The following is a 144,179-nucleotide window of genomic DNA, read 5'->3' as shown; positions in this document are numbered from 1 at the left end:
GGCAGGTCCGCGCTACGCGCGGAATTCAATGTATCGGTTTTCATGAAATATATAATTTTGTATAAATTTTCTTCTATGTTCAGTTGGTTGTAAGTGTGTTTATGTTAAGAGAATGAGATTGAGTTTTCATTTACCAGAATTCTTTTTTTTTATGTCAGAGTATCTATTACTGTGGAAAATAAAATTTTAACTTTGAGGTAATCTTAGTCACTAAAAATATATTTTGTATTTGTTTAGGACAATGTCATTGCTACTATTAGTACTTGTGGTTGTTTTTTTATATTTATGTTATATTTGAGAAGTTATTTTTGCTTTATGTTATGTCAGTAATTTGCTAGGGATAAACTAAAACACACCAAATAAACGGAGGAATAGTATGCTTTGATGATTATATATTTATACTTACATAAATTTTTAAACTGGCTATAGAATATTATTCACAAACATAAATTATACGACCATATATTATTCTGTACAAAAATATTATAAATCAGCAAAATACATATTAAACTAACTATTATTTTAAAATTATTTTATTACGCTATAGTACAGGTTAGTTAATAGAATAACTATATATACTTTTCGATATTTGTATTAAAATTCTTTGTAAATCTAAAATATGAATATATTAACATCTCAAATTGATAGTAAAAGAAGACCTTTCTTATAAATTATTTCATCTAAACTTTAAATATTAAAATTAAGAATATATTTATAAAATAGTGATAATAATATTTCTGAAGTTCAAAACATAACTTTTAAAAAATTAAGTAAAATAATTAATGTACACAAATTTAAATTTTTTTATAAAACTAAAATTATCTAGTTTGTGGATATAAATATAATTTCTATATAAATATTTTTTTGAGGATAATATTGCACTCTAAACTAAACCCGGTTAATATGAATTGCACTCGCATCCAAAATGTGCAATTTTTCTATATATTTGTTTAGTTTCAAAATCATAATAATCCCCGTATAATACACTACATCTATTTATTATTATTATTTTTCTTTCCCTCAAACTAAAAACTAAAACATATTATAAGCACATTTTTTTTTCCTTTTTAGTCTAATCCACTATTACAATATGTAACATAAATCGAGTACTATTTTGTATCTGTAAACATACATGTTTAATATATATGCCTAAACATCCTATACAATCCATACTAACAAACATATAATCTCTGAATAAGAATACTTTTCAATGATACAAAAAAAACAACTTTTGGATGTTTTAAAAATACATAAGCAGAACGAACCCGATGTCAAACGGTGTCAGTAATGTTAGATGCGCTCATGACTGAGCAAAGATGACGACATCTTATGTTACTCCACTATCTGCCTGCAAGTCTAGTCTTTCCTCTGTTTTATCTCTTGACCATAACTAAAAGTTGTTTTAAAAAGATCTTAGAGTATTGTCAGGATATGTAGTGGCTGCGATGGATCTCTCTATATACATATAAACGCTTATTGATGCGCATTAAAGTGTCAGTTACATACTACTTGTATGTATGGAAATGCGAAGAGATATATTCATTTAAAAAAGTGATGTGTTTTGAATGCAGGGACACGTGGCGCGACGATAGCCTTCGATTTTCTGACGTGGCATCCTATGTGGATGACCTAGGAGTGAAGAAAAACTCTTCTTTATATATATAGATATTTTTTTCTATATATACTATATGCTTAATAGTAATTAATGATTACGCAATATCGAAAGCATTACCTTAACTGTAACTCACGCCTATCGTTTCATGTGTACTTAATTAGGATCTTAGATTTTTTATTATTACCAGATTTTCAATTTTGACAGAAATACAGAGAAAACAAGAAGCAGATGAATTGAAATGCATTTAAAAAGAAACTCTACCTAGTCAAAAACAGGGACATACACCACAAGAGAACAGCTAACCAAACGACTTGACAAAATCAGAACATACCAGTTGCCGCAAAAGGAGGAACCCAGTGAATTCGAGAGTCAGAAGAACCCGGTAGAATTTGGGATACCCGATGATCCGCTCTTGAGGATATGGTTCAACCAAGAACAGCTCGTAGACGACCTCCTAAGCTGCAGCCAACCCAGCCAGACATAGAAATCCGAGGCGAATAACACCCGCAAGACAAGGCCGAGACATTATTCAGGAAGGAAGAACCGCTGAGAAGCCACACCACCGCACCTGAAACAAAGCAAACAGATACCAACCACACCACTCCACGAATAGAGCAGTCAGGAGTAAGCCCTAGATTGAGCCTCTGAAGCAGGCTGGAACCGCACGCGCCGCCACTAAAACCGAGGACCCAAGATGACAAAGCCGCAGATCTATAGCCTCACGCGCCTCCTCGTCGGAGAACCCGAAGTAGATCTGCTCTGCCGGAGACGATGTCTTCTCCAGACGAAACCACCGTGATAACCACTGACGGATCTAAAAGAACCAGAAGAGAACGGAAGAGGCGACCTCGAAGAAATACTCCCACGGATCGGAACCTCTTAGCTTCACACCGGAATAGATCCACGAGCTTAGCACACCCTAGCCGAGAAGAAGGATGAAGGGCGTATAAGAGAGAGAGACTCGCCTTCGACACAGAGATCTGGACTCCAGATCTACACTTCCACCTCTACACCCGACCGAGGAACCTCAAACCCCACCGAATCACCAAGCCTCGCCGCGATTCCAAGACTGGCCACGCCTCAGAAGAACGAGCATATCATAAGAGAGAGACAGAGATGTTTGAGGTGAGAAGAAGAAGAGTAAGGGAAATGGGGGCGGAGCCGACGGTGAAGCACAACCGCCGGCCGCCTAGCTTAGATCTAGGGTTTTGCCTTCAAGAGAGAGAGGGGAGAGGGGAGAGGAGAGAGCACAGTTGACTTCTAAAGTTTTGCTTGACGTCTTAAACCAATTAGGATCTTAGTTAATATTATAAACCGATATAGAGTCCCATCGATGCACGTATAAAAGTATACATTGATTCACGTATCTAATTATATAAAGTACAGTTCTTTCTTTCCAGGTGAAAACACGTCGGATGACAGGTCATTAAGTCGTTCGCTGCAGAGACGACACGTGTATCACGAACAGAACGCAACGCTTATTCGTTTGTTGCCGTTTGTCGTTTGGGCTGTTTCTTCGTTATGTGTACGTACAATCCTATTGGGCTTAGGTTAAGGGAGCGATTCGGCCCAGTCAACTATAGTCTGTGCTAACCCTAATATTGTTTTTGTAAAAAAAATCAAATATGTTCATCCCTTCTCTCCCTTATTCGGCGACGATGACGGTAGAACTTCCTCAACTGTCATGAAACGGATCTGTGATTAATCCCATCAATTGAGAGGTCGGGTATAAATAGGTCAGTATTTTTCTTCTGGAAATCACAATCTCTTCCTCACTCTTCTACTCGACTCTCTTATATTGTTCTAAAGATTCACTGCTTAATGGCTAACTCAGAGGTTGTTTTTCGATCTGAAGTCCGGCAAGTGTTCTCCTGCGATTCTGGGAGGCCAGGAATGTCAAGCGCTCATGTGGCTTGATATGCTGATGGTGGACGTTTTATTGTAAGTATTCTTTCCAGATCCTAACTTATTATTTCCGGTGAACCTTATTTATTATTAGCAGGTTTCCGGTGAAACTCATCCTGATAATCATCATTCATAATGGATTACTCATCTGTTCTACTTGCTGATTTGAACAGATTTAGATGTATCACTTGGAAAGATATTCTCTTCCCTGAAACAAAGAATATCACCATTATTTGTTTCCAGAGGCTGATAAGATCAAAGACTGAAACCAACGGTTATCAACCACGCTGATACATTTAGATCGGTTTCAGACAATGAAACCAAACTTCAGGAAGAGAAAGTTTGAAAGTTGATCCCAGCTGGAGTCTCCAGCGTTGTTGTCTCCTACAACGTTCAAAGGTTTTTTTAGTTTCACAATCTCTCTCTCTTGCCTCTGACTATAAGAAAGTGTTCTTCTTTATGGATTCATGAACCGTATGTATAACAATATGAGCTATAGTTTAGTGCAAGATATTCTCTTGAGATGTTAATTTGGTGTTTGTGATCAGGTTTCAGGAGAGATTGTTGGATCCAAGAGAAGCAAGCAGGATTAAGCTGAACTTAATATAGAAGTGTAAGTGGGATATTATATTGTTGAAGATGATTCTTAAATGTATCAGTGTGGTTGTCTCCAACCGATCTTAAGCCAGTTGATTGGTAGCCTTGAGGTGTCAATCGATACAAAGCTTCAATATTTATTTAAGCCACTATGTCTCTCTTACAATCATGGTTTAGTTGTTTGTCAATAATATATGTTTATGCTGTGTTGGTTGTTGTAAAAGATCTGTTGCTCTAAACTCATCATTAACATTGCTGATTTTGGACTGGCAGGTGTGGTTAATCAGGGTTCACATTTATAGAGTATGTTGTTATACGCCGGTAAAGATTTGATTCCCTTTTTGTGTTGCAATGTCTCTTTTAGAATATCAATACATGTGTATATATGTACTTCAGTTACCCATATGTCGATTAGTTGACACACCATTGCTGCCTTACTGGCTCTAAAAGCTTTGTTATGAAGGTAATCGGCACCTGAAGTACTTCTACAGTCCTATGTATACACATTAAAAGTTGGTTAGTATCAGTTTATGTGGTACTCCATCAGGTTCATTTATTCTCGGACACTAATCTTTTGCCTTTTACATGATCTTTCAGTGGCTCTGCTCTGGGATCCATGCAACAGACCGACTGATGCAGAGGCTCTGTACGTTCCGTCCTTTCAGGTACACCAGAGAGTATGTGCTTCAGACGCTATGGCTGTTACCGTTCCTGTCTTGATCAGTTGATTTAACTTTTGTATATGATGTTAAATGTTGCTTTGCAATCTTTGTAGCTGCAGAGGCTTTGTACGTTCCGTCCTTTCTTTTACTGGACATATTTTTTTTTAAAGATAATATTAACAGTTTATATATTTTGCCAAGCAGAAACTATTTAAATTTTAGTTAACATTTAGAAATGTATATTTTGCCCTCAATTGAATACAACACGAACTTCCACTATTTTCATTTTATTATTTTGAATAGATTATATGGTTAATTCTATTTATATATATATTTTACTTTTGAAAATTTTAATTTTCATTCTAATTTAGTTATAATAGAAAGAGTCAGTTAGAAACTTATATATACATAGTCTAAACCAATACGAATAGGAAGATAGAATGTGATAGGTACCATGCATTTTCAAAGAAAGACATACAATAGCCTTACACTAATCACTATGATTTTTTTTTTCATTAAATCACTAATTGCTATGTTATTTCTATAGAAAAAGAGAAATTGTCTAAAATACCACAAGTTGAGTACTCATTTTCAAAAATACTATCAATCAAAATATAATAACATTTGGGTTTAGTATTTGGTGATTATTGTTTAGAGTTTAATATTTAAGGGTCTGGTTTGGGTTTATAAATGTTTTATAAATATTTAGAAAACTTAACTTAGTGTTGTTATTTATCACAAATTTAGGTTATTTTTGAAAATAGTCATTCATTAGTGGTAAATTTGAAAATTGGTATTAAACTTGTGGTATAATTAAAATTTCTCCCTAGAAAAAGGTCTAAATAATTAAGTATGTTTTTGACCAAAAGATAAATAATTAGATATGTAGGCATACATATATACACACAGTTAAAAAACCAGATAAATGCTTTGGTTTAAATGTTAACTAATTCATTAACTAAACCAATTGGTTAAGCAAACCAGGTCATTACAGTTTCATAAAAACGGAGAATGCTTATGTGCCAATTTTTTTTTCTTTGAAAAAGCTTCGGTTCAAAATTTAAAAAATCCATTAACTAAATCAATTAGTTAAGAAAATTGGATTAAGTAAATTTTGTTGGTGTTATATAAACATAAATTTTTGAAAAATTTAAACATTTTTCTTAAAACATATTACACTATTAGTTTATTGACTCGTCCGGACGGGCGGGTTTGCCCTAGTAAAATATACACATGCGTGTGAACGTAAGAAGTTTTGAATTGATCATTTAATCTGATTGCCAACGAAAATTACTACCAAACGAAGAAATTCTGGTGAGAAATTATTCTCGGAAGAAACCATTTTCTATATCTTTTTTCGTATACTTCTTCATAAACCAGTTTTACAAACATTACTTGTTAAAGTCATTCCTAAAATAAAAAAAAAAAAGTCATTCCTACACCAACTATTATATATAGGTAGAAAATGACGTTTTGAAAATGAGTTGATTAGTACACAAAAAAAACGACGAAAATGAGTTGATTTTCTGTACCTTATAAGAACCTAACTACTATGGTTGAAAATTTCTTAGAAATAATATTGTTGACTTCAAATTTCAACAATCAAAATTATATATATACACTAGTAACACTATTTTGGACGTGTTTTATGATGAATTATATATGTATACTAGATTTTGATTTTTGATTTATTTTATTTTATAAATATAAATTTTAGATTAAATTTTATTTAAAACCCATTTTATATTTAATTAATTGTAATAGAATGGGCTAGTATGTTTCTTTTGTTTTGTACTTTGTAAATAAGATGCATGTTTGATCAAATTACCCAAACAAAACATAAAAAGTAATAAGTTCAACTAAATAAATAATTGAAATATTGGTTAACTACAAATTTAACAACTATTTATTTTACTAATTAAGGATTATTTTCTAATTTATTCAGTCATCATATAATCAGATCTTAATATAACATTTTATAAGTATCATTATATTATCTCGTCCTAAAAAAAATACAAATCTTTAAATATCATTCCCGTATTTAGCAATAGGCATCATTTTTAAAAATATCTAAGAGAACTCTTTGTTAATTTATATTTTTGTATTTGTTATGTATAGTTAATTTCCATAGATTTGGAAACAATAAAATATGGTTGATTTTGTATGAATAATAATATATTACTTTCGTATACTTTAGAAAGTTGCTAGTTTATAGGGATATTTGTTTGAGCTTTTGTCGAGTTTATTTTGTTTAGATTTCATATAATTAGATACTAATTATTTACCACTTTCATGCTACCATTTTTCATTTTTACCATCACTAAGGACTTTTTCAAAAATATCTTCTTAATTATGTGCCAAAAAACTCTTATGCTCTTGTTCTTTATAAAAATAAATATTTAAATAAATAAAAATCTAAAAAAATAAAAAATAATTTCTTCAATTTTTTTCGAATTATACTATTTCGAAATTTAAACCCTAAACCCTAAAACTCAACTCTAAACCCTAAACATTAATCCTAAACATTTTTTTTTAAATACGAACCCTAAACCCTAAACCATCAATCCTAAACCTTTTTTTTATTGAAGTACGAACCCTAAACCCCGAAACATCAACTCTAAACCCTAAACCCCGAAACATCAACTCTAAACCCTAAACCTTCAATTTTAAACCCTAAACCCCGAAACATCAACTCTAAACCCTAAATCTTCAATTTTAAACCCTAAACCCCGAAACATCAACTCTAAACCCTAAACCCTAAACTTCAACTCTAAACCCTAAACCATCAACACTAAACCCTAAACTATCAACACTAAACCCTAAACCCTAAAAAGTAAACTCTAAACCCTAAACCCTAAAAAATTAACCATAAACCCTAAAACATCAACTCTAAACCCTAAACCCTAAACCCTAGGGTTTAGGGTTTAGAGTTGATGTTTCGGGGTTCAAGGTTTAGAGTTGATGTTTCATGGTTCAGGGTTTAGAGTTGATGATTTAGGGTTTAAAGTTGATGTTTTAAGTTTAGATTTAGGGTTTAGGGTTTACGTTTAGGGTTTAGAGTTGATGTTTCAGGGTTTAGGTTTTAGAGTTGATCTTTCTTGGTTTAGGGTTTAGAGTTGATGATTTAATGTTTAGAGTTAATGTTTTAACTTTAGATTAGTTAACCATATGTTTTTTGTCAAAGTTACTGAAAAAGTTATAAATGTCTTTTATCCTTCATTAAAGATGAGGTAAAAGTGGTTATTGTAAACATGAAAAGTGGTACTTTGAAAATTGTATTTTTGGTCATTTGCCTATAAAATATGGGAAATTGCCAAAAATACCATTTTCAAAGTACAACTTTTCATATTTACACCAATCACTTTTACTCTCATCTTTAATGAAGGGTAAAAGACATTTATAACCCTTTGATTAGCTTTCACAAAAAAAAAACATATGATTAACTAATCTAAACTTAAAACATCAACTATAAACCCTAAATCATCAACTCTAAACCCAAAACCATGAAACATCAACTCTAAACCCTAAACCCTGAAACATCAACTCCAAACCCTAAACCTTCAACTCTTAACCCTAAAACATCAACTCTAAACCTTAAACGTAAACCCTAAACCCTAAACCCTAAATCTAAACTTAAAACATCAAGTCTAAACACTAAATTATCAACTCTAAACCCTAAACCATGAAACATCGACACTAAATCCTAAACCCCGAAACATCAACTCTAAGCCCTAAACCCTAAACCTTCAAATCTAAACCCTAAAACATTAACTCTAAACACTAAACGTAAACCCTAAACCCTATATGTTTCTGAAATTCTATTACTAAACCCTAAAACCCTAAACCTTCATATCTAAACCCTAAACATCAACTCTAAACTCTAAACATAAACCCTAAACCCTAAAATCCTAAATTTTCAAATCTAAACCCGAAAACATCAACTCTAAGGTTTTAGGGTTTAGGGTTTACGTGTAGGGTTTAGGGTTTAGAGTTGAAGGTTTAGGGCTTAGGGTTTAGAGTTGATGTTTCTGGGTTTAGGGTTAATTTTTAGGGTTTAGAGTTTACTTTTTAGGGTTTAAGGTTTAGTGTTGATAGTTTAGAGTTGATGTTTTGGGGTTTAGAGTTGAAGGTTTAGAGTTGAAGGTTTAGGGTTTAGGGTTTAGAGTTGATGTTTCGGGGTTTAGGGTTTAGAGTTGATGTTTCGGGGTTTAGGGTTCGTATTAAAAAAAAAGGGTTTTGGATTGATGATTTAGGGTTTAGTGTTCGTATTTAAGAAAATAGGGTTTAGCATTGATGGTTTAGGGTTCGTATTTAAAAAAAAATAGGGATTAGGATTAATGGTTCTGGGTTTAGAGTTGAGTTTTAGGGTTTAGGGTTTGAATTTCGAAAAAGTGTAATTCAAGAAAAATTAAAAAAAAAATATTTTTTAAATTTTTTGATTTTGATTTATTTAAATATTTATTTAAAATATATAAAGAACGAGGGCATAAGAGTTTTTTGCTACTTTATGAATAAGATATTGGGTAAATTACATGTTTACCACTTTCATGCTACCACTTTTCATTTTTACCACCACTAAAAGGACATTTTCAAAAATACCTTGTTCACTAAACGGTAAAAGACTCTTATGCCCTTGTTCTTTTTATATATAATAAATAAAAAAATCCAAAAAAATAAAAAATAATTTTTTTACTTTTTCTCGAATTATACTATTTCGAAATTTAAACCCTAAACCCTAAAACTCAACTCTAAACCCTAAACCATCAATCCTAAACCCTTTTTTTTTTAAACATGAACCCTAAACCCTGAAACATGAACTCTAAACCCTAAACCCCGAGACATCAACTCTAAGCCCTAAACCCTAAACCCTGAAACATGAACTCTAAACCCTACACCCCGAGACATCAACTCTAAGCCCTAAACCCTAAACCTTCAACTCTAAACCCTAAAACATCAACTCTAAACCCTGAACCCTAAACTTCAACTCTAAACCCTAAACCATCAACACTAAACCCTAAACTATCAACACTAAACCCTAAAAGTAAACTCTAAACCCTAAACCTTAAAAAATTAACCCTAAACCCTAAAACATCAACTCTAAACCCTAAACCTTCAACTCTAAACCCTAAACCCTAAATCCTAAATCATAAACCCTAAACACTAAAACTTGATGTTTTAGGGTTTAGATTTGAAGGTTTAGGGTTATAGGTTTTACGTCTAGGGTTTAGAGTTGATGTTTTAGGGTTTAGATTTGAATGTTTAGGGTTTTACGGTTTAGAGTTGATGTTTTAGGGTTTAGATTTGAAAGTTTATAGTTTAGGGTTTAGAGTTGATGTTTCGGGGTTTAGGGTTTAGAGTTTATGTTTCATGGTTTAGGGTTTAGAGTTGATGATATAGGGTTTAAAGTTGACGTTTTAAGTTCAGATTTAGGGTTTAGGGTTTACGTTTAAGGTTTAGAGTTGATGTTTTAGGGTTTAGATTTGAAGGTTTACGGTTTAGGGTTTAGGGTTAGAGTTGATGTTTCAGGGTTTAGGGTTTAGAGTTGATGTTTCATAGTTTAGGGTTTAGAGTTGATGATTTAGGGTTTAGAATTGATATTGTGTAAACATGAAAAGTGGTACTTTCAAAATGGTATTTTTGGCAATTTCCCTAAGATATTTTTGAAAAGTGGTACCTTGAAATTGGTAAAAATAAAATTTCTCCTTGCTAGAAATACTATTTTCAAAGTACCACTTTTCATCTTTACATCAACTCTAAACCCTAAACCATGAAACATAAACTCTAAACCTAAACCCCGAAACATCAACTCTAAACCCTAAACCTTCAAATCTAAACCCTAAAAGATCAACTCTAAACCCTAAACGTAAACCCTAAACCCTAAATCTAAATTTAAAACATCAACTCTAAACCCTAAATCATCAATTCTAACCCTAAACCATGAAACATCAGCTCTAAACCCTAAACCGCGAAACATCAACTCTAAACCCTAAACCTAAACCTTCAAATCTAAACCCTAAAACATTAATTCTAAACCCTAAACGTAAACCCTAAAAGTAAACCCTAAACCCTATATTTTTTAGAAATTCGAACCCTAAACCCTAAAACCTTCAAATCTAAACCCTAAAACATCAACTCTAAACTCTAAACATAAACCCTAAACCTTAAAACCCTAAACCTTCAAATCTAAACCCTAAAACATCAACTCTAAACCCTAAACGTAAACCCTAAACCCTAAATCTAAATTTAAAACATTAACTCTAAACCCTAAATCATCAATTCTAACCCTAAACCATGAAACATCAGCTCTAAACCCTAAACCCCGAAACATCAACTCTAAACCCTAAACCTAAACCTTCAAATCTAAACCCTAAAACATTAATTCTAAACCCTAAACGTAAACCCTAAAAGTAAACCCTAAACCCTATATTTTTTAGAAATTCGAACCCTAAACCCTAAAACCTTCAAATCTAAACCCTAAAACATCAACTCTAAACTCTAAACATAAACCCTAAACCTTAAAACCCTAAACCTTCAAATCTAAACCCTAAAACATCAACTTTAGGGTTTTAGGGTTTAGGGTTTAGGGTTTAGGGTTTAGAGTTAAAAGTTTAGGGTTTAGGGTTTATAGTTTAGGGTTTAGAGTTAAATGCTTAGGGTTTAGAGTTTATGTTTTAGGGTTTAGAGTTGATGTTTTAAGGTTTAGGGGTTAGAGTTTACTTTTTAGGGTTTAGGGTTTAGTGTTGATAGTTTAGGGTTTAGTGTTGATGGTTTAGGGTTTAGAGTTGAAGTTTAGGGTTTAGGGTTTAGAATAGATGTTTTAGGGTTTAGAGTTAAAGGTTTAGGGCTTAGGGTTTAGAGCTTAGGGTTTAGAGTTGATGTTTCGGGGTTTAGGGTTCGTATTTCAAAAGAATATAGTGTTTAGGATTGATGGTTTAGGGTTTAGGATTCGTATTTCAAAAAAAAAGGTTTAGGATTGATGGTTTAGTATTTAGAGTTGAGTTTTAGGGTTTAGGGTTTGAATTTCGAAGTTTTATAATTCGAAAAAAATTAGAAAAATTATTTTTTATTTTTTAGAGTTTTTATTTATTTAAATATTTATTTATTATATATATAAAGAACAATGACATAAAAGTCTATTGTCACTTAATGAAAATGTATTTTTGAAAATGTGTTTTTAATGGTGATAAATATGAAAAGTAGTAGTCCGAAAGTGGTAAATATAAAATTTCTCACTATTAGTTTAATCAAGAAACGGAATCCAACAAAATATGATAATAAAAGAACTAACAAATCGAATAAACTTTTGAAATACGTTTCGGGGGAAAATGTTAAATTAAAATATACTAAATAAGGCACATATAAACTATACCTTAAGAATCTGAAAAATGAATATGCTACACATAAATTTGTCTAAATATGCGATTATCAAAATTTCATATTTATTGTAACTCTTATTAGCTAATTCTTATATTCAACTATATTTTTGGGTGAACGTTGGTTTTTAAAATATGAATACATATAACTTTACTATTGAAATAAATTATGAAAAATGGTCCATACTTACATTTCCTCATGTTAAACAATTTGGTTTACTATACGTCTGTTTAAATATGTGTGTCAAATTGTGAACCACAAATAAAATATGAAACACACAAACGGTTTATGCTGATTATTTTGGTTCATTCCCGAGAGAAAAATTGTGTTCATTTTGAACTTTAAAAATTTTCAGATTCCACGCGAATTCCATTTCCAATAGGCCCCAAATGTTCGATTGGTAGTGTAGATTAACGATTTGGTAGAGGTGAATTATTTCTGAATAATATTTGATAGTTAATGTATGAGAAAATGACTAGGATAGCATTAAAAAAGTTTTTGTCATAAGTATAGCATGTAAGAATAAAAATGATCAAAATAGCACTTAATGTTTTATCAAAAAAGATAAATATACACTTATACCCAAATGGTAAATTAATTTAGATATTAAGGTTTAGAGTTAAGGGGTGGACTTTAGGATTTAGGGTTTAGGATTTAGGTTTTAGGGTTTAGTGTTTAGGGTCTAGGGTTTAGGGGTGGGGTTTAGGGTTTAGTGTTTAGAGTTAAGGGGTGGGGTTTAGGATTTAGGGTTTAGGGTTTAGGATTTAGGGTTAGAGTTTAGGGTTTATGGTTTAGGGTTTAGAATTTAGGTTTTAGGGTTTAGAGTTGGGGAGCGGGGTTTTAGGATAAGATTTCAAATTTTGAAAAATAAAAAAAAATTAAATTTTTCAAAAGATAAAATGCTATTTTGGTCATTTTAGTTTTTGAGTACTATTTTTGTGACATAAATTTAGAAATGTGCTATTTCGGAGATTCGCCCTTAATGTATTCAGTAAATTCTTATTGTTGGATTTCAAATCTTTGTTTTTTGAATTTCAGAATATTCTTCAATGGCATAAACTGTAACATTAGTGTAAAATCAATGGCATAATCTTATTAGGGATTCTGCTTTAATATTATAAATACGTATTCTGATTTTTTTTTAAAAAATGAAAGTCATTAAAAATAATCTTAAAAAAATATTTCTTATCATGCTAATGGAAATAGCTTCAAACGTGCAGATTTGGAAGAAATTTAATTTTCGACACCATGGGCCTTAAACTTAAAGTATATGATCAGTGTAAACGTTTTTTTTTGTATACCAGGATAATACTTGCGTTTTACGCAGGGTAAATTATGCAGTTAAAATATAAAAGATATGGTATTGACAAAATTTAAGATTTATATATGATCAATTTTTTTTTATATATGTATACAGTTTTGGATTGTTTATATAATCATCTATACGTTGGACATAGAACAATTTTAATTGGAATTTTGGATTAAAACTTCAAATTTATGATGGATCCGATACATTTGGAAATTTTCTTTTACTAACTTGGTGAATAATATTTATATATTTTTCGATTTTGAAGCTACAATAATTTTTAAAATATTATATTTTTACATTTTTTTGACAACAATAGATAGAAACATTAAATATTAAAAAAAACAAAACCACAAATTGGGTTCGCCCAAATAAGATGAAATTAGTTTTTTCTTTGCAACCGATACTTTAAATAGAATAAAAGCTATGTTAACGTGATATATATCATTAACTACTATGAAAGACCATTATTACCGTTTTCCTAAACTCCAAAACTATAAGACAATTCATTTCTTGGTGCTAAAGTTTGTTTTAATCTTCAATAGAAATTTTCTAATTTAAGTTCTAAAAAATTGTGTAGCAAGGAAAAATATTTGATATATAAATTCAGAGAATGATATATAGAGGATTTAATTAGTAAATAATTAAAGGATTTAATTTCTGGGTAAAAAGGAGAAAAAAAGATACTAAGCTCTAAAATATTTGCTACAATTTCAATGGTAAATTTGTACGTCTATTTTCTTTCAAATAATTAGGTGAATGATAGATACCTTTTCCATGAGTAAAAATTTGACATTTACTACACGGTGCTAAAAGGTATTTTTAAATATAGTCACACTTTTTGTTTATCATGACCAAGAAAATATGATTTTAGAGAATAGAGTAGGTATTGAGAGATTAATGTAGATTAGAGAAGGTTAATGAGAGATTTATAGAGAGATTAGGTAGTAAACATGTTTAAGAGTATTTAAGAATCATTATGAACAAGAGAGAGAGAGTCTAGAGAGATAATCCTAAACTTCTTAATTTTTAATCTGATCAGAGTTTACAATATATAAGAGGAGACAATACTATGATGAGAGTTTCATAAAGATGCACTATTACAAGAGATAATGTTTGCTTTAATTCAAACCATCCAATGAGCTTCTTCCTTGTGCATAAAGCTCCTTTTGCTTTATCCAGCTCTTCTCCAGCCTGTCACACGCGCCTCCTCTTCCCTTGCAATGGTCTGATGCCTTAGCTAAGGGAATAGGATTTCTCTTCTTCTTCCAAAGTTACTCGGGTAACTAGTATAACTAGTATACTAGTATTACTAGGGTAACTTTGGTTTACCCTTTGTAAGTTACTCGGATAACTGGTATTACTACACCATGTACGGCCTCTTCATCATACTCAACTCCTCATGTCTTTGTTTTCCTATATATTGATCTCATCTCAACACTCCCCCTCAAGCTTAGCTTTGTGAAAGTCTAAGCTTGGATAGCCATGAGATCTTCCTCATTAAAAACCTCACCAAGAAAAACCCATTGAGACAAAACCTTGATGAGGGAAAAAGAGTAAAGACCTCATGACTTAGGGGATCAACTCCTTCTCTTCCCAAGATCTATGAGTCCCAATCTGATGTGAATGGACTCCATAGTTTTTTGCCTTGCTGCCTTGGTGAACACATCTGCCAACTGATCTTCACTTCTTGTATAACATGGCAAGATCACTCCCAAGACTATCATCTGCCTCACCTTGTGGCAGTCTACTTCAATGTGTTTTGTCCTCTCATGAAACATTGAGTTTGTAGCAATGTGTATAGCCGCCTGATTGTCACAATGCATAGTCATTGGTGTTGCTTGCTCAATCTCCAAGTGCTTAAGAATTCCTTTGATCCATACCAACTCGTTGGTAAGCTTTAGCATAGCTCTATACTCAGCTTCAGCACTAGAGCATGATACAACCTTCTGCTTCTTACTCTTCCAAGTAACCATGTTTCCAACAATGAAAGTGCAATAGCCTGTTGTAGACCTTCTATCTGCTCTATCTCCAGCCCAATCAGCATCACAATAACCCACAACTTCAGTGCTCTTATTGCAGCCCATCCATATACCAAGTCCTTGAGTTCCATTCAGGTACATGAGAACTCTCTCCACCATGCGCCAGTGATGCTCTCTTGGAGCTTGCATATGCTGGCTTACTTGGTTCACAGCAAAGCATATGTCTGGCCTGGTGATAGTCAAGTATATCAGCTTCCCCACAAGCTTCCTATACAGCTTTGGATCATGGAACAACTTGCTGTCTTCAATCTTCCCCTCACGTGGAACCTTGTACCCATCCTCCATGGGCATCTTGGCTGTTCTTCCTCCATACGCACCAGCATCCTTCAAGAGATCCAATGCATACTTCCTTTGAGAGATAAATAACCTTTCCTTGGATCTGCACAGCTCAATCTCAAGAAAGTACTTCATCTCTCCCAAATCCTTTATATCAAATATTGATTTCAGAAACTCCTTGGTGGCTCGGATTCCTTCCTTATCACTGCCTGTTATGATGATGTCATCCACATACAAAAGCAAAACAATGATGCCTGAGGGAGTATTGAGGGTAAAGAGGGTGTGATCAAGCTCGGACTTCCTGAAGCCTCTACCATTCAGTGTTGTGCTTAGTTTATTGTACCATGCTCTAGGTGATTGTTTCAATCCATAGATGGCTTTCTTCAGTCTAAGAACATTTCCCGGCTTCACCATTCTTTCAAGACCCGGAGGTGGTAGCATATAGACTTCATCTTCTAGCTTTCCTTGGAAGAAAGCATTCTTCACATCCATTTGCCAAAGATCCCACCCAAGGTTGGTTGCAACTGATAGTACAATCCTAATGGTATGGTGCTTTGCAACAGGTGCAAAAGTATCAATATAATCATCTCCATAGGTTTGTGTGAAACCTCTTGCTACCAGCCTTGTCTTACGCCTATCAATCTTCCCATTAGGTAAATACTTGATGGTGAATATCAACTTGCATGACACAGCTCTCTTCCCCTTAGGCAACTCACTCTCATACCATGTATCATTTCTAATCATGGCATCAGCTTCATTGACTGAATCTCTCCACTCTTGAATCAGCATTGCTTCTTCATAGCTTCTTGGCACATAGCTTTCATCTAAGCTTACCATAAAGGAGTAGTGCTCTTCCGGAAACTCAGCAAATGAGCACACAGCTTGGGAAGGATGCTCCACAGCCTGGGCATTGTAGTACACTTTCGTGTTTACCCAGTTTCTCGTGTTTGCCCACTCGGAAGCATCCCTCCTTACCCGTGTGCTTCTTCTCAAAGGAACTTCTACTTGTTCCTCAACAGCTTCTTCTTGTATCTGGATTTCTTCTCCAGCTTCCTGACCTTCATTCTGAACTTCTCTTACTGATTCATCTCCACTTTGGACAGGAGAATCTGAGCCTTGATCTTCTAGACCTCCAGCTTCTTCTGAGCCTTGATCTTTTAACCCTTCAGCTTCAGATTCACTTCCCACCTCATGTTCAAAGTGGGATGGTTCTTCAGCTGCCACTTGAGTAGGCTCTTCACGCCTGCTCTGATCCTGGGACACGCCAATACCGAGTTCTTCTAGTATGTTTCTCAAACTAGCAGCTCTATCTGATGGTTGAGAAAGCTCTTCAAGCTCCTCCCAATTCTCTCTTCATAATACCCTTTATCTTCCATGAACTTCACATCCCTAGACACCAAGACTCTTCTAGCAGTGGGATCAAAGCACTTGTATCCCTTTTGAGATGCGGAATATCCAATAAGCATATCCTTGGTGCTCTTTGCTTCAAGTTTGTTTCTCATCTCTCCTGGCACCAGTACATAGCACACACACCCAAATGTCCTCAAGTGATCCAGAACTGGTCGACTCTTGTTGAGTACCTCAAATGGAGACTGATCCTCTAGGATTCTGATTGGTATCCTGTTGATCAGATAGCAAGCAGTCATCACAACATCACTCCAAAATCTCGTAGGGACACTCTTGTGGAACATCACTGAACGGGCCACTTCCATGAGGTGTATGTTCTTCCTTTCAGCAACTACATTCTGTTGTGGAGTGTAAGGACAGCTAGTCTGATGTAGAATCCCATGTTGAGCTAGGTGATCTTTGAATGCATGGTCTATGTATTCCCCACCATTATCTGACCTGGAAATCTTAATCTTGGCATGATAACGGTTAGTAACATAGCTTTGAAAATTTTTAAATGCATCAAGAACCCTATCTTTTGTTTTAATGAGTGTTAACCAGGTGTATTTGGATTTTTCATCAATGAATGTGACATAATACTTATAATCATCCCTAGATAAACAAGGTGCAGTCCAAACATCAGAGTGAATTAAATCAAAGCAATTCTCATAAATAGTGGATGATCTTTGAAACACAGTCCTACAATGTTTGCCCAAAATACATGCCTCACAATCAATATTTTTAAATGTGACACCTGGTAACATAATGCTTAAAGCTCTAACATGTGGATGTCCAAGTCTAGCATGCCACAATGCATCTTTACTTAAGGAAGAAACAAAACTAAATGAGAAGCAAGAACTAGAGATGAGACTAAGATCTTCAAGCATATAAAGGTCTCCTTTGGTTGCTCCTTGCCCAATCAACTTACTGCTCTTAATATCCTGAAACTTAACATCATTAGGACTAAAGATAACATTGCATTGAAGATCAGTGGTGCATCTTTTGACAGATAAAATATTAGAAGTAAACTCAGGCATGAAAAATGCTTTAGAGTCCTTATTAAACAGTTTCAGTTTACCAATTCCTCTAATAGGAATTCTATCTCCATTAGCAATCATAACATGTCCATGAGCCGGTTCTATGTCTTTAATCAGGTTATTATCACTAATCATATGATGAGATGCACCAGAATCAATGATCAAAGGTTTATGCATGTTTCTAGTAATCTCAGTCCTTGATGGTTCATTTTGTTTTATCAGGTTTCCTAGTAATCCTAACATCTTACTAGGTATACTCGGCTCACTAGCAGCAGTGTAAGCGCTTTTAAACATGTCTAGTAAATTATCAGTATTACTAGGATTACTAGCAGCAGTGTAAGAGTTTTTAAAAATGTCTAGTAACTTATCAGTAGTACTAGGCAATGTATGAGCAGCATATGAGTATCCAAGGGTGTTTCCGAGAGTGTTACCAGACTCCTTAAGAGATTTGAAGAAGGCTTCAAGGTCAGCTCTCTTGAATACCTCCTGATCCATACCCTTTCCAATCAGTTGATGAGATGCTAAGGCTCTACCTTCACTTTCACCCACCTTAGCGCCTGAGCTAGCTCCGGATGAACCAGCACCATTTGCTTCTGCAGAAAGATGAGCATTTGCTTCCCTATCCCTGTTGAACCCGCGTGGCCTGAGGTGAGGATGTAGGATCCAACACTCACTCTTCTTGTGACCAGTCCTCTTGCAATGCTCACAGCTTCCCTCATACTTTTCATACTTCCTTCCTGACCCTCTGTATGCAGCCTTGTTTGCTTGCATTCCTTCAGTTTGATGAGCCATAGTGAGCTCACCTTTGTCTCCAAACAGGCCAAGAGATCCCTCCTCCTTCTGAAGTTGCGCGCATACTTCCTCCATGGATGGTAGGTTAGGCGATCTCAAGATGTGTTTGATGACATCCTTGTAGCAAGGATCCAATGTCATCAACAACCCAAACACTTGATCTTGTTCTCTTCTTTCCATAAGAGCTGCTTGATCAGTGGTGTTAGGTCTTAGACTTTCAAGTTCAGACCATAATGATCCAAACTTTCCCATGTGTTTGGTGAGCTCTCCTCCATCTTGCTTCATGGAGTTAATGGCTCTCTTCAGCTCAAACACACGGCTGATGTTGGAGACGTTTCCAAACGTCCTTAAGAGGGTCTCCCACAAGTGTTTGGGAGTCTCACAGTAGCTGTAAGCTTCAAGAAGAGGGACATCAAGAGATCCTTGCAGCACGGAGAGCACCATCAAGTCTTCTTGCACCCACTTCTTTGCTTCAGCTTTGGTGAGAGTCTTTTCCTCTTCACCTTCTTCAGTTCCTTTGGCCACTGGCTCCGGGCCATCATCAGTGATGTGGCTCCACAGCCCTAGCCTTCCAATGGTAGTCTTCACCACTCGAGACCACAAGAGGTAGTTTGAACCACCTTTCAATGCACCCGGGACAGTAACTAGCTTGCTGAAATTGTTTCCCTTCATCTTCTCTTGTTTGAACCAGAAATCACCAGACAGCTTCAAACTTGCAACTCAGCTGAAGAACACACAGTACCATACTACAAGACCACACGAACTCAAAGCACAACACTAAAGACTTCAACTTTATCACATAGCTTCACGGAACACTCAAGAGCACAAGAGCAAGAACACAAGAACACAAGAGCTAGAGAAAGAAAGAAATGGAACGAGGTTTCTCAATACCAAAGCCAACCTGGCTCTGATACCATATGATTTTAGAGAATAGAGTAGGTATTGAGAGATTAGGGTAGATTAGAGAAGGTTAATGATAGATTTATAGAGAGATTAGGTAGTAAACTTGTTTAAGAGTATTTAAGAATCATTATGAACAAGAGAGAGAGTCTAGAGAGATAATCCCAAACTTCTTAATTATTAATCTGATCAGAGTTTACAATATATAAGAGGAGGCAACACTAGGACGAGGGTTTCATAAAGAGGCACTATTACAAGAGATAAGGTTTGATTTAATTCAAACCATCCAATGAGCTTCTTCCTTGTGCATAAAGCTCCTTTTACTTTATCCAGCTTTTCTCCAGCCTGTCACACGCGCCTCCTCTTCCCTTGCAACGGTCTGATGCCTTAGCTAAGGGAATAGGGCTTCTCTTCTTATTCCGAAGTTACTCGGATAACTAGTATAACTAGTATTACTAGGGTAACTTTGGTTTACCCTTTGTAAGTTACTCGGGTAACTGGTATTACTACGCCATGTACGGCCTCTTCATCGTACTCAACTCCTCGTATTTTTCAGCTATGTGAATCTAACATGTACACAACATTGCATTGAGATTATCGAAGATCACCTTAAAAGCCACTTATAAACTAACATGTACACAACATTGGACGATGAGAAAGACTAATTCATAATTTAAACATCTTTTTCTAATTTATCTACAGCAAAGTAAAACTGAAATATTTGATTTATCATGTGATTGTGAGAGGATGTGTGTAAGCGATGAAGGATTGAAGTTAAGTCATTGATATACACATTAGGAGCAAACCATATTAGAGATGAACGGAAAAAGATCAATACATATGGACTTGTGAAAGTGAGGTAAACGACAAAATTTTTGGAAATTTTCTGTCTTTTGTCATTTTGATCATAACTTCAGAAGAGTATTGATGATGCTTTAGAAAATCAGAACTAAAGACGAAACGCGATTCTAACAATATATAATAGAATGATTATAAATTTTGTTTAGTGATGTCTAGAAATAATCATTTTTTTTAATGGGTTGTACCAAACATTATTGTTAGTATACGACCAAACTACATATTGATATAGTAGTGTTATTACTTTCTTTATACTTGATCGTTAATATTTAATTTGTCTAGAGAATAAATTTTAGTTTATGATTTGTCCAAAGCTCTCGTAAAAATGCCACATAAGCAACAAAATGATATTAGGTGATGACACCTCAGCAAATTAATTATGTAATTAATACAAAATTGAACTTATATCTTTTTAAAAAATTTTCAAATAATATATAGGGAATAGGAAATCGAAACTACTTATCTTAGCTAGACGCCTAGAAAAATATTTGAGTGCTAGTATTTTTCGTTGAAATTACCGTTGCTTTTATTTTACAGTTGTTTTTATTTTATTTTATTGTAATTTCTATAGCTAAAATGTTGGTGGAAAATATACCCAAATCATAGTTTATACGTTTTGTAATTAATTTTGGTTAGATTTGATACCAAAGTCGTTGTTAAAATGCTATTCTAGTCATTAAGTTGGCTTATTGTAGCATACAACATGACATGGTAGCCATTCCAAGAAAGAGCCACATTTAATTTTCACTACTTGCCAACTACATCCTACCTTAATTAATTACAGTTGGAATCATTTGTTAATGCCTAATATTATTGTCCCTTAAACTAATGAGGTGACTTGACCATGCAAATACAACTAAAGCGACCAAAGCTACTCCAACTAGTTCTCTTTTGATGTATATTCAGGACCAGACTGGTGGGACTGCAGTGGCTGCGGGCGTTTGCGGATTCAGGTGGTTGTGGTTTTAAGCGTCATCAAAAGATTTACATGACTAGTATAGCAGTTAAAAATTGTTGTGTTTGCGGAATACTTATGACTGATTAAATATCAAATGCAACAATGCTTAAATAATAAATTAATAATATTTAATATATTTTATATAATTATAAAATATTAAAAATCATATTATTATAATAATATAAAAATATATTTATAAAATTATACTCTTAAATTTGTATAATATAATTAAAAATATATATATATAAATATATATATATATATATATATATTAGTATTTCTATTATTTCAATTTAAAATTTTAGTTGAATATTATTATTTTCATACTTATATAGTTTTAAAAAAAATTATTTTATCCTTCCGCAACCTCCTAAAACCGCAAACACTGGCTGGAATCAGCTTTTGAATTTCAAAAGTTTAAATCAGTTTGAAGCGATTTATAACATTTTTTGTGATTGTGCAAAACACCAACAGCTAGTACCAACCGCAAAAGTTGTATGCCCTCATTCTTTGGATTTAAAAACAGTCTGCTTTCCTTGAATTCATTCTTCAACACCATTTTTAGGTGTTACAACTAATATTCACTCATTTTCATAAAAGATATATATATTTTTTAATCTGTTCATATATACTTCCTCCATTAATAATGATGTATGTTTTAAAGTTGTCATATATATTAAAACAATATATTAAATTTTAATAAGAAATATATTAATTTTGTGTGATTAACTATTTTTCGTAACTTTTAATCAATCAAAATTTAATAAACATAATTAATTTATTCGTAATTTACAATGTATCATTATTACCTAAGGAAAATGTAAAAATATATCTTTTGAAACAATTTTACTCTCTAAAATATAGATTATTTTGAAAGAGAGGGATATTTGGAAAACACACTAAATATATTTCATAAATGTATAATTTTATGTGATTATCAATTTTAAATAAATTTGAACTAATAGTAACTAAATGGACTCAATTAATCTTTGAAATTTACCATTTACTATCATTAAATAATAGCAAATTCATAAGAAACACAAAATTCTATTTTAGTGAAACAATTTTTTTCCAAAACTTTTATTGTGGAACATAGAGAGTATATTTTTAAATATATTTATAATGCCAAATAGATATATTGATTTCAAATAGAATGTAAAAATATTATATTAAAACTATATTTTTAATAGTGATAGGTTTTCTTCAGTTCTATGTCTTAGCGGTTGGATCTTGTTGTTTATTTGTTTCGGTTGGTTTCTTGTTTTACTCATTTCATATATTTGCATGTTTCAAGTTTTTCATGCATCATTGATATTTCCTATTGCATCTTTATGGCAATGGTTCCGATACACCAGCAACTAGTTTCAAAATTTCTTGATCATGGTTGTCATCCAAAAGTTTGACTAACTCCAGAAGCACACCATTTTAAACATTCCCATGACCAGATTTGTGCAGAATCCAATGAATTGACCTTGGCTTCAAAATCTTTTGGAAGTTATATACATAAGCATAAGTCTCTAACTTATGTCAAAAAGCATTTTTATCAAAGTTCTTTAATAAATGTTTATAGGTCATAACCCCTCCCATTTTAAACATTCCCATGACCAGATCTGGGCAGAATCCAATAAAACATTGACCTTGGCTTCTAAATCTTTTGGAAGTTATATGCATAAGTCTAACTTATGTAATAAAACATTTTTATCAAAGTTCTTTAATAAATGTTTATAGGTCATACCCCTTCCCCCCCCCTCCCCCCACCCACCTTATCACAACTTCTAAAACACACTCGTACTTTCAAAAATCATTCATCCCTAATTTTACTTCACTGTCATTGCTACCGTTTATTCCGTCGTAATTCCTGCTACCACTCCCTACGTCACCTTCGACAATCTGAAACAATGAGGCTCCTCACATGTTATTTTTGAGAGACTAGGAACGTCAAAAAGAAAGCCCAATTCATGGCGAGTTTCTTATTGCTTATGGAGTTATGTATTAAATGCAATTAGTCCGCTTCACTCAAAGCTACTACATTTACACAAAATGGCCTAAGACACAACGTTGTTCACTATGCTTCTTACAAATCTAAATCCAAGATAGTCAACCGCAGTTAAGAACCTACACACCAATATCTCAGTCAAATAACACACAGGGAGAAATACATCATTAGAATACAAAACCACATCAAGCGAAGACAAAAGAATATTTGCATACTAAATATTCAGGACAACATAACGTCTTCCTCCGTAAGGTAAGAAAAAAAGAACACACATGATAAACATCGGAACTCAAAACCATTTAAAATACAAGAGCAAATCAAATCAGGAATATATAGTGTGCATAATAACATTCCCGTTGTAGTATCCCAGGTGAATCTGTTGGAATGGATTCCAATATTACTGGCATTGTTGTTAGGTTTTGAGCATATAGGCTTAGTCTAAAGCGCCCTAACCGGGATCATAAGTCCGGTGAGATTCCTTGAAGAACCCCGACTGGTGCTCCGCTCACAAATCCGATATGGAACAAAGTGAGGCGGACGATTTCACAATATGACTTGACCTCTGTACATAATCCAGGAGCTGTGATTTCACATCCTCTAGTGAGAGGAATGAACTATGATGATTGGGCTTGTGGGATTAAGACAACACTCTGGTCTCGCAAAAAATTTGGATTTCTTAATGGATCTATCAAGCAACCAGAAGAGGGGTCTTCCGACTTAGAAGATTGGTGGACGATCCAAGCGCTCCTTATGTCTTGGATCAAGATGAAGACTGAATCAACAATGCGATTAAACATCTCTCACAAAGACGTTCCTCATAAAATTACATCGACTTTCCTACTATTGTTTTTTCTTCATAATGTCGTGGTCACCTCATCCTCAATTTACGAAGACCAAAATTTGTCAAAAAATTTTGTCGTTATGCGCATGTTTTCTTGTACTGATCGAAGGTATATGCAATATTATCCACTTTCTCACCATCAGTCTTATCAGTTGTGGTCATCATAACGACGTTGCAGACAATATCCTCAATTTCATGTGTATGTCCAGAGAGAGTACATGTCCCTTCTGAAAATCCACACTATTCTATATCAATTACGCTCCATAAAGCACTTTCCAACATTCCATGCTTGCGTTATCCTTCTTAGGCATTTATAGCAATGTACTTTTCGTGTCCTGATTTTCCACACACATAACATCTTTTTCGATTTATCCTTCCATGAGTCACTAGTTTGTATTCAGTAATAGTTGGCATGACTGTTTTGAGAATTTCTTCTGGCTTTATTGCTGCTGGGACAAAGATGGTGGTCTCATTTAGAGCTGTCAACTGGTCGGGCCGTCCGTGGGCTCGCCATGTCCAAACTTATACGGGTGGTCCATGGTCACTGTCATGTCCCCGATCCTAGATAGGATCGTCCGAACGGACCATGGTGCGAGGAGACGCACCAGTCAGGTCGTAAGACCTTGAGACAAGCGTATCATGGTCCAAAAGGAAGGTTAAGGGCATCATGAACCTAAAACTTAACCATAATATGAGGGAAACAAGTAATAAGGAGCTGGACGAATGAACCGGGAGCTGGACGAGGTCCCGATCAAGCTCAGTCAGATAGGTGCAGCTGGAAATCAGTTCACCTTGATTTAATCAGCTCATAGGAGCTGGAAGACTAGCTCACTCAGCTGGGAACAGTTGGTGGTCTGCTCACCTCAGCTGGGAGGAGTGTTCCGGTCCAAACCAGTGTGGTCGGGTCCGAGCGGTTATGGACCGAGCCGGGGGTCCAAGTGTGACGGTTACTTCATGTGTATCATAGGTCGGACCAGGAGTTGAGCAAGGGCTAAGGAATCGATTTGGGGGAAAAGGAAGAACAGGGAGAAACCGCCAAGGGCAGTTACGGGGCGACAGTTATGGGGAAAACTGCCCCTTTTGGTTATCTTTTTGGTAACTGCTCGTCCAGTCAGTTATGGGGCGGTTATGGTCGATTTCTTCTTTATTTTTCTTTGTCTCTGTCGAAAATATCATTCCAGAGAAGACAGAAAACTCAGGAAAACTTCCAGAGAGAAAAGAGAGACAAACCGACGGTTGGGCGATCTGATCCGTGGTGGTTCGTGGTTGTTTACGGTGGAGTTTGTCTGTGAGATCAAGAGGATGGATACTAGGCAGAAAGACAAGGAGAAGGAGATTGAGAAGGAGAAGGAGACAGCCCTTGGAGATCGTAACCCTAAGGAGAGAGGTGTGGCCGAGAACCACCGGAAGCCGGCGGATGAACCGTCTGTGCGTATGGTTCGGTCTGGTTCGTTTGGTTACACCCATCTCTGATCTTATAATCTGTTCTTCATCCACTTCCTGTTGTGGTATTGTATGTTGATGTTTCAGATATGGAGTCACTGATCCTAGGCATTGGCCGGATCAAAGAACTGATGACAGTTTATGGCTTTGGCCGGACTGACCATGATAAGGATCCATATGGTCTGGGTCGATTCATTGGATTCTGATTATGGGAATCTCTTAGTTGAGATTTATCATGAGTTTACATGAATTTTAATCAATTTTTAGGAATTGATTTGATGATGTCAATTTGTGATCGGTTGGACTGATCGTGATTAGGATCCATAAGGTCTGGGTCGATTCATTGGATTCTGATCATGGGAATCTCTTAGTTGAGATTTATCATGTGTTTTCATGAATTTTAATTAATTTTTGAAGCACTTTTGAAATATGTCATATTTTGGCCTGATGAGTAATTTGATGTTTTGACATGATCCAGCCATGCAGTGTGATAGATTCTTGTGTATTAATCTGATCATGTGTTGTGTTTGTGATGTGCTGGACTCAGGTACATGCATGGACCGTGGTAAAGGAAAGAGACTGTGAGGACTCCAGCCGTGGGAAGATGTGTGGTGAATGAGTCATTTTTGACAGATGTGAAATACTAATAACCTATTGTGCTTGTTGTGAACTTATGCTAGCCTAATGTGCAACTTATTTATGCTGAACGAATGAATGATGTTTGATTCTGTTTATCTATCTATGAAGTATCTATTTGCCTTATTGATTCTGATTGTTTAAGTTTTGTAACAATGAACCTCAAAACACTGATAAATACTTAGTAAATATTGCACTTGAATCAGGATTAATGGAATCTAACTGGTTAGGATTGTTTGGTGAGACTGCAGTATGGTTGGATTGAGGAATCCAGGATCGGGTCTTACAGTCACGCCCTAACCCGCATCCGTAAATCAAGTTCGTAAGTTTCAAATCCTTATAGTTTTATCGATATCCTATTGAGTGAAACCCTTTAACCAAAATCATTTTTTATTGAAGGTTTTTGATTGAAGCTGAAGGCGTCATCTGCTCATAAGAAGGGTTCATCGAGGTGTCTTAAGGAATTTTTCTCCTATCCTTCCCGTTTCCTTCCCGATCAGATTTCTTGGTATAATTCCATTCAAGGTTTGCCAATTCTTCGTCTCAGTGTTTGTATTGTACACCTACTCTCTAGTGAATATGTGCCTCACATTTTCATATCGCCCTTGTCAGTAGGTAGAGTTGCGTTACGTTTTTAGAGATCTTTTTGAGATCTGTTGTGTACTGTGAAGAAATTAGCTCCCTTGTTTTGGTCTGAATTAATATACAAACAGCTGACAGTGTAATGGTTGTGTCATGAACATGTTATCCATGTAATTTGATTGAAGTTTTTGCACATGTATCCATAGTCTTATGTTTGCAATAAAATCATAATTGAAGAATTTATTGAACGGAGTTATGTTACAACCAAGAACATCACTTGTGCATTATGTGGGTTTTGTTTTGGTTCAGCTTCAAGCTTTCTTGAACATCATGGTTGGAAATGGTGAAGGCTATGAAAGAGAAATTCAACAAATACTGGGAAGAGTTGAGTGACATATTAGCAATTGCGGCAGTACTTGATCCTCAACTGAAGTTTGCTTTTCTAGAATATTGTTACAATATTCTAGATCCAGACACTACCAAATTGAACTTGGAGTATGTGCATGGCAAGATGGTCAAGATTTTTGGAGCATATAAGAAAGACATAAGCATCAAGAGAACCTACTTCATATGTTCTTCGAAGCAGCATCCCTTCAGGATATGATGTAAGTTTATACTACTTTTCTGGTTTTGTTCCAACTTATATTTATGTACTTATAGGCATAGTTTTTTCAGATTTTAGACTTAAGACTTGTAGACATGCTTGTTTCAGATTTCAGACACCTTGATCTGCTTTTCAATTGAGAGTTTCTTGAATTTTTTTGGTTCAAGTTGATGAACTTTGGTGAAAGCTTGCATTAAGGGGATGAAGAGTAGATTATCTCGCGTTGGTGAACATGTGTTGGTGTTATGTTTCAGCTGTGGTGACTGTTTAGAAATCTTGTTTGATGACTTTTGCTTGGTTTTCTTTGAGATGTGATGTTTATTTTGTTACGAAGTGTGTTGTTGTTGAGAAATTGATATCTTACATACATGATAAGGTTATCTTCTTTAGATGAGAATCATGTTGTTAGGAAATGTATCTCTACGGTTGTTTTTGAAGGAAACCGAGCTTATACTGATGATGTTTTTAGGTCCCTGACACTAGCGATACATTTGTTTGCTTATGACCTATATACTTGTAGACTTTTAGTGCTGTCAAGTTAAGATAAAAATACATGACTTATAATATTTTGGTTAGTGGTACGAGAATCAAACTTTTTGTATCTCTTAAATTGCAGTTATAAAATAATGAATGCACAATTCTGAGACTTGTAGACACGTTTGTTTCACACTTGTTGACTTTGATCATTGTTTGTTGTTATTTACAGGGTTTTATGCTTAATTTTCTTAAAAGAGGGTGGTAGTGGGAAATCACCATTAGACACAAACTTGGACAAGCCAGTGGTTGAGATGGACACCTTTAGAAGTTTGGATGTTGTTTCATACTGAAAAGACAATTCAAGCCGCTTTAAAGAGTTGTCATCAATGGCTTGCGATGTCCTCGATATCCCTATCACAATGGGCGTTGGAATCATCATTTAGTATTGGTAGCCGGGTTCTCAACAAGTATAAAAGTTGTCTTTTACCCACAAATGTTCAAACTTTGATCTGTGCAAGAAACTGATTTTGTGGCTTTCAAGAAATTGGTGATGAGATTGAGCTTGCCTCTTAGGAAGAGAAAAGAGCTCTTTGAGACTTTGTTATGTTTAAGAGTTTGTTCTTGTGTGAGTTTTCGACTTTGATATGTTTGAAACTTTGATATTGCGAGTTACAGACTTTGGTTCTGTCATATGTTAAAAGTATTTTAATGTTGTGTTTGAGTTTGATTGCATAATCTCTTTGAAAATGTGATGTAATATGGTCACTTTGAAGTTTTGATCACAAATTGTTTAGTGTGTATGTTTATAGTTTAAGAGATTAAGAGTCAATTGTTATAATGTCATCAATGTCTAGTCAATGTCTAGGTTTATGCTTGTACGAGTTGTTTATGCAAATATAAAGATTAAAATTGCAAGGATAAACTTAGACATTACTTGTTTTACAAAAAAAAAAAAGGATAATTTACAGATTTTATAAAATTAAATTAAGTACAAATAAATAATTTACAGATTTTATTAAATTAAATTAAGTACAAATAAGTAATTTACAGAGTTTATGAAATTAAAAGTATAAAATTATAAAAGTATTATTGGGTGTCCATGGGCTTGTCCATTTGGACATGGTTTTTACTGGTCTTGGGCATTTTTTGGACCATTATCCAATATGGACCACCTATTACTGTCGACAACTGAAATGGTCCGATTGGTCAAGCTCAAATGGGCTCTGGACGGCCCTTTTGACAGTTCTAGTCTCATTGTTGTATGATGTGGAAGATCCATTGTAGTCTAAACTCCAGTTAACTTTTGGTGGTTGTCCCGTAATCAGAAGTTGATCCAAAGTCTTTCTCCCTTTATTTAATATACAAATAATTTTTTGATTCTCACTCAGGTTTTGTTCAAGTTATCAGTTTTTGTCTTGTTTCTCAGTAACCCCATTTTCCAATCTTATCTTCAAAAAATTATTCATACTAATTTATTCAGACAAAACTTGAGCAATATCGTCATTTAAGGTTTCCACGATATTCCTTTCTCTCTTTCATCTGATATCTGATCAATTTCCATGATTTTAATTTGAGCTTTTAACATTTCTTTTTCTTGATAAACTATAGATTTTCATGGCTAAATTTGACTTATTGCTCGTAAAGCTCTCAAAATTTCTTTTTAACATCCGCTTTATTATTATCATATTCAAAGTCTGAACTTCTGCTTTCGGTTAAGGGATCATTGTGTCCTACTAATGCCACAAATTTTAATAATACAGTACAAGAAAACATATGATTTACTACGAAAAATTTACGAAGAAAAATGGTTGTCGTAAACTAACGGCGATTTAACAAGTAGTGTACATGGAATACAGATTCGTCATAAAGCCGAAGTAAATTTAAGAGGAAGAAGATTCGTCGTTAAGCACATGTAAGTTTATAACGATTTTACGATGACTTAAATGATTCGTTATATAGCCGTTGTAAAATAAGGAGTGTTTTACAACGATAGACTTTACATTTGTTTAACGACGAATATATGAGTAAAAAGGAAGTAGTTTGTGAAAATGTGTTTTTAGTCAGCTATACCTAACTTATTTCTTTGTAAAGACGTTGTAATACCGATGTAAAAGGTGCAACGAGGTGGAAGCATTCTCAAACCTGGTTCCTCGTAACGTCAAAGCAGTTCAGCCAATGACATACCAAAAGGATTTCAATGTCAGTGCATATAATGTTTCATATGTCCCTGTTGGAAGACTGAAAAAAGTGCATTTGGGGGTTGTACCTACGCACTAAAGTTCATTGAGTGCCACTTGCTTGGGTTGAAGTTGTCCTTAGTGACTGATGATAACATCAAAGCAGCTCGCCACAAAGTTTTGTGAGATCTTCGGGAAGGAGCTAATGACCCGGAATTGGTCCTTTGTCTGTAAAAGTATGAACCTTCAGAGTGTCTCGTTTCTTCGGTTGTAGAGGAGATTTTGTGAGAGTTGTTTAATCTATTAAAGTGTTGGACCTGATTTTTAGGAATAAGAATGTTAGAATGTTTAAACCAATGTAAAAAGTTTGTTTTTTATTCTAGGTTTTAGGAACAAGAATGTTAGAATGCTTAATCTAATGTAAAATGTTTGGTTTTTTATTCTTATTTTTATGGTTTTCACAATGAGTTTAGCTTATGAATGTTACACCAAACAACTACCATAAAACCAAACAAACCTTAAACATACCCTAAAAGAGACTCTAAACAAATCATGTACGAGACCCTAAACATACCCTAAACGAAACCACTAAACTAAATGAGACCATAAGGTAAAACAACACTAAACACAACAAAAACGTCCCTAAAGTTATCAAAACACTATTGTATAGACACTAGAGTTATCAAAATAGTTTGACTAATTCTCTTCCACGAGTATATATCATGAATGAAACACAATATTCATAACTATGTCCCTCCTAAACCCGACATCAGGATCCAACTCATGCATAATACCCGACCTGAATTAGATCCACTATTAACCAAATGCAGACATATTTAAGACAAAAAAACCCGATTTTTGTCATTTTTCTGATTCCTCTTTTCCGCCAATATCCGTTTTCTCTCCAAATCTGTTTCTCCCAATCATGACTACTACAAGGCGATTACATGGGATACCATCTAGGTGCTGGTGTGGGAAATGGGTTGTGATATTTTATTTGAGATAATATAAGAATCCATACCGACGGTTCTATAGATGGGAGATTGGGTCACAAGTTCATAGTTTTATATTGTTTATGATATATGATGTGTTTGTTCATCGTTTTGATTTTTATTGTGATTCAATCTTCGATTTGATTTGTGATTCAATTACTCATTTGTATTGTGGTTCATATATTCGATTTAGTTTTGTGATGCGGTTATCGTTTCGTTCATATCTTTGATGTGTTTTTTGATTCGATTATCGTTTTTTCCTGACTTGATCTTGTTTTCAATGTAGCAAAAGAAGGAGCAACATCTATTTAAGTGGGTTGATGAATGCTTGATGAGATTTGAACCGTAAATGCTGGGCAAGGGAGAATTGCGGAAGATATTGAAGATCTGAAAAAGAGTTTGAAAAAGACGGTAGAGGAAGAAGTTAGGACACATAAAAATTTCCTTGAAGTAGGTTGTTTAGGAACTATTCTATGAATTTTTGGAAGATTAAATTACCAAGAATGAATGAACTCAATCTACTGGTTCTTACTTTTTTTTTTTTTAATGTTTGCAACGATTATGTTACTGCAAGATGAATAAGATGATTTTTCTGGTTCTTACTTTGCCGTCTTCTTAACTGAAATTATATTTATCTTGTTTGAATAATGTAGTCTGTTAAACTGACATTAACTTTCAAACACGATAACAATGAAACTGAAAACAACTTTAAAAGTTTTTAGAACCAAAAAGCATATGAAACATAATAGAAATATATAACAATGAAACTGAAAACAAAGTTCGAAGTTTTTAGAACCAAAATTCATAAAAAAACATGATAACAATGCACTAGTTGTACTTCAAAATAAGATGCCCATTACCACCACTTGCACACGAGAAGTTGAAACCTGTAACACAAAAAACCATGTTATGGCCTAAACACCAAATAAACCGAGCATGAAACACAAATAAATCAGACCCTTAACATTTGTGACTGACTATATATAGGCTGACCCTTACTACTTGTGACTGACTATATAGATATTTCACAAGTTGCTCTGGTGTGCCCACTAATACCACATTTATAACACTTGAGAGGCTGCCTCCTTTTTTGATGTTTAGGATGACCGAATTTTGTCTTCAATGGTTTCATATCTGCATTTTCTTTTCCTTCCAACTGATCTTCTTGTGTCCGGTGGTAGTACATTGACTTTCTTAACATCTTCTGGTATGGACCAAATATCCATGGGCATAAAAAGCGAGAACCAAAAACAAAACCGGAACCAAACCAAAAAAATCAAACCCAAGACCGAACCGAAGTTCAAAAATAACTAAACGGTTCCTATATTTCTATAACCAAAAATCCGAAACCAAACCGAGAACCAAATGGGTACCCGAAGTAACCAAATAATACATTATATATTTATATACATCGATTTATTACACATTACTTATACTATTTGATTTGTAGTTGGTGTCATTTTCTTAAATATTTTTTCATCTCATTTACTATATGGTGTCCTTAGTTTGAATGATTTAAACTTTGAATTATGGTTTGTGATGGACTATGTTATTGGCTTCAAACGTTAAACACATATATAGGTTTGTCTTCTTTCATTTCGGGTTTTTTGTTTAATTTTGGTTTTTTAGTTTCATTTCGGTTTTTTAGTTTAATTTCGGGTACATTCGGTTTTTTTAATCCAAACCAAAAATTATCCACTTCATTGTGGGTATTCGGTTTCCCAGAACGGATGAAACCCGAACCAAAATCTTATAAGTTCTTATTGGGTATAAGAATCATTTTTCTGGTAGACCTGGAACCGAACGTGCTCTACTCGAACCCGAGCCGAATATCCAAATGCCCAGGGCTAGGACCCAGCATCCTCATGAACATCAATGTGATTTATGCTTTCCTGATAAGATTCTCTCTAAGATCAAGTCATGTACAAATCAGTTAATGTGTGTGGTTCTCTGCCAACATGAAACCTAGCTTTAATTGCGTGTCTATAAGGGATCTTCAAAAGGTTGTACTTTCCACATGAGAATGTCCGTCTATCCAAATCAACTAAGCAGTCGGTTTTATCACCTCTAACAAGCAATCAACCATCAATGACAGTGTAAACTGCAAATATTTTGCCTTTCTCGATTCTAGTATCAATCTTTTTCTCCACATCTTTGATCAGAGAATGTGTATACTTTGAAATAAGTTTCTTACGCTAAAACAAACACCGTGTCAACATTTCTCTAATACTTTCTAACAAAGGAATGTATGGATACTCTCTCGGTGAACACAATGCAGAGTTGATAGATTCACCAGGGTTGGTTGTTCTTATGTCATATATGTATCCATGGAATAGACATCTAGCCCATGTTTGCACATCAGCCTCTCTTAGGTAATTTCTAATTCCTCGACTGATATTTCACATATTAGCAATTGAATTTTTAAAGTCAGCAACTCTGTAAGCCTTGGACGCCTTTGAAACCAATCCATCAAGTCCATTCCCCCTGAAATATGTTACAACATTATTCAACAAATGATGATTACAAATAGCATGTCTAGTTGTTGAATACACGTTCTCAAGAGCCTTAGCGGTAGACCCATATCTGTCTGAAATAAAAGCCAAATGATGATCATCAGCAATGACAACCTTTAGTTGTCTCATAAACCATTCCTTATTAAAACTGCATTTGTTATCACGGATGATATATATCAAAATGTTACTTTAGGAACACCATTTATTAATTTGATCATAACATATAAAGTTATGGATGATGCAATTTCCTTTAAAAATCAAAAATGAAAATATAAAATTATCTTTTTAATTTCTCGAAACACCAAAAAAGTTAAGTCTAAACTTAATAAAAGCTTGTTCAATACAAGAAAACTTTCTAAACTCTTTAATCCATAGTAAAAGCTTCCACATAGAACATTTAAAATCAGAAGTTTTATTTCAAAAGACTTTAGAAACATTAAATTCAAAAGATATATAATAAAAAATTTCAAACTTAAAATAAATTATTTGAGAAAGAAATTTGTTCAGATTTACCAACTGCTTTTTCGAATCGAAAACAACTAATTGTTGATTTACCATATGATGAAAATTTTCTTAAAAAAAGAGATTCCCACAAAAGCTCGTCCAATTCAAATGAACTCAGAATTAGAAATTTTGGATCTTCTAGGAAAATGATTAATTTCAAAATCAAGATCTCCTTGGTCTTGTGCTGCTTTTTATGTAAATAAAACTTCTGACATTGAAAGAGGAACTCCAAGATTAGTAATTAATTACAAACTTTTAAACATTGCTTTAAAATTGATTAGATATCCAATACCAAATAAAAAAAGATTTATTTCAAAGACTTTACTCTGCCCACATATTCTCAAAGTTTGATCAAAAATCAGGATTTTCACAAATTCAGATATCTTAAAATGATCATTATAAAACAACATTTGCAGTCCCTTTTGGTCAGTACCAATGGAATGTAATTCCATTTGGATTAAAAAATGAACCTTCTGAATTTCAAAGAGTCATGATTGATATATTCTCTGATTATTCAAAATTTTGCATTGTTTACATTGTTGATATACTAATATTTTCACATTCTATTGATAAACATTTCAAAAATCTCAAAAGATTTTATTACGTTGCGAGAAAAATGGTCTTGCTGTTTCCAAAAAAAAATGTCCCTATTTCAAACTAAGATCAGATTTTTAGGTTACTACATATCACAAGGTAAGATAACCCCTATTGAAAGATCTTTAGAATTTGTAAATAAATTTTGAGACAAAATTATTGATAAAACTCAATTACAAAGGTTCCTTGGAAGTCTCAATTATGTTTTAGATTTATTTCCGAAGATAAATAGAATAGCTAAACCTTTGCACAATCGTCTTAAGAAAAATCTAGTTCTTTTGACAAAAGAACATACTGAAATAGTTCAAAGGATTAAAAAACATGTCTTAGAAATCCCATGTTTGCACGGATTTAGAAAAAAATCATAGAAACAAACGCTTCTGATGTAGGATATGGAGTTATTCTTAAACAAAAGAATTTAGATGGTCGCAAAAGTATTGTGCAATTTACGTCATCACACTGGAATGATACCCAAAAGCACTATTCTACTATCAAAAAGGAAATCTTGAGTATAGTTTTATGTATTCAAAAACTTCAAAGCAATCTTTTAAATAAAAAAAATTCTTTTAAGAATTGATTGCAAAAGTGCTAAGGATGTTTTACAAAAAGATGTGAAAACCTTGCATAAAAACAAATTTTTGCGCAATGGCAAGCGATTTTGAGTATTTTAAATTTTGAAACTGAATTTATAAAAGGAGATTCAAACTTTGTCCCAGATTTCTTGACACGAGAATTTCTGCAAAACACGTACAATGTCTCCGAAGAAGATGATTGACAAAGGCAAGGGAATTTCCCTGGAACCAATCTCGGAAAAACCCGAACCTACAAACACTCACCCGAAAACAGAACCCTGGATCTCAATAACAAAAAAAGAGTGCTAAAAAGGAAGAAATACCAAACACCCTGATCTCACTCAAATTACCCTAAGGAGTGAATTGCACTCTCAAATAAGAGGTTCAGTTGTTGTACTTAGGGATCGAAATCTCAGGGAGCTAGGGAACCCAATAAATCTAATTAAGTTGATTAAGCTAGGTTAGATTATGATTAAATGTAAAAGACAGGTTTGTGAGCAAGGTGGTTGCTCGATTGATTTATTGGGGTTTTGGTGCTTAGATGAAAGTAGCTAGACTTAGGGTTTTTATTCAGGAAATCAGGATTATAATCCTACAGATGCCTAATAAGTTGTATGCATGATATTATAGAGCTCAACACTTAATAACAAACCATTAGGCTCTCGCTTTCTAATTTTGTCTATTGACCAGTGTTGATCGATGATTCTATAGGAATATCGATCGATACACTTGTTGAAACGTCAACCGATTATTCGATTGGAATATCGATAAACGCTTTTGGTCAAGCGTTAATGCGCGGGTTGAATGTGCTCACTAAGCTTCCTAGATCAGCTCTCGCCTTACTCTAGCAATCTTAGCTCAGTTAGGATGGATTCAGGGTGAGATGCAAGGTATCGCTTATGTCTACAACTCCTAGGGCAAGTTCTAGGTAGCTAATCTAGAAACAGACATTAATGACAATCCTCATGATGAATATCACAACTTAGCAATCTATAGTTGGGGCTAATCCCTCATAACCCATTTAAACCCTAAATCTAACACAGAACTACTCAAACATGGCTAAGCAATTCATAACAGCAATAAGGTATAAAAATTGCATAGATAAATAGATAGATATCAATGCAGTTCCAATCACAAATATCTGCTCTCCAATCTACTAAAAATCATAGAAAACCTTTGCTGTGAAAATAGTAAAACAAGAAAGCACACTTTGCCTCTAACATGTTGGCAAAACTTATATGATTAGGTTAAAACTAGTCAGGGGTAATCTTGTAAATTGGTGAAGATTGGGGCTCTAAGTTGGCTTAGACCAAACGGGCTTTCTGCGCGCTTCGCTGTCGATCGATGTCATGATGTGAACATCGATCGATTATTCCTCTTCAATGTCGACCGATGGTCGTTCTCGATGGTCATTTCGGGTGCTTACTCCAAATATCTCCAAAATGCTCCAAAATCATCACTTTCTTCCAAATCACTCATGATCCTATAAATATACTAAATATACTCTATAATATAATAAATAGTAGTTAAAACACTTATTAATCATGGGTAAAATTGGGTCAAATCCATGGTCTATCACATCCCAAAATCTCTCCAATCTCCAGAAGCTATCATAAATCAAACGTTACAATTGCAAAAAGCTTTCGAGCTTAGTTTTACAAAGAAAGAGTCGGAATAATCTTCCAAAAAATTTACTTCTCAAGCTATTTCAAAATATAACAAGATCCCTTAAAAAAAGGATTTCAAGAGAAAATCACACCTCAAAATTTGTTTCAAAACCTTCAAATAATTCACATATTATTCTGAAGGAGATTTCCAAACCGCTCCATCGGAGTATTTTGAAAATCATACATACCAAAATATTTTAAATACCGAAAGGATTTTTTTTTTTGTAAACACTGATCCGTTTTTAACAATCGAAAAATATTTTGACAAAAACAATTTCTTTAAACCACATAATACAGATAAAACTGTGTTATTCTTTCAACCCATTTTAGAAATCACAGATTCAGTGTTCTTCAAGCACTTTTAATTAAACGAAAACCACACCGATGCTGCTTATTCCACCTTCAAAATCTATAAAATCATTGCGCCATCTGATTGGAAATATGATCATAACGACAATATAAATTGTCCATAATATCTTAAAAATTTCCCTTGTTACAATTTCCCCTTTAATTATTGGGATTATTACTGGTACAATTCCTTTTTGATCCAATCTCCTAAACACAAACAGACGTGGTTGATCTTCTTTAACACCATATGTAACTTATCTAAATCTCCCTATTGGTTCATACCATGGTGGAACTACATTTGTTCTGTGACAGAAATATTTAAATCCAATGTCCAAAAAATCATTCCAAATCTTCAAGACAAATTTCATTCCATCTGTAGAAGAAAATAAATTTCCCCAACTAGCCATCTTCCACTCAAAATTTTATTTTCCTTGGGTATTCTCATGGACCCTTGTATTTACTTCTGATCCAATTCATTTTATCCGAAGAAAATTCAGAGTCAAGCGGTGGGGTAAGTACAAAATTCCCTCAATCCTTTGTCTGTCAAATATTCTTACCTGGATAAAGAACAAAACTCAAAAATTAAAACACTTAACCAAACACCAAACGAAACACCAGATACAACCTTTTTCTTGGCTCAAAAATCCAAAATGCTAGCAATGTTGGCAGGTGCAAAATCTGACGAAAAGGCTATCTCCTTACAATTTCTACCGTCTATATCAGATAAAATCTCTCGTACTTCAGGGAGTGATTAAGAGTCCCAAGTGCCGGATATTGATGAAGAAATTTTTGGCAAGAGTGGAGTTTAAATCTCTCTCCCCAAGAAATGCAAATCTCCTCAAAATCCAAAACGCATCTTTGTTGCAACTCTGTCGGATACAGTTACATTGTTACAAATATTTTCCACGATCTCTTGTCGCAATACCCGATAAAAATCCAAAACATCAAATAAGTGATATCTCCGGTAGCCAGGAAGACCAAGGTCCACTTCCAGCTGACAGGAACAATTGTGGAGCTTAATGGAGCAAGCTTTTGCTAGTGGAGTTATTCATATATGCCACTTTTATTTTTATTTTACGTATAATTGTACCCTTATAAACTTCTATATAAAGGAGTCTTTGCATCAGTTGTAAAAAAAGTTCTCATTCGCTCATTTTTCTACTCTTTCATTCATATCCGCTCTAACATACTCTCTCGCCTTGTAATCGAGAACATTGCTACAATCTCTTTTAAGTAAGTTTTTTTTATAAATAAAGTTTCAATCATATTTTTCCTTGTTTCATTTTCTCGTTTTAGTATTATGCTTAATATATGTATTAATTTATTTTTTATTATATACATTTTTATTACGTTTTCTTGTATCAAAGCCATACTTGTAAAGTCCTTGTACAAGGACTTTACATGGAAGAATTGTAAATTTGTCGTAAAATATTACGAGGACTTTACAACGACTTCCTTGTCAATTCCTTGTAAAATGTACAAGCACTTAAAGACGACATAACAAGGAAACTGTACGAGTTTTTTATAGCGTAGCCTAACTACGACATTATGACGAATTCTTCTCTTTCAATTTTACTACGAATTTGGTTCGTCGTTAATGTTACGAGGAAGTTACGACGAATCTTCCATTGCGACGGACGTTTTACAACGAAACACGCTTCCTTGTTAATTCGTTGTAACTCTCCTATTATAAAGAATTAACAAGGAAAACCACCCTTGTAACAAATATGTTTTCTTGTAGTGTTTGTTTTAGTATTCTTTTTGTTTAAACCAAACTTATTTCATCTTTTTCAGATAGAAATATCGATGATAAACAGTTCGTCCATTGTGTTTAGAGCCTTTGAGTGGCACATATTCACGCGAACTCTCTCTAGTTCCTCTCGAAACCAAGTTGTGTTTTTAGGGTTTTAAGGCGCTTCGATCTTCCGTTCATCCCGTAAATTATTTCGGTTCTCCTCCCTCTTGAAGTCTGAGCTACTCGAGGGAGGAGGAATCGTTTGATGTGCTGTTAGTTGTCTCACCCCCTCCTAGCGGATCCGATAGATTCTTTGGTGCAGAGGTCCCTAAGAGAGTCTAATACTCTGGTGGCTCGCTGATATGCTTCGGAGAATTTATGTGAGGAAGAGAAAGGATGAATAGAAGATAGAGGAAGAAGAAGAACAGAGGATTGAGGAGGACTTCGCAGAAGCGGTATGGCGTGGCAGTAGTTATTATGAAGTTGTTACGATTCGTCTAAAGGAGTCGTTGAATTGTACTTGGGCCTTGAGTATATAAAAGCACCAAAGGAGAATATGTTAGGCAGTTAGTTGGTGAGTCTTGGGCTTGCTTCTCATTAGAGAGCAAAATTGTAATTGGCTTAGTTCTCTGATCTGTAGAGACTAAGAGAGGGAGGTTGGGTGGTTGTTGATCAATATACATCTGAGTTATATCAAATTGGTGCTGAGTGAACGTTCTGGATCGAGAAAATTGCACAAAGATGCCAAAATCTACAAAAAACGACGGGGTTAGTTAATCGGATTCACCGGTGTCCTTGGAAGTGCTATCGACGAAGTTTTAGAAGCTTACATCATCTCAGGTAGATACGAATTGACGATTCCCAGAATTGTTTTCCGAATTGGAGAAGAATGTGAAGGCGATGGAGTCGCGAATCGAGCATCGCTGGAGGCGAAGATCGAAGCGTGTTACAAAAAGATGTGTGAAAGGTTGGAGAAGAAGTTATCGAAGTCGATCGATGTTTCCAACGAATCACCACCTCCGCATCGTCATCCTAACTATCAGGTACATCACCGAACTCGTAACCTGGCTGTAGCGTTAGGCATGATGATATGGTTGATCGGAACACGGTAGTAGAGAATAGAGAACGAATGTTGAAACGCGTAGAGCTGGCTATCTTTGATGGGGCGGATGCGTATGGCTGGTTCGCTCTAGCGGAGAGTTTTTTTCGAATTGGAGATTATAATGAGAAAGCGAAGCTAGAGGTAGTTTCAGTGAGCTTGGTAGGCGATGTTCTGAGCTGGTTTAACAGTGAGACACATCGCAAAGGTTTTCGGAGCTGGATTGAGTTGAAAGAGAAGATAATAGCAAGGTTTAGCAAAGAAATGTTTGGGGACCCTAGCCAGCCGTTTTTTGCTATCAAACAAATGGGTACTGCAGCTCAGTATATTCATGCCTTTGAAGATTTATCCACTCAGGTTACTGGTTTGACAGATAGACAACTTGAAGGCATATTGATAGACCATGGATTTGACCCACTTTTATCCATGGTTTATAAGTGTTTTAGCTACTAATTATTATATTATAGAATTTATTTAGAATATTTATATGATCAGGAGTGATTTGGAGATAAGTGATGATTTTGGAGTATTTTGGAGATATTTGGAGCAAACACCTGAGATGACCATCGAGCTCGACCATCGGTCGATATTGAAGAGGAATAATCGATGTTCATGTCTTGACATCGATCGACAGCGAAGCGCGCAGAAAGCCCGTTTGGTCACAGCCGACTTGAAGCCCAAGTCTTCACCAATTTACAAGATTATCCCTGACGAGTTTTAACCTAATTATATAAGCTTTGCCACCATGTTAGAGGCAAAGTGTGCTTTTCTGTGCTTTCTTGTTTTATTATTTTCACAGCAAGGTTTTCTAGGATTTTGATAGATTGGAGAGAAGATCCAAAGTTATAATTTGTGATTGGAACTCCATTAATATCTATTTACTATTCTAATGAGTTTTCTTACCTAATTGTTGTTATGAATTGCTTAGCCATGTCTGAGTAGTTCCATTGTTAGATTTTAGGGGTTAAATAGGTTAGGAGGGATTAGCCCCAACTATAGATTGCTGAGTTGTGGTAATTGTCATTAGGAATGTTCATTAATGTCTGTTTCTAGATTAGCTACCTAGAACTTGCCCTAGGATTGATAGATAAAAGCGAGAGCTTCATTCTCATCCTGAAAACATTCTAACTCAGCTAAGTTTCATGCTATGAGTAAGGCGAGAGCTGATCTAGTGAGCTTAGTAAGTTACCATTCAACCCGCGCATAAAGCTTAACTAGAAGCACGTCGATCGATATCATTATTGAATAATCGATCGATGGAGCGAAATGTGAATCGATCGATATCCCTCTAGGATTATCGATCGACACTTTTTGATTGATCGACAGACGATAGTTGAGATCATTAGATCTAGCTAATAGACAAGTCCAAACATGCGAAAGCTGATAGACTTGTTGACTAAGTAGTTGAGCTTTACATTATCATGCATGCAACTCATTAGGCATCTGTACGATTATAATCTCAAGTTTCCTGAATAAAAACCCTAAGTCTAGCTATTTCCTTTTAAGCACCAAAACCTCAACCGATCAATTGAGCTAACACTTGCTTGATTAAAAACTGCAGTTTACATTTAAATCATTAAAACATCCTGCTTAACAAATCATATTAGATTTCTTAGGTTCCCTAACACCCTGTGAATTCGATCCCTAAGTACTACAACTCGACCTCTTATTTGAGAGAGTATAAATCACTCCTTAGGGTAATTTGAGTGGTATCAAATTTGGCGCCGTTGCCGGGAGCTTTGATTGCCTATTCAATCTAATTTTTGTTAAGTTTCTGACATAATTTTTTTTTTCTTGGATTTTCAGGTACATGCCCAGCAGTACTAGAAGCAACAAGGAAACCCAACTGCTATTCTCACCAGATCCTGCCAGTTTGGAGCGTTCAATCCGCAAAGAAGCGCGCTCCTCATCGATCGACAACAACACTTGTTCGTCACTCGATTTCGTTCAACCACCGTTGACCCAGACACTAGTCCCGTCAACCGATACTCGCTCACCACCGTCGACCGAAGACACTCATCTTCCATCGACCAACATCTTTCATCCGACATCGATCGATACTCCAGCCCGGACATCGACCGATACTGAGTCACAAGACATGGTTGCGACTTTGATACTTGTACGAGATGAGAGAGGAGACCTGCATGACCAGGAGGGTCATCTGCGTAATGCAGCATGTCAGAGGATAGATGCTCAGGGGGCTGCAACCCTGGTCTGATGCTAATGCTACAGGAAGTACTCTACCTGTAGATGAGGCTGTGCGACCCAAAACATTGGCTGACTACAACCGTCCAGATCAGTTCTAAACCAACAGATCAGCCATTCGTCCTCCCATTATTCAGAAGGATTTCGAGTTGAAGGCGCAGTACTACACACTCGTGGGACAGATACCCTACCATAGATTATCTCACGAGCATCCTATGGACCATCTGGAGAGGTTCGAAAATCTGATATCTGCTATTAAAGTCAAGGGAGTCCCTGAGGATTATCTCCTATGCAGGCTCTTCAAGTTCTCACTTGCTCGAGAAGCTTTGCATTGGCTTAAGCAGTTACCACCAGGATCTCTCACATCCTGGAGCGACATCAAGAATGCATTCTTATGCAATTTCTTTGATGAAGCACGTGCTGAAGACTTGAGGAGCAACATTGCTATATTCACTCAGGAGCCTGCAGAATCATTCAGAGGCTCTTGGATCAGATTCAAGTCTTATAAGAGAGACTCTCCACACCATGGATTCAATGAAGTACAACTGCTCAGTACTTTTTACAGAGGCATCGCGGTGCAGTACCAGATGACTCTTGATGCTTCCAGCAATGGGAACTTCAATACCAGAAATCCAGAGGAGGCAGTGAAGGTCATTGAAAACCTAGCATCTAGCAACAACACCAATAACACTGATTTTGAAAGGAAAATGTCTGCCACCATCCTTAGGAATGATCAGATGGATGAGGTGAAGGCAAAGCTGGACAGTGTTCACAAGCTTCTTAGGAAGTATGTCTGCTTGGTTGAAGATGCATAAACTGTAGACACAGAGGGTAGAGCAGAGGAAGAAGAAGAGGTGAATTTCATTGGTGGAACTGGATTCCAAGGTTCTGAACACCAGCGGGGAAACAGAAATTCCAATGGAAATAGGGGTAATTTAAACTAGAGTTCGCAGTACCAGAAACCCTACATCAACAACTACAACAACAACTACAGCAACAACATGAGTTATGGAAATTTCTACTACCAGAAGCCACTGCCGCTAACTCAAGAGAGCAAGATCGAAGAGATGCTTGATAGGGTTCTTGAGGCACAGCAGCGCATGACAGTGGACTTCAATGGGAAGATTGATTCTGTCTACACCAACCTGAACACAAAGTTTGAAACTTTGAGCACCCATGTGAAGAAGCTGGAGATGCAGGTTGTTTAGACAGAAGAAGCTGTTAACAGGCAAGAAGCCTTGACAAAAGGGGTAGGAGATGATGTGATGAAACACCACGTGAATGCCATAATTGGGGATGATTTATGGCAAGTGGTGAAGGAAGAGAAGCTGTAAGAAGGAGATTTCGCAGTAGAAAGTCTGATGAGCTTCGGCGGATCGCACTGGTGTCGATCGACGCCAGACCATGAACATCGATCGACGGTCCCCAGTCCAAATCGTTCGATAGGATCTCCAGAGCATCGATCAATGACACCTACATAGTCAACTAGATCTTGCAATGCCGTGAGGATTCTAACTCACGAGGAGTTCGCAGTAAAACACCCACATCCGCCCAATCCTGATAATATAAGAATTGCTCGACATGCTGCCACCACCATCGTTCGACAAACCAATGTCTACATCGATCGACAACCGACATCGTCCATCGATCGACGAGCACCTATTACGTACCCAGTGCAGATGCCAAAGATAGATGTTGCACGTCTTAATGAACTCAGGCCCAAACCTAAACCTTCAGACAACCCACCAGAGACCGTCATGATACCTTCAGATGATGGAGAAGATTCGATGGAAGTCGATAGGGTTCCAATGGGAAGAACCCTAAGGAAAAGAAAGGAAAAAGTGGAGAAGCATCTGAAGAGGGGGGCCAATGATAAGGAAAAGGAAAGTTTCCAAAAAAGAGTCTTCAGGATTCCTATAGATAAGCCGTTTGAGGAGTCTTATTATACTCACAGATTGTGGATGTTCTTCAGAGAGACAAGGGAGAAAGAAGAAGACATCAAGAGAATGTTCGGTGAAGCTAGAGAAAAGATGAGGAAGAGGGTTACATTAAAGAAGAAGAGTGATTATGGGCAATTCGCAATACGATGCACGGTGAAGGGTATTGAGTTCCCATATGCCTTGTGTGACACAGGAGCATCAGTCAGCATCCTACCTAGGGTTATGGCAGACCATCTGGGTCTGCAGGTGGAGCCTTCCAACGAATTGTTCACTTTTGTGGACTGTTCTCAGAGGAATTCAGGAGGAATTGTGAGAGACCTAGAGGTGCAGATTGGTAATGCCCTAGTTCCGGTTGATTTCCATGTCCTGGACATCAAGCTAAACTGGAACTCTTCTCTATTGCTTGGGAGAGCCTTCTTGTCAACAGTAGGATCAGTATGCAACCTGCAATCCAATCAGTTGTGCTTGACACTCATAGATCCTCATACCTACTACGACTCCATTCTAGTCAAGAAGACACAGACGTCCTCCATGAGAATCAATGATCCAGGAATCATTGCAGCTTGCCACTGTGGAGTGGAATACGCGACAGAATACTTGGCGTTGAACGAAACCCACACTACAACTTCGATCGACAGTGGCCATCAGAAATCGACCGACACACCACATGAAGAATCGATCGATAGTAGTCCAGCCGATTGGGAGAACGATTACTACAACCCCATCATGGCAGTAAACGATGCACCACCTGAAACCCCTGATGATTTGTATGATGAAGAATACAGAAAGAAAGGAATTCTAGTCTACAAATTTCGTCCTCTAAAACCAGAGATTCAGGCACAAGTGGAAACAGATTCACTTCTTGCAGAAGCTTATGGAAAAGGAACCAGCTCCAGCCGAATCAGTGATGTAGATAGATGAGCAGTGTTCGACAGAGAGATAGAGGCATCGATCGAGAGAGCCAAGAAGAAACCGTTCGATGTAAACATGCCACCATCGATCGATAGACATCCAGAATTCGGCAGAAGAGCTTTTGACCTTTTTGGGGCCAGATAATTCTATTGAGAAAACAAGGACGAGTATGGAATCTACAGAGATGATCAGGGATGTGCAAGAGATATGGATGGACACATCATCAGTGTGTCCAAGGAGGAGATTAGAAAGCTTCTGGAAAGTGCTTCGAGAGATGAGCCAAGCTACATATGTCTTCTGAACATGCTAGCTTATTTACACAAACCAAGCTGGTACCAGAGATCTACACCAAGGACGAGATCAATGAGATGTTTTATGGAATCTATGGAGCCCAAGAGAAGTATGAAGGTGATTTCCAGATGAAGCTTGATGGTGTCTACCATCCACTGAATGATATCATCGGTTGGTTAACTACATACATGGAAGAGATGAGGCAAGACATAGCCAGAATTCAGCAAGCGACCAACGCTTCTCGCCATACATCAATCGACATAAGGCATCATGCATCGATCGATAATCCCTTACCAACATCGATCGACCAACGCTTACCAGCATCGGTCGACAACAGTCCACCACACTCACCTCCGATGAAGTCTCAACAAGATTTTCAGAGTTACATTGCCCGTCGACCAGAAGCATCCACATCGATCGACAGACGTAACAACATATCGGCTGACATTCGTAGACAGACATCGGTCGACAAAGCTACAAACCGAGGCCGGCTAGTACCAAACGTGAAATCAGGCATGTCTGATACACATTACAATGGAGAGGAGATCTCAGCTGACACTTACGCCACACTTAGAAGACATTAGTTCAACCTTGAGAGTCTTGGAGATAGGTTGCAGAGAATGGAAAACAGAACTGCAAGAATGAAGGAAAAATGGCGCAGAGGGGATGAAGTAATGAGAGACGTAACTTGTACATGGTTCAACAAGCGCAGAGAAGAGATGGATACTTGTTTTCCAACAAGTTCCAGTTTTCAACACTACTAGCCCAATCACCTCCAAAAGTCAAGCTAAATGACTATAACAAAGCGCTGAGTGGGAGGCAGCCCACTATTAGGTAATATTTATTTAGTTTTTATTAATATACTATTTATATTGGTTTTTAATTATTGCAGGTCATAAAAAAAAGATCCGAGTAGATGATTGCCGTGAGTATCGACTGACGAGAAGCTGTCGACATCCATCGACATTGCCTTACCTGCCACGACCGATATCAACATCTTTACATCGGTCGACATCCATTATGGTCTGGTATATCGTTCTAACTTGTTACATTGAGTCCTTATGATTTAGTTATCACCATAACTCCGACTGAATTTACACTGGGGACAATGTAGTTTAAGTCTGGGGGGAGGTTTACTGATAGTAATTTATTTATGAGTCTTATTAAAACGTTTTTCAAAAAGTTTTTATTGAGTCAAGAAGGGAATAATGAACTTTTAGATTTTTTCTTGTTATCTAACCACTCTTTAGCACCATTCTAGACTTACTGATTGAAGATAGTACTAAAAATACTAGAGTGGATCAACCTGTCAACTATTCACACTTGCTGAGATTGTGTGAACGAACCAAAGCTGACCTCCAACACTAAACTTGACACAACTGCTTGTCTTCGTGCTTGGTATACACTGGCGTGATGGTCTTGCTGCTGATGGTGAGCTGGCTCGCACACTCCTCCTGCTCGAACAGTGGCATCTCGATACTCTAGCCCAGATGGCGGTGAGAGCATCGACTACGACGCGCTAGAAATCTCCCTCAGGGCGTGTAGACATGTCTAGCATAGGCGGGAATGGCGGAACTGCGGCCTCAGGCTGATCCGGCTGAGGTCCTCCAGGGCGCTGGACCATGTAGCATTGCGGCATGGTCGATGGGGCACGGAGGAGGCATGGGTCAGGATGGAACTGGATGTTGGGGAGGCCTGTGTCAAAGTCCGTGAGTGCACGGAGTGACAGCTCCACCAAGTGCAGTCCGTCTGCATCCCAGAAGCTCCAGTAACGGTTATCCTTTAGCCACTGTCCGCTCGTGAGGTGCGCTGCATCCATGTAGACGATCCGGTCATCCATCGCAGCATCGTCTAACGGGACTCCGCAATGTTTTAAGATCGGGGTAAGTAGACTCCCGACCGTCTCCTTCTTCGCTCCAGATGACTGGATCGGCCGCATCTTGAGATTGGCAAGATGCTCAGCGAAAATGGCTCCAAGGTTGGGCAACTCGTCGTCTACGGGCTCCTCCATGCCCTCCAAGGGAACCAAGCTCCTCACCGCGTAGTAGACCAATGTAAGTTCTTGTACCCGTACCTTACTAGGTTCCATCTTGCACAATAGAGTGTTTGCAAGGACCTTCATGAAGTAGCGCAGAGTCGGGTGATGGATGTCTGTCTGAAGAGCTGAGCCCGAGTCGAAGAAGATTGTAGCTATGTGTCCCCAAAACGCCGATCTCCCTTCGAAACCGGGTACTACAGTGTGCTCGAGCTCCGTGTTCTGGAACCCGTAGATCAGAGAGTCGAGACAAGGACTAGGGACTCTGTAACGGATGCCACGGATGAAAAAGGTCAAGGTACCGTCGCTTGCTCGCTTTGCCCTCTCGTTGTGGTAATAGATCTGCACCGTGGCCATGAACTGACGGACCAGCTCCGGGTAGAGGTCCTGTGGGTTGGTGGCCATGTTTCCCATACCCAGCTCCACGAACATGTCCTCGAGGTCTGATCTGATGCCGAGCAAGCGTATCACGTCTGGGTCGACAAATCGTGTTGTCTCGATAGAAACCTTCAGCCACTCGTTGAAGAATATGTTGTCGTAGTCGTCCCACGAGTCTGAGATCGCGCGGTTTCTGCATTTTAAGCTCTTTGCTGCTTTGCGTGGGTCATCGAAGTGGTCAAACAGCGGGATGGGTTCGTCTTCGCGCTCGCGTGGCCAAGGATCTTGGTTGCGAACCGGTGGTGGTGGCGGAGCTGTGCTACTGCCGCCGACGTCGAACCTCCTCATTGTCCTCCTTTCATACATCTGCAACCAAAAACCATAAACGAAGATAGGAAATCAGTGAGGTTCGATGGTGTAGCTGCGATATCGATCGACGGTTCGTTGTCGATCGATATATGAGTGCAATAATCGATCGATGAAAATTATGTATCATCGATCGATTTCTCCATGGCGGGAACCTACAAAAACTCATTCGATGCAATTTGATTTGCAAAGCCTAACAATCAGTTGAGTCGATCCGTAATCCCTATTATAGCATTCTATTTACACGAATCGTTCCATGCAAGCCCTAAAATCCCGGTTCTAGTTCATTTTTTATCTTAACCCTAACAAGAACGAAAATTTAGAAAATTTCATGTTCATATCATGTTGAATCGAGGGTTAAGTGATTGAAACAGATAGAGAGTTGAAAATTGAGCGGATTAGGCGCAAGAATCGCTTGATTCGGTCGAGAAACGAGAGAGAAAAAGAGTGGAGGCTTCTTCGAAGAGTTTTCGGGTTTGCTAAAATGTCGACCTAATATCGACTTTAATGAGCCCGCGAATTGTTGATTTTCTGTCGACCGATGAGGAGATAACTTCGTCGATCGATGGCACTTATGTTTTGCCGATAATTATATATATATATATATATATATATATATATATTTGGCTTATATTTTAAACTAAATTCTGAATATTCTAAAACTAGAAATGGGTTGCCTCCCATTCATCGCTTATTTTAAGTCTTTAGCTTGACTCGATGTTCGATCTGACTAATTATCGGGAGGGGGCCTAAGTTTATAGGCCTGCTAAGTACTGGTTTAGCCCAATAGTGTTTCACTCGTTGGCCATTCACTGTGAATTCGTCTCCTTTATCATTTATAAGTGTAATGGCTCCATAAGGATTGACGTTCACAACAGTAAAAGGACCTGACCAACGAGATCAGAGTTTTCCAGGAAATAGCGTAAGCCGAGAGTTTTATAACAACAATCGATCATTTGGTTCGAAGTTCCTGGAGATGATCTTTTTATCATGAAATGCTTTGGTTTTCTCCTTATATATCTTTGAACTTTCGTAGGCTAAGTGTCTAATTTCATCCAGCTCGTTAAGCTGCATTAGTCTTCTTTCGGCAGCTGATTTGATGTCGAAATTTAATAGTTGTATAGCCCATGCTGCCTTATGTTCTAGCTCAACTGGTAAGTGATAGGAATTTCCATAGAATAGGTGAAATGGTGTTGTTCCTGATGTAGTTTTGAATGCAGTCCGGTAGGCCCAGAGTGCATTGTCCAGTTTCCTAGACCAATCTTTCCTGGAGGTCCCTACAGTCTTTTCTAAGATTTCCTTGATCTGCTGATTTGAGACTTGCACCTATCCACTTTTCTGTGGATAGTAGGGTGTGGCAACTCTATGGTGTACTCCGTTCTTTTGGAGTAATATGTCAAAAATTTTGTTGATGAAATGGGTTCCGCCGTCACTTATGACTACTCGGTGAATTCCAAACCTCTGGAAGATAATGCTTTTGAAAAGCTTAATAACTACGGACACGTCGTTCGTTGGGGAAGCTACTGCTTAGACCCATCTTGACACATAATCAACAGCGACTAGTATGTATTTGTTCCCATACGAAGAAGGGAAAGGACCCATGAAATCTACTCCCCAACAATCAAAGACTTCTACCTCCAGAATAGATTTTTGTTCCATTTCATGTCTTTTACTGATTTTCACCCATCGTTGGCATCTGTCGCATTGTGCTATGAATGCATGAGCATCGCGAAACATGGTCGGCCACCAAAATCCAGCCTGGAGGATTTTTGACACCGTTTTAAAGGTTTCTAAATGTCCAGTGTAGTCGGATCCATGGCATTGGAATAAGATATCAGGGATTTCAGTTTCGGCGACGCAGCATCTATATATCCCGTCAGAGCAATGTTTGTAGAGATATGGCTAGTCCCAGTAATTTCTTTCTTGTATACCCTCTTAAACCTTCGGGGTCTACGTCAGGAGCTAGATAGTTCACTATTTCAGTGTACCAAGGTGTATCGCGTAAACGTTTTTTGACTGCGTGCATTTCTCGACTCAGACTTCCTTCTACGGGAGAGTCATGTTTAGGAGATATGGCGTTGCAGGCAACATTGATTTTTCTATCGCAAGTAATAGTTATGGAAGAAGTTTCTTGGTTTTGATCATCGGGAGTGTTGATCGACATAGCATCGTCGGCGTCTATCAACGGCTCCTCGGATGTAAGACATATGTTTCCAACGAATGAATCTGTTCGGTAAACGTTTTCCGTTTGTAAGAAATCGTCGATAGGAACGTCATCTTCTATTCGTATCTGGGAAAGGTGATCTGCGACTCCGTTTTCTACTCCTCTTTTATCTTTAATCTCGATGTCGAATTCTTGAAGTAGAAGGATCCATTGCAGGAGTCATGGTTTCGCGTCTTTCTTCTGCATTAAATATTTTATTGCAGCATGGTCGGTGTGGACAATCCCTCGCGAACCAACTAGGTATTGGCAGAATTTTTCAAATGCATAGACTACAAAGATGACACCGTATCAAGAACCCCTTCTCTGGAAATCATCCGTAAGCAAACCAACAAAGGTCCAAAGCTCGGAAGCAAGCCCATCTACAAAGAAAAGAGCCCAAGGATATCATGACGGTTTAACTTCCATACGCGGGAAAGGATAAATACTAAGCCTTGGAGATGAAGATAAAGATGGAGCGAAAAAAGGAATATTCCCGAGAAGAGATAACTACGGCCCGAGGATAGAAAAGGAAAGCGCGAGCCGACTTAGAAGGGATATATAAGAGGAACCAATAGAGGCTTCAAAGGAGAGAGACGGGGAAAAGGACTTAGCATCAGAATCGAACTACGTCTAGCTTGATCCTCGAAAAGGGGTACGTAGGCAGCCTTTCATAAGGTTCAGTCTGAAATCAAATCAAAACCTTTTTCGTGTCTTTTTTCGTCTTTTGTTATCGAGCTGCGACTCAACTAGGTTTAAGGGTTTAGGTTGCTAGAACTATGTAACTCGCTGACAGCTCTTGTGGCCAAAGCTTTTATCATCTTTTGTAATGATCGCAAAGCTCTTACGCGGATTCGAAATAAGATCAACTTTTTCTAAACTCGTTTATTGTCTTTACATATTTTCCGCATTTATTTGCTCACTTGCCGTTGGCTCTCGCAGAGAATCGGATCCCTGGAAAATTAGGGTTTTCCTAACTTTCTTAATTTAAACGGAAATCGACAGTGCAATTTGGGTTCCCACGCATGTGTTCAACGGAGAGAAAGCTGTGCTTCTAGTCTTTTCACATGTGACTGATTCTCTTTGCCTCTTGTATAATCTTACTATTAAGGATTAGATCTATTTATTTTAGCAAAAAAAAAAGGATTAGATCTATTTTCTGTAACCTAAAAACAACTTTTTGCGGTACACCGTCCCGATGTAACTCTCAGATGCACCTTTAGAATCAAATTAATATATTTATCCTAAATTTAAAAAAATGGTGAAGGATATTTAATAGAAGTTTGTCTGGACATTCGTCGGGATATATCCGCTGAGAGAGCTGTTGCGTTCATGCCTTTGATATTTATTGTAGTGTTCTGAATGAAGTGTTATGTTTGGCTTTAGATTGGCTATGGAGATTCTTACTCTACAATATAAATTATCCTTCTATAGTTTTTTATTAAAAGTGAATATAGTAAAAAATAATCCTTTCAACAATTCTTCCTCAAATATGTCGAGAAGTTCTCGTAATCATCGTAAAATTAAAATTCCAAAATTTTGTATTTTTCCCTCAGTTCTAGTTTTATCATAGTAGCTGTAAATTATACAATTCAGTTAGTTATATGTGCAATTTTTCTTTGACCCATGTGAATTAGATCTTACTGAAGATAGTAGAAAAATTTAATATTACTGAAGATACCAATCAAAGGTAATAATACAAAATACATTAACAGAAAAGTAAATATTAAGGGGGAAAGAGAAACAGTTTTTTTTTTGTGTTGCAAAAAAAATAGAAATTTGTATTTATGTTGTTTAATCCGTAAGCCGGTAACATTTTGTAGCGAGAGTACAACCTCGCCGGTATGGATTATCCGGTCGGTCTCGTTGACCATGTTGTTTTGCTGGTACGTTGTGCTTCAATGCATCGTAGTTTATATATCGTGTCGCTTGCAAGACCCTACGGCTCACATCCAGACCAGAACTCATCTTCATGGTCTCTTCTTCTCCACCTTTGATGCAATTCCCACCCAGCCAGTCACATTTTGTCTTTCGAGATTGGACAAATGTTGGACATAAAGCCACCGAGATGGTCCCAACGATAGCGATGATCAAGAACTTCACAATATTCATCATTGATGTCAAGAGTGTTTAAAATGGAGAGTGATTGATTTTGTTACTGATTAGAGTCCAGAGGTTTGTAATTAAATACTTGTTTTAGTCAACATTTATATAAATGTTGTTTTTTTTTGTAGGTTCATCTTTTATGGCAACATATTCATTTGTATCAACATGGTTCCTGGAATACTTGACTTAGTAATTTTGATTTTTTTCATTTTGAGTAAAAAATCTGGTCTTCATACCCAAATTATAGCAATCTAATCTTTGATTCATTGTACTTGTTTTCATCTAAAGAAGACTTATTGAAATTAAGCGAGTCGATTCGCAACCGGTTAAAATTTAATATTGATTGCCATATTCTTTTTTTTTTTTGTAAACAAGGCTTTCATTAATAAAACTGAAAAAAAAAAAAAAAGTTTACAGACATCAGACACAAGGTTAATAGGGTCCAGCCCAGTTATACATCCCAATTAAAAAGAACCATAATTGAAACCCCAAAATGAAAGTTAGAAGCCCATATGAGTAGAGGGATGAAGCCCAGTTGAAAGTCAATTTGAGAGAGAGGGAGCTTTCGTAAGAACTCAGGAAGAAGAACGACGACGACCGTTCAAAAAACCAATCAATTTGAGTGAGAAAACCATAATTGAAGCATCTTTGATGAAAGGGAAGGGTTTGATATTCTGAAACTTTGAATTTGGTTTCTAATCTGGAGATCAATGGTCTTGATGAGAGAGTCCACCGATCGAAACGTGTTAGCATGCAGTCGTTGATTCCGTTCTCGCCATAGCCAGTGTTGGACCCGAATATGACCCTCAGGTGAGGTACCGATAAGCGTGAGCTAGCATGTGGGTTGCGATAAGCCCATCATAACAAAGGGAGCTGAAAGCCGAGCTGACGACTGGACCTGGGAGACATCATAGCAGAGGTCACGACAGAAAGTGAGCTAACACCTTAAGAGACTCGGTCAAAAGGAGCCTAAAGCGAGTTCCGTAATTGAAGCCGAATATCTCGGAGAACAGTTGAAGGGTTGCCAACGAAACCTAGACTATATAAAGACGGAGAAGATAAAAGACAGGCCATCTCTTTCCATATATCAACTTTTGTACTAGATTAAAAGCATTACGTATTCTTTAGTAATCATCTCAAGATACATCCCTTTGTATTCATCATCTTTCAACTCATCAATAAAATCATATTCATTCTTCAAGTTTATTTACGGGATTCAGCCCACGATTCTCATCCATCTCTCTTGACCTAACCTAAATCTAAGAAGTGAAACCTTGTCTCTCACAATTGGCGCCGTCTGTGGGGATAAATAATCGAATCCCTTTCTCTAAAGCTTAAGGATGAATCCATTAGACGGAACGAATCCATCTAACCCCGATCAATCGAACCAGAGCAATAGCTCACCGAATCGCACTGCTCCGGGGGCAAATAACCCGAGAGCCTCTGGAGGGACCAACTCTGGGTCCTCAGCCCTCAATAACCCATCGCATCAATCCGCTCCGAACCAAACGGAAGATCAGCTTTCTGAGATCCGTCGGATGATGCTCCAGTTAGTGGACAAAGCTCAAGAGACCGAGCGAACGGTGCAACAGTTAGCCGAACGGCAGCAACAGTTCGAAGAGATAACCAGATCTCAATCCGCAACGACCCAACCGTCCGTCCACCAGGGAAGAGGAGTCACTTTCCATGAACGGTTAGCTGACCCTTCCTTCCCTAGAGAGCGCCTGAACTTCTCCCCTGATAGCCCAGGTGCAGAAGGGCAGGAACCTGCTTTCCAAACGCCTCGCGCTAGGACAGCTCCTGCGTTTACCCCTCCTATCACCAGCACCATGGGGAGCAATGTAGCTACAACTAGCTCCATGCCTGATCAAAACACCGGTGGGAGCACCCGTTTGCCTCCACCGCCACCTCCTTCCGGGTCTGGAGCAGGAACCAACATACCGTCCGGGGGCAGAACATCAGCTTCGGTGTTTCAAGCTAGGGTTTCAACCCCAAGCACAGACGAATACCAAAGGACGGATGCTGATCCTGCAGCTCTCCGCACTAACCTCGCTCGGAGCCTAAGGACCAATGAGCGACCTATTTCGCCAGCTAGCTGGGAAGACGACCGAGCTCGGTCTCACCAGGAACCTGCTCGCCGAGTATCTGATAATGACCCAAATGTCCTTCCCTTCGAGGGACCTGACGCAATTCGTAGGTACATGGAGCGAACCCACGCAGCTCTCCAGAAATTGGGAGCTCAAGTTCACAAGGTAACGAGCTCAGCTCCCGAAATCGAGAGCTTAATTGAGGAGACTCGTAAAACTCCGTTCACCGATAGAATTGCCAACTCTTACATAAGAGATACTCGAAAAATTAAGATTCCTGAATACGATGGGAACGCAGACCCAAAGGCCTATTAAAGAGCCTTCCGATTAGCTATCGTTAAAGCTCACTTCACAAAGGAAGAGTGTGATGCAGGATATTGCAGAACATTTGCCGAAAACCTGATCGGAACAGCTCTCGAATGGTTCTCCAGCCTCGAGCCGAACTCTATAGACAGTTTCGATCAATTGGCTAACGCCTTTATGAAGCAATATTCAACTCACATCCTGAAACAAGCGTCTGAGGCTGACCTCTGGAAGATCAGACAAGGACTGGGAGACTCACTGCGAGTCTACATCGAAAAGTTCAGAGCAGTAAGAACTAAACTCTCGAATCCCAACGATCAGGTAGCCATTGAGGCTCTTAGGAGAGGTCTCTGGTATAAATCAGGTTTCTTCTCGGAGCTAACGCTAAATCCCCCTCCAACTATCGACGACGCCCTCCATAAGGCCTCTAGATACATTACCTTGGAGGAGGAAACGGCAGCATTAGATAAGCTCCACAGAAAACCCCAGAGTCACCCGAAAGGCGAAGCCTCCGATGGAAAGGGACCTCACAAAAGAGGTAGCTCCCGAAATAATCAGACCCATGGAGAACATTCTTACGTAGTCGAGGAAGACAAGGAAGAAAAACCTGTCGCCGCGACAGCTAAAGCCCCCTGGTCCAAAGGTTATGACGAGAGCAAACATTGCTCTTACCACGATCGAAAGGGACATTCTACCGAAGAATGTTGGGACCTCCAACGACAACTGGCTGCTAAATTCGCAGCCGGAGAAATAAAAGATGTGGACCTCAAAAAGCCACAACCTTATCAGAAGAGAGGTCCCAGAGATAGCTCTCCAAAACGCGAGAGGTCACCTGAAAAAGAAACAGACTCACCACCCCCAGCTCCCAAAAAGAGAGTCGATATGATCCTTGGAAAGTTTCCACAAGGAAAAAGCCTACAAATCAAGGCCCTCTTGAGTAAACCACCTCCCCAATCGAGCCCTGGCTCAAGGGTCGATTACATCCTTGGAGGGTCCGATGTGTGTCAAGACTCCGTTAACTCTATTAAAAGTCACGTACGGAAAGCTGTGTCAAACACTCAGTCCAAACCGACCAAGCCTGAGTCTAACACTAAGATCTCTTTCTGGGAGAGTGAGACATTAGACCTCGATAGACCTCATGACGATGCCCTTGTCATAACATTAAATATAGCATGGTACGAGGTACCTAAGCTCATGATCGACACCGGAAGCTCCGTCGATCTTATTTTCTACAACGCACTAAAGGGAATGGAAATAGACGACTACGAAATTGTCGACCAGAAATCCAACCTCGTAGGTTTCTCAGGTGAAACAGCCACCTCATTGGGAACAATTAAGCTCCCAATTATAGCTGGCGGAGTCATGAAAATGACCAACTTCATAGTTGTCGACAAACCATCCCCTTTCCACGCAATCCTCGGAAGGCCTTGGATTCATAAGATGAAAGCAGTAGCTTCAACTTATCACCAATGCGTGAAATTTCCAACAACCAACGGAATAGCTACTATACACGGTAGCCAAAAGATTTCAAGGATCTGTTACCTGGGAGGATTCGAGATCATAAAAGAATCCCCCCAATAGCAATTACAGATCCAGGAGAGTCGCGAAATGCAAAGAAATATCCGAGGTCCCCCTAAGAACCTCACCGAAAAAGTTAGCATCGACGACTCAAATCTTGAGAAACAGGTGAGCATCGGATCCGAGCTACCTCTCGAAACCAAAAAGGAGCTCGTCGAATTCCTAAAACAGAATATCAAAACCTTTGCATGGACCACCAGCGACATGAAAGGCATAGATGCAAATGTCACCACTCATAAGCTCAATGTAGACCCTACTTTTAAACCGATCAAACAGAAACGTCGTAAGCTAGGTCTAGAAAAAGCCCAAGCTGTCAACGACGAGGTCGATCGACTAACAAAGGCCGGGTCCATCCGAGAGGTACAATACCTGTACCTCGCCGTGTCGGCAGCTGCAGTCAGCGGAGTGCTAGTACGAGAGGAACAAAACGAACAGAGACCTGTCTATTATACTAGCAAAAGCTTAATAGACGCCGAGACGAGATATCCCACCATGGAAAAACTAGCCCTAGCAGTCGTGACAGCTGCCAGGAAGCTGCGACCTTATTTCCAATCGCACTCGATCATAGTAATGACCTCACAACCATTACGGACGATTCTGCATAGCCCTAGCCAATTCGGACGATTAGCCAAATGGGCTATAGAGCTCAGCGAATACGACATCGAGTACAGACCCCAAGCAGCAGCAAAAGCTCAGGTCCTCGCCGATTTCGTTATTGAGCTAGCATCCGAACATCTAGACCAGGAAACAGAGGTTCCGAAATGGAGCCTATACGTGGACGGAGCCTCGTCAAGGCAAGGCTCCCGGTGTCGGTTTAAGACTAACCTCCTCAGCCGGAGAAACCATCGAACAATCCTATAGACTTGGATTTAACGCTTCCAACAACAGGCCAAGTACGAAGCACTAATCGCTGGATTAAAGCTCGCCCTGAGCCTCGAAATTCGGGAGCTAAACGCCTATAGCGACTCGCAGCTGGTAGCTAGCCAGTTTCGCGGGGAATACGAAACAAGGGACGAAAGAATGGGGGGCATACCTCGAGGTCGTCCTAAACCTCACAAAGCAGTTTGACAAGTTCGAGCTAACGAGGATCCCACGAGGGGAGAACTCCTCAGCAGACGCGCTCGCCGCGTTAGCTTCCACATCCGACCCTCTCGTAAAACGAATTATACCCGTGGAAGGAATCGAGAAGCCAAGTATCGACATAGCTACCAAGGCTGAGATGGATAGCAAACCAAAGGAAAAAATAGAGGATAACAGCCTCCCGACGGTAGCTACCCAAGTTTTCACGACATTCTGGTTCCCGAAAACTAGAACACGCAGCTTTAGAAAGCACACCTCCAGGAAAGCAACCCAGAACCCGAAAAACAACGACAAAAGTGAAGGTACTCACCGAAGTTCAGACTCCCTAGAGCCTAACTCTACGAGTACCTCCGGGGGCACCATCCAGACCTCGGAACCACTTGTCTATAAAGTCCAAACAAGAAGCCGCACCGCTCTTAAAAACGCATCTAGGAACGCTACACAAACCACAGGGGATAACGAGGAAATTGGAGATATTCCTCAGAACCTAGAACCTACTCCAACGAATATCTCCGGGGGCACCACGGCACCAGGTCCCGAACAGGAATCTCCCTCCTCTCTTCACAACAAAGTTGTAGGGAGAGAAGACTGGAGAATACCGATCATGGATTACATCCTAGAGGGAAAAATTCCACCCAACAAGTGGGAGGCTCGAAAACTCAAAGCTTTAGCAGCAAGATACTGTATAATCGAGTCAGCCCTCCACAAACGAAGTGTCTCCGGACCTTACCTAAAATGCGTTCACGGCCTAGTAGCTATGAAACTCATGAAGGAAATGCACGACGGTTCCTGTGGAAACCATTCCGGAGGCAGAGCCTTAGCCATCCGAATAAAAAGACAAGGCTACTTCTGGCCTACCATTATCGCAGATTGTGAGGTCTACTCCTCATCGTGCGACAAATGCCAAAGGCATGCACCGATCATACACCAACCAGCGGAAAAGCTGTCTAACATATCAGCTCCCTATCCGTTCATGAGGTGGTCTATGGACATTATAGGTCCATTAGTACCTTCAGGGAAAGGAAAGAAGTTACTAAACCTCCTGGTCCTAACCGACTACTTCACGAAATGGATTGAAGCTGAAGCTTTCCAACAAATAAACAGATTCGAGGTCGAAGGATTTGTTTGGAAAAACATCGTATGCAGGCATGGCGTCCCATACGAAATCGTAACCGACAATGGAGGACAGTTCATATCCCACGACTTCAAAAGCTTCTGCGATAAATGGAACATCCGCCTCACCTTCTCATCACCTCGGCGACCTCAAGGGAACGGACAGGTGGAGGCTGCCAACAAATCAGTTTTAGCAAACCTCAAGAAACGCCTAGAAGCCCAAAAGGAGCTTTGGTCGGAAAAACTACCCGAAGTACTATGGGCCTGCCGAACCACCCCACGAAAAGCTACAGAGGAAACTCCCTTCTCCTTAGCTTACGGGATGGAAGCTGTCGTCCCAGCAGAAACCACCGCAGGTAGCCTCAGACGGGAGCTCTGCACCTCAAATCCCGCAGCTAATAACCAGCTCCTGATGGATAGCCTCGACTTGATCGAGGAAAGACGAGACCAAGCCTTGCTTCGCATTCAAAATTATCAGCAAGCAATGGCACGACACTACAATTCCAAAGTAAGGCCCCGACAGTTCGCCGTAGGGGACCTAGTGCTTAGGAAAGTGTTCGAAGGAACAAAGGAACCGGGAGCTGGAAAGTTAGGAACCAACTGGGAAGGACCCTACCGAATTATCCACATAGTACGACCCGGAGTTTACAAACTCCAGAAGGTACGAACCGGGGTACCTGAAATCCGATCGTGGAATGCCACGAACCTCAAAAGATACTATCATTAGGTACCTAAAACCCCTGAACTACGTTTGGCTTGATCCCTTGACTGGGTACGTAGGCAACTCCGTCATGAGTGCAGCCCAACCTCTTCTCACCAACCTCCTCACCTAAGCCAAAGGGGCAGGTGTTACCAAGAACACTTAGCCTAAAAATAGTTACTGTGTAAATAATCTGAATCATGTATTCTCTGATATCTGATATTAATAAAACGATTGATTCAGTTTCGTAAACATCAAAGGTCTTAAAACCCTCCAAGAAAATTTAGGTCCCCCTAAATCGGGACCTAAGCTCAACAATCTCGAATACATTCAGGTCCCTAAAAACCTGAACCTAAGGTCTTAAAATCCTTAATACACCCAAAGGTCTTAAAATCCTTAATACACTCAAATGTCTTAAAATCCTTAATACACCCAAAGGTCTTAAAATCCTTAACATAAACAAAGGTCTTAAAATCCTTAACAATCAGCAAGGTCCTAAAATCCTTAACATAAACTAAGGTCTTAAAATCCTTAACAATCAGCAAGGTCCTAAAATCCTTAACATAAACTAAGGTCTCAAAATCCTTAACAATCAACAAGGTCCTAAAATCCTTGACAACTGCTAAGGCCGTAAAATCCTTAACAATCAACCAGGTCCTAAAATCCTAATCAAAACCAAAAGGTCTTGAAACCCTTATCAAAATCGAAAGGTCTTAAAATCCTAAAGAATCAGGAAAATCCCGAAATTCCTCAATTCCATCCGTTAAACTTCAAAGGCCTCGAAGTCCTTCGAATTAACTCAGGTCCCTATAAATCTAAATCCAGGTTCCTACGAACCTGAACAACCAGGTCCCAGAACCTTTCGAATCGGACTCAGGTCCCCGAGCTAAAATCAAGAACTTCTCTTTAAGGTTATCACGACCGAATGCTTATCATAAATTAAGACTATAGGTCCTAATCCGACTCAACAATGACAGCACACAACTCATCTGAGATTCACAATCACTATGATTAAATGAAACGAGGTTAAGTTCAAAAACTTAAAACAGAAATAATAGCCACGATTTAAACATAAGAAAGGGTTTAAAAGCCTCCCCAGGCTATTGAAATCCAGCAAGTGTTAAGGTTTAAAGGCCTCCTCAGGCACTAAGTCATAATGCATAACGAAACAAAGCCCTTAGGCCGAAGTCTTAAAAACACAAAACATAAAGCTAAAAGAGCCGTAGCTCTCAATCTTCCTTCTCTTCCTGAATCGGATCACCAGCACCGGCAGGAACTCCCTCATCGACCACATTGCCATCACCTCCTATAGCTGCCTCGACTGGAGCTAAGTCAGGAGCCATCAAACCCAAATTAGAGCCATACTCCCCAGAAAAGGATGGATTAAACATGTTAATCTCGAAAGTACCTGAACTCTCCGAGATCTGGGGAAGAGGAAGCTTGCTGACCGAGAAGTCAGAGACTTGAGCCTTCTCATACGCAGTTGTCGCTTCTGGTAATAAGGCCACCAATTGGTTGTACTCCTCTTCAACGCTTTGGATCTTGTTGTTCAGCATATCCTTCAAGAGGTCGGCATTAGCTTGGAGTTCCTGAGCGTACACCAAGGCGCTGACCTCATCTTTCTTCCTAGCAAACTTCTCCTTAACACAGACCAGGATCTTGCCCTAAGCTTCGGCGACTTCTTTCTTCCCTTCCCTGACAGCCAGCTTGACTTCAGCTTCCTTGTTCGTCTGGCTATCCTGGGATGAGGCAATGAGCTCACGTACTTGATGCTCAGCTATCTTTCGAGCAGCCTCCAAATCGTTGATCCTCCTGCTCTTCACCTGGATATCGAGCTTTTGACTCTCGATCTCTCCTTGCTGAGCATCGGCCTTCGAGCCTAGCCTCGTTACTTCGGCTTCGAGTTCAGAAATTCGAACCCGGGCTTGGTCAAGATCGGCTTTGGCTGCCTTAACCATCTCGGTAACCTCAGCAAGTTCACCAGCATTGGGGGCATCATACAGAGCATTCTCAAACCTGAGCTGGGCCCTGTTAACAGCCCCAGCCAACTGCAATAAAACCAAAAAAATATATAAATATCATCGTCTCCAAAGAATGTAAACAAAGAACAGATAGAGATCACGTACCTGACCAATACAGTGAGCAATATCGAGATACTCATCTCGGTTAGTCAGGTCCTTGAGCGCTGGAAGGGGACATCCCACCCTCTTCAGGTGCCTCATTATCGCAGCTAGGCCCCAAGAGTCGTCCAGGATCGACCCAGGCTTCGAATGGGTAAAGCTCCACCCAACAGTCCCTCCCCTAGAGGACGAGGAAGAAGAACGGGTGGGAGCTCCGCCCTGATCGGTCCTGGGCCTCTTGTGTCTCGACGGCTTGACCTCAGAGGTACCCTTCGGAGCCTGGTAGTCAGCCTCCGGCACCTGGACCTCAGGGAGGGGAGCAGCATCCTGAGCTACAACCTCAGTTGGAGTAGTCTCGACAACAGGTTTGGATCCTCCGTCGTCCAAAACTTCCTTCATTGAGATAAGGAACGATCCTCCTTGGTTCTTGTCGCTTCCACGAGAAGCACTGGCAGCTTTAGAGGGGTTACCCCTAGAACGGAATGATGGTCGCAGAGTCATGTCACCTGGCTGAGACTTTTCAGTTCCCGAAGCACTAGCACCAGTTGAGATCGATACAACTGAATCACCTGCCGAAACTGGAACAATGGAAATCCTTAAGTTTAAAAACTTCAAAGCAATAAAATCATTAAAAAGGTTCGAACAAGAACTTACTCTCAAGGTTCTCAGCAGGAATGGGATCTTGGAAAGAGGCGTTGTAGGTATCTGGGAATCTGGGTGCACCTATTCGAGAAGTGGTGTAGGCTACCCAGGTACAGGGACTCTGCTGCAACTTGCGGTATAGAGCTCTGGTGAGCTTGGTAGAGAGCTTCGGAGGATCTTCGATTTCTGCAAGTAAATCATTATCTTTAAGAACTAATCATTATCTTAACGAAAAGATAAGATCGATAGCTAGATTCTAGCTTCCGAGACAAAGGATTTTATTCGGAAGCTGGGGGCAACTGTTGGACCCGAATATGACCCTCAGGTGAGGTACCGATAAGCGTGAGCTAGCATGTGGGTTGCGATAAGCTCATCATAACAAAGGGAGCTGAAAGCCGAGCTGACGACTGGACCTGGGAGACATCATAGCAGAGGTCACGACAGAAAGTGAGCTAACACCTTAAGAGACTCGGTCAAAAGGAGCCTAAAGCGAGTTCCGTAATTGAAGCCGAATATCTCGGAGAACAGTTGAAGGGTTGCCAACGAAACCTAGACTATATAAAGACGGAGAAGATAAAAGACAGGCCATCTCTTTCCATATATCAACTTTTGTACTAGATTAAAAGCATTACGTATTCTTTAGTAATCATCTCAAGATACATCCCTTTGTATTCATCATCTTTCAACTCATCAATAAAATCATATTCATTCTTCAAGTTTATTTACGGGATTCAGCCCACGATTCTCATCCATCTCTCTTGACCTAACCTAAATCTAAGAAGTGAAACCTTGTCTCTCACAGCCAGTACATCGTCGCTTTCCAAGCCAAGAGGGAGAGTAGCTTGTTCTGTTTCGGCGGCGGTAAAGCAATCATCTGGTTTAGGAGATCGGACCAGTTGCGAAGAGGTTGAAGCTGACACTTAGTAGCCAAGCGAGACCAAAGATCTTAGCTATAGGGGCAATCCATGTAGAGATGGTTTCTGGTTTCGGAGGTGACATTACAGAGAATACAGAGATGGCTAACCTGAAGACCCCAAGAGAGGAGACGATCACGGGTCGGGTTACGGTCAAAGACAACCAACCAGGAGTGAAAGGAGTGTCTCGGAATGCTTTTTGACGACCAGACTGCACCTGCCCATTGGACTACGGCCTGATCACCACATAGGTGATGATATACCTTTCCAGTATCATACCTCAACATAGGTTTACCATCAATTTCCCATGAATAGCTGTCTGCATCAGTAGTTAGGTGGATTGTTGTTATGAATGATAGCAGCTGTAATAACCGGTCTGACCTTGCAGGTGGAAGACGCCAAGCACCTCTCCTGAAGAGTGAGGCCACCGTTGCGTGTAAAGGTATCCCAAATCGTGATGTTGAAGCATCAAGATAGTCATAGAGGCAACCAAACGGACTCCAATTATCAAACCAGAATCTTGCCGTTTCACCATTCTGAAGTTGCAGTCTAATGAAAGGGTAAACCACACTTTTCATCTTCAACAGTTTGTTAACCAGCCACGAGTAAGAGTTACTTGGCTTTGTAGACCAGTAGTTGTGAACTGATCCTTTTAGAATTACTTCTTTAAACCAGGAGACCCATACTGAGTCAGGTCTAAAAAAGATCATCCAGATTAGTCGCATGCAACATGACTTGTTCCATGTAAGTAGATCTTTCACCCCTAGACCTCCTTGCTCCTTAGTTAAAGTAACCCTATCCCAAGCCACTCTAGCCGAATTTCTCGAATCTGCATCACCTGTCCATAGGAAGGTACTACATAGGGAATTGATTTTATTTATGCACGCTTTAGGTAGGATAAAAGAAGAACACCAGAATGTGGTAATCCCTGATATAACCGTTTTTAACAGCAGTAGACGTCCTGAGAAAGATAAAGATTTAACCGACCAGAAGTTAAACTTCGCTTTCACTTGTTGTAGTAGTGTCTCACAGCCCGCCAGAGACAGTTTCCGGGAATTAAGAGGAACTCCGAGATACCTAAAGGGGAGGGAGCCACACGCCATTCCAGTTGAAGCTTGGATCATCTCTATTTCTGGTTGTTCCACTCCTGAGGCAAAAAACGATGTCTTTTGTAAACTCACTGCTAACCCTGATTTGTTTTCAAATTCCCGCAGGACTTGGAGCACTTGTTGGACAGAATGAAGGGACCCATCTATGAAGATCAAGAGGTCATCCGTGAAGGACAGGTGTGTGAGCTTTACTTTCTCACATTTCGCATGGAACTTAACCCTCTGCTCCGCTGCTGCCCTGTTAAGCATGTGCGAAAGGCAATTCATTGCAATGACAAACAGGTAAGGTGACAACGGGTCTCCTTGCCTCAACCCTCTCCTTCCTTTGAAAAACCCGTTTACTGTACCATTATAACCCACCATGAAGCTCGTTGTACATATGCAGGCACGTAACCAGGCCAGAAAAAGCGAGGGAACACCTAGACCATGAAGACAGGAGAACAAGAAAACCCATGAAATAGTATCCAATGCCTTTGCAATGTCAACTTTGATGGTAATCTTTTTAGTCCCTTTGTTCCTATGATACCCATTTATAAGCTCACCCGCAAGAGTGGTATTTTCTAGGAGCAGCCTGTCTTTGACGAAAGCGGTTTGACTAGGTAGAATAAGCTGAGGCAGAATAGGCTTTAGTCTCTTTACCAACAATCTAGAAATAACTTTATAAACTGTGTTGAGACAAGAGACCGGCCTAAAATTTGAGATTTTTGTTGCTCCAGGGAACTTCGGCACCAGGGTTAGGATTGTTGCGTTCGCAGAGGCCGGGAGAAAGCATGAAGAGAAAAATTGCTTGACAGAAGTAATAGTCTCATCACCAATGATTGACCAAGCTCCTTTGAAGAACCCCGAGGTTAGTCCATCAGGCCCCGGAGCTTTATTGGGATTAAGCTTGAAAAATAAGGTCTTTATCTCCTCAGAAGAAGGCGTCGCAATCATCAGTTGGGATTGGTATTGAGGCACATTGAAACCAGTCAGTTCAGCAAACCAAGCCGGAGTCGAGTAGGCTGATGAGGGGGAGTTCGACAAGGGTGCTAGCATTGCGCCAAAATGTGAGACAGCATGGATGCTCATCTCCATTGGGTCTGTGATCCAGGTACCAGAATTTGTCATAAACGCTCTTATAACATTGTAACTAGCACGAACTTGACAAATGCGGTGGAAATAGGCAGTATTCAAATCTCCCTCCCTCAGCCAATTTATTCTCGATTTTTATCTAAAATAGCTTTCCTCTATGCTGCGTAGGAAGGACCATCTCATATGAGTCTCCCTTTCGGCCTCAAAATTCTCTGGAGAAGGAAAATTTAACGCCTGAACCTGCATACATTGCAACAAACGGTTAGCTTCGCTCACTCTCTCTTGAATGTTTGAAAAATTCTCTCTGTTTAAGTGTTTGAGTTCTCTCTTTATCAACTTCAGTTTCCAGCAAAACTGAGTTAATGTATGATTCTCGATTCCGGTTTGAAACCAGGAGCTTTGCACAAGCTGGAGGAAATGGGGATGGCGGGTTAGGTAGTTAGGGAATTTGAAAGGCTTGGTTCCAGCTGAGGGGAGGGTGTAAGCTAGGTCAAGGACGCAAGGAGAGTGGTCAGAGAACAGGGGAGGGAGGAAAGTGGCTGTTGCATTCGGGAAAGTTGATATAATGGTGCTGTTTACAAGCTGCCTGTCGAGTTTTTTTGCAATGGGAGCTGTTGGGCATTTGTTTGACCATGTGTGAGAGGGACCAATGTAGCGGAGGTCAAACAAGCCAGCTTGAAGTAGGCAGTCCTGAAACTGGTACATGAGGCTGTCTGGCCCCATTCCACTATTAGTTGAGTGCTCTGATGGGAAAAGCGTTTGGTTAAAATCTCCCCCAACGAGCCAGCAGCTTGTATCCAAATTATAGGCCTCAGCAGTATTGAGTAATTCGACCCACAGCTCTGCTCTCTCCTCGGCCAGATTTGAGGCATATATTGCAGAGTAGACGACAGGAGGTTTGTTAGGGATTGACAGCATACAGTTTATACACTGCCGGGATTGGGAGAGTATACTGACTTTAATAGGGTCTTTCCAGATAAGAATGATGTGCCCATCAGGATCAGAGGAGTGGTTTGAGTAGTAGGACCTGCCTGGGCATACTTTTAACAAAAGGGGGTTCAGAAAATGTTCTTTTATATGGGATTCTAATATAGTTCCGAACAGAGGCTTATGGCATTGAAGCCAACTAACAAAAGGCCTGTGTTTATCCGGTTCATTTATACCCCGGACATTCCAAAAAAGAGCTTTGTACTCATAGGGAAGGGACAGGAGGATCACCAGAGCCTGGAAAATCCTTAGTAGCCAAAAAATTGGGAGAGTGAGGGGGGATAAGGGGGTCCGATACAGGGGGTAAGGAGGAAAACGAAGTAGAGGGTATTAAAGAATTTAGGATTGAAAAAGAGTTCGACAAGGGGGTATTACATAGGGTGGAAAAACTTGGTACATGATTGAGAAAGGGGTTTGGGTTAGAGGAAGAGGGAGGAGGGGAGGATAGGGTAGGGGAGGATCTAGAACGCTTAAGGGAGGGTCGAGGAGTAGGGTCAGGGGACGAGAAAGAGACCTCCATAGGAAAAGGGGTAACAGGGGGAGGGTTATGAGCAGGAGTGGCAGTAGGAGGAGGGGAAAAGGAAGGCAGAGGAGCAGTGGGGGGACCAGAGAGGCCCACTTGCTCAGCCACAGAAGGTTGGGAGTCACATCGAACCACAGGTTTATTGACAGGTTGGTAAATCTTGGCATTTTTGTTCTTCGCAGATTTTGGTATTGCAGAGTTAGTGCCAGGGCCTGATTCTTTAGCAGTCTCTTTTTCAGGTGGAGAGTAATGGAGGCAATTCTTCATAATATGGCCCAGCTCTTTGCAATGCGCACAGGTGGGAGGCACCCAGGGATAATTCACTGCAACTTCCACTACAGATGGCAGGGGTTGAGTTAGATCAACTTCCACCTTCACATGGGAGAGTGTTAAGCTGACCATGTTTTTGGTGAAGTCATCGGTTTCTTTTGGATCACCAACAAGTCCAGCGACCCAACTCAGACCTTCTAGATGCCTGAGATCGAGGGGTACGCCTGTTAGGTGCGCCCATATCCTTATGGCTTTAATTGGAGGAGCAGTGAGAGATTGAACTGATGACCATTGAGCAGTATGAAACATGGTGTCACCCACATACCAAACACATTTCTCAAGAATCTTTTGCCTCAGGTACTCGCTTTGGATCCTGACTATGGTAGTTCGGTTGAGTGGGTTATTGTGAATCTCAAGCCTTTTTCCTTTGCCCCACAGGTGGTTGAAGACACTCTGTATTTGGTTAAAAGGTGGAGTTTTACCATTATAATAACAAATGATAAAATCTTTGTGGAGTTCAGCTCCTTTTTCAAATACAGAATCAGGGATAATCACCCGAGGTCGACCTGTTGGAGAAAAAGAGACAGGTGCAAGCCTCTTAAGTGACTTATCTTCTGCAGCTCTAAGTTTCTCTACCAGGGAAGGAGCAGCACTACGCTGAGGCACCTGAAAGGGCCTAGAGGGGGGAAGGGAAGGAGTTTGGAGAATTGCAGGAGAGGAGGAGGAGGCTTGATTTGTGGAGATAGGGGAGGTGTGTTTTGGTGGTAGAGTAGTGAATGGTGGGTCAGTATTTGGGCTAGTTTGGATATCAGTATGAATAAGGGAGGCAGTAGAGGGTACATGAACAGGGGAGGGTTTTACTGTTTCAGTTAGGGTTTCAGGTAAGGTTGCAGATCTTTGGGGAAAACCAGTTTTTGCAGACATTAGAGGGTCTACAGATCCATTGAAAGAGACAAAACCAGACTCTTTCATGGTAGTTGAAGCACTCAGAGTAGGATTTACAGCTGAGGCAGGAGAGGAGACATGACCTTTACGTTGAGAACGCTTAGGAGCAGTTGATGGCTGAGAAGATAAGGGAGGAAAGTTTACAGGGGAGAGAGGGGAAGAGGGGTCAGGCGGATCGGGTGGAAAAGGGGAGGGGGGAGGTTCGCCAGCGGCAAACTCCGGTGGTTTCTTGCCGGAATCGAGAACAGGAACATTCCAACAGTTGAGCATTGGGAAACGTGTCAGAGAGAGTTTGACCGACTATCTTGATTTCCATATTCGTATTAACATTTAATGCTCAACAAAAACTAAGGGGAATGTTATTGAAAATAACTGATGAGATGCATTAGATTTTATTTTGAACGTGAAATTATATTTCAATAAATAAAAAACATCATTTCATAGTTGAACACTGCTAATGTAGTTCCATACAGATTTCTTTTCATATACTTATTATAATTTAATTAACCGTATAATTAAACCAAACAATATCAATTAACATTTAGTATTTTCTTTTTATCAAATAAAGTCACAACATTTTTTGTTGTATCATAGAATCTTATATGAAAAACTATTTATGAAAATTTTAAAAAACATGAGTTCAATTATATATTTTATAAGATTAAAATATAAGGTCACTATATTGCAATGACTGCGAGAAGACGTTACATGCATTAGACATGTATATGCAGGCTGTGTATATGAGATAGTCTCCAACACAGTCACAATTTATATGTTTTACCATAGAAAAGATCTCATTCGAGTATGATATATGTTGGAGATAGTTTCTGATTGCACAACAAAATCATTATATAAGTTTTGATAAGAAGACAAGCCCTTTGTCAAAAAAAAAAAAAAAGAAGTTTTGATAAGAAGACAGTTAAATAAGTGCAAGACGATCCCATAGTAGCGTGAATAATCTCACAATTTCACTATAGTAAAACAGTAGTTAGTTCATATTAATATTTTGTTCAAAAAAAAAAGTTCATATTAATATAAGACAGATTTACCTAAAAATACGTTTAACAGAATATATTTTAAATATTTTATTAAAAATGTATTTTTAAACTATAATTAATTATCTTTGATTTAATTTACTTTCTAATATTTTTATAAATGAAAGTATATTGTAAAATATAGGAATTGTTTTTTATTTGTGTGAATAAGTACTTTAATATAATTTTATAATTTACTAATTGATAAATAGATTAAGTTATTAAAAAATATTTGTTATTTAATTTAAATATAATAATGATATAAATTTATATTGTGTATATAAGTCAAATTAGATTATTAATGTATGTAATTATTTTCTAATAATTAAAAATGTTTAATTATTTAAATTTCATAAAGTTTAAATATTTTATAAATATGCATATTTATATTTTTTTAATGTATAATAAAATTTATAAGATTGAAATCTTTACAAAATCTGTATGAATATCTTTATTTATTTATTTATTTTAATTTAAAAATATTTATATATTTAGCTGAATTATTTAGGTATTGCATTAAGTTGTTAGGCGACATGTTGGGGTGTATAGTTTGTATAAACGTCAAAATTTGGTAATATCATAGGGTAGAATAAGATCGAGTCCAACTTAATTTCAAAAAGTTATGACTTCAGCGTTCTTATGGTGCGACACACATTTTACTGTAGGCCTCATTTTGTTGGGAAAATTGCCAAAACATAACAATTACGTTGTTTTTTTGTTTCATTTTGGCAATTTTTTCTATTTTGTTTCAGTTACACTTAATTTTTTAAAAAAATTGTTTTTTACACCAAAAAAATGGTAATTATGTCTCATTGGACTGATCTCATATACTTTATGTTTCATAGACTAATTACTTTTAAAATAGCAATAATTCTTTTAATTTCAATTATAAATTTGAAATTACAATTAACAAAACAATCGTTAAATATTAAAATATAATAAATAATTAAAGTGATTAAAATAAAAGAAAACATGGGAGCATTGTTTGCTCATTGTATGGCGTTATAGATGAACCTCCAGCAGAGCTTTCGGTAAATATGGGAGCATTGTTTACTCAGATGTTGTCTTCGTCCTCTTAACAAGACGCATTTAGAGAAGTCTATTGGCAGTCTACTTACTCGGATCTTCAAGCACCATAATATAGATCTTTCGAAGACTCATTGTGTGGATACGTTTGACAGATTTGATGTCCAGTTCCTCCAGAACACCAGGACCCTCTATCCTGGTAAAATTTACCGTTTTACCATTTCTGACAGGACCATCCTTCATTGCCAGCTTCCACAATTCGCCATTACGTCTCTGACCTCGGTGGAGAATATGCAGTTCATGCCTCCTGCTAAGGTTCTTTACACGCCCTCCTACACCAGCTCCAAAACGTCGTTGTGGTTCTTCTTCTTCTGGTCCTGCTCAGAGGCAACGTGAGGAGGACACCATTCATGGTATCTCAGTGGATCATACTCCAGACCCCTCTGTGGAGTATTTGTTACCAGCATATACTGGTCAGTATGATTCTCGAGCACCACCGTTCGATGGTACACAGCAGCATCAGTTCACCTGGACTGCGGATACACGGTTCAAGCTTACGACAATAATGCAGACTGTGTGGGGTGCACTTGCAAAGACTAGATGTCCACCTCCTCCTTCCTGCTGCCGCGCTCCATAGACTTCAGAGCCTGCTGGTATGATTGGAGACATTCCTGATGTTGCTGGACGCATGGACACTGATACTACACTGCTGGCAGGGCGAATCAAAGTTCCCTTCCAGTCAACTGATGACACAGTAGATGAACCATCAGATGAAGACCACCACTGATCAGTATGAATTTTATCTTTTCATTGTAATATACGTTTTTTTATTTTCTGCGTATGTCTAATTCTCATTCCGAGTTATTTTCATGTTCTTATCGACTCAGTTTGTATTCTAACTTTTAATGATTATGTAACCAAGTTTTCTTAATACCTGATTTTTTTTTCTGCATATGTCGTATTCTTACTTTCAATGATCATGTAACCAAGTTTTCTTTACTACTTGAATAAGATTACGAAGGAAATCGTTTTTCTGGTTCAAGGATGATGTATAGACAATTGTAGGCGATGTACTATGTCACTATCATCGTGAAAGTTAAACAAAATTGCATAAAACATGAAACAAAGTAACTAGAAATCATTCTTGTAATCTGAAAAACTCAAACAAAGAAAATGAAACAAAGTTGCGCTAAACTGAAACAAAGTTACTAGAAATCCAGCAAATGTAGACTTAAAAACTGAAATAAAGTTGTGAAAACCACATCAAACAAATCGACTATATTGCCATCTTGCAAGTTGCTCTATTGTGACCACCAACACCACATCTACTGCAATCGCTAAGCTGACCCCCTTTGATCCTTATGATGATCGAAATTTGTCTTGAACAGTTTCATATCTTCATTTTATTTTTCTTCCAAGAGATCTTCTTGTCTCAGGCGGTAGCACTTGTGGGACAGATCAACCATCTTGAGGACACAGCAATGGGATTTATGCTTTCTTGATAAGCTTCTCTCCAAGCTCCCGTGGTATACAGAAAATCAGTCAATCTATGTGGTTCTCTGCCAACAAAGAAACCGGCTTTTATTGCGTGTCTACAAGGGATCTTCAAGAGGTCATACTTCCCACAAGAACAAGTCCATTTGTCCAAATCAACAAAGCATTCAATTGTATCGCCTTTAACAAGCAGCTGGCAATCGTTTACAAGATAAACTACAAAAGTTTTCCCCTTTTCAATTCTCCCATCTATCTTTTCCTCCACATCTATGGTCAAAGGATGGGTATACTTCAAAATCAACTTCTTACGCTTAAAAAACAAGCATGTCAGCATTTCTCTAATACTGTCCAACAAATGAATTACGGGAAACTCTCTCATCGAATGCAACGCATAATTTATCGACTCAGCAGGACTTTTTGTCCTAATGTCATACTTGTATCCAAGAAATTGACATCTAGCCCACTTTTTGACATCCGCGTCAATAAGATAATTTCCAATTTCTGGACTGATATTGCAAACATGAGCAAACGTCTTCTTGAAATCAGCCACACTGTAAGCCTTTGAAGCCTTAGAAATCAACCCAGATAATCCCCTCCCCTTGAATTGTGATACCACATTATTCAGCAAATGATGAATACAAATACCATGTCTCGCTAGCGGATACACGTTCTCCAGTGCCTTCGCTATAGACCCTTGTCTATCCGAAATAAAAGCCAAGCCATTATCATCAACAACAACTTTTAGTTTTCTCATAAACCATTCCCAAGACTTATCATTCTCAGAGTCTTGAATTTGAATTTGAATTTCCATATAAAGCAGTTGCAACCAGTAGCACCCCTTTGAATTTACTCTTCAAGAATGATTCATAAATAACAATGACAAGCCTCGTGAGTTTGCTAAAGCTTCTAATCGATTGACCAAATGCTATAAAAAATACCGAAATCTACTACTGACTTCAGTTTAATAAGAGGAATGTGTACCCGGATTGGCCTCTTGCAGCATGTGCAAGTATTTTTGTATTATCCCATAACTTTCCTGTGGAATACCTCTAACAGCATTGACTGCATACTCACGGGAATCCCTTGCTAAAGAATCAGAGATCTCACATCCATAATCATTACGCATAATCTATACAATATATTTTGCCTTAGGCTCTTCTTTGGTACCTTCATATTTATGCATGATCAGACCGCATATCATTTTTGCTGAAGCTGTCTTACCGGCACTGGTTTTGCTTGAAGGTGCGCATGAATGTTCACCGATATACTTCTTAGTAATAATATATGTGGAGCCATTCAAACACTCTGCTCGAACACCCCCAAAAGAACACCTTATCAGCGCATCTAATACACCAAACTGATTTATTAGATTCGGTAACTGTGTAGTGAAAGTTATGCTTCATTGCACATAACTCAAACCTTGCTTTCAAAACTGTTTTGTTGAGGAAAAGATCTCCTATCTTAACCAATTCGACCAACGGACTCTTTGCCAATTTTTCTTTGTTTTCTTTTTCAGAGTTGATGTTATTAGCATCATATTCATCTCCATCAACCTCGTCTTGCTTCATCTTTCCTTTCTTCTTCTCGTTATGCTTGTCAGCATTATAATCATCTCCATCAACCTCGCCTTGCTTCATCTTCCATTTCTTCTTCTCATTATGCTTACCTTAAAATTACTTGAAGTGCCCCCAATGTCACAAGGATTTCGCTCCTCCTCTTCATGAGTACTTGCATCAGTTGGCAGCTTAAGATCAATGTCGACCTTATTTGGATTCCCTTGCTTTGCTTTAGAGCTAACACACAATCGAGTTGACTGATGCTTCTTACAAAACCCTAGAAAACTTTGAACTTGTTGTGAGTTTCCAATGATCACCGGTGGACATTCCGATGAATTGATCAACCCAATAGGTAGATAACTCAACTCCAAATCGGCATTCGTTTCTTCAAAACCAAAATCCTCTATAACGATTTTCTGTAACCTTCCCCCTTTCTTTTCATCAACATTAAAACCCCAGTCTGAAGCTACAACCAATTCCCAAAACAATGTGAAATTTTTGTGAAAATTTTGTGAACAATCAATAGAATATAGAAGATGGCGTGAGAAGAAGGCTTGCCAAGATTTTTTTTTTCTTCTAAAAAGTTGATTTTTTTCATATATGTAAACTGAATATTTCCAAATATTTTCTTCCCATATTTTTCAGAACTGATTATTCTTATCCGCAGAGTAGAGTAAATTTGTAGAACTCGGTTTCTACAGGTTTTTTAGATTTATAGAAATGTGTAGATTTTGATTTCTACAGGTTTTAGATTTACAGTAAATCTGTAGAACTCAGTTTTTACGGGTTTTTAGATTTATAGTAATGTGTAGATTTTGATTGAGAAATGGCCCTATATAGCCACAAACTAAGTTTCTCTTCCCAAGCTAGCACTCAAAGCCCAAAGTCACAAAAATGAGTTTCATTTAATGGGATCATTTACCCTTATGTCCCTTTCCTCCTCTCTCATTAATTAAAATAAAACAAAAAATTGAAATCAGGATTTCAAAATCGACGTCGTCTCTGACTCTCGGCGTCGTCTCTCCGACTCTCGATGTCGTCTTTCATCCCCGACATCATCATCTCCGGCGTAACTCATATCCATCGCCATTATCTCCGTTGTCGGTCATCTCCTCCGCCATTATCTCTGCCGTCATCATCTTCTTTTGTTTTCCTCAGATTCAATCGTTGCTCCGCTGTCTCAATTATACTTTTGATTTCATCGTATTAAAGGTATCTCATATCAATGTTACTTTTTCAATTCTCAATTTGATGTTTGGAGTTGTCTTCTTATGAATCGGGCTGTTAAGCTTTAAGGTTGTGACAATTTGTTTATATTTTAGCTCAGTTACGAAATCCTTAATCTATGATACATTGACATTAGCAAACTTTATTATCAGATTGTTTGAAGCTTTTCGTTTGATATGTAATGATGTTATTAGCTTCTTCTAAGAGGCAATTAATCTGAAATAGTATTTTATTGTTGTTCTCTTTGATTGAAATAGTTGTATAAACAACTTTTTAACATATTTTTGAGTTTTTCTTGTGATTTTTATAACAGATTATGGCTGAAGTTTTTTGTGTTTGTAGACAATGGAGCTCAAAATAATCTCTCCAGTGGGAGTTTAATGTTGATACGAATAAGAATGCATTTTTCATTTCCATAGAAGAAGATCTTCAGTACAAAGATTTGATGAAGATTGTCTCCGAAGATTTCAGTATTAAAGAAGAAGAAATAAGTTTGAGTTATGGGATTTCGTTGGACTTGAAGAGTATTGTTGAAGGTTTTCCCCCAATCTCCAGAGGAAATACTCGCCAGCTCAAAAGTTTCATCGGCAAGATTAGAGCATTTGATGGAACATGTCGGTTGTGTGTTAAGATTTGTATAACATGTTCACAATGATATAAATACCAATAGTTATTCTTCCAAAATTCAATTATAGTTTCAAGGATAAATATTACCTTATCGTCAAGGTTTTCTTCTCTTGAATAGGATTGGATGGCATCTCATCCAATGATGGCTCTATTTCTTTCTGCAAAACTCAGAAAGGCCTTTATATGTACTAAAGTTTACTCCAAATTTTTAAAAAGTTCATTTGAGCATATACATATTGTGTCACATTTGGTGAAAAAACTCGAGTATGAACATCAGGTGCCTCATTCAATTGCTCTTTCTCAATCTGCAAAAAATCAGGAAGGCCATCATGAATATGTACAAGAGCTTCCAAACATTGCTTCTAAACATACAAACTGTTAAAACAGTACTTTGAGCACATACGTGTTGTGCCGAGTTAAGAGAATAAACCTGAGTTTCAATCTGTTGAGACAATGGAGATGCAGGTGTGATTCATTCAATGGCTCCTGCAAAAACCATCAGGAAGACATTCCAGAACATGTTCAAAACCTTCCAAAAATTATGTGAAAGGTCAAAATGTAAACAAGTTTTTCTGAGCTTTTTACCTGTTGTGTCACATTAGTGGAGAAAAATTGGGTTTGAGCAGCATGTGCCTGATTCGATGGCTCTTTCTCAACCTGCAAAAAAAAAAATAGGAAGATCATCATGAATATGCACATGAGCTTCCAAACATTGTCTCAAAACACACAAATTGTTAAAACAGTCTCTTTAGCACATACATGTTGTGTCGAGTTAGGAGAATAAACCTGAGTCTCAACCTGTTGAGATAGTGGAGATGCGTGTGATCCATCCAATGGCTCCTGTAAAAACAATCAGGAAGGCATTCCAGAACATGTTCAAAATCTTCCAAAAATTGCACATCTTTTAAATCTCAGCAGCTTGATAACAGGTCCCATAAACGTCCTTCAGATTCTGTCAAACTCTTCAGGCTTGATAATAGGTGGACCAGTCTTGATATAAGCAGCGGTCGAGTATTGGTTTATTGTCACTTTTAGTTTTGGCTCTGATCCAATAGGATACTTGAGTTCAGGCAGAGCTAGTAATTCAGGTATTGAATCTCTCATCATGTTCATGTCCTGCGTTACCAAGCCAAAAAAAAGTTCAAATTTTCTAGTATCGAATTTTCTGGAAGGTAGTCCTGAAACTATGGAAGTCCTTCCAGAAACTAAAAGAAAAAAACACACACAAGTTTTCACAAGCAAACTCATCACAGTCTCACTTTGCATAGCATCAATAGAAAAGGTTACTTTTGCGCAGCTAATAAGAGAAAGAGAGTAAATGGAATCATCGCATAAGCTTAGCTTGTATGTACTTAAAAAAAACTCAAGAAAACAATAGTTTATAATTTATACGATGCTAATGTAACAATGATAATCTATAAGAACACAAAACAAACTCTTCTAGCTCATCTCACACACATAGTTTTCAGACAGTATAATATCACCCAAATTCCAAGGACCTTTCAAACGCTGGACAACAAACTCAAGAATAAACCTGAGTCTCAACCTGTTGAGACAGTGGAGATGTGTGTGATCCATCCAATGGCTCCTGCAAAAACAATCAGGAAGGCATTCCAGAACATGTTCAAAACCTTCCAAAAATTTCACATCTTTTAAAGTCCTCTCAACAGCTTGATAACAGGTCCCATAAACGTCCTTCAGATTCTGTCAAACTCTTCTGGCTTGATAATATTGTCACTTTTGGCTTTGGCTCTGATCCAACAGGATGCTTGAGTTTAGGCAGAGCTAGTAATTCAGGTATTGAATCTCTCATCATGTTCCTGTCATGCGTCACCAAGCCAAAAAAGTTCAATTTTTTTAGTATCGAATTTTCTGTAAGGCTGTCCTATAACTATGGAACTCCATCCAGAAAATAAAAGAAAAAAAAACACAAGTTTTACAAGCAAACTCATCACAGTCTCACTTTGCATAACATCAATAGAAAAGGTTAATATTGTGCAGCTAATAAGAGAAAGAGAGTAAATGGAATCATCACATAAGCTTAGCTTGTGTGTACTTAAGAAAGAACTCAAGAAATCAATAGTTTATAGTTTATATGATGCTAATGTAACAATGATAATCTATAAGAACACAAAACAAACTCTTCTAGCATTGCACCAGCCGTCATTGTGGTATGCCTCCACGTTATCCATCAGTTCCAAACTTTTCGTCTCTTCAGGTTTCTCAGATGGTGGTTGAGGACGGATTCTGTCACTGTATACACTTTCCTGAAGTCTCTTTATCTTTTTATTTTTGTCCTGAAACAGTGTTGAGTACTCAACCTGCACCATCTCAACTCCATTACGTATATCTTTCTTCAACACATTTCCTGGATACCATTTTCGACCAGATGCAATCTCCACATTCTCACCGACCTCAAAGAGAGTTTGAACTATGTTTTCTTCAGTCTGCTATTATTTAGATTCAATGATATCAGTCCATTTTGATATAGGCTGTATACTTAACTTTAATTTTGAAAACTAAAAACTTACCTTTTTGTCAACAGTTCCAGCTGCTTGATCAAGATTTGCTTCACCGCGTTTAAAAGTCGTCTCATCCATCGGCTATGTGTCAGTCTGTGCAAGTTCAACAAAAATCAGGAAGACATTCCTGAATATCTACAAATTCTTCCTAAAACAAAAAAAAAGATTAAAAAAAATTCCACAAGCTTTCACAAACAAAACACTCACGGACAAAAGCAAATCCCACATAATCAACAGAATCAACTTTATGTTGAAAAGAACAGAATACATTACCTCAAAAGCTTGTGTTCCTAATGATGATGACAAAGAAGCTGATGCTTTTTGAACAAGACAGACTTGAGAACATACCAGCTACGATGCATGCAAGGAGAAAGGCAGCAGAAAGGTAAACCAAGGCAACGGTTGGATCATATGGATACTTGAAGATAACCACTCCCTTTCCGTATATTGGAGTCCCAGACGTAAGCTACGACAAAAAATGAAACCCAAAGAACATAAACAAATCTTACAATAGCATTATGGAAACCAATCAGGAAAGATATCCTGAAAACAGTTTCAAACTTCCGGAAATCAAATTAGCAACAAAAAGAGCTCGAAATATCAAAGAAACATCATAAACAAGCAATCAACATGGTCATGAATGGAATCATGAGCCTACCAACGAAAGAGTAGTGTAATAGATCAAGACATAATGAAAGAGCTACAAATTTCACCAGTTTCGACTCAAGATGGCATCAACATAATTGTACAAAATTCTCCTAATGAGCAAAGTTAATCTCATTTCAAACGCATCCCTACTAACGACTAATTCACTACACAACTCAGTTTAAGATATTATAATCTAACAACTGCTAACCTGATTTTAGAGGAACAAAAGAATTAAAACATCAAAACAGAGGTTTGAAACGGTATCATATCATCTAATCTAACCAAATGACACAGTAAAACTCAATAAAAAAACTGAATATGAAACAGTTAAAGTTTGATAAGAGAAGAAATAGGAACATAAAACATTCAAAACACTAAATAAAATTTCAAGTCGAAACACAAAGTAAAATTATACTTTTTCTTCATAAACCATTGATAATAACGATTAAAGCATAAGAAAAAACTACAATTTTTGTGTGTGTTCTTAACTATGAAATTCTAAAAAATTTAGATTAACAAGAGAACTATAACAAAACGAAGAACAACACACACCACTCAGCTTTGAAGCAATATCAAATCGGAACAAATTATCAACAAAAAGAACTCGGAACATCAAATATTCAAACAACAAATCGAAATCCCCAAATAAGAAACCATAAGAAGAGGAATCATACCTTGGAGAGTCGAATTTTCGTGAGATGATCACCGTAAATGATAAAAGAAAATCGGAGAGCGTCGCCGCCGTCGCGTCGCGTCGAAGAGATCGAGAAGAAGAATCGCCGTCGAGTCGCGTGAGAGAGAGAGGCGGTTGTGATTTTTTTTCTTTTTTCTGTTTGTTTAATTAATTTTAAAACATTGGTATTAGAGACATTTTACCCATTAATGAATGTCATTTCTGTGACTTTCTCCTTTTGGTGCTATTTTGGAGACAAAAACTTCATAAGTGCCATTATCATCAACAACACTTTTAGTTTTCTCATAAACCATTCCCAAGACTTATCATTCTCAGAGTCTACTATCACGAATGAAATAGGATATAAATTTGAATTTCCATATAAAGCAGTTGCAACCAGTAGCACCCCTTTGAATTTACTCTTCAAGAATGATTCATCGACAACAATGACAAGCCTTGTGAGTTTGCTAAAGCTTCTAATCGATTGACCAAATGCTATAAAAAGATACCGAAATCTACCACTGGCTTCAGTTTAATAAGAGGAATGTGTACCCGGATTGGCCTCTTGCAGCATGTGCAAGTATTTTGGTATTATCCCATAACTTTCCTGTGGAATACCTCTAACAGCATTGACTGCATACTCACGGGAATCCCTTGCTAAAGAATCAGATATCTCACATCCATAATCATTACGCATAATCTACACAATATATTTTGCCTTAGGCTCTTCTTTGATACCTTCATATTTATGCATGATCAGACCGCATATCATTTTTGCTGAAGCTGTCTTACCGGCACTGGTTTGCTAGAGTAAATCTGTAGAACTCGGTTTCTACAGGTTTTTAGATTTATAGTAATGTGTAGATTTTGATTTCTACAGGTTTTAGATTTACAGTAAATCTGTAGAACTCGGTTTCTACGGGTTTTTAGATTTATAGTAATGTGTAGATTTTGATTTCTGCAAGTTTTAGATTTATAGTGATATGTAGATTCCAATTTCTACAGATTTTAGAGCGATAGATTAAGCGCAGAATGTGTATTCTAAATATTTTTAGAATACTATTATTTACGTAGATCACGTATTCTAAATTCAATGAAAAAAATGTATTTCATTTTCTACTTCGTAGAATGTCAATTCTACTTTATGTAAAACAGAATTTAAAATTATGATTTAAACATTTTTAGAACTGGAAATAAATAACACTAAATTCATATGTGTATTTCATCAGTAGTTACTATTTTCTATTTTTTTTAGTTTGTAAAATTATTTATTTAATTTATTTTCAAAAATACTAAAGAGTATTAAAAGCAAAAATGGTACAAAATAGAAATTAGCCTAATGGAACATAGTTACCATTTTTTGGTCTAAAAAATAAATTTTCCCAAGAAATTATTTATATCCGATCAAAATTGAATAGAAAAAAAAAACATTAGAGATTTCATCTATTAACCTAAAAGATTTGCTTGCGGGAAATCATGTTTATATATCAATTTTATATGTGTGGAATGATTTATTTCCATTTGATCTTTCTATTTTGTTGTAAACTTTTTTATAAATATGTTCTGATTTGCCAGAAAAAAAAAAAGAAATCTCTGAATATGCGATTGATGTCTATCGAATTTGGACCAACGACCCAGGATTAGACCCAATAGTGTTAATTTCAGTTACCATAAAGCTGGTCCGTTACATAATAGCCTGCAGCCTTCATGCGAAATGGCTACTTCCAACGTGGCGTTCTTGGATTTGTTGGTCACCTTTTATAATATAACAGACAGTAAGCATTAATATCTTTTGCTTACAAAGACGCGCACACAAAAATAGCAAAGAGAAACAAAGAGCAGAAGATAAAGCAAAATAAAACAATGGCAACCATTAATTCAACTGTCACGATTCTCTCTCCCAAATCGATCCCAAAGATCATCAATTCGAAACTCGGAGTTGGTGTTTCTGATCAGACCACCGGTTTCTCTCCCAACGTCGTGAAATGTGTCAGTTCCTCCTCTTGCCGGAGATTAAAGTTAGCCAAGCTGGTCTCCGCGGCTGGGTTGTCGCAGATCGAACCAGATATCAACGAAGATCCCATTGGTCAGTTCGAGCTTAACAGTATTGAAATGGTAAAGATTTGAATCAAGAGTTCGTGGGCGATTGGTGAAAGTGTTTGTGTTCTAAAGGGTGGTTTCTGTTTTGGTTGCAGGAGGATTTCAAGTATGGGTATTACGATGGAGCTCATACTTTCTACGAAGGAGAAGTTGAGAAAGGTTGCTTTTTTAGTTCGACCCTTCAATTATTCCTTCTTCTTGTTTCGGTTTCTTGAATGTATTTGTTCTTCTTTAGGAACGTTTTGGGGAGCAATTGCAGATGATATTGCTGCTGTGGATCCTCCATCTGGGTTTCAAGGTTTAATCTCTTGGTTGTTTCTTCCTGCTATTGCTGCTGGGATGTATTTTGATGCTCCGGTAACTTCAACACCTTTTGCTTTCTTCCATGAATTTTCATTACTTAGCATCATGTCTTAGCTGCTTCGACCAAACCCATATAAGCTAAGACACAGTGGGTCAACTTGTACTGGCCTCAGGTATCTGAAACTAGACTATAGATTTTAAAAGTTCGTTAAAGATAAAGACGTCTCAAACAGGCTGTTGAAAATGTGGGTTTTCTAGCTTTTGGTTGAGCGCTTGGTTTGTTAGTTAAGACATGAGAGCTTCTCATTAATCAAGTCTCTATTACAGTTTCTGTTTGAGAGGAAGAGGAATCACAAGTGTTTGTGTGTTGCAGGGTGAGTACTTGTTCATAGGTGCGGGTTTGTTTACCATAGTGTTCTGTATAATAGAGATGGATAAACCAGACATGCCCCACAACTTCGAACCTCAGATTTACAAAATGGAGAGAGGAGCTCGTGACAAGCTCATTAATGACTACAACACTATGAGCATTTGGGACTTTAATGACAAGTATGGTGATATCTGGGATTTCACCGTCGAGAAGGATGATATCGCCACAAGATAAGATGTTGATTATCACAAAAAATGATGATGACATTTGATGAAAACTGTTTAGAAATAATGAATGAAACGTGTTACCATGTGTATAATGTATTCTTTATGTGCTTCACTAGTCTCTACAAACTTTCCTAGAATGTTATCTCTTGTAGTGTTAGGTTTATGTTTCTTTGTTTAAAAAGTTCACTACAGTCTACAAGATTCGCTTAAGTTGTCGAGGGGCTTGCAATCAATGTCTCTTATAAATGGCGATGATAAGTTTAACAATTGCAAACACAACCAAAAAGTTGTTAAACAAACACAGTCTATGGTTAACTTGTTTTCGGATCTTATCTATTTGATTTGTTAAACAAAGTACTTCTAAGTTTTACGAAGTTTAATAGTAAAACTTTGTAAAAATTGTACCCTGTTGTAAAACACAACCAAAAAGTCGCATACATGGAGAGTATACTGAAAAGTCGCATACATTGGACTTTGATTGCATTATCACCGAAGATTCACATATATTGGGACTTTGATTCCACTATTATAAATACCCTAACCTTCATTTGAGAAAAAAGTATCTGAATAAAGAAGAGGAAACCCCCTCCTCTCCTCACTCATTTCTTGATCAATACCCGAATTCAAGGAAGAAACATCATCTACTTCTCATCATCTTATAGGCCAAAGTATGTTTTGACTTTATTTACACTGACAGGTTAAAATGTCGGGATCTATTGACCTCAAGACGAAGCGTCCTATAGAGGATGACTACGGGCGAACGCCTGAAGAAGGTTACAAGAAACAAAGGAAAACTACAAAGCGATCCTCCACATGGTGAATGATCAGATGCAGGAGAAGGAGAAAAGGCATTCAGCACAAACTGAAGTATACTATATTTCTGATCAAGTAAAGTTACTTGAGGAGATGGAGAAGAAGGCACTTTTCAACGTCAAGGCAGAGAAGGAGAGACTTCAAGCCAAGCTCCTCCTTGGAAATGAGAATTTAGCAACTGTCAAAGTCCCATATATTGACTGGGATAAGATTGGAAAGTCATTTATGTTTAAGCTTTGAATGTCCCTTCGCATGCCTTCTAAATCAAAACTTTTAAATTTTTATCTTTTATTTTTAGTTTTCTTAATCCTAAAACATTGGATGAAGTTGACCAATGGTTTAAGCTGAACAACGTTCTGACTCCGGACACAGATGGGAGAGCTTGCTTGCAAAGTGGTGATAGCTGGTCTCCACCAGAGGAGGGGAGGATCAAATGCAATATCCATGTGAATTGGAGGAATGCATCGCTCTATAGTGGGATAGCTTGGATTGCAAGAGATCACTGAAAGTAGAATTAGTTTCCCCGGAATGTTACGTAGTATTGATGTGCCAATATATACGGGAATCAGTTACAGTAAATCAGGGATTTCCCTTTGAACTACTCTTATCTATCTAAACAATATAGAAAATATTCTTTAGTATCTTTCAGTCCCCCGCAGTTGCAGGGTCGAGTTTTCTGACGCCTAAACTGGACCGAAAGGAGTTGAAGAGAGTTGATGGTAGTCCTTTTGTAAATATGTCAGCATACTGTAACGATGTACACGTATCTGACCCATTTTAACCTTCTCGCGAACAAAGTGTATGTCAATCTCTATGTGTTTGGTGCGTTGATGTTGGACTGGATTTGAAGATAGATAGACTGCACTGATGTTATCACAGTACACTAACGTAGCCTTCTGTAGAGGACAGTCCATTTCGAGTAGGAGATTGCGTATCCAATACGTTTCTGCAACTGCATTAGCCACACCTTTGTACTCTGCTTCAGCACTTGATCTTGAGACAGTTGGTTGGCGCTTAGCGGACCGTGAAACAAGATTGTCTCCCAAGTAAATGCAGAAGCCGAATGTTGAGCGACGTGTGTCGGGACAGCCTCCCCAATCGGCATCAGAGTATGCAGTCATGTTCATCTTCTGATGCTTGAGGAGTTGAAGGCCGTGTTGCTTTATCCCTTGGAGGTACTGTACGATCCGTCTCAAGGCTGCGAGATGAGGTTCCCGTGGGTCGTGCATAAACAGACATATCTGTCTAGTGAAGGTTAAATATTGTAGGGCTCCTGCGAGGCTACGATATTGAGTAGGGTCTTTCACTGGACTGCCTTCTTTGTCTGATAACTTCTGCTTCAAGTCAACGGGTGTTGCGCAGGGATTGCATTCCTTCATGTTTGCTCTTTCAATTATCTCCTCCGCGTATCTCCCTTGACTGAGAAATAGGCCTTTGTCGTTGAACTTGGCCGAGATTCCGAGGAAGGAGTTGATTGTTCCAGCATCGGTCATAGGGAACTCTTCTTTCAGTTTGGTGACAATGTCAGAACGTATCTTTGTCGATGAGGCGGTGATTGTCGTCGACATACAACAAGAGATAAGCCCGATCAGCACCGTTCCTGTAGACAAACAAACTCGGATCGCTTTTGCTTTGAGAAAAGCCTTGGTTAGTAATAAAATTCACAAAACGAGCATTCCAAGCACGAGGGGCTTGTTTGAGATCGTAGATGGATCTGTTGAGGCGACAAACATGGTCCGGTTTGGACTGATCGACAAAGCCGTCTCGTCAAGCGTTCCGTGTAGGAAGGCGTTTTGCACGTCGAGCTGTTGAACCGGCCAGTCATGCGCTAGAGCAACATGAAGAACATAGCGGATGGTTACTGGCTTAACCACCGGTGAAAACGTTTCTGAGAAGTCCACTCCTTCCTCTTGAGATTTGCCATTTGCGACCAACCTACTTTTGTGACTCTTAAAGTTACCATCTGCATCAAACTTGTGTTTGTGAAGCCACATGGACCTCACAATGTTAGTGTGTTTTGGTCGCGGTACAAGATCATAAGTACCACTCTTAATTATCGCATTGTACTCAACATTCATCGACGGATTCCAAGTGCTCTGAGATAGCTTTTTGGTAAGGGAGAAAATTTTTGAGTGTGAAGCGAAAGTTGTTGGCGTGGCTTTGTGATGCCACTTTTGGATCTTGTTGCCATTTGATGCCGTGGAACCGCAGTTGTAACAACTTGAGTTGGCTGCTGTGTTTCAGTGGGAATCACAGCTGGAGCAGGAGGATGAGAGGAAGTATTTTGAAGGATTCCCCGAAATATTGGCGAAGGTTCTGTCTCTTGATCAAGAAAATTGTATGTTTGAGTTTCCTTGTCAGAGTTTTGTTGGTAAGGGAAACAAGTCTCGTCGAAATTGACGTGACGAGGTATGATGATTTTCTTTGTAGTGAGATCAAAGCATCTATAGCAGCGATGGTTGTGAGGATAACCAAGAAGGATGCAGCGAGATGATCGAGGAGAAAGCTTTTTATTGTGAGCAAGATTTTGGTTTGGATAGCAAAGGCAACCAAACACCCTTAGATGAGTATATATGGTTTGTTTTTTGAAGAGTTTGGTGAAAGGAGTTTCATTTTTGATAGCTTTTGAAGGAAGAAGATTGAGAATATGCACCGCAGTATGGAGAGCCTCAACCCAAAATGTGGTAGGGAGATTGGCTTAGAAGAGGAGAGAACGAACAGAATTGTTGATTGTTCTTATCATTCTCTCCGAGTGTTGATTTTGCTGCGATGTATTAGGACAAGAAAATCGAAATGTGGTTCCCTGTGAAGCAAAGAAAGAGTGAAATTGAGAGTTGTCATACTCAGTCCCATTGTCACATTGTAATGAGTTTATTTTAGAGGAGAACTGTGTTTGAACGTAATTGGCAAAGTGTTGGTATTTAAAGAATACCTCATGTTTAGATCGGAGGGGGTAAACCCATAAGAAATGAGAATATTGATCAAGAAACAACACATAATATTTGATACCACTTAGACTGCGAACCGGAGAGGTCCACAAGTCGGAATGGATGATCTCAAAGGGAGCAGTGACAGTCGTTTCAGAAAGATTGAAAGGCTGTTTTATTTGCTTCCCTAGTTGACACGCATCACAAATGTGAGACAAAGTTTTGTTATTACAAGGCAAAGCAGAAACTGAAAATAAAGAATTTAGAGTTTGATGATTAGGATGAGCAAGGCGTCGATGCCAAACATCAGAAGAAGCAGCATAGAAAACAGAATGTTGGCGTGGAGCCTTATTTGGTGAAGTGAAAACCAGATAAAGGTCACCGGTGCTGTCAACTGCAGAGAATAGTCCTCCGAGTTTTGAGATCCTTCACAGAGAAACCACATGGATCAAATTCAATAGAGCAAGCATTATCACGAGTAAACTTGCGAACTGAAATCAGATTTTTAATTATTGAAGGAGTAACAAGAACAGAGTTAACAGAAAGAGTACGAGTGTTTGATGGAATTGTAAAAGAACCCGAAGTCGTTATTGGAATTTGTTTACCATCAGCTACGATGACCGACTTTCCGGTGCGTAAATTAAGAATGGACTTTAGATTACCTGCAGTGTTTGTCAAGTGAGCAGTGGCGCCTGAATCCATGTACCATTGGTTATCACTGGGATCGACCAGAGTCATGGTGTTGAATGCCGTTGGGAAGTCCACCGTAGGCTCGAACTTCTGGTTTTCTGATTGTGGAGACGCTAGTTGTGGAGACGAGTGTGTGGTCATGGTGGGACGCGAACCGAGAATGCCTTATTGTGGGAACTGATGTTGTTGAGGAAACTGAGACCATGACATGAACTGTTGTTGAGGCCACATTTGATACCCGTTAGTCAAGAATGGAGAGTTCCATTGCATTTGAGGACGCGAATTGTTGTAGTAGCCACGACCACGACCTCTGTTCTGCTTTCCTCATCCTCTGTTTGGAAAGTTCTTTTGTTGTTGGTGCTGGTTGTTTGAGGGTTTGCGTTCCGAGGTTGGAGACACCATTAGAACTTTGTCAGCAGAGGGAGTGTCCGTGTGAGCGAGAGTTGTTTTTTTTCCCTTTTTGAGGTGATCTTCTTCGAGCAAGAGCATTGATCTAGCCTCTTCAAAGGAAGGGAAGGGCTGTCTGTGTATGATCACATTGATGATGTTATCATACTTTCCATTTAGACCATTCATCAAGTAAGTCACAAGGGTTCGTTCCGTAATTGGAGCGTCGACGTTTGCAAGGAGGTCTGCTATCGACTTCAACTCTTGACAATAGGCTTGCATGGTGAGATCTCAAATTTCCTTGTTCCGCAAGTCATGATCAAGCTGTATGGCTCTAGCCTCTTTGTTGTTCCGAAAAAAGTTTTCGATTCGCAACCAGATATATCGTGCAGTCCCTCCCGTCTTGAAGGTGCTTTTTAAGAGATTTTTGGATAAGGTTCCGTACAGCCATAGCTTAACGAGACCATCTTTCTTGGTCCACACAGTGTCGACATCATCTGCAGGAACAAGTGTGCCGTCCAAGTGGCCAGCAACATCAAAACTTTGGCAATGGGTGAGAATGAGTTCTCTCCATGCGTCATAGTTGTGATCGTCCGTATCTAGGATAATCGGGATATGGGATTTGATGTTTGTTACTCCATATGCTCGATCAACGGCAGCGGGGATAGCGGCCATTGTGGTGAGTTAAGAGAGAATTGAAGAAGAAGAGAAGAAAAGAAATGATATGAAATGGTTCAGGATGAAGGCTCTGATACCATGAAAGTAGAATTAGTTTCCCTTGAATGTTACGTAGTATTGATGTGCCAATATATACAGGAATCAGTTACAGTAAATCAGGGATTTCCCTTTGAACTACTCTTATCTATCTAAACAATATCGATAATATTCTTTAGTATCTTTCAATCACTATGGGAACGTGATACATCATGCACGAGATGCGATTGTTAATGCTCCAAACAGATTGATAGCGGAGATCCGATGTGTGATTTGGACTTTGACGAGCTTGAGCGATCTAGGAGTCACAAACGTTATCATTGCGTTGGACTACAATGAGGTAATGGAAGCTATTAAGTTACCGCTACAATGGCCTCGCTACAGGGCGTTGTTGCATCAGATAACGAAGCTCAAAGAAAAGTTTGTTACAATTACTTTCGAGGGAGAGACAATACAGACAAACGGGATTGCTTGAGACATAGCGAGAAGTGTTCTGAGGGATGGACGGTTTCAATCTTACCTAGCTCTAGGGGTCCTTCTTGGCTTCAGGACCGGATTGCAAGAGAAGAGACGAGAAGAAGAGACTAGAAGCAACGTATGATTCTTATTTAGAATGTTGTTGTTTTCTTCAAATTTACATACCTTGCGGTAGAAGGCATGGCCTTTTTGTATCAGAGTTCCAACTCTTTTGATTAATATCAATCCAGACGTTAAAAAAAAAAAACATTGGATGAAGTTTCCGGTTACCAAATTTTATTAAGTTTGCTTACGGATATTATCTGAGTCCATATTATATATGTTTTTATTCTTGATTTCTAAGTTTTGCTAAGTTTGACAAATGCAAAGATAAAACTTTGTCAAACTTCGGCAAAGTTTTACTCCACGTCTTTTTCACATTGACAACTCGTAGGATGACGCTGGATAAGAAGTAGAAAGAAACCATCTCTAGACGATCCCCATAACCAGTCTCTCCTCATTTGACGAATGACTACAGATTCAATCTACTAGAGTTGATTTGATGGTGATGAAGATGAGTTCATTTGCTTCTATTTTCTTTAATATTTGTCATACTTCGGCAAAGTTTAAATCCACAGCTTTTGTCACATTTCTAGTCATTAACAACTCGTAGGATGACAATGGATAAGAAGTAGAAAGAAGCCATCTTCAAACTATCCCTAGAGCTAGTCTCTCTTTTTTTTGTTTGGATCACTTCAGATCAACTCCATCAAAAGGGACCGGCAGATTCTTTGTACGAGTTCTACTCAATTGATGAATGATTACGAATTCATTCGATCGACTAGAGCTAGTTTCGTTTGATGGTGATGAAGATGAGTTCCTTTGTGGACTTCTATTTTCCTCTTGTATTCACAATGGTTAAGGTTTGATTTTTATCTTTTAATACTTCCTTTTCGTTTTGCTCATATCCAACATCTTTGTTGAAGTTGTTGTTGGGGTCAAAATCGGTCACGACGGAATCAATGTCTGAAAGTCTGTAAAAATCAGCACGAACACGGCTCGGTCGCTACCAAGCTTAAGCCAAGCTCGGTCGCTACGTAGCGACCGAGCACGCACACGGCTCGGTCGCTACGTAGCGACCGAACTTTCCCAAAACGTCGATACGACACGAATCCATGCATTCTCGTCTACTCTTTAATGCTATCTCCCGTAGGCCATGGCTAAACCATTCTTTGTTTCTCATCACTCGAAGTCATCAGTCAAACATTATGATAAAAACCGCGAGAAGTTTGTTTTTATCGAAGAAACCGTAATAAACGTTTCGAGTCAAAGACGGCCCAAAGAGGCCTAAAATGCAACTCGAAGCCCACTTACGATTTCTTAACCGAAAACCCATAAGCCTTATGATGGTTTATGCTTGGTTCGTAAGGCAAGATTAATGTCAAGTTTCCGCGGATAAATGTGAAGTTTCTGAAGATAATCACGAAGATCGTGAAAATTGGAATATCTCCATTTTTGAGCTATGACGGCTTAAGGACAGAAGGGGAAAGGCGCAAACCGATCTAGGAGCAAGTATATAAGGAGTCCTAGGCGAGAGGCAACGGGAGAAATCTCGGCATTTAGAAACTTTGAGGCATGATTCTCGACATGCTATGTTTCTATGACTGTCACCCGATTACCAGACGAACGCGCACAAGCAGTTCAATCTCTTGGTTCACTCTTGAACTACGTTCGGCTTGATCCTCGAAAGGGGTACGTAGGCAGCCTTTCATAAGGTCCAGTCCGAAATCAATCAAAACCATTTTCATATCTTTTCCGTCTTCTGTTATCGAGTTGTGACTCAACTAGGCTTAAGGTTTTAGGTTGCTAGAGCTAAGTAATTCGCTGACAGCTCTTGTGGCCGAAGCTTTTATAGTCTGTTGTAATGATCGCAACGCTCTTACGCGGATTCGAAATAAGATCTACTTTTTCTATAAATTTGTTTTGTTATATTTTCATATTTTCTGCATTTATTTGGTCACTTGTCGTTGGCTCTCGCAGACAATCTGGGACCTCAGGGAAAGTTAGGGTTTCCTGACTTTCATCCGATTACGGAAATCGACGGTGTGAATTTCTGTTTCCACGGTTGTACTAAGTTATATAAAGTTTTTTAGTTGCACTGAATTTTACTGAGTTATACCATTCTGGGTTCGTTATTTCTCCTTTTCGGTGTGTAATTTGTTGTTCCTAATTTTGTAGTTTTTTTCCTGGAGAAAGATTCGACTCATTTTATGCTAGAAGATTATCCTTTCTCTCCTGTTAAAGTATGAAAAAAAATCGGTAGGATTAAAAAGATGGACTTTTTTAGTGAAGAAAAAGAAATGAGAAGTAAGTAGAACCTAAATTACTTAGTCAATTTTGGAGTGAATAATCCATCTGGGTGAATTGTAATTATTTAAGTTTTACTTTGATTTTGTGGTCATTTACTCTATTTTTATAATTAAATAAATATTAATTAAAATATAAAAATTTAGAAGAGTATTTTTTTTTTACAATGAAAGGCCATTCTATTATTTAAACTTGAGGTGGTCTAGGCAACTAGATCGGAATAGAACAACCAACAAAGTGAAGCTCTCTATGGAAAGATCTTGCCGTCCTAACTAAAAAGTCAGAAATCTGATTTTGTGCTCGTGGAATGTGAGTAATCTTGAAGTCCGAGAATCATATCTGCAAAGTCTTTATCCTCTCCAATTATGTTGCAAAACTTGGCCAATCGTGCGGCTCCTTAAGCATGGCGATCAAGTCCTTGCAGTCTGTTCCAAAGCTCTGACATGTCGAATATTGCATCATGCTCTCCATCTCCCGTCTCAATGCTTATACTTCTGAGTGCAGGGGAGTGCAGAGGAGACTCTCTCCGAGTATAATTCTGTGTTCCCATGAGTTGAACATTCCCGAAGTTATCCATCTATGCCCATCCACACCCGCTGAATTGGGATGTAGATGTCCATGACCCGTCTATCATGAAAATATTACTCAAGCTTAAGACTTGAGTTTCATCACTACTATGGTCTTGTGGAGTTGGTGGCCTCGTCTCATTTCCACTGAACCAGACCTGACACTCACTCTCTGCATAGCGAACTTGCTCCAAAGGATCTCTGTTTATTCCTCAAAAAAGTTTATCATTTCTTGCCTTCCAAATGTACCAGATTATCCAAGAGTAAGGATCACTATCTAATTCTAGTTTATCAATACTGTTTTTCCTCCAGAAGAGATAATCCATTTTAGCATAGATACTCGAGATATGAAAGGTATCCAAACTCGTTGGCGTCGAAGATAAGGTCCAAACTTGTAGCGCTGGTGGGCAATCAAAAATGGCATGTGTAACAGATTCTTCTGGTTCTCCACATCTTGGGCAGTAATTATCAAATCTCATGTCGCGCCTTGTCAAGTTTTTTGTTAATGCGGCATAACATGTTATCAGTTTCCATATAAGATGACAATTTTTTGTGGTGCTTTTATCTTCCAAGCAAAGGCCTGGAACTTTGTTATACTCGGTTCTAGTATCTCATTCTCTCCATCAGGTTGCAATAAATTGCGAGCTACCCAATATCCTGATTTAACCGTGTAGAGGCCATTCTTCGTGTAGTTCCAACAAAGTGTGTCTCTTCGATGAGCATAGCTGATGGCCAAACTCCTTATGAGAGGTATGTCTTCAGGGGCCACATAATTCTCCAGTAATCCAACATCCCATTCCTTTGATTCCTGATTGATAAAGTCACTGAGTCACATATTCGGATGTAAGACTAAGGATAAAGGACGAGTCGGTCTAGCTGGTGTTGTAGGGATCCAAGGATCATCCTAGACCTTGACGTCATATCCTGAGTGTAACTTATGTCTGAGATCCAATAGTAGTAGCTTTCTAGCTGCTGAGATGCTGATCCACACATATGAAGGACTGCTTACAGAGAGTGTTCGTAAAGGTGAACTCATTTTGTAGTATATTCCCCTCAGTACTCTAGCCACCAACGAATCTGGGTATTGAAATAACCTCCATAATTGTTTTGCTAATAAAGCCAGATTAAACTCATGAATCATACGAAAACCAATTCCCCTTCTTCTCGTGGTAGACAAACCTTTTCCCATTTTGCCCAATGAATTCCTCTCTTCGGGGGGGGGGGGGGGGGGGGGGGGGGGTCGAACTCCACCAAAATTGTGCAATGGCACTTGCTAAGTTTTCACATATCTCCAAAGGGAGCAAAAAAGTGGACATAACATATGTGGAAGAGCTAGCAAAATAGATTTGATCAACACCTCCTTTCGAGAGCCATCTCTCTGTCCATCCATTCACCCTATGCATAAGCTTATCTATCAAAAATGCAAAAAAATTGCATTTGGAGCCACTAATATATTCTGAAATTACTAGACAAGTTCCCATTCCTCCTTCATTCTGAATTCCAAGAGTATCTTTAATCTGATGTCTAGCATTTGCATTGATCCTTTTACCAAAGAGTAGAAAGGATTTCTTAAAGTTAATGCATTGCCCCGATGCCTTTCCATATTTCCTGACTACTTTCATCACTTCTTCACATTCACGAGGCCCCGCCTTATATAAGAAAAGGCTATCTTAAGCAAAGAAAATGTGAGATACCGAGGGACACGCACATGTAACACGTATCCATGTTATCTTCTCTTGGTTCTCTGGATGATTAAGAAGGCTAACGAGCGCTTCCGTGCATAGAATAAAGATGAAAGGAGACAAATGATCTCCTTGACGTAAACCTCTTTCTGGGACTATATTTCCCGTTGGTTACCCATTCATGTGCACCTTGTATTTTACCGAAGTAATGCACCTCATTATCCAGGTGATACAGATTTCAGAGAATCTCATCTTGCGCATAACTGCTTCAATGAATGACCATTCCATTCTGTCGTATGCTTTATTCATATATGTCTTAATGGCCATCCTTTTATTTCTCCTGCTTGGTTTAGTTCTCAGAGCATGGAACATCTCTTGTGCGATCATAATATTATCTAAAATCTGTCTGCCAGCAACAAAAGCTGACTAAGTTTCTGAAATTCTATCATGTAGAACTTTCTTTAATCAATGGCATAAGACTTTAGAAATTATATTATAACTGACGTTAATCGTCTTTGGGATAAGGCAGATGTTTGTGTCATTCAAACCATTCGCCATCTCTCCATGTAAAATGAATTAGCTAACCATATGAGTTAAATCATCCTTTACAATATCCCAAAATTTCTGATAGAAGAGAACTGTCATCCCATCTGGACCAGGAGCCTTCTCTGGGTGCATAGCGAATAGGGCTGATTTAACTTTCCATTCAGTGACCGGAGCTGTAAGATCATCATTAATTGATCGAGTAATAGTTGTGGATACCTCCGAAAGCACTTCTTCTATATCATATGGATTATAGGACTCAAAGATTTGCCTAAAATAGCTAGTAGCAATGGCTACTAGTCTTTCCTCATCCTCCACAATATTCACATTTGCATCTAAAAGCTGGGTGATCTTATTCTTTGCTCTCCTTTGCTTTGTCAATGCATGGAAATTTTTTGTGTTTCTGTCGCCTTCTCTTAACCAGAACACCATACTTTTTTGTTTCCAGAACATCTCTTCTGCCTTAAGAGCATCAGATAGTCCCTTCAATGCTTCAGCTATTTCTTCAGTTGTAGCATCATCATTTGAGTACATGCACTCTACCTTCTCCTTTAGTTCCTCCACTTGCTTTGCTGAGTTCAAATTGTGTTGTCTCCACCACTCATCCAACGCTTTACGACAGCTCGAAATATGCTCCATAATACTTGCATCTGGAGGGAGATCTAGGGATTTCCGTCCATCAAGAATTACTTGCCTTAGTTCCTTGTTATCCAGCCACTTTTTGTCAAATTTAAACTTCTTTGAATCCCTTATTGGTTTTGTGAGAATATTTGCGAGGACCGGACGATGACCAGATCCCCATATCCTCATCTATTTAACAGCCGAGTGAGGAAATTTCTCATGTCAGTCCTCATTTCCAACAGCTCTATCAAGGCGGCATCTAACAGTGGCTCCTCATGCCCTCTTACCCACCCATGATAACATATCTCAAGTAAAAGGAAATTCCAGCATACCACAATCGCTTAGCATCTGCCTAAAAGGTAGGAACGAGCTATCGGGGCGTTGACTTCCTCCTATTATCTCATTCCCTATCATGAACCAGAGTCCGTTTCTTGTTGTAGAGAAACGCGTAAGACGTTCTCAAACATTTTCTCTTCGTACTAGTATAGGATCTCCATAAACAAACGTCATAAAGACTTTTATTCTATCAATGACTGCCTCAGTGTCAATCATTCTGTTATTCAAAAATTAAACATTAACTTGAAATTCATCCATAAAAAACAAAGCTAAACCTCCCCTGAGTCCAAGTGGCTCAATAGTAAGTAAATAATCAAATCCTAAGTCGGCCTGAATGTTTTACAACAGCAGCCTTCTGTTCTTCATCTCAGAAAGGAACACAAGTTCTGGGCGATGCTTCATACACATCTCTGTGAGGCGTCAAACTGTGAGGTCATTTCCAATCCCTCGACAGTTCCAACTGATTGTCTTCATGGATAACATTTCGATGGGTTTTTGGAACCCATCAAACCATCATCCTTGATTGATTTTTCTCTTGATCTCTTAGACTCATGACGCCTTTGCTTCTCATTCTCTATTGTATGAGAGCGTCCAAAAGGCATGACCGAGAGATTGCGTGGAGATCCTCGACGAAGGAAACCTATCTTTTTGCTTTGAATGCCCAAAAGGATATTCAATTTTGCACCACTTCTCATCCCTTTAAGCTTTTTTGTGTGACGGTTGCACTTGAAGAGGGACGTCCTTTTACATCATCCTTTTGCAGTTTCACGTCCATGAGATCTTCCCCCGAAAAATCATCGTGTTGAACATCATTGTCCATCATAGCATCTGCATTTGGGTCCATTATCTCCATGTCGTTGAGGGCTCCAATGATTTGATCATTCCACACTTTATTGTCTGGAACCTGCGGAGAGAACGTGAGTGAAAGAGCCACACTCTTGTCCCTAATTTTGATGTTATTCTCTTGAGAAGGTGGTTGTCGAGATAGGGTAACAATGGCACAGGGCAACCTTTTATACCCACTTGGCCCTCCACTCTGGTGAGCTACCTCATCAGTCTTTGGGGTATGGTTCTTGTTTGACGTATGGTCATAAAGAACAGCCTCCTTGAACTTGAAGTTCCATTCCGGACTTGATCAGTACCCTTATCGTTCTCTCTTGCCTTATTGTGCGATTTCTCGCCCCAGCTGAGATGTGCCTTACGATCATAAGGTCTTATACCATATCGAGAGCTACCATACCGATTTTTGTTGTGCTTTTCATCCCATCTTCGTATAATCCTACCAGAATGAGAGCCGTTACGATGGATAGGTCCTCTCGAATGAGACTGATAAGTGTCCACAACAAAATGTCTAGCGTTGAAGTCCTGCCTTCCTTGATCAGCAGGCAGCCGAGTGTATGCATCCTTACTCCTATTTTCTCTCATAAAGGTTAGCAATTAGCTTCTAGTTCCCTATTGCGGTAGTCCCTCAGCAATGGCTGACGGCCAGACTGCTCCAGAGGTAACTGAACTTGAGCAAAAACACCCCCTCGCTCCGTAAGAGATTGAGGTCGATTCATATCTAGAGTAGGAAAATATCATTTCTCGTGAGGCATTAAACCACAAGTGGTGCAGTGCCTGAATAACATGTCATACTTGATCTCGATGGTTACCTCTTCTCCCTCAGGAGATTCAACTTTTCTTTTGAACTTTAGTGGGCGTCTTGAGTCAACGTCGATGCGCATGCGACCCTCTATGAGATCAATCATGTCTTCATCCACATACCCAATTTTGCTTCCAATACTCTTCATGTTCTTAACCGTCCACAAATGCAGAGGCATTCCAATCAGTTGCACCCAAAAGGGAATGACCCAAGGTTAATCATTGTGGACAATTGGTTCCCATCTCATCAATACAAACATGCAATAGTTGTAATAGAAATGGCTCTATTGAAGAACCAAAATAAAGTCTTCTTCAGTTGTGAAGTTTAGTAAGAACTTGCCATTACCCAATTCATTTGATGTGATGCGATCCTGCAATCCCCACTGTGTAGGCATAGTCTGCACTAGCTTCTCGACATTTTGCTTCTTAGGATTGAGGACCTTTCCAATCAGGGACATACGATATTCATTAATAACTTGAGAGTCGTCATGATCAGAAAGTTTAATCGGCTCGTCATTATCCTCATAGAGGATACCATTACCCTTAAGATCCACCATATGAGTGGACTTAGCTCGATACATTGACCCCATACGAAGGTAATATATCGAGTGTAGAAGCTACACCGTGAAGACAATGCTCTGTTTTTTTAACGAAAACAGAGACTCATAAAGGTAAGAGAGAATGGCGTCCCAATCTTAGAAATGTGATTCAGATCGAGAAGGACAAGGATCCTATCGATATCAATGGAAACAACCAAAGCGATCCAGATACAAAGATATCTGATCGTTGGTAACTGGAGCGAAATTTGCAATCCAACGAACTGAGGGAAACAAAAGTAGCAAAGAGAACTGGACTTTAAACGGTATGTCTGAACGGTACTCAATACGTCAATGAACGTATGGAATAGGGAGATCGATATTTCAATGGAAATATTCAATCGGAGTGATCGTTCCGTGTTGGAGACTCCAAACGGACTTGTTGCTGCGTGCATGATGGAAGCGTGAATCACACTGAGTGTAGGTAAGTCTCCCGTGTGATGAAGAGAACGTCATAGGAGATGGTGGAGAGAGGAGGTGCCATCAGAAGGTTGAAGATCTGAAAATCGCCATTGGTGTCGCCAGAAGCCCTAGCCGCTAGAAAAACACAAAAAAAATCCACACATTGAGAAGAGTATATGAGGTGTTGTTTTGGCAATAAGAGGGGATCACCCAATAAGAGCATATCAGACTTTGGTCCTAATTTTTTGGTTTTGTTCCATCCCCGCTGTCCATTTTCCGTTTAGCAAAAGAAAAGTTACTTTCTTCTTTTCTGTTTAGAGGCATAGGAGATAATTTTGTCAGGAATCTTCGTACAAGGTTTTGCGGGCATTTGAAATCTTTGCCGTAATCTTGCTAAATGTTTTTTTTTTTGCTAAAAGTCTTACTCAATGTTCTTGATTCAGACGGGTGATGTACTAAAAACTATTTTTGTCTTTCATCGTAAAAAGATGATATGTTGGGAGCCAATAACGTTCGAGATTCATATTGCGGATGGGATAGAAACAAAAAAGAAATAAGTTTTTTGTTAATACATCACTACAAGAAAACACATGCTTAACGACGAAATTTAACGAGGAAAAACAATCCTCGTAAATTTACGTCGACTTTACGAGGAATTTACGTGAAAAACTAAAGTCATCGTTATTTCTTCGTAACGTAACGACAAAAGTGTTTCGTTGTAAAGTGGATGTAATTTTACGAGTATTTTACGAGGAAAAACTGTTTCGTCGTAAAGTGGATGTAATTTTACGAGGAAAAACTATTTCGTCGTAAACTGTTTCCTCGTAAATACGACGTAAACTTTGCGTGGTATTTACGAGGAAATAGTTTACGTGTATTTAGCGAGGAAATTTTTGAATCCACCAACTTTATAGGTGTTACACGTTTTTTTTGCCCACCTAATTAATTTTCGTCGTAAATTCATAGGAAAATTACAACTACCAGATTCGAATTTTCCTATAAATATGGATGTTTGAACATCATTTTAAACACACCAACAACAAAAAATGTGAAAGAAAAAAAATGGCTGGCTCCGGGACTATTTACGAGTTGCGGAAGTGGATGTATATGCATAGAGATGCTAACGAGCGAGTGACGAAAGAATACCTTGCGGGTCTGGAGACATTTATGCATCAAGCAGATTCAACACCGCTCGCCCAAGAAAGTGGTAAGATGTTCTGTCCTTGTCGGAAATGCAACAATTTGAAACTGGCAAACCGTGAAAATGTTTGGAAGCATTTAATAAATAGAGGTTTCACGCCAAATTACTATATCTGGTTTCAACATGGAGAAGGTTTTAATTATGATCAGAACGAAGCTAGTAGTAGTAATAGCAATTTTCAGGAAAAAGAACCGGTTGATCATCATTTGCATAATGAACATAGTTACCATCAGGAGAAGATGGTAGATTATGATAGGGTTCATGATATGATAGCTGATGCATTTGTAGCTCATGATGAAGATGAAGAACCTAATATAGATGCAAAAAAGTTTTACGAAAGGTTAAACGCGGCGAATCAACCACTTTACAGTGGTTGTAGAGAAGGTCTCTCTAAATTGTCATTAGCTGCTAGAATGATGAATATTAAAACTGATCACAATCTACCTGAAAGTTGCATGAACGAATGGGCGGACTTGTTTAAAGAGTATTTGCCGGAAGACAATGTGTCTGCTGATTCTTATTATGAGATTCAGAAACTGGTTTATAGTCTTGGGTTGCCTTCGGAGATGATAGATGTTTGCATCGACAACTGCATGATCTATTGGGGAGATGATGAGAAGCTAGAAGAATGTCGATTCTGCAAGAAGCCACGATTCAAGCCGCAAGGATGGGGACGTAATAGGGTACCGTACCAAAGGATGTGGTACCTACCAATTACAGACAGATTGAAAAGATTGTATCAATCAGAGCAGACTGCTGGAAAGATAAGATGGCATGCCGAGCATACTCAGACGGATGGTGAGATGACTCATCCATCAGATGCAAGAGCCTGGAAACATTTCAACAAAGTACATCCAGATTTCGCTAGCAATATCCGGAATGTGTATCTCGGATTATGCACAGATGGATTTAGTCCGTTCGGAATGTCTGGGAGACAATATTCATTGTGGCCAGTCTTTCTTACTCCATACAACCTGCCACCGGAGATGTGCATGCAACGGAAGTTACTATTCTTAACCATATTAATACCTGGTCCGAACCATCCAAAAAGGTCCCTGGATGTTTTCCTACAACCACTGATAAAAGAGTTGAAGGATTTGTGGTCAACAGGGGTGAGGACGTATGACTGTTCAACGAAGATGAATTTTACGATGCGAGCGATGCTTTTGTGGACCATAAGTGATTTTCCTGCCTATGGGATGTTGTCTGGATGGACTACACATGGGAGATTAGCTTGTCCATATTGTAATGGAACGACAGATGCGTTTCAACTGAAGAATGGTAGGAAGACAAGTTGGTTTGATTGTCACCGTCGATTTCTTCCCATTGGTCATCCTTACCGAAGAAACAAGAATTTGTTTAGGCACAAAAGGGTTGTGAGAGACACTCCTCCTCCGTATCTAACTGGAGAACAAATTGAAGCACAAATCGACTACTACGGAGCTAACGAAACAGTTCGTTGGGGTGGTAATTGGCATGTCCCTCGTAATATGCTAGATTCTTACGGTGTTCATCACAACTGGCACAAGAAGAGTATATTTTGGGAGTTGCCATATTGGAAGGATCTTCTTCTGCGCCACAACCTCGATGTGATGCATATAGAGAAGAATTTCTTTGAGAACATCATGAATACAATATTGAATGTCCCAGGGAAGACAAAAGACAACATAAAATCGAGGTTGGACTTGCCGGATACTTTCTCAAGAAGCGAGTTACATATTAAAAGCAATGGACAAGTTCCCGTTCCGATATTCAGATTATCTTCAGAAAAAAATTCGGTGTTGTTCAACTGAGTGGCATCAGAAGTGAAGTTCCCCGATGGGTATGTTTCGAATCTCTCTAGATGTGTTGAAAAGGGTCAAAAGTTCTCCGGGATGAAGAGTCATGATTGTCATGTATTTATGCAACGACTACTGCCCTTTGCATTTGCGGAGCTACTTCCAACAAACGTACATGAAGCACTTGCAGGTACGTAGTGTATTTTATCACAATAATTTACAAAATAATATATGACTAACAATGTGTTTAATTTTTTTTTTGAATATAAAAGGCATTGGAGCATTTTTCAGGGATCTGAGCACACGCACTCTTAAAGAAGAAGTTGTGGAACAGCTTCAGGAGAACATTCCCATCTTATTGTGTAACTTGGAGAAGATATTTCCTCCCGGATTTTTTGACGTCATGGAGCATCTAGATTTCCCCTTCCATATGAGGCATTGCTTCGTGGACCTGTACATTACGGATGGATTTCTCAGTATGAGCGAGCCATGAAATATTTGAAGGGAAAAGCAAAGAACCTCGCCAAAGTTGAAGGTTCTATAATTGCTGGAAGTTTGACGGAAGAAGTTTCCCACTTCACATCGTACTACTTTGCGTCAAAAGTACGTACCCGGAGAAGAGCTCCAAGAAGATATGATGATGGTGGTGTTGCACCAACATATGCAGTTGCTGGTGTTCCAGACATCTTTAGCCAGATTGGGCGACTCGGTGGGAAGTCTAAAGAGGTTTGGTGGTCGAGTGAACAAGACGCTCATAGTGCACACACCTATATTCTACTCAATTGCGAAAATCCATTGATGCGTTATTTTGAAAGGTAACATATATTGACACTTCGAAACACATATATGTATAATTAATTGTATAATTGCGAGAGATTCATTCCTATAAAATGTGATTTTACAGCCTATTTGTTTCTCGAGTCGAAGAAACATTTCCTGGTATATCCACAAGTGACGTAGACAAAAGGAAAGATCAACACTTCATTAAGTGGTTGCGGAATCAGGTATTAACTCAAACTTTTTTTTCATACATGATCTGTATTTTATTAACATTCTCTTTATTTTTGCAGGTTGATTATGACGACGACGATGCAGATTATCCTAAGTGGTTACACGAAGTAATTCAATATCCACTTGTAAAGGTCACCACATCACAGATGTATTTCACACGAGGCTATACTTTTCATACATATGATTATGGTAGACAGCGGACGGCCAGTAACTATGGAATATGTGTGAAAGGGGAAACAGATTTCTACGGGATCTTGACGGAGATTATTGAAGTCGAATTTCCAGGGATACTGAAGCTGAAATGCGTCCTCTTCAAATGTGAATGGTTCGACCCCGTCGTCAACAGAGGTGTTCGGTCTAACAAATTCGGTGTAGTTGATGTCAACGGTGGACGAAGGTACAACAAATTCGAGCCTTTCATCTTAGCTTCACAAGCAGACCAAGTTAGCTTCCTTCCATACCCTCGGATGAGAGATTCAGGTATAAATTGGTTAGCAGTGATCAAAGTTACACCTCGAGGACGAATCATCAGTGGAGAAGAACCACCATTGCAAGAAGAACAGATAAATGAAGTCGAGGAACCTGAACAAGAAATTGATGACATCCTTCTCATTGATCCGCATAATCACGAGTACGAAGATCTTACCGATGATGCCACAGACGAAGCTGTTGAAGACGAGTTTAATGAAAATGATGATGTTTCTAGTGATGACGAGAATGTCGATGTATCCGATTGATGTATTCGTTTTATGAATAAGATGAGGGGGTTTGTCTTATGAATAAGGTAATGCCAGAAGTTTGTTTTATGAATAAGCAAATGTGGGAATTGTGGTTTGGAATGGAAATAAAGATGGGGTTTGGAATATATGAAGTAGAAAATAAGGAATATGGGGTTTGGTGTTTCGGGTTTCGGGTTTCGGGTTTCGGGTTTTGGGTTTCGGGTTTGAGGTTTCGGGTTTGGGGTTTCGGGTTTCGGGTTTCGGGTTTCGGGTTTGGGGTTTCGGGTTTGGGGTTTCGGGTTTGGTGGTTGGAGTTTGGGGTTTCGGGTTTTGGATTTCGGGTTTCGGGTTTTGGGTTCCGGGTTTGGGGTTCTAGGGATTTAACCATAACACTCGTTAAAAATAACGACGAAACTTAAAATTAAAGATGGAGTTTGGAATATATGAAGTAGAAAATTAAAGATGGGGGTTTGGGTTTCGGGTTTGGGGTTTGGGGTTTCGGGTTTCGGGTTTTGGGTTTGGGGGTTGGGGTTTGGGGTTTCGGGTTTGGGGTTTCGGGTTTCGGGTTTCGGGTTTGGGGTTTCGGGTATTGGGTTTCGGATTCTAGGGATTTAAACATAACACTCGTTAATTCCACGTAAGCACAAATCGTCGTAAAGTCCTCGTAGGATAAAATCGTCGTAAAGTCCTCGTAGGATAAAATCGTCGTAAATAAAACGTAAGACAACGAGGAAATAACGACGAAACCTAAAAATAAAGATGGGGTTTGGAATATATGAAGTAGAAAATAAGGAATATGGGGTTTCGGGTTTCGGGTTTCAGGTTTCGGGTTTGAGGTTTCGGGTTTGGGGTTTCGGGTTTCGGGTTTGGGGTTTCGGGTTTGGGGTTTTGGGTTTGGGGTTTCGGGTTTGGGGTTTCGGGTTTGGGGGTTGGAGTTTGGGGTTTCGGGGTTTGGATTTCGGGTTTTGGGTTTCAGGTTTGGGGTTCTAGGGATTTAACCATAACACTCGTTAAAAATAACGACGAAACTTAAAATTAAAGATGGGGTTTGGAATATATGAAGTAGAAAATTAAAGATGGGGGTTTGGGTATCGGATTTGGGGTTTCGGGTTTCGGGTTTCTGGTTTGGGGGTTGGGGTTTGGGGTTTCGGGTTTGGGGTTTCGGGTTTCGGGTTTCGGGTTTTGGTTTGGGATTTCGGGTTTCGGGTTTCGGATTCTAGGGATTTAAACATAACACTCGTTAATTCCACGTAAGCACAAATCGTCGTAAAGTCCTCGTAGGATGAAATCGTCGTAAATACCACGTAGGATGAAATTGTCGTAAATAAAACGTAAGACAACGAGGAAATAACGACGAAACCTAAAAATAAAGATGGGGTTTGGAATATATGAAGTAGAAAATAAGGAATATGGGGTTTGGGGTTTGGGGTTTCGGGTTTTGGGTTTCGGGTTTGGGGTTTCGGGTTTGGGGTTTCGGGTTTGGAGTTTCGGGTTTGGGGGTTAGAGTTTGGGGTTTCGGGTTTTGGATTTCGGGTTTCGGGTTTCGGGTTTGGGGATCTAGGGATTTAACCATAACACTCGTTAAAAATAACGACGACACTTAAAATTAAAGATGGGGTTTGGAATATATGAAGTAGAAAATTAAAGATGGGGGTTTGGAATATATGAAGTAGAAAATTAAAGATGGGGGTTTGGGTTTCGGGTTTGGGGTTTCGGGTTTCGGATTTCGGGTTTTGGGTTTCGAGTTTCGGGTTTGGGGGTTGGGGTTTGGGGTTTCGGGTTTGGGGTTTCGGGTTTCCGGTTTCGGGTTTCGGGTTTCGGGTTTGGGGTTTCGGGTTTCGGGTTTCGGATTCTAGGGATTTAAACATAACACTCGTTAATTCCACGTAAGCACAAATCGTCATAAAGTCCTCGTAGGATGAAATCGTCGTAAATACCACGTAGGATGAAATCGTCGTAAATAAAACGTAAGACAACGAGGAAATAGCGACGAAACCTAAAAATAAAGATGGGGTTTGGAATATATGAAGTAGAAAATAAGGAATATGGGGTTTGGGGTTTGGGGTTTTGGGTTTCGGGTTTCGGGTTTCGGGTTTCGGGTTTGGAGTTTCGGGTGGTTTCGGGTTTGGGGTTTCGGGTTTGGGGGTTGGAGTTTGGGGTTTCGGGTTTTGGATTTCGGGTTTCGGGTTTGGGGTTCTAGGGATTTAACCATAACACTTGTTAAAAATAATGACGAAACTTAAAATTAAAGATGGGGTTTGGAATATATGAAGTAGAAAATTAAAGATGGGGGTTTGGGTTTCGGGTTTGGGGTTTGGGGTTTCGGGTTTCGGGTTTTGGGTTTGGGGGTTGGGTTTTGGGGTTTCGGGTTTGAGGTTTGGGGTTTTGGGTTTCGGGTTTGGGGTTTTGGTTTTCGGGTTTCGGGTTTCGGATTCTAGGGATTTAAACATAACACTCGTTAATTCCACGTAAGCACAAATCGTCGTAAAGCCCTCGTAGGATGAAATAGTCGTAAATACCACGTAGGATGAAATCGTCGTAAATACCACGTAAAAGGAGTTAAACAAAACACTCGTTAATTCCACGTAAGCAGAAATCGTCGTAAAGACCACGTAAAAGTATTTAAACATAAAACCTGTTAATTCCACGTAAGTACAAATCGTCGTAAATATCTCGTAGTGTAAAAACTAGAAAAAAAAAGGAAAAGGAGAGAAATACCAGATTAACATGTGGCAAGACTTACAGCAATTATAATACGTAAGTCTCGCCCACATGAATTCTAATATCTTCTCCTTTTCCTATTTTTTTCAAATATTTATAATTTGAGTAGGATTTTGCTGAGGAATGTGATTTGATGTAAGGTGTGATTTGGGAGTTTGTGTGTGGTTTGAGAATGAGAGTTGTGGGTATATTTATAGGAAAGCAAGCCTCGTTAATTCCTCGTAAGCTAAATCGTCGTTAATACCTCGTATAAAAAAACACGGGCCTTTGTGATTCCTCGCAATTTCCTCGTAAAAAAAATCACGGGCCTTTGTAACTACTCGCTATTTCGTCGTAAACTTACGAGGAATTTGCGACGATATGTAATCTTATATATACACCCGAGCGCTCACTCTTTCTTTCCTCTCTACTTCCTCTCTACTTCCTCTCCATTTCGTAGCAATGGTAAGCCTCTCTGATTCCTCTCTAATTTGGTTAGTTTAGGATAGATTAGGTGGTTAGTATAGGGAATTTAGATAGGTTTGCGGATTTTATATTATTTAGTGTTGATTAGGTGGATAATGTTGGGAAATATATTGTTGATGTTAATTTTAAAAATTTCATTTTTTTCTCAGGTTCGAAAAGGAAGACTTACTGCCCATTACAGAGAGATCTTCGGGGAGCCGGGTAGTCGTTTAGACCCGGCCTCTTCTTCCGCTCCCGGTTCTTCGGGTCAGGAGAGTGTCCCCGAGACTCAGTACACTCAGAGAGTCTCTGGGTCTACTTCTTCTAGTGCACCATCGGCTCCTCATGTGCCTCCTCCGATGCCTCCTCCTGTGCCTCCTCCAATGGCACCTCCGATGGCGGCCGATATTCATCCTGATTTGATGGTGCCTCCGAGTGCTCCTTACTCGCAGTACACTGTAGAGGACATTCTCAGTCTGCCAGGCAGAGAAGGTTTACCAGTCATCGACCTAGACCGACCGGGCGGAACTTTGTGGTATGTTGCATTAATTTTTTTTTTAATTCGTTTAAATTTCTTTTATAACATTAAAAAATAATTTATATTTTAAATTTGTATTTTCCAGGTGGGGGTTGACGGATGTCTTGCATCGGACGTAACCGAAACGATCAAGGGTTACTTCTCCATGCCACATCCAAACTGGAGTAAGACGCCTCACTACGTCAGAAAGACGTGGTTCAAAATTTACGCTGTAAGTTTCTATTAATTAATTATATATACTTTAATTTGTTCATGATTTATATATATATTTTCTAAAAAACTAATTGTTAATTTATTTTTTCCAACAGCAAAAATATAATTGGGCCTTGGGGATCACTGAGAGGGTGAGGAAGAAGTTTAACGCGAAGGCGAAAGCTCGCTTGTTGGACACGATCTCCAACTGGAAGGGTGACTGGATCGTGAAGGGGTATGAGCGTGGCAAACCCGCTGAGCTCACCACGGATGTGTGGGATGGCCTCATCCGTTATTGGTGTCTTCCTGATTCCATTAGAATCGCCCAGGGTTGCTCTAACTCCCGTAACACGGTCGATGAGCACGGAAACGGGCCGATGCTTCACACTACGGGCCAAAAACCCCACGCCGGTGTCCATTTGGAAATGATAATTAAATATTTTATTAAATAATTTTTTTAATATATATTAATTTATTCTAACTTTCTTAAATGTTTTTTAGGCCAAAGAGACGGGACATCTCCCGTCTCTTATGGAACTTTACGAAAGGACCCACAAGAACAAGGTGGGCGTATTTGTAGATGGCAAGTCCGAGCAAATCTACAACGACGTAGTTGCTCGGGTTGAAGACCGCCAGACTCAGCTGACCCCCAGCAGTCTACCGACGGATTACCCGTCACCTTATCCACACTTGAAGTGGATAAGATTTACGAGGAGGTAAATTTTCAAAAAAATTAATTTTTTATTACTCATTTAATTTAACTTTAAATTTTTACTTACAATATTTATTTTTTGTTTTTAAGGTTGTCCCTTAAAAAAAGGGACGGACGTTGGGTATTGGTTCCGTCAACGATGTTCCGAGAGCGACATCGTCTTATGGTCAGCGACGGGATGATGAAGTCACTGAGCTGCGTAGAGAGTCCGCTCAGCTGCGTAACGAGTTGACCGCGACAGAATCTCGTATGGGTGGAGTCGAGGGCTTCTTGGACGTTATTGCGGCCACAAATCCGGAATGGGAGTCCATGTTGAGGAACATGCGACAACAACATCCCATTCAAGGCGAGTCATCCGACGTACATAACGAGGCGGATGTTACGAGGAGGAGTGATGAATTCTACCGGGCGATGACCGACCCTTAGTTTTTTTTTCGGTTGTCGTATTATATAAATTCAAAACTTATTTATATATAAAATATTTTCATATTGATTTATTTTTATTTTAAATTTTAATTTATTATTAAATTAAATAATTTTAATTATTTTTTAATTATATTTTTAAATTCTGTAAAATAATAAAAACGAAGTAAATTCGTAGCTAATGTACGACCTCTTTACGTGAAAACCTTACGAGGAAATGACGAGAAATACTAAACGAGTATTTTACGAGGAATCATTTACGAGGAAATAACGAGGAAAGATTTACGAGTATTTTACGAGGAAATCCTTTCGTGGTTTTTACGTGTATTTTGCGAGGAAACTCTTTCAAGGTATTTACGTGTAGATTACGAAGAACTTTTTTCGAGTTATTTACGAGGAAATATAGCGACGTCCTTACGTGGAATATTGACGTGGTCTTTACGACGAATAGCTCTACTTCGTCTTTATGACGAAATATATTCCTCGCTAAGTTACGACGATTTAGCGAGGAAATATGTGTTACGACAGACGAGTAACGAGCAAACGCGCTTCCTCGCTAATTCGTCGTAAAGCCTCTTTTACGACGAAATAACGAGGAAAACCGCCCTCGTTAAGATTATGTTTTCTTGTAGTGCATGGTCGTTATAAGTATACCGGTAAATTACGCGTATTTAAAGACGAGAAAAGTGAGTGGAAGTAAAATACAAAAAAAGTAAGTACGACAGTGATGAAACGAAATTGTAAGCGTGACAGAATTGGCAATGATAACTTAACAAATGAGGTTTCCATTGAGATTCACATTCGGTGCAAGTGCAACATCGTGCGCCTTCTCCACTAATTAATTCCTCTACGATCCCATCTAGATACCTAATTTAAACAAGACCAAATCTATAGTCTACATTCCTTATATTAGTCTACATTCTTGTTCGCTAACGTGTTCGTCGGAATTTTATTGGGTATGTTTTCTATTTTTCCAAGGAAATTGATAGGACTGACTTTATTAAACAGTTAACCTGAGAAAAGGCAAGAACGCTATATAGATTACAAGTGTGTGGCCTACCAAACTCTACAGAATAAAAGTAAGTGGACGGTGCTACAGGTAAGTGCTCTCTCCGAATTCGACTGCGGGAACTATCCCACTTACTGATCGAGTGCTCTTATTATCTGAAAAAAATGTTACACGCGGAAGAAAGATGAGAAAGTCTCTAGCTAACATAGAAACTTTAACCACGCTTCCGTGGTCAGGTGGTCAAGGTGTTCCGTGGATCGCTAATAAAACTATCCCACTTACTGATCGAGTGCTCTTATCTGAAAAAATGTTACAGGCCGGAGAAAGATGAGAAAGTCTCTAGCTAACATAGAAACGTTAACCATGTTTCTGTGGTCGGGTGGTCAAGCCGTTCCGTAGATCGCTAATGGATCCGAGTTCGAATCCGCACCACACTAGATTTTCACGGCGCGTGACCACCGGAGGTTTCACCTTCTTTCTTTTGGGAATTGTTTAACATTTTTTTCTAACATAGAAATTTTATACACGACCGCTAATTATTTCGTCCCTTACATAAACATTCAAGATTTGTATATTTCTGAGTTGTAAGAGCATCTCCAACGGAAAGTTCTACCCATTAGAATCCTAAAAACACATATATGTATATATATGTATATGTATATAATATATGTGTATATGTAATTGTAGGGTTCATGGTTTTGTGGAAAACCCAATCCAAAATTTCTAAATAAAAATTTTTTTTTAAAACTACCCAACAATTATATATTACATATGCACGTATAATATATACATATATATGTGTGTTTTTAGGGTTCTCATGAGTATAACCTCCCATTGGAACTGTTCTACGTAAAATACTGATTTACTACAGTACATGTACGTGTCAATAGTAATGACCCTCCAAGTCAATCTTTATTGAGAAAATGAAAATATTTATTCATTAAAATGGTGCAGAAATATAACAATTAAAAAAGCATGATATAAGTAGTTGACTTAGGAAAACTGAATACTTTTTTTTTTTTTTTTGATTATCCCTGATCCATGGAGAAGTCCAGACTAATCCCCAAGGGAAGGTGCAGTCCACGGATAGACCCTCTCTCCAGGTATTCAAATGGGCCCTAAAGCATAAGCCCATATCCGTGTTAGGTGACCAGGATAATTATGACTTAGTTTCGTGCAGCAGGTGGATCGAACCTGAAACGTGATGGCGTCTCAGTCCCGTCTCCTTACCACTCGACCACAGTCACCCGGTCTAGGAAAACGAATAGTTAGAAAGTGCTACTGCTTTTTTTTTATGTCCACTATGATTTTGAGGAAGAAGTATTTATGCGTACTCCTTCATTTGAACTGATGAAAAAACCAAGTGTTGAAATATAGTTCGCGAATTGAAAAAGTCTATTAACTCTTTCTTTTAATATGAAATATCTGGATGTGTTAAAAAAAATATTTGTTGAAATTGGAGTTCTAGTGCTTAATGTCTCTGCCACCAAAAAAAAAAAAAATACATTTGGGTATTCATAGTATAACTAGTATATGATTTCACATGGTTTGTTTTTTTTGCATTGTTAATTTTTTTTTGTCAACTTTGCATTGTTAATTTTAGACGAAGAAAACATGTAATAAATAATACTGGTATATATTAATATCATCGTCCCCATATATATATCATAATATAGTAGTGACATAACTAGATCGGGAGTATAAGCAGTGCCACTATTCCATGGTTCAATCATGTGTCCTTTTGTGTTTTAATAATTGAAGAATTTTCCTTTATATATACACATATATATTTAAATATAAAAACTTTTTAAAAATATATATATATTTAAATATAAAATTTTTTTTGAAAAAAATGATTGAAGAAGATCTAAAAATTTTATATCTATATTTTGTTCTATTACATATTTTAAAAGATTACTTAAATAAAAAATTAAAAAATTAAATAAGTATATATATATTCTATGGGTTTAAATTGATAAAAATAATGGGAAATTGCATCCTATGACGCTAAAAAAAATCTATAATTCACTCTATGACTAATTTTCCTGATATACCGATACATTGTATGTCTTTTATATATTATTGCCATAATACCCTTCTATCCAACCGGTGAAACCTGCAAAGAAAAACTAATAATAATTAGTGACTGTAAAAAAGAAAAATATGGCCAATTATGGTAAAGAAGAGGCAACAACGAAAGCGTCTATGCAGACACAACGACTCTTTCATTTCTTTTCCTCTTTCTCTTCAATCATTGATTCTCACAATCAGGTTTTTGATTCATATTCTGTTTTCATTTTTGAATCTTGCGAATGAGATTGAGATTATCACATCAAGGTTGGTGAAGACTAACGACGGCGAGTCGGTAAAAATGTCGCCGTGTCAGAAAAAAGAGAGGAGATGAAGACGATCTCTATATGGTGATGAAAAATAATGACGCCGTGAACGACCCAGAGTTAATCGGAGAAGATGGACAATTTTTGTTAAATTGTGTTTTATTCTACGTATATAGAATAGTAATGTAGAAGAATATGTATTATGTTTGTTTTATTCATATTATAATGCGATATATTTTGTTACTATACTATTTAACATGTTCCATTCCATTTGAATATTAATAAAGAGTGTTTAATTTTGTTTTGATATATAGTTTATAATTTCCTACGTTCTAAATATCTTTACATGTTTTCGACCTGTAAAAATTGTACAATGATCTATATTGTGCAGTTTAATATTACATAATATAATTTAATATTACATAAGATTATGTACTTTTTAGATTTTGATATTTGGATTTAGGGTTTAGTGATTAGGGTTTAGGGCTTCGTATTTAGTAGGTGAGGGTATGGTTGGGGTCAACATTAACTTATTCCATGCAATCATAGATATTTCATAATTTCGCCAATATGTACTATGCTATGTATTTTGTTCCATTCTATTTGAGTTTACGGTTTATATTTGGGTTTAGGGTTTAGTGATTAGAGTTTTGGATTAAGTATTTAGTAGGTGAGGGGTATGGTTGGGATCAACATTAACTTATTCCATATAATCATGGATGTTTCATAATTTCACCCCTATGTACTATGCTATGTATTTTGTTCCATTCTATTTGGGTTAGGCTTTATATTTGGGTTTAGGATTATATTTGAGTTTAAGATTTATATTTTTTGGGTTTAGGGTTTACTGATTAGAGTTTACAGTTTAGTATTTAGGAGTTGAGGTGGGACTGGGATAAGGTTTAGTATCTAGATTTTAGGGTTTGGGATGGAATTAGTGTTCTATACTATTTTCGTGATATGGAATAAGAATATTTTAGCTTTTTAAGCTGTAAAAACAAAAGTGTCGTGGCCAAATAAGTTAGTGGCCACGTTATCGTTTTATCATTTGTCACCAGTAACTTGTAGAAATAAAGAGTATAACCGGATCAATTGAGAGTCAATTGTTACTCACTCAATTATGTCAAAATCAATGTTACTCACTTAATTATTCTTGAGATTTTATTCATTTTATAAAGGGCTTATTTGCACAATAGCCATATTTTGAAAATACATTAGGTGAATGACAATGATTTTGACATAATTCAATGTCAGGTATTTAGGCCACAAACCATCCGGTTTTGTCCCTTTACGTAACAGGTTTCCAGTTGCTAGTAAGAGAATAGGTGACGTGGTTCTTTTTGTGGTGTATATCAAGCCAGACTTATTATATATGAACGAAGAGGAGATAGCCACATCACTATGTTATTTATCAAATAACATTTTTACTTTAGACAGTAAAACGAGTTATGTAAAATATGAACATTTTTGGAATAAATAGTTTATTCCATTTACCAATCCTGTAAATCCATACGCAGAGAACAAACATTGAAGACGGTGAAAGAATAAAATGTTTAAATGCTCTATTCCATATCAAATAAAAAATATAAGACACCAACATAGGAATGTCAAACAGGTTGATCCGTCCCGTACCGCAGCGGGCTTGTCTTCGAGCGGGTCACAGCGGATCAGGCCCGCGCGGGCTGTTGCCCTCAAAATGGCTGACCAAACCCGTACCGCAAAACATGTAGGCCTTTGTGGATCGGCTCGCGGGACATAGAATTACAAACTGACATATGGCTCCTGAACGTTTCAAGACATGATCATGACGCTTTATCAGTTTCATGACGCATCAGTAAGTGAGTTTAGTCGAGGATTGAACTGGATAAGGAAATACACTTGTTAGTTGAAGATTTTAGTTTGATCAAAACACTAGTTTATTTGCTTTTGTTAGCCTCCAAACATTTTAAAAATAAATAATACTTTAGCTGTTGAATCCAAATATTATAACTCATAAGTTCATAACAAATGCTTTAGTTTTCTGAATCCAAAATTAAATAAAACCAACACCAAATCAAAGATGCTAATCCCAAAATAAATAAAAAGAAAACATCAATCACACTTCTTGTTCTTCATCTTAATCACCAACAAACGACAAAAAGATGGAGATTTATCTTCTTCACCATCAACTTCATTTCTGCAAATAAGAATAATAGAATCAGTTAAAGATATATTGAAACCTAAAACTCCAAAATGTATGATAATGTGAACAAATACATATAGGCAAAACTATGAAGAACCCATGACGGGAACTAGATCTTTTTCTTTGGTGGAAAGTGAGTTTTCAAACTTCTTATGATGACTTGAGTAAGCTCCACCGGTGCAGATTGAAGGCGCTTGGGAGACCGAAAGCATCATCGACCCTGAAACCACCATCACCTGAGCTACATAACGTCGAATCGCCTTCTCTCTCTCAATGTTTTAGGTGAAAGAAGAAATGGGGACTTAGGGTTGCGGGTCTTTAAAATGGGGACTTAGGGTCCAGGTCCTTGATTGCCATCCCTACACCAACACAATCTCAACCTCTAAAATCTAAATACTAAACCTTATCCCAATCCACCCAAACCCCTAAATACTAAACCTTAAATCCGCATATAAACCATAAACTCGAATATAAAATCTAAATCCAAATAGAATGGAACAAAATAAATAGCATAGTACATATTGGTGAAATTATGAAATGTCTATGATTGCATTGAAGAAGTTAATGCTTACTCCAACCATACCCCCTCATCTTCTAAATATTAAACCCTAAACTCTAATCATTAAACACTAACCCAAATATAAACCTTAAACCTAAATATCAAAATCTAAAAAGTTAAATTACGACGAAATAACCCAACACGAAGTATAAACTAAACCTTATCAACTAATCACTAAACTCTACACAGAAATATTAACCTTAATCCAATGTCAACCCTAATTTTTTATTAATTAAACCCAAATTTTGAAATGCCAGTAAAATGCATTACCATTCTACATGAGACATATAAAATAGGAAATGTGAAAATGTAGTTTCAATCTAAGGATCATCTTAACATATTTCTCAAATGTTGATATGGATATGCCTTCATAGAAGGTGGTAATGTTTGCCCAAATGTCAACCGCAATCGTACATAAACTAAACTTTATCAACTAATCACTAAACACTACACAAATATATAAACTCTACTCCAATGTCAACCCTAATCTTTCATAAACTAAGCTCTAGCCACTAATCACTAAACCCTACATGCAAATATAACCCTATTCCAATGTCAACCTGAAATCTTTCATAAATTAAACTCAAATTTCGAAATGCAAGTAACATGCATTTCCATTGTACATGAACATATTGAATAGAAAATGTGAAAATGTAGTTGCAATCTAAAGATCATCTTAACATATTTCTCAAATGTTGTCATTGATATGCCTTCATTGAAGGTGATAATGCTTGCCCCAATGTCAACCCCAATCGTTCATAAATTAAACCATATCAACTAATCACGTAAATATAAACCCCAATCCAATGTCAACCTCAATCTTTCATAAAATATACCCTAACTACTAACACTAAACCTTACATGGAAATATAAACTCTAATCCAATAAGAACCTCAATCTTTCATAAATTAAACTCAAATTTTGAAATGCAAGTAACACGCATTTCCATTCTACATGATCATATAGAATAGAAAATGTAACAAACAATATAGCACAATACATATATACTGTTCAAATTTTGAAGTGTCTATGATTACAAGGAATGAGGTAATGCTTACACCAAATTTAGATTGAATGTAGTGAAAAGAAATGAAGATTAACGACATTAGAGAATATAGGTGGAAGAGAGAACATCATATGAATATCATTCCCATTCAACATCACATTGTATTCTATTTTATTTGATGTCGTAGTAAATTATATTCCATTTACGTTCAATATATTATTTCTCTTTAGAAAATCATATACAAACTAATATAAAACACATGTATACACCAATACAGAACTCATATCAATAGAACATGAAACAACAATGAACAAGATTGAACCATTTCTTTCAAGCATCAAATGAAATATAACTTACTAAATAGTACATTATATATTAGTAAACATAGCAAATAAGAGAAGAGCCAAATTTGAAAGAAAGACAGTCTATTTCATTTCATAAAATAATATAGAAATATTATTACCCTTCCAACTCATCCATAACAAACCTGGAGAACAAAATGAAAATGAAGACACACGTTAGTTTACAAGTTAGAAGGAAATGGTAGCATATGAAAAAGGCTACTAGTATATGAATTACTTCTTGCTTAAGTTTAATGTTTAGTTGTGTCAATCCTAAATAGCCTATGCGAGTAAAGAAGTAATGTATGCAATTAAAATTGTACCATCTGATATAATATAGAATGTATGTATCGAACAGAACATATGCTCACATGGAATGTAAAGCGAATAGTATATTAGTTCTGATACGATTCTTCATAAATAGCCGAAGAATGGAATGACACGTAACCAGTCTATAAAACTAAGATTTTCCATTTCAAATAGCACATGTTCCATAAGATTTTCCATTTCACAGAGAACTAAACTTGTTTTATCGCAAAAGGAACTTTTCATTTCATAATCACTATCCCCCTTTGCAGTAAACAACATATGAGTACGACGAACCGAGAAAAGTTCAACCCTAAATCAATTCGTTTACCTCATCTTACCAGATCGAGTATGCAACAGAAACTATGGGTTAGATTTATCAACTTAGAATAGATTGGGGCCGAATCAATTCCTAATAGGAGAAATATCATTGAAATAATAGAATCTATGGCACAAAACAGAGAACTTACAATATTACAAAATATCTCAACGTAATTGTCGATATGAAAGAGATGAGGCGCTGGTGGTCGTTCACGCCGATCACACTTACGAACTCTTCTCGCAACCAATTTCACAAGCGCAAACGATTTCCCTTTTGCAACGCACTTCTAGGAGTCGAAGAAACGCAGAGGAGGCCGATTGTGGCGACTGTGGAGAAAAAAATTGGTGAGTTGGAAGAATGTGAGAAAACCGTCGACGACAACCTTTCACTTTTTCAAAAGTTACCAAAAAAATTAAAAGAAATAATGTGATGCTAATAGAGCCACAAGTTACTCTCCAGAATTAAAAATTAAGAATTTTTAATTTTCTTTTCAATAGGTTTCACCGGTTAGAATTAGGGACAAAACAACAATATTACATAAAATTGTATCGATGTATAGAAAAATAAAGATAATCGTCTATCAACCTAATTATGCATTATTATTGCCTTATACAACTCAATTTCCCTTTCGTAAATTTTCCCTAAAAAAATTGAGGCAGCGGTGAGTCTATAATGAGACTTTTATAACTAACTAATAGGTTAAACGAAGAGATGGTCCCATTAAATAAATACAAATTATTATTAAAAAAAAAAACAGGTTTCTGTTGTCACATGTATATACACATAAAAGGCCGAGAAACAATGAGATCGAAAGAGAAGAAGAAGAAGAAGAAGAAGAAGAATGGTGGCTGTTCAGTTGTTAAGCTGGAAGCCATTGATTCTACCTTCTCAAGCTTCTAGACGGAATCGATTCTCTTCTCTTAAAAGGTCTGTATCTTTCGAATTTCTGAAAACAGTTGCTTCCATGGTGGTGACTTATTCATAAGATGATTGATTATATACAGTCTGTGATTGTCGAGTGTTTTCATTTGGATTATTGAGATTTTCTTCTTCTTCTTCTTCTTCCGGTTAAGAAGCTACGTTTACTGTTCTTTATTTGTAGTTTAATTGGAATTTCTAAATCTGGGTTTAGGGTTTTAGGTTCGAATTGAAATCTTGGTTTAAGTTAAACAGTTCAACAGTGAAGGGTGTTGTTCAATCAAAGCTCATTCTGAAAAAAAAAAGTTTTTTATTTTTTTTAAATCATTTTGCAGGAGATTGAGTTTACACTCTCTACCTTCAGGTGGGACTGAGTCTTTCAGATTCCGAGGTGAGCTTCTTGAAACAATATCAGAGGGATCTTTCATTTTCAACAGTTGACTTTATTGTCTCTCTATCCTATAGGGACCTTCAAAGTCAACTCTCAAAGAACAGGAGACAGAGAGCCTTCTAATGTCAACCTGAATGATTTCTGTTCCAAGTTACATAAGGTGTGAGTGAAACTAAACCATATAAAAAAAAATGTCAATGTCTTAATCTTTTTGTTATTGGTCCGCTCACCTGTTCTTGGTTTGAAGGATGCATTTATATCTTGCAGAGCCTTCTTCCGTATAAAGCTGTGATAGGATGCGTCCCACTGTATGCGCTGTTCAGAAAAATGCAAAAGATGCTTCCTGGTCTCATTCAGAACTCGGTGGTGGCTACCTTGCCTTTTGCCTGTGCATCCAACTCTCTAAATAAGCCTACACCTCTCAACTTGGACTTGTCAATTCCTTCTTTACGTGATATTAAATGGAGTACTTCAAGGTTTATTTACCTCTTCAATATTCAGCTTGAGAAGAACATTGGAACGTATGCCCTAAACCCTCCCTATATTCTCGCTTTTCTTCTGTTTCTCTGAAATCATTCAAATATCATCCTTGGTGTTTGTAAGTGCAAATGTCACTAACTACAGAAGAAACTATAGGTTTTGGATGGTTGATACTGAAAGTGGCAGAATAGCTGGGATAGTTTTCTAAAATTTAAGGCGAATAATGTAGATTCATGTCTACTCTTTCGTCTTCAAGTATTGTGGAAATGGGTTTGGGGTTAGGGATCTCCTAAGTGAGAATTTGCTTCACCTTCTCAGATGTACTATCAGATTCCTTCTTACTATTATTGCTAGCGTCACTGTGTTTACATCCTTTCTTTGTAACTATGACATCCTTTCTAATCACTTTTCGTGGCTATTCTAGATTCCTTGTGGCGCTCCTGTTAGCATGCATATCGTTTGTTATAATCGGGGGATTCCTATTTTCCCAGTTCAGGTAACATGGCTCTATTTAACTTACATATCCATCATCTCCACGTCTTAGTGTGATTATATGATCTTTTTCTGAACCTATAAATGGAAGATAAAACTCAATTACCACTATTTGCCTTCTTGTTGTGAAGGAAAGACAATCAACCCTTAGAAGAATGTTTTTGGGAGGCCTGGGCATGCCTCATTTCCTCTTCTACTCATCTCAAGGTCATGATTTGCTTCTTTACCGATTCAAAAATATGGTTCTACATCAATTAAAACTTACAAGGCTCTTGATAATTCTATGGAGATCTTGCAACTAAATCTTTTTTTTTTTTTGTGGTTGCTGAAAACTGCAGCAAAAGACACGCATTGAAAGAGTCATTGGATTTGTCCTAGCCATTTGGGGAATATTGTTTTATTCTCGGCTTTTAAGCACAATGACAGAACAATTTCGTGTAAGTTCTTGACATAAACACTACTGTTGAGGAAATAATTTAAATGGTAAAAGTTCCTGATCGCTTTGTCTTGGCAGAGTAATATGCAAAAACTTAGAGAAGGGGCTCAGATGCAAGTCCTGGAAGCTGATCATATCATAATTTGTGGAATAAACAGTCATCTGCCGTTCATACTAAAGCAACTGAACAGTTATCATGAGCATGCTGTCCGCTTAGGCACGGCCTCAGCTAGGTAATTTGATCTTTCTCTCTATATATATATATATTACAGTTTATTTCCCCGCTTATGTTGACTTGGCTGATAATTTTCTTGTTACATGCTTTTAAGGAGGCAGAGACTTCTGCTTATGTCTGATGCTCCAAGGAAGCAGATGGACAAGATAGCTGATACGTACTCTAGAGATTTTAGTCACATTGACATCCTTACAAAGAGGTAAGGTGGTTGACACGCTTCTGATTAGGCGGACAAAAGGCTGCTATAGCGCTGATTTCGTGCTTCTACCAGTGCAGTTGTAGTCTTAACATGACGAAATCATTTGAGAGGGCTGCCGCAAGTATGGCGCGTGCCATTATCATACTACCAACCAAAGGTGATCGGTAAGCAAAATTTTAAGTTTCTCAAAGTATTTGTGAAGTGGAAACTGAGAAGTTCGGAAAAGGCATCTGCTGAGTAAGTAAAAGTGTGCAGTGTGGTAGCTCGTTCGTGTTAGTTAGTTTGGGGTTGAGAGTTATCTTGAATTAACTCATGGTTACTCCTCATTACGGTTAATATGTCCGGTTTGTACTTTGTTCTTCGTTAAGCACTTTGGTTCTCAGTGAGAAGAACAAAGAGGAACCCTGTTCACTTGTCAGAAAGCTGGAATGTTAAAAAATTGGAATCTCAGTACTTTGTGAAAGAGGAACCAATTAAGTTAAAAATTGTTTCAGGTACGAAGTTGATACAGACGCGTTTCTTTCTGTATTGGCCCTTCAACCTATACCAAAGATGGAATCCATCCCAACCATTGTAGAGGTAAATTAGGTAACTAAGACTGTGTGCAGTAATGGTTTTCCGTTTTGTACTTTACAGTGCTGATCTTCTGCAAAATGAATGCAGGTATCAAGCCCAAGTACATATGATCTTCTCAAATCCATTTCGGGACTGAAAGTGGAGCCGGTTGAAAATGTTACGTCCAAATTGTTTGTTCAATGCTCACGTCAGAAGAACCTTATAAAGATCTACAGGCACCTTCTAAATTACTCGAGTATGGTCTGCTTTCATGTGAAAAATTTGTTTCATGTTTTTGTATTCAAGACTAATAATACCAAGTCTACTCATTGCAGAAAATGTATTTAATCTTAACAGCTTCCCCAATCTAGCTGGAATGAGGTATAGACAGTTAAGACTGGGGTTCCAAGAGGTAGGATTGACTCTCTTGTCAGCATCTGTTTTCGCATTATTTACCGTTTAGTCTTTGTAATTGGTTTCATTCTTTTCAGGTTGTGGTATGTGGCCTGTTACGAGATGGGAAAGTAAACTTCCACCCTAGTGATGACGAAAAGCTCATGGAAACCGACAAAGTATTGTTTATAGCACCTCTCAATTGGAAAAAGAAGCAACTTACAGACATAAAAACTGAGGACATTACAGTGGATCAGCATGTTACTCGGAAGCAAGTGTTTGAGAAAAAACGATCACGTCTAGCGAAGATTATAATGCGGCCTCGTAAGTCCTTATCAAAGGGATCAGATTCAGTCAGAGGTCCCAAGGAATCTATACTCTTACTTGGTTGGCGCGGAGATGTTGTACATATGGTTGAGGAGTTTGATAATTATCTTGGTCCAGGCAGTTCACTGGTATGCCCATATAATCATTATCTCTATTCGGCTGTTACTGATAATTATCTTTTTTTACACACAGGAGATATTGTCGGATGTACCATTAGAGGAAAGAAGTAGGGTGGGTGATGGTATAGGTTCAAGGAAAATCAAGAACATCAAAGTTTCACATCGGGTAGATTTCATTTTTTCCAGTGGAATGAAGCTTCAAAGCTATTTGATTGTTGATGTCTTTTTTAAATCTTCTACAGGTTGGGAATCCTATGAACTATGAGACACTAAAAGAAACTATAATACATATGCAAAGTAAATACAGGAAAGGCAAAAATGTTCCTCTGACCATCCTTGTAATATCGGATCGAGACTGGCTTCTTGGAGGTAAGCATTTACCATTGGTTCTTCATCTTTTGGAAATAATGATAAATGATTTGATGTCCTGTAGATCCATCTAGAGCAGACAAACAATCCGCTTACTCTCTTCTACTCGCTGAAAGCATCTGTAACAAGCTTGGAGTTAAGGTATCGTACTGACTTTTCTTCGCAGCCTACTACATTGAGTTACTGAAATTCCATCTTAATATTTGTTGGGTCTCTAGGTACAAAATCTAGCTGCTGAGATCGTTGACTCAAAACTTGGCAAGCAGGTATTGGAAGTCTTCTTTTTCTCTTGTGATCTCTCTTATCCGCAGGTTATGTTACTGAAACGTAATGCAAAACCATGTAGATAACTGGAATTAAGCCGTCCCTAACATTTATAGCAGCAGAGGAAGTGATGAGCCTTGTAACAGCACAAGGTTGCACTTCTGTCTTTTTCTTTTTCTTCTTTTTTGACAACAGCAATAACTTAGTACTTGTTTCTTTACAACCAGTTGCTGAAAACAGCGAACTAAACGAGGTGTGGAAGGACATTCTAAACGCAGAGGGTGATGAGATATACGTCAAGGTCAAACACATAACACTCTCTTTCGCTCAAATCTTTGCATTGTGGTCTGAAAATCTTGGGTTTGCTTGAGAGACGCAGGACATTGAGCTGTACATGAAAAAGGGCGAGAACCCTTCATTCACCGAGCTTACAGAGCGGGCTTGGCTAAGGAGAGAAGTAGCTATAGGCTACATAAAAGGCGGTAAAAAGGTGCGACTGTTTTATTGCTCTGGTACAGACACTATATTAACCTCTTTCTCCAAAGTTTTATTATAATTAATATACATACTTCGTTTTGTTGTTGTTGCAGGTAATCAATCCGGTTCCAAAGACAGAAGCTCTCTCCCTCGAATTGACAGACTCGTTGATTGTTATATCGGAGCTTGAAGGAGACCAACCCATCACATTATGAAACTACTATATATTCTATTTTCCATATGTTATAGTTTCTTACACAACAAGTGACATTGGACGAGGAGTCTGACTTACAAATGTAAGCATCAAATAAGGCGTTGATTTATACAAAAAAAAAAATGCTTTTACATGTAAAGCCTCTGTGTTCATTGGTCTTTAATTCTTGAGTTATTTTGGGTTCACTCCCAATAGAATTTTTTTTTTTTTTTTATGAAATGTTAAATTTTTTGATCATCATAGAAAAAAAATAGTTATTTACAAAATGAATCTAGAAATCCAAAATCTTTGTCCTTAACAACTATCTTTACCCCATATGGGCCTCAAACCATCACTGCATCAGTCCCGTACGTCCTCTCTTCTCGTAGTATCGAGTGGACATAATCCTCTGCTTAATAGTCTTCTCTATCAACTTTGCAAGCTGGTGTGCTGGTTGACTCCGCTATGTGTCGTCTCTCGTTACGTTTGCGCCATATGTAATAGACAGTGACTTGTAATGCTAGCTTCAGGAGAATAGAAGTGAGCCTATCATGTGCTGAGTGAAGAATGCGACCCAGAATCTCAGCCTAGTCTGGTGATGTCGTCGGTCGGAGTAAGGAGCCAATAATCTGCAACCATAAGCCATAGGTGTATGGACAAGCAAAAAACAGGTAGTCTCTTGATTCCTCTGGCTCTCCACAGAACAAGCATCCCTGTTCTAACCCCCAAGCTCTCATTCTAGATCCAGTAGAGAGCCTATCCTTAACAGCTAGCCAAGTTACAAAGGCAAACCGTGGCACACCTTGTTTGAACCAAATCAACTTCGCCCAGGGTACCTTAATATTTTGGGTGTGAACTATGTTCCAAGTGTTGTATGCTGAGAATTCCGACACATACGCTACATCTCCTCGCTTCCATTTCACAACATCATCTGCGTTTGGCGTCAATGTTAGCGGGTTTGCCTTTACCTGCGCAAGCACTTTCTCTATACTGCTATCTCTTGAGTTCCGAAATCTCCATTGATCTTCTGCTAAAACATCAGCAATCTTTGTGTTGCGTACAATGCCAAGCTTCTGAGTTCCACGCTCACCAATTACTTCGCCCTATAGGAAGCCATATATCAGTCCAAAATCCAACAGATTTACCATCTCGGACTTCCATACACAGAAACTGTTTGGCTAATGGTCTCAGCTGGAGCAGCTTCTTCCAAACCCATGAGCCTACTGCCCCTACCCTAGCATCCCAGAAGGAATCTCCTTGTAGTATAGTTTGCTTCATCCATTGAACCCAAAGAGAGTCTGAGTTGTTAAATAGACGCCATATCAATTTCAAATCAAACACCGCAGAGACGTCCTTTATTCTACGTATCCCGAGACCTCCTAATAGAATTTCATTATTTCAAATTTGATATCTTTTAAAAAAAGAAACAAAATATTGTCAAGTTATATTATGTTTTTAAAATAAAAAAGTAAAAAAAAAATAGTAGTTACAGAAAAAAGAATTTAAAAAAATATTTTTAACGTCGTCAGCAAAACACTAAATCCTAAATCCTAATCCCTAAACACTAAACCCTAAACTCTTGGGTAAACCCTAAACCCTTGGATAAATCCTAAACTCTATATAAAAAACACTAAACACTAAAACCCTAAAACCTAAACCCTTGAGTGTTTTAGTGTTTAGTGATTTTGATTTAGAGTTTTGGATTTATCCAAGGGTTTAGGGTTTACCCAAGGGTTTGGGGTTTAGGATTTAGGGTTTGGGGATTAGGATTTAGGGTTTATTATTTTGCTGACGACGTTAAAAATATTTTTTTTTGTAATTACTACTATTTTTTATTTATTTATTTTTACCTTTTATTTTTAAAAACATAATATAATTTGACAATATTTTGTTTCTTTTTTTAAAAGATATCGAATATGAAATAACACAATCCTATTGGTTGGTGAATCTTAGGGGGTGAACCCAAGAATCTCCTATATATTAATTGAGAATCATTTAAAAAGTTATAACCTTAAGTTTGTACTAATTAAAAAGAAACCCTGATTAGGTGTCATTTAATTAGGATGACAATTTAGCTTGCGTGACAGCTTAAGAATCAATTGAAAAAAATGTTGGTCCAAATCCAATTACTAGGGAAGATTATATTAACTCAAAAGATAACAAGTGTGTATTTTTTCCTTAAATAAAAACTATGGAATTATCTAATATGATTAACATATATATGACAATTAATGACTATGAATAATAAAGATTTGATAATAATTTTTGCGTCCTTCTTCATTTTTGTTTAATTTTATATTATTAAAAAAATAAACAATCAGATTAACCATATAATAAAAAAATTAGATTTTTTCTTATATGTATATTTTGAATTTTTTAAAATGACTTTTAATTACAAAAATGAGAAAACTTTATATTTTAAATTTCTTAAAATGATTTTAAATTACAATAATGAAGAAACCTTATATGTTATTTTTTTATATGTTAGATTTTTTTTTATATGTTATATTTTAAATTTTTTTAAAACGATTTTAAATTACAAAACTGTAAGTTTTTCTTAAGCATACGACTAAAAGTATTAAAATGACATGTATCAATTCAATGGTTGATCTGAAACATTTCAAAACCATATGGAAAATACAGGTCAAAATAATTTAATTGTGAAAACTGTATTGTTCATTTTTTCAAAAATGTCTTCGGTGGAACAAAATAATATTTTTGTGTTATAATTTGTTTAACGTACATTCCAATCAACCCATGATATATTAATTATAGTTTAGTTTCACAATTTTTAATAAAAATTGATCCGGTTCCATCGAAAAGAAATTATATAATAAAAACAAAAAATATTGTATATGTATAAATAAAATGATCAAATATATAAAAAAATTATCGATAATATATACAAATAAACTCACCATGCGCAAAGCGTATGTCTTATCCTTGTAAGTCTTAATTCTTAACCCTCAACTAGATTTTGGACCCGCGCGCCCGCGCAGGTGTATGTTCTAAATGATTATATGTTAAAAATTAATGTTACAGTTTCATAGTTATAGGTTTTGAGAGTGATGTATTTTGTTCACCATGTTTAGTGTCCACATAGAAATTACGATGATGTATAGATTTTTTGGAACAACTTTTCTTTTTTATTAGTAACATGAACATTATTTAGTCAAAATATTTGAGTATTAAGTTTGCCAATTGTGTATGTTTTATAAAATTATACTATAACCTTTGTGATTTAAAGTATATATTAAAGTAATAATTATAGAGTTTTTAAACAGTAATAATCTAAACCAATGAAAAGATACCAAAAAAACCAAAAACTACATGATTCTGGTAATTAAATTTTGCAAGCCCAATATGATATATTTAATTGGCCAGTTTGTAATCATTTTAAAAATGCTACATCATATTGAACAAAAATATCTTGACCTTGGCCCAATCTCGAAGCCGATATTGTTTTTTTTCGCGAAACAAACAGAAATAATTTTGCCTTTGACGACTTTTTTCATTCCAACAGAAAAAAATGTTTCTCTTTCATCTCTTTTTGTCGGTGCCGTCCGTCCGTTCTTGTTTCTGTCGCGATCTTTTAAACGGGTGAAGATAGATTAGGAAGTTTCCACTGGAAGGATGAGTGAGGACAGATCCATTGATTACTACTGCAGATGTTGGCATCAAGGTTTGGGATTCTCGATTTAGGTTCAGTTTGTTTATTTTAGATTTGGTTTTATCAAATCTGGATTCTGTGTTGTGATTTTCTTAAACATCATCTAAGGTATGGAATACGAAGAAAATTCGATCGGATAGACAGAGGCTGTGCCCCGTTTAATCCTGAAGTAGAAACCTTGAAAACGATACATGTGTGTTCTTTTGCAAGAGTCCTGGATTTTGTTTCCCTAACAATAAAACAGTTGTAATATTCGTTCAGAATATTAAAACATGAACATGTTATAACTTTCAAACAAACAGAAGAATTTAATTACCCACTGGTCTGCTAAAACCATTTCAAACGTATCTCCAAAAGATGTTGTCCACCTCCAAGAATGCAAACACTTGACTTGCACTCGCCAATGATTCTTAAAAGGCCGCAGTTTTGTGAGAGGATGAAAAGTAGTTATTGGGGGTGATTGGTAGAGGCTGTGGCTTTCTGTTTTTTGCTCTAAGATTTAAGCTCTAGATTTTTAGCTCTAGTTTTAATTTATTTTGTTGTAGAAACTTTTCAGAGCACTGTATAAAATCTCTAGAAAAAGTGTTTTTTAAAGCTAACATATTTCTTTTTATAATGTTTTGGCTTTAGATTCATTTTTTAAAATAAAAACATGATTGCTTTAAAAAATGGATGTAGAAATTAAAAAAACTGTGCACAGCTCCTACAGGCTCAACCAATCACCCCATTGTAGACATTTTAAGAAGAGATGCTTTGAGTGCTATGGTTTTAACGTTATTGGGGGAAAGTTATATATAGGTATTTAAGAAAGGGTAACAATTAGGTATACACGCCATATAATTATTAAAGATTTTGTTAGTTGTGATTATTTAGGATTATATATGTGGAATATTCAAGTCGATTTTTTCCCAATTTGATTAGGTTGTTAGAAAGTTAATTTATTGAAAGGAATATACGCTTTAAATGATTCGATTTTAACTAGATTTGCAAGAATATAAACCAAAAAAAAAATATTTAGCTATCTATGTTAATGATCTAATATTGTGATTGTTAAGAAGATTTGCTTAAATATAGGAATATATTTTAGGAAAAAAATAAATGATTACATTGAATTTTGAACAAAACCATTTATACGATTTGTTTTGATTTGATATTGAGATTGTTAAGAAGATTTGCTTAAATGTAGGAATAGATTTTGGAAGGTCATGTATTCTAGGAAATTAATAAATGATTAGTTTGAATTTTGAACAATTCCTATGTTCATATATGAGCAAAACCTTCTTCACCCGCCAAAATCATACCACAAAACTAAACTAAACCAACCTTACTTGGGTGTTAAGGGGAGTGAATTGTTTTGATGTATAAGTTTTTAATATATATAAATCATGAAATAAATTATAATCAAAAGAAAAAAATTTCAAAATTTCTTAATCAAGTACATCGAATTGAATCTATCTAATATGCTCGTTTTGGTTCTCCTGAGGAAACCGGAGATGTTATAACAATGGAATGTGATGTACAGGAAGAGGAACGAAAGAAGTTTCACAAGCAGCATATAATAAGTTTACACGTTGTGTTTTATTAATAATGCTAAATGTTCTGTTTTATTCATTATACAGAAGTTAATGTAGCTACCGAAGATTAAGTGGTTTGTGATGGTGTTGTAGATCTAATTTATTGGACCAATCGTGTGTGTCCGGTTTAATTTAAATGCAAAACTTTGTGTTTAATATCAGTGGCATGAGAAGGTAATTTTTGTGAAAAAGTTAGGGTTAAGTACAAAATATACTCCCCTTTTAATAGATTAGATAAACCTAGCATTTGTAGTGATTTACTTTATTTCCTCGTTAAAAGCCTATATAAGCCTCCAACTCAAAATGTTAAAATATTATGTCAATAAGAAGAAACGGTAAAAGTTTTTTTCTTTTCAAAATGATCGTTTACGCGTGCTCGTTTCTGTTATGTGTACATTTTCTTGTACAAAAAAAAAAATCTGTTATTCAATCAAATCTTATATCTGATCTTAAAAATATTAATTAACTAGTGGTTAGCCCGCCCTACGGGCTGGGTGAGTTTATACTAAAACTATTTTTATATTTTAATTTTATAAATTGTTTTGAAATTTTACTTTAAATTAAAATAACAAATATAAAAAAAATTAATCGTAAAACCACACTTACTCCTACATCTCTTTCGGTGGTCTGGTCTGGTTGCAGAGTCTCATCTCTAGTTAAGCCAGAAACCAAGGTTGGCATGTTTGCACCATATGTTTATATTCGTGTTTTAGTTTTAGTTATGAATTTTTTTTTCTTAAAAGTTAAAGCCATCAACATTTCTGTCGATATAGACTATGATAATTCGTATATGTAACAGTTGTATAATGTTATATCATATGTGTGTTGTTGATAATAATATATTACTTTTTTGTGCCTCTGCGCTTACATTTCCTTAGTTGCATCCTAAAAGCCATATTTTCCTTTGCTTTGGCTGGTAATGGGTTGAGGAATTGTTTAATTATTTTTGAAAATCATGTCTGTTGCCCTTTAAAATGAATCATGCATTTCTTCCACAACTTGTGGATATAGCAAACATAAGTCGTAATTTATGTTCTCGCTAAATCATTCATCAAAACTTTGATTAGAATCTCTAAATGTAAGTAGCATTCTAGCGGGTTAAGGTTTGACTAATTTACGAAAAGTTAAGGTGATGAGATCAGAAGGCTCATTCTTCACTTCTTTATCAAGTCAAGAATTGTTCTACATTTGCTTACAACCAAGTGAACACCCAAGAAAACAATTAATATTGGTGATAAGCAAATATCTTGTAGACTAAGAAGTATCAGAAAATTCGAAATGAAGCGAAAATACCAAAGAAGACACCATACTAACATTGTTGAAGAACCTACGGTACAGAGGTTGAAGAAATTACAGCAATTAACATTGTCACGGTGACCTTTAATATAGGGGAGGCTTATAATCTGACATTGTGATTTTCCTGGTTTAATATTTCATATGGTTCAAGTAGAGAAGAAATTCTCAAATAGCTAGCGTGATTAAGTAAAAGGTAAAACCCATATCTTCATATAATGACGATAACGAAAATAACGACAACAACCATATCAATTGTTTTTTAGAAAAAGTCATAGTGCAAGTAAATCTATACTAATAAGCTGTTGGTAGCTGCCAAACATGAACAACTCCGTAAGTATTGGGTTAATGGTGGCTGTTATTTGAACTAACTTCACATGGTCTCTGAAGCAGTGGCAATGGTCGCGTCTGAACATTTGAAATGGTGGTTGATAGTATCGATTGAGATTATATCACTGCAGAGATGACCAAAACCAGTGTCAATGATTTGATTGCCTTCACCACAACAGAACTCACTTGATTAAACACCAGCTGTTTTTCATCAAACCACTACGTTTCCAAGGAATCTCCAAGGAATGAGATTCCTTTTTGTTCTTCCAAAGTTCCAAGAACTATGAGCTTCCATTGGATTTATCACTTCTCCATAGATCACCTCACCTAAGACATAAATTAAGCGAAGACTATTCTTTTGTTAAAGAGAATTAAACGTAGACAAAATTAATAACACATAACTTTGTTATTAGACTCTATGTGGTGTATGCAAAATGGACCTTTTTACTATTATTTAGACTTTTGTGATGGGTCAAATTTCAATAAGAACATAGAAAGAATCTAATAATCAAAAGAAAATTTCAAAAATTGATATCATCAATCAATTAAAATCTTATATAACTAAATGAAGTCATATGGAGTCTAATTTAGAAGTTAATTAGATAACGAACTTACGAAGAGCTATTAAGGTAGAGATTCAAGGCAATAAATCTCAGAAATAGGAAACAATTATTCTGCTTCATTGCCTCTTCAGCAAACTTTTGATCAGCACTGATGCAGTTCCGCATTAGAGTTTGACGAAGTTTTCTTAAATCATTTGAGATAGTTGATCAAGCTTTAAGGACAACAAATTGACAAGGGTATTGAGTGCTGTTGTAAAACTACATTCATATACAATTTTCACCAGGAGAAGAGTGGTTAAAAGACAGATTAAAAGAAAAAAACTTAACCTGATCCGAGGTGGCAGCTATTTCGTGAATGCTCCTTTCAAGTTGCATATAAGAAACTGGCTGACAAGATCAAACATTCCAAAATTCGTTAAACTACATTGAATAAGAAGAATAACACATAAGCATAGCATGTTCTTCTTACCACTACACTTCTATATTTTCTGATAACATAGAACAATAACACATAAAATATCCAGTTTCTCTTATTAATTATTCAAGAATATAAGCAGAGAGAATGTAAAGCAACACCAGTTTCTCCTCTGTGGTATGATGTTGGCCGTAATAGGACAAAGTGCAGCTTTGGGAACATACATAGTATGGATCTGCATCAAAGCGTCTGTCTTAGATTCCTTCCTCCCAGCGTCGTCTTCGTAGACATAGGAAGGTGCACATGCGAGACTACCTATGCAGCTGCAGGAGATGGGTTAGACGCCCTGAAAGAGACTGATGGAGAAGTTAATTGTAGCTGCAAGAGGAAAATACCAAAATTTAAGAACTCACAAAGATTTATTTGTTTTGTTTTGTTCAAGCCCAAGGGCGTCTAGTTCGCTAATATCTTGCTGGTTAAGCTCCTACGTCAGATCTTGTATCTTCTAGGCGGCAACGTTTCACATTTCAGTTTCATTACTGCCCAAAAAACAAACAGAATTCAAAAACCAACAGCGAAAAAAGATATGGATATGATTTGAATGAGGAATCTTTTTGAGTAAATGAACATACACACCTGCCACCAATTAAAACCTTTCTTCAGAAGCTGATGCGCTCTTGAGACCGAGTCCATTGTTGTGGTGGATTTTTTCGATTTCATCGCCATCGCCTGATGTGGTTGTATGGACGTCTGTACTCTGTAGAATGTACGTGAAGCGATGATACAGAAAAGAGATTTATATAAGGAGAAAACATAGGGGGACGGAACGTAAACATCTTACCAGGTCAAAAGAGTTAAAAAGAGAATTTAATAGAATAATAATGACTTAACTACAAAGAAAGAAGAGTTAAAAAAAAAAAAAAAAAGAAGAGTTGCAGAGTCGTCTGAATTTCCGAAGAAGGAGAATGGGAAAAGTCAGGCTACAGCTGGATGATGCCAATTTTTCTGTGAGCTAGGTATGGTCCGTATGGACCAATTGTTATAAATTATTAACTCATATGAGATCAAGCCCGCAAAATAAACAAACACAAATAGCCCAAATAAAAAGAAAGCTTGTTTACCTTACGTAAAAGAGAGGACAGGTGGCGGATTTTGCCTTATGCTCTAATAGTGACGTGGCACAAGGGGGTGAGAGAAAACTCTTCTTTATTATATAAGATATATTCAGTCAACTTATATTCCACAGAAATATGCTACTACTTACCGAGAACCATTCGGACGTATTAAATCCATAGATTGTTAGAAAAATCAAATCGTAAGAAATTTTAAACGGATTTATGGCAGTTAATTTTTTTTGGGTATTTGTGAAAACTTTCTAACAATTTTCTGACGAAATTAGAAAACCCGTTACCACCAAGTATTTTCATTCATATGAAATGGTTATATATAAAACATACCAAATGGTTATTTTCGGTTAGGCTTTAGTTTATTTTTTCTATTTTTGGTTCCAGAAATTTAAGATCCGATCAGATATTTAAGAAATTTGGTTCATATGAAATGGTTATATATAAAACATACCAAATGGTTATTTTCGGTTAGGCTTTATTTTGTTTTTTGTATTTTTGGTTCCAGAAATATAAGATCCGATAGGATATTTAAGAAATTCGGTTCGGTTTTAGTTTCTTTCTCCGATTAGGTACAGTTGAGTTTTTTGGTTCCGGTTAATTGTGTTCATTCTCTTAAAAAATTATCGTTAATGAACGGAACGAGTAATATTTTACATTTTTTATTTCTTAAATGCATTTCTCTCATACCGTTACTTTTTGCGTTCTTCATTTCAAAATGGATTCCTTATAATTGGTATATTAACTAATTTCCATAGATATCAAGATTCACAAATATACTGCAAATATACATATTCCTAAAACATCGAATAATATGTTATGGAAACATTCCCAAACTTCACTTATATAACTTTACCATTATAGAATCGTTTAAACCAAACAGAGTTGATCGTCAATGGCATCACCATCACATAGATATTTTGCCATCATAGCTCTTTTCGCAGTCTCCCTCAAGTTTTGTTATAGCCAAAATGTCACAATAGATGACAGTGGCTGGGGCTACGCCGGTGTTACTTGGTACGGTGAAGCTGGCGTCGCCGGTAGCACCGGTACGTATTACTATATATTCTTTATATACTTTAACAGTATATATATATATATATGTAACTTATTTTTCTTTTTTGAATAATTTGATTATGTTACTTTACTTTCGGATAGGAGGAGCTTGTGGATATGGTTTTGCAGTTGCCAATCCACCGTTGTACGCGATGGTTTCAGCTGGAGGTCCTTCCCTGTTCAACAATGGAAAAGGATGCGGAACATGTTACCAGGTAGGTTGGTATTGATCTTAATAATCTTTTAACATAAAGATCTATGTATTAAAATAAACTATACCATGATCCGCGCGACTGCGGGAATATTTAATTTGTGTTTGTATTTAATGATATATTTGTTAATGTAGTCATATTTGTAAGTGTAAATATTATATTTGTACTTAATTTTATATTATAGCATTTTAACCTAAAATGTATCACTAATATTAGGTATTATATAAAAAAAATCTAACATTTATATAATAAGATCCCTCTTAGATATATAGCGAACAATTTTTTTAAATAAAAAGTACGAAAATAGACAATTGTGAATTAGCATGCTATTTATAAATGAATCATTAGCTATAATATTTTTAAGAAAATAAAATGATTGTTAAATTGCTATCAAAGTTGGAAAATATACAAATTAATATTTAAATTTGTAAGAAAATAAAATATAATATAAATTTGATGTAATTGATAAGAAAATATAAATGAGTTTAAATTTGTGTACATTTAAACCACGACCTTGTGGATGTTTGCTTTTATTTTTGTAAATAAATATTTATTTTGTCTAAGTGATAATATGTATTTTAAAATTTTACCTGTGTTAAATAATTATTTAATAACATTTATAAGCATAATAATTTTATAGTTTATATTTTTTTAATTTGTAATTTTCTTTTAATAGATTAGATATATTCAATAAAGTGATGACCTTTTCAATTTATCTGTTTCTTTATATGTATTTTATTTTGGTTCGTAAATCAGACTCAGACTAGATTCGGTTTTAAAGGAATCACTTAGCATACATGCAAGTCTGAATGTCATAGTGGTACAAATATTTGTAAATATGTAAAAACAGGTTTGTGTGTTCTTATTAGGTTGTGTGCTTGGAGAATCCAGCGTGTTCGATGAGACCAATAAGGGTGACGATAACAGACGAGTGTCCAGGTGGTCCTTGCGCCTCTGAACCAGCCCACTTTGACCTTAGTGGAAAAGCCATTGGTGCCTTAGCCAGACATGGCCAAGCCGATCAACTTCGAGCTGCTGGTGTTCTACGTGTTGTTTATAGACGGTACGTACAAACGTAATGATGTTGTTGTTTGTTTCACCAGTGTTTCACTAAGCAAATTACAAAAACAAAAAGAAGCTTATTTCAGTTTTATAAGGATAAAAACATACAACTTATATTTGATTATTATTATTTTTTTGCTAAAATTTGTATATTTTATTTTTTTCTTTATTGTGTTTCAGTGTTCCGTGTTCATATAGAGAGAGTTCATATCGTTGGTCTACGATAGCTCTCCATATTGACGCCGGGGCAAATCCATACTACATTGCATTTGTTGTGGAGTACGAAAATGGCGACGGAGATTTGGCCTCCGTTGAGATTCAACCGGCCGGTGGAAGTTTTATCCCCATGCAAGAAATGAGGTCCGCCGTGTGGAAGTTAAACTCCGGCAGCGCTCTGATAGGCCCGTTCAACATTAGACTTACTTCCGGTGAAACTGATAAAGTAATTGTCGCTCAGGCTGTTATTCCAGTGAATTGGAGAGCTGATGAGACTTATCGGTCGATCGTCAACTTTTAGAGTTTTTTACTTTTTAGAGTTATTTTTACTTTTTGTTCTCATTCATTGTTCTCGCTAGTATTCATATCAGCGCTCATCTTATTTTTTTGGCTATTATTTTCTTTATCAAATAATGGCCTTGCAATAAGATTTTTTTTATTTTTTTGGCAGTTAGTTCATCAAGAGAATTGGTACTAAAATTTGTTTATCTATCAATATGATTCATCAATAAAGAGAGCCATGAAAACAAATCAAGAAGATTGCTACTAATAAAAATGTCCATTTTTACTCATACCTCAGATTTTTGCAACATCTGGTAACTAGGGGGGAGGAGGTTATTGGGAGATAAATTTGTATAGAGTTTATAAATTTTAATAGATTTTCAAATTTATGTGGATTAGGAAAATATATACATATTGACTTACAAAATTTGATCATAGCTTTTCTAGATTTCTACATCATGAATTTATATTACTTATTTTTATAATTCATTTTGTAAATTAAATATATTGTTGAGAAATTTAAAATATATCGTTTAGGATTTTTAAAATAAACAAATAATACTTAAAATTTAAACTAAATCTTTTAAAAATAGTTTCAAAAAGAATTCAAATTTCAAAATAAACTTTCTAGGAAAAAATGGCAAAAATGTTCCGAAAAATTTGAAAATGTGAAAAACAAATTGACAACAAAATTTGAAAAATTATATAAAGTTTGAATTCAAATACGTATGATTCGAAAACTATATAGTTTTTTATTATTTATTTAATGATAAACAATAAAATATAATTATACATTAAAAAGTTAATTATATAAAATGTAATGATTATAATTTTGGACGTACAATTTGGGTTGAAGGGGCACAAGATATTTGGCAAAAAATGATTATTTTGTATTCAAGATTTTTCTATCACATAGATTTTATAAATCTCATGTATACGCATGATATTTTGAAAATTATGTCTTATGAGTAAAAAATGGAGAGGATTCATCTCCAAATAACACTAGATTTAGTTATAATTAAAGAATCAATAACAACTAAAAAAATTGAATAACAAGAGATTTAATACATTTTAAAAATTCTCAAACTAATAATAAAGAATTTTACAAAGATTGTTAAAATCAATGAACCAATAACAATATAATCTCAAAATTTCCAAAGTTGATGAGAATTCGTTTGTCAATAACCTCCTAAATTAATATACTATATATGGGCTCATATAATATCGAGAAAATTATAAGTAGAATTACTATTTATGTTTATAATTACACGTGGAGTCACTTTCCAGTTAAGGCATGCTTTTTTATTATGTTCTTTGTCATTTATGTCCTCTAAAACTTAACTCTCTAAAGCTAATCTCTCTCTCAACTCTAGTTTCTCCTCAAATTAAAAACGTGCTCAAACTCTCTCATAACTCAAACTCAATTTATCGTCAACAAAAATCGCCATTGCCTTTTTCTCCTTACAGTCCTTTTTTTGGTTTTCTCTTCTATTTTCCCTCATTCGTCCGATCAATATCACCACCGCAAGCGCCACCGTTCGTCCAATCAAATCTCACCTCCGTTCGCCCGATCAAATCTCACCACCACCCCAACCCCAATGTCCAAAATCTCATGGCGAACCACAATCAGATCACCACAGCATGGACCACCGTTCGTCCTCGTCATCTTACAAAGCCAATTAATCATCTAAGTGGCACAAGCACCACCACAAGCCTATTACTGACATTGTCGTCGTCTGCTCGTGCTCCCCCATCGTGTCTTCTTGTGCTCCCCCATTGTTTTCAACTCAGGTCGTCATCCTATTCACTGCTGTGAAGCAGCCCCAATCAAAGCTCCAAGCCACCATCAAGCACCGTCCAAGTCGGCTCCTCTGTCTCCGTTCTCTACTCTCACATGTGTATGCTTCTTCACACCGGATTTAGCCTCGCAACCGTCAGTTCATTCAACCGTCGCTTCGAGCTCAAGATCGTTTTGGCTGCCGTATTCGTCGTCAATTCAGTTGCATAGGGAAAGGTCGAGCAACAATGTTCAAGTTCCTTATTTTTACACATATGGTCCTTTAAGCTTCAGATATCTGCAATTTGACCCCAAAATTCTTTAATTTTCTTATAGATCCTGTTGATTTCACCCCAAACTTTCAATTATGCACTCTAGCCCTAGCAACAATCATCCTATCAACAAAACGAATATCCACACTTTCAATGTCCATAAAAATAACTAATAAATTAACATATTAAAATTATATAAAATATCAAAGAATACATATATGGATATCAAAATAAAAAAACAAAAAATAAACTTTTTCATATATTATATATGTCTTTACATATTAGAAGAACAATGGTAAGATGCATGATTAGGAATATGAGAAGCTTGTCCTACGAAAACCCATCCACAAATATTGATATATGAAACATCATCCACAAACTTTGTAAGATTTGAAACTTTGTCCACGAAACCCATGTCTCTCTTCAATGATGACTTGAGATTATTTGAGCTTGTTCATGGTGTATTGTTAGGATTGATGTAGATTGCAATTCCTAATGTTTAAATATCCAAAAGAACATGTCCACGCGAACATATACGCATGAACCTATCCACCCAATCCACTTTTTCCTTAATCTTACATTTGAAAAAAAAAAAGTACCTATGTCTCAAATGTAAGATTAAGGAAAAAGTGGATTGGGTGGATAGGTTCATGCGTATATGTTCGCGTGGACATGTTCTTTTGGATATTTAAACATTAGGAATTGCAATCTACATCAATCCTAACAATACACCATGAACAAGCTCAAATAATCTCAAGTCATCATTATTTGATTGCTTCTTTATATGCAACTTGTTGTAAATGATTAGTGTACCTTTGATGATCTTCATCTATAAAAGAACATAAGAAAAAGATAAATGAAGCTCGTGTTACAATAACGTTAAAATTTCTACCAGTACTACAAGGGCAATATGCTCAATGCTGAAGCTATCCACATCAGTAAAAATAATCAACCAATCACATGTCTCTATTTTGACACTTTACATCTTCTTTGTTTATGGCCCATTTGAGATCCATGTTAGGTTTTGTGTCCCAACGAAACCCACGTTTTTTTCCTTGTCAATCGTCTCTGGCGATTCATGTTCATAGCCATCTCAAAATCCACTAACAAACAAAAAATTTAATGTATCATAAAAGGTAATGTTTCTTTTTTTTTTTTTTTTTTAGGGTAATGTTTCTTTACGCAACGCAATACGCAATAAGTTAATTTTTCATGTTTCTTTACACAATCAGTCACAGTGTGTCGGAGGAACACTATTCCTGAAAATGAGATCCATTGTGGACAAAAATGCCATATGTGTTTGCCAATGGATAATTTTGTTTGGTTAAGAAAGTGTGTAGTTATTAGATAGTTTGGTTTGTGGCTAGGTACTTTAGTTTAGTTATGGGAGTAATTATGGTAGGTGTATAGGAAGATGAATTTTTTAGTGGCTATTGGATTTATAAAGGGAAAGAAGCTTTCTTGAGGAGAGATGTTTTAGGAGAGAAAATGAGATACGGACATGAAAACAATAGCCAATAGTCACTAAAAAAATATATTTTCTCTTTGGATTTATAAAGGGAAAGAAGTTTTTTAGTTATTTTATATTTTATGTTATTATTGTTTCTATTGCTCTACCTTATGTATTTTTTTTATCTAAAAGTTTAAGATATGTAAAACAAATATAATTTTTACGATAAATTATATATATATATAATTCTCTACCTTTTAACATCATTTTTCACATATATATATTAACATTTATAAAAAAAAAGTGTGGACATGGACCTCAAGATAGTTTTAACTCCACCTCAAGATGGTTTTAACTCAACATCCTTTTCCGACTTTTATTATTTCTTGCAGCTTCGAAAGAAGAAAATTTACAATGATAGAAACGAAAAGATTGTATCCATGGATCATTTGGTTCCTATGAAAAAACATGAATGTGATTTGTTTCAATGTGATTATGCAGAAAGCAACAGAGGAAACTGAATTGGTTCATGGCTCAGTTGACAAAGAGAAAGAGAATGAGGAGACAAGTCAAGAAATTTAATTATATAATTAAGAAATGGAATCCGCCACCCGCAAATGGGTTCAAACGTAACATTGGAGCGGATTGGGATAAGTCTTTGCAATCAAATGGGATTGCATGGGTTCTAAGAGATTATGACAAAACATTCTTGATGCATAGGTAGACGAGCTTTCTACTACAGTTCTTTGTTGCATGAATTAAAAATTCTTCCGTTTTCATCTATTAAATAAGAGTGAATTATTTGAAAAATATATTTGAAGTTATCAAGTTGCAAATATTTAATTACAGAGATCTGATTATAAGTTAGTAAAGGTAAAAATGAATAAAAATTCGAATTTGAATAACTGTTCCTAAGGGGCCCGACGAATTTTGAATTGTAATTAGAGGTTTTTTTATTGATTGGTTTATAACATTGTGATATTTTACATGATTAAATGGACCGATTCTATAACAATTAGAGGATGATAAAATTAACAAAGATTGGGATTCCTTATTTCTATTTAAGAACATACGAATAGTTCCGTGATTTTGTCTAAGCGATTGTTGAAGAATGCCAGCCTTGGGAGAAAGCGAATAAAAAGGATTCACGGAATCTGCAGAGATCAATCCCGAATCCGGCTGATTATTCCTTTTTCTTATATACGAAATATGGGATTTTACTAAGCCAATTCTTATGAAATCTCGAATCAAACCCTTTGTACTTACTTCAACAACGAAAGCGTGGACCTCCTCGAGGGAAGAAATTTTGTTGTCTTGGTCCCAATTCAAGAATAAACAAGTGCGAACCAATTGAATACTTGTGTCAGAAATTCCTCGAGTTGGTTTACCATTTCCATAAAGCATATAGTTGAAAACTCGAAGTTGAATATTATCTTTTTTCCGAAAGAGATCTTGTGGGAAGAGTGTTGCTAAATTTATACTGTCCGTTATCTCATAGGTGGCTACGGGCCGCACCAAAAAAAAAAACTTTTTCTTGGTTGGCGTGATTCGTTGGGCATAAATTCAATTTTTTAATTTTTTGGATTCTTTAGAGTTTGTTTTTTTTCCTTCCTCGTGGTATCATGAAGCCACTATGTCGGGATATCTTATCTGTCTTGTCCGGAAAATGGATATCCCCCGAAAATATTTTGAGTTCAATCCTTTTTTTCTCTCCACTTGGATCAACCCGCCGACTTGGCTTCTTATATTTAAAGTGATTCGTGTATCGACTCCAATGATACTATAGTTCTGTACCATTATGGCGGAGGATTCGGGTAAAATATGCACTTCCTCAGGAATGAATAAAAAAACGATCTACTTTCATTTCGTATTTTGTCTTAAATTTTTGGACTCCTCGATACTCAATCATATCCTCTTTTTGGACGATTGAGTCCACCTTTAGAGTTCCATATTTAAGAATTCCAGAACTCTTTCTTCTGTATCTAGGATCATCAAAAAAAGTAAAAATACTGTTTCTACGGAAAATACCATTTATGGGTATTTCAATCGAGATACCTGAATGTGGCTTTCGCTTGCTCTTGAATCGATTGGAATGGAATGAGAAATCTTTTTCTTCGTCATTTTGCTAATAAATCCGAATTCTCATGAAAAATAGTAGAATATATGAAATTATAATGACTAGTACCTACGATTCCATTCAATTTTGAATAATTGGGAATCCCATATTTTGTTTTATCTGAAAAATCTGAACTGAAATTTTTTTGGCTCACTTGATCATTATTCACTGAGAGGCTAGAAATAGATTTTCTTTCGACGGAAAGAAAGGGTATGTTCATTTGATCTTGATCTTTGTGGATCGAAAAAAGAATTAGCCTAGATCCACAAGAACCTCCTGAAAATATCCATAAATGACTTGTTTTTGGTAAAAGATGGACATTACTATATGTAAATTCGGGTGCATGGGATACATCAGTACTCCAATGCATTTCGCCCTCGGAGTCAGAATAAATATATTTTCTAACCCTCTCTTTAAAATGAAAAGTGGATGTTCCCTCACGAATCTCGGCAATCACTTGTTCTGTTTCCACATATTGATCATTTTGAACTAAAAGAAAACTTTTTGGTGGAATAGTAACGCTATGTATAATATCTTCGCTCTCAATAATTACAGACAAGTCAATATAATATAGAAAGGCAGGATGCCCGTGTAGGATGAACCAAATCCTCATTAGTCATAACTTAAATAGGGTGATTTTTTCTGTTAATGATCAATGTCATGTTGGTCTTTTAACTCGTCCCATGAGATATCCTTTGTTTAAGTTCCAGATTATAGAGATATGAAAGAACTGGCATGCTTGAAATGTTGAAGAGTAGTGAATGAAGAAAAATCAGCCAATAGAGAGTCTGATCTCATTGCACAGAGCGTAACAAAGGAGAGATGAATTCAATCTTTGATTGGTTTTCATGTATGCATATAAGAGGTCTTTGATTATGATCATTTTGAACTAAAAGAAAACTTTTTGGTGGAATAGTAACGCTATGTATAGTATCTTCGCTCTCAATAATTACAGACAAGTCTATATAATATAGAAAGGCAGGATGCCCGTGTAGGATGAACCAAATCCTCATTAGTCATAACGTAAATAGGGTGATTTTTTCTGTTAATGATCATTGTCATGTTGGTCTTTTAACTCGTCCCATGAGATATCCTTCGTTTAAGTTCCAGATTATAGAGATATGAAAGAACTGGCATGCTTGAAATGTTGAAGAGTAGTGAATGAAGAAAAATTAGCCAATAGAGAGTCTGATCTCATTGCACAGAGTGTAACTAAGGAGAGATGAATTCAATCTTTGATTGCCTTTCATGTATGCATATAAGAGGTCTTTGATTATGAGTAGGTTTGCCCCCACCCCCCCCCCCCCGATGGTTGAAATATATGTGTGGTTACTTTTTGGGTGATGTCAGGTTTGGTGTTATTCGGCATTAATCCAATTGCAAATTAACCTTTATAGAAATTTTGTATATGTATATTTATAACGTATAAAATATCTATAGTAGATACCAATAAGTTTGTATGGTTTCATCTTAAGTTTATATTAACTATACACAACAACATATGTTTTTAGGCCTACAGTGACCCTGAGAATAACCCCAAATACCACAGATCTCCATGCAGCCTTCTTCTCCTTTATGATTACACGGTTCTGGGTATCGATAATAGTCTGTATCCTGCTTTATTTTATAACATTTTTTTACCAGTACGTATATTAGTTGTCATTTCTATAATTAACTAAGGGTATAAAAATATACTATTACCTGAAGTACTAGGAATTTTAGTAATACAGTTAGCACAAGATATGATGAAGAAGATAGTAAAGACGAACGCGATTAAAGTCTTCATGGTGTTAGTCGTATTTTCTTAGTGTTTCCAGATTTATTTTCTAAGTAGTTTTCATTATTTTCATATTATATATAACAACACAGGCATGCATAACATAGAAACAAAATATATTTTTTTTGGTCAAAGATGTAAAGAATATAATATTTCATTATTTATATAGACAGTTTTGTAGTCAAAAGAACTTACATAGAATTACTTAATAGGTAGGTTTTAATAGAACTAGGGACTTTTCCCGGGCTACGCCCGGGTATTCGTATAAGTTTTTTGTTATCATCCTAAGATAATTAATTCATAGGCAGATCACATTTGATATGTATCATTCGTAATAAGAGAAGACATAGACAATTACCAATCTTCCTGAAATGATTATTGGAGTAGATGCCTCTGAATCTTTTAAGAGCTTCATTTGCAGCAGCTGCTATACGCCTATATGACTTGCTTGAGTGGAGAATTTCTTCAGCTCTTGATAGAAAGAACAACGGCAATTAGGTTTGAAACGGAAAGTAGATATTAGGTAGCAGCTAGACATGAGTGAACAACTGGAATCTCAAAACTTTAGCAAGGGGAAGAGAAGATAATACCTACATGTGGAGAATCAGCAGTGATCCTGAAGCTGCTCAAAACGTTCTGAAATGGTAACAGATTGACTGGGATTGCATAAGAGAGAAATGCAATCAGAAACTCTTAAGATTCAATTCTGGAACATACAAACAATTTGGAATCAAAGAAACATTGGAGGACCCTCATCTATGAGTTCACTACTCTAAAATACTTGTGCAAGAAACAAAAAAGGAAGATGATATACCATAGTTGGAGACAAAGAGTCATATCCTCAAGGTACATTGTCTTGGACTGAAAATCAATCTCAATAGTTGCCTGCAAAACGAAGACCGGTCAACAAATTTTAAAGAGGTCTACTAACCAAATCTATTGGCCAAATTCTGAATAGCATTATCTATTCCAAATTTTCCTTAATAACTTATTATCGCATATATGTTGGTTTCTTCTTCTTCTTACATAGGCTACTTGAGCAGAATCATCAGACTCAAGATGGAGAAGTAACTGCAACAACACAAATGAGCATCTTGTAAGCATCCATACTTGTTTGCTTCTCTGGTAAAACAAATAAAAAATCTACTGACCAAGAATTCAAACATGTTTCTTAGTTGGATAAAGGAAGAAATCAAATATAGTAGATGCCGAGTTGAGAGCCTGTAGAAATCTTATAAGCAGTTACAACCTGCATAAGGAGTATGTAAATTTCCTGCATCACAAAATTCTGAGTAGACATGAGATATCTATACTAAAAACAACATCCAGTATTGAGAAAGAAGAAAAGAGCTACAAAATGATAAATACATATGTTTTTCTTAACACATTAAATACATACGTTTACAAATCAAATCATCACATTTGACAGTGAGTAGACTTCAGGAACACTTTCTATAATCCTTTTGATAATGAGAATGGCTCCATGAATCTTGTTGGTGCCTATAAAAGGTATATGACAGCAAAATCTTTCATATAATAGTTTCGTTAATTAGACTTTGTCCTGCTCCTGCTTGTACTGCATGTTAGACATGTTTAAAAATGTCCACGAATTGTGAGCTTAGACGCTACAACTTCTTCGCCAAGTATCACCTGAGCACATCACATATAAATCAAGTAAGTTCATAAGTTGCTTCAGTCACGTCATGATTATCCTCTACATCTCGGCTCTCGAAAGTATTGTGTGTGTGCATATATACCTTCTTCTTCAATTGATAAACGAAATTTGCCATCATCACCACCTCCGACCATCTCACTCTTCCATCAGATCTCATCTGCTGCAGACAAAACCATGTCGTCTGAGATCCTTCGCCACTGCCATGTGATTTATTTACTAATATGGTTCATGATATGATATTTACCTTAATAATATGTGAGGACGATAACGATGTTCTTCTCCAGTATCTTATTCTTCTTGCTTATGTGTGCCTTCCCAATCTAATTCTCCTATGTTGGTGTCGCTTGTCTTTGTTGTCGTATATGAAACTTCTTTTTGAAATCTCTGAGACGTAGTTGTTCATAGAATAGAGGAGCTGGTTTGAGGAAAAAGGAAATTCTTGAAAGAATTTGAAGGAGCTCAAAGAACTGAAGAACTGAATTAAGGGACAAATAAATGGTTGAAAAAATTTGAAGAGATTAATTGAAGATGTTTGATAACTTTGCGAAACAATCAATGAAACTGAGATTAAGAGAATCGAGAACGTCAAAAGTCCTAAAGTAGTGTTCTAACCTAAAATTATTTTGTGTTTTTTGACAAATATAAACTCAATAATATGGGAGCTTTTCTTATTTTGATTGGTTAGGACATATATTGATTGGTCAAGAGGGGTTGTGGTTATGGAGATTTGCAGGGATAAACAGAGAAGACGTACTGTGTGAACCAAATCGATCAAGCGACCCCTCCGTTCTATGAAAGGTGTAAGAAACGGATATTTAGGAGTTCAAAACTGAGCATTTTTTGAAATATATCATGAGCCCATATGAAAAACCCAGAATTTATTAATCTTGATTTAAGCTACCCCAGAATTTATAATTTCGATTTAAGCTGAGCTGACATGGCATGTTTGAGTCTTTCTATTGGCTGAGTTTCGTGTCTACGTGGACATGCTAAAAGGTGATCTTATTCTCCTTTTAGTATAGTATATAGATTGATCAGAACAATAAGCCAATAGGACTCATTAGCTAGAGTCTTAGTTTCAAAAATGTTGAATAGTCATTGTTGAATGATTCAACTATTAAATTATTACCATGAAGAACAGACCAAAAAGGCAGGCCATGAAAATAGCATAAACCTTTGCAAGAGATCTACACCTCTTTAAGCAAGCTATCAAGTATGGAAGTTGATGAACAGACCAAAGTCATTATTATACCGGGTATTAAAATGACGATGTTTTAAAAATACTTCAGTGCTATTTGCAACAAATTGTTTAGTCGGGAGTTGTTGATACAAAAAGAGTTATATAAAACAATTGGAGACGGTCGACTATAATATCAGACAACTGGATAACAGCAAATCCACCACGATGTCCAAGGCTGCTTCCATATACGAATACATCACTATATGTTGATATCTTAATCTACAATTAATGGATTGACGATACTAAATTTATTTTTATCAATGGTGAATTACATGTCAAAAAAAATAGTTTTAATATAAAATAGTTTAATGATACAATTTTTTTTTAAAAAAAAATAATAATGATACAAATCTTTTAGTGTTTACAGTGTACGTATTATATTCCCTGTTCGGGAACGCGCTAGGCACTAGTAGGGCGGTCGGGTTGGGCCTAGCGCCTAAAGAGAAAATCGGAGATTAATCGGAAATTATGCGAGACGGAATTTTTAGATTGTTTACTATGTTATAAAACATGTTAATCTTTAATTGTGTATAACATTAATACATTTTCATGTTTAAGATTGTATAAAACACACAAATAGAATATGTAAACTTAATATAGTGTAATTTTCATCAAAATTATGAATATAAATGATATTTATAAATTTTTAGATCAAATAAATAAATAAAAATATTATTAAAAATAAAAAAAAATAGATTAGGCGGCCGCCTAGGCGGTTAGGCGGCCGCCTAATCGGCTAGGCGGTCATTTAGGCTGTCTAGGCAGAGAAAATCAGATATCCGATTTTTTTAACCGATTTGGCATAAATCGGGGCGGAAGAGTGACGCGTAGCGCCCATGCGGCCGATTTTTAGAACATGGATTATATTTAAGCTAAAGGAAAGAGACATTGATGTTTGTAATTCTTGAAAAATAACAACAAATAGAAATGAATAATATGAGGGAAAGTAATTTGAAAGTACGTTCTATGTTGCAGTTTGTGGTTGGTAGTTCTTGTTGTTTACGTGTTTCATCAATGAATTTTTTTTTTAAAGAAGCGATGGTAAAAGACATCTAGGCCTAGAAGATAAACTCTATTACGTAATTACATTTCCATTGATATGTGAAAGGTTGTCACTGATACCTACTTTGCTTTGCAACATATGAAAAGTGATGTAGGAAATCATTTGATTGCATTTAAGATTTTTTTATGAGAGCTTATTCTTTGTTATGTATCTAAAAGTGAAACCATTTGTTTAGCAGGAAAAGCAATCGTGCAAAGAAAGTTGGATGTTTTTTTTTTTTTTTGATAGGAAGAAAGTTGGACGTTGTGCAAGGGGAAAAAAGCAAGCCGAATAAATAACTAAACCTGGATCCAGGGGCGGCTTAGTATTGGGGGTGGTCAGTGCTAGAAGTGTCAACTGGGCGGGGTGACCATGGGTTAGCCCAGTCCAATTCATTTTGTGCGGACTATGAACGTGCCCAATTAATAAATGGTCCAACTGGACAAAAAACCAATTGGTACATGGTCCAATTGG

General features: G+C 37.2%; 11 protein-coding genes and 2 long non-coding RNA genes across 19 annotated transcripts; 6 read left to right on the top strand and 7 right to left on the bottom strand.

Moving 5' to 3' along the window:
* The first annotated feature begins 3,189 nt into the window (after positions 1-3,189).
* LOC106451723 lies at positions 3,190-4,970 on the top strand. Of its 5 annotated transcripts, none has more exons than XR_007319383.1 (7): positions 3,190-3,351; positions 3,471-3,556; positions 3,694-3,919; positions 4,069-4,133; positions 4,391-4,438; positions 4,514-4,633; positions 4,715-4,970. It is a non-coding gene; the product is annotated as an uncharacterized LOC106451723 (long non-coding RNA). The 5 variants fall into 5 exon arrangements; XR_001289636.3 differs by having other exon boundaries at positions 3,191-3,351; positions 3,450-3,556; positions 4,581-4,633; XR_007319382.1 differs by having other exon boundaries at positions 3,191-3,351; positions 3,450-3,556.
* A 46,932-nt stretch (positions 4,971-51,902) lies between these two features.
* LOC106455043 (protein RALF-like 18) lies at positions 51,903-52,950 on the bottom strand. The gene has a single exon (XM_048747589.1). It carries the CDS (start codon positions 52,928-52,930, stop codon positions 52,610-52,612), a length of 321 nt encoding a protein of 106 aa, XP_048603546.1. The 5' UTR covers positions 52,931-52,950; the 3' UTR covers positions 51,903-52,609.
* A 2,538-nt stretch (positions 52,951-55,488) lies between these two features.
* On the top strand, positions 55,489-56,892 carry LOC106349963. The gene has a single exon (XM_013789921.1). The coding sequence runs from the start codon at positions 55,489-55,491 to the stop codon at positions 56,890-56,892; it is 1,404 nt and encodes a 467-aa protein (XP_013645375.1).
* A 27-nt stretch (positions 56,893-56,919) lies between these two features.
* Positions 56,920-59,877, top strand: LOC125582401. Its single transcript, XM_048749081.1, has 4 exons — positions 56,920-57,642; positions 57,778-57,864; positions 57,953-59,743; positions 59,863-59,877. The coding sequence occupies exons 1-4, from the start codon at positions 56,920-56,922 to the stop codon at positions 59,875-59,877; spliced, it is 2,616 nt and encodes an 871-aa protein (XP_048605038.1).
* A 945-nt stretch (positions 59,878-60,822) lies between these two features.
* LOC125581697 lies at positions 60,823-62,757 on the bottom strand. Of its 2 annotated transcripts, none has more exons than XM_048747586.1 (4): positions 62,557-62,757; positions 61,909-62,480; positions 61,191-61,830; positions 60,823-61,109 (listed from the first exon to the last, which is right to left on the bottom strand). In XM_048747586.1, exons 2-3 carry the CDS (start codon positions 62,401-62,403, stop codon positions 61,447-61,449), a joined length of 879 nt encoding a protein of 292 aa, XP_048603543.1. In that variant the 5' UTR covers positions 62,404-62,480; positions 62,557-62,757; the 3' UTR covers positions 60,823-61,109; positions 61,191-61,446. The 2 variants fall into 2 exon arrangements, with proteins under 2 accessions (XP_048603543.1, XP_048603544.1); XM_048747587.1 differs by having other exon boundaries at positions 60,823-61,103.
* Positions 62,531-68,633, bottom strand: LOC125582400. Its single transcript, XM_048749080.1, has 5 exons — positions 67,016-68,633; positions 65,887-66,669; positions 63,722-65,646; positions 63,438-63,675; positions 62,531-62,730 (listed from the first exon to the last, which is right to left on the bottom strand). Exons 1-5 carry the CDS (start codon positions 68,631-68,633, stop codon positions 62,531-62,533), a joined length of 4,764 nt encoding a protein of 1,587 aa, XP_048605037.1.
* A 12,258-nt stretch (positions 68,634-80,891) lies between these two features.
* Positions 80,892-82,380, top strand: LOC106347035 (photosynthetic NDH subunit of subcomplex B 5, chloroplastic). Its single transcript, XM_013786520.3, has 4 exons — positions 80,892-81,285; positions 81,366-81,429; positions 81,506-81,627; positions 81,947-82,380. The coding sequence occupies exons 1-4, from the start codon at positions 81,034-81,036 to the stop codon at positions 82,175-82,177; spliced, it is 669 nt and encodes a 222-aa protein (XP_013641974.1). The 5' UTR covers positions 80,892-81,033; the 3' UTR covers positions 82,178-82,380.
* Positions 82,381-83,666: 1,286 nt separating this feature from the next.
* Positions 83,667-84,551, bottom strand: LOC106349961 (uncharacterized mitochondrial protein AtMg00810-like). The gene has a single exon (XM_013789918.1). The coding sequence runs from the start codon at positions 84,549-84,551 to the stop codon at positions 83,667-83,669; it is 885 nt and encodes a 294-aa protein (XP_013645372.1).
* Positions 84,552-87,278: 2,727 nt separating this feature from the next.
* LOC106349959 lies at positions 87,279-87,662 on the bottom strand. The gene has a single exon (XM_013789917.1). It carries the CDS (start codon positions 87,660-87,662, stop codon positions 87,279-87,281), a length of 384 nt encoding a protein of 127 aa, XP_013645371.1.
* A 27,784-nt stretch (positions 87,663-115,446) lies between these two features.
* On the top strand, positions 115,447-120,719 carry LOC106381575 (putative ion channel POLLUX-like 2). Of its 2 annotated transcripts, XM_013821489.3 has the most exons (22): positions 115,447-115,638; positions 115,965-116,020; positions 116,095-116,180; positions 116,288-116,541; positions 116,925-116,996; positions 117,124-117,199; positions 117,331-117,429; positions 117,507-117,661; positions 117,758-117,862; positions 117,940-118,026; positions 118,357-118,441; positions 118,526-118,673; positions 118,753-118,829; positions 118,909-119,265; positions 119,330-119,422; positions 119,499-119,625; positions 119,690-119,766; positions 119,844-119,891; positions 119,972-120,041; positions 120,117-120,190; positions 120,269-120,379; positions 120,480-120,719. In XM_013821489.3, the coding sequence occupies exons 1-22, from the start codon at positions 115,553-115,555 to the stop codon at positions 120,579-120,581; spliced, it is 2,445 nt and encodes an 814-aa protein (XP_013676943.1). In that variant the 5' UTR covers positions 115,447-115,552; the 3' UTR covers positions 120,582-120,719. The 2 variants fall into 2 exon arrangements, with proteins under 2 accessions (XP_013676943.1, XP_022552672.1); XM_022696951.2 differs by lacking the exon at positions 115,447-115,638 and having other exon boundaries at positions 116,095-116,182.
* A 366-nt stretch (positions 120,720-121,085) lies between these two features.
* Positions 121,086-121,775, bottom strand: LOC111203183. The gene is made up of 3 exons (XM_022696680.1): positions 121,731-121,775; positions 121,283-121,662; positions 121,086-121,188 (listed from the first exon to the last, which is right to left on the bottom strand). Exons 1-3 carry the CDS (start codon positions 121,773-121,775, stop codon positions 121,086-121,088), a joined length of 528 nt encoding a protein of 175 aa, XP_022552401.1.
* Positions 121,776-123,501: 1,726 nt separating this feature from the next.
* LOC106379567 lies at positions 123,502-129,280 on the bottom strand. Its single transcript, XR_002655570.2, has 4 exons — positions 129,041-129,280; positions 128,818-128,943; positions 128,042-128,760; positions 123,502-127,753 (listed from the first exon to the last, which is right to left on the bottom strand). It is a non-coding gene; the product is annotated as an uncharacterized LOC106379567 (long non-coding RNA).
* Positions 129,281-130,407: 1,127 nt separating this feature from the next.
* Positions 130,408-134,491, top strand: LOC106380069 (expansin-B4-like). The gene is made up of 4 exons (XM_013819890.2): positions 130,408-130,577; positions 130,687-130,799; positions 131,666-131,859; positions 132,039-134,491. Exons 1-4 carry the CDS (start codon positions 130,424-130,426, stop codon positions 132,373-132,375), a joined length of 798 nt encoding a protein of 265 aa, XP_013675344.1. The 5' UTR covers positions 130,408-130,423; the 3' UTR covers positions 132,376-134,491.
* Positions 134,492-144,179: the final 9,688 nt, after the last annotated feature.

This window comes from Brassica napus, chromosome C2 (genome assembly GCF_020379485.1).
Source record: "Brassica napus cultivar Da-Ae chromosome C2, Da-Ae, whole genome shotgun sequence".
NCBI lineage: Eukaryota > Viridiplantae > Streptophyta > Magnoliopsida > Brassicales > Brassicaceae > Brassica > Brassica napus.
This window is presented reverse-complemented; position numbering and strand designations above follow the sequence as displayed.

Excerpts from the sequence above, each read along its gene's own strand:
- LOC106455043 (XM_048747589.1), bottom strand. The coding sequence starts at position 52,930 with ATGATGAATATTGTGAAGTTCTTGATCATCGCTATCGTTGGGACCATC.
- LOC106349963 (XM_013789921.1), top strand. The coding sequence starts at position 55,489 with ATGAAGCAATATTCAACTCACATCCTGAAACAAGCGTCTGAGGCTGAC.
- LOC125582401 (XM_048749081.1), top strand. The coding sequence starts at position 56,920 with ATGCAAAGAAATATCCGAGGTCCCCCTAAGAACCTCACCGAAAAAGTT. Across the intron at positions 57,643-57,777 it reads ATCTAGACCAGGAAACAGAG|GCCAAGTACGAAGCACTAAT; the intron begins GTTCCGAAATGG and ends TTCCAACAACAG. Across the intron at positions 57,865-57,952 it reads CCTATAGCGACTCGCAGCTG|TTTGACAAGTTCGAGCTAAC; the intron begins GTAGCTAGCCAG and ends CTCACAAAGCAG.
- LOC125581697 (XM_048747586.1), bottom strand. The coding sequence starts at position 62,403 with ATGACTCTGCGACCATCATTCCGTTCTAGGGGTAACCCCTCTAAAGCT. Across the intron at positions 61,831-61,908 it reads TTGCTCACTGTATTGGTCAG|TTGGCTGGGGCTGTTAACAG; the intron begins GTACGTGATCTC and ends GTTTTATTGCAG.
- LOC125582400 (XM_048749080.1), bottom strand. The coding sequence starts at position 68,633 with ATGCTCAACTGTTGGAATGTTCCTGTTCTCGATTCCGGCAAGAAACCA. Across the intron at positions 66,670-67,015 it reads CTTTCTCAATCATGTACCAA|GCAGGTCCTACTACTCAAAC; the intron begins GTTTTTCCACCC and ends AAGTATGCCCAG. Across the intron at positions 65,647-65,886 it reads AGCTAACCGTTTGTTGCAAT|ACCCAATGGAGATGAGCATC; the intron begins GTATGCAGGTTC and ends CCTGGATCACAG.
- LOC106347035 (XM_013786520.3), top strand. The coding sequence starts at position 81,034 with ATGGCAACCATTAATTCAACTGTCACGATTCTCTCTCCCAAATCGATC. Across the intron at positions 81,430-81,505 it reads CGAAGGAGAAGTTGAGAAAG|GAACGTTTTGGGGAGCAATT; the intron begins GTTGCTTTTTTA and ends GTTCTTCTTTAG. Across the intron at positions 81,628-81,946 it reads GGATGTATTTTGATGCTCCG|GGTGAGTACTTGTTCATAGG; the intron begins GTAACTTCAACA and ends TGTGTGTTGCAG.
- LOC106349961 (XM_013789918.1), bottom strand. The coding sequence starts at position 84,551 with ATGTCGACGACAATCACCGCCTCATCGACAAAGATACGTTCTGACATT.
- LOC106349959 (XM_013789917.1), bottom strand. The coding sequence starts at position 87,662 with ATGGCCGCTATCCCCGCTGCCGTTGATCGAGCATATGGAGTAACAAAC.
- LOC106381575 (XM_013821489.3), top strand. The coding sequence starts at position 115,553 with ATGGTGGCTGTTCAGTTGTTAAGCTGGAAGCCATTGATTCTACCTTCT. Across the intron at positions 117,200-117,330 it reads CCTCTTCTACTCATCTCAAG|CAAAAGACACGCATTGAAAG; the intron begins GTCATGATTTGC and ends TGAAAACTGCAG. Across the intron at positions 119,767-119,843 it reads GTAACAAGCTTGGAGTTAAG|GTACAAAATCTAGCTGCTGA; the intron begins GTATCGTACTGA and ends TTGGGTCTCTAG.
- LOC111203183 (XM_022696680.1), bottom strand. The coding sequence starts at position 121,775 with ATGGGTTTGGAAGAAGCTGCTCCAGCTGAGACCATTAGCCAAACA. Across the intron at positions 121,663-121,730 it reads CTGAGACCATTAGCCAAACA|GGCGAAGTAATTGGTGAGCG; the intron begins GTTTCTGTGTAT and ends GGCTTCCTATAG. Across the intron at positions 121,189-121,282 it reads TCTAGAATGAGAGCTTGGGG|ATTATTGGCTCCTTACTCCG; the intron begins GTTAGAACAGGG and ends TTATGGTTGCAG.
- LOC106380069 (XM_013819890.2), top strand. The coding sequence starts at position 130,424 with ATGGCATCACCATCACATAGATATTTTGCCATCATAGCTCTTTTCGCA. Across the intron at positions 130,578-130,686 it reads TGGCGTCGCCGGTAGCACCG|GAGGAGCTTGTGGATATGGT; the intron begins GTACGTATTACT and ends ACTTTCGGATAG. Across the intron at positions 130,800-131,665 it reads GATGCGGAACATGTTACCAG|GTTGTGTGCTTGGAGAATCC; the intron begins GTAGGTTGGTAT and ends TGTTCTTATTAG.